Genomic DNA, 133,378 nt, shown 5'->3' on the forward strand with positions numbered 1-133,378 from the left:
ATAAAATTTGAAATTTAGATTTTTAAAAGTATTTAATTGAACACATGTTTCATCGTTTTCTAGAATTCTCCCCCTAAAGGTGCAAATAAGGGGTTGAAAGTTTATATAGGTTTTTTTTAAATCGTCACCAATTTTCATAAAATTTGAAATTCAGACTCTTAAACGTATATAATTAAACATATATTTCATGGTTTTCTAGAATTCACCCCCTAAGGGTGCAAATAAGGGGTTGAATGTTTGTATGGAAAAATTCTTAAACCGCCACTGATTTTTATAAAATTTGATATTTAGACTTAAAAATATTTAGTTAAACATGTTTCATGGTTTTCTAGAATTCACCCCCTAAGGGTGCAAATAAGGGGTTGAAAGTTTGTATGGAAAAATCTTTAAATCGCCACCGATTTTTATAAAATTAGAAATTTAGACTCTTAAAAATATTTGATTGAACACATGTTTCATGGGTTATTAGAATTCAACCTTAAATACGCAAGCGAAGCTGCGCGCGTCCGCTAGTAATTTTATATACTCGTATACTTAAGGAGAAATTGAAATATTTTGTGATTGTTAAATATTAATAAGCATTTAAATATATTTTCGATATTATTTATCAATACCAGACTGTTCAAGGCTTAACACAACATAATTCCCTATTAAAATGCCATAACTACATATATTATTATTGCTTCAGGTTATTGTCCATTCATCACAAATGGAAAGGCACACAACTTCCCTTCATTCAAGAGAAATATTCACTTCGTATGTGAACAATTGAGCATATAAAATAAACAGCAATGAATATAAATAAGATTTTTTAGTGTCCCACTCAGAAAGAAATTATTTTTAATAATAAAATCTGTACACCTATGGATATACTAAGATAAAGAATTATGGAAAATCATTTTAATTCTGTTTCCTTTATTCAAAAATATAAGAGCTGGGAGTAACTATTTAACAATACAAGAAGAGAAAGAATTATGGAAATCATCATATTAATTCTGTTTCCTTTTTTCAAAAATATAAGAGCTGGGAGTAACTATTTTACAAAACAATAACTGAACTGTTAATTTTTATATTCAAATATTAGTTAAAGTTATTACAATATTTGCTTGTTATCACTAACCTATACCTTCGCTGTTTGTTTTTTGTCTAGACCAACGTTTGACTTAATGAATACGCAACTATTGGATATTATTCTAGAATGATTTTTTGTTCTTTAAAATGTAATTAAATTTATATAAAAAAATATATTAAATTTTATTATTAAAATTATATATAGGTGTAGGTGTCTTGCGCAGGTCATATCTAATTCACCCGACGCGACGCGACGTCTCGACGCTCTTGCACACTGTGGTCACGAGCTGACTATCCAACTCTCATCAAAACTAAGGTCAGTTCCATGTCAATAAAATGACACGCGAAATAAGAACGCCTAATTTATGTAGATTTTATTTTCTAAATGAAAATTTTGATAGAAGAAAATTTAAAATAATATTTCTTTCGTAGTTTAGGAAATTTAAAGATATTTCTGATCTGACCACGAATGAAATGAATGTGTTTTTTTTATATAAGCCAGCCAACAAAATCTTACTATATTGATTCGCATTGCATACAATGTTTTTTTACATGTTAGAAGCATATTTAGTTAAAAATAGTATACAGTTCTTGCAAATAAATTCATAACGTTAATTTATTATTAAGTATGCATACTACATATGTTGGAAACTTTAATTCCAGTACAAAATATATTGTGACTCTACGTCAAAACGCATTATCTTGAAAACCTGATTCGTTGTTGCTAAGATGAAATAACTCTACTCTACATTAAGTCAAAATTAATATAAACTTACATCTGAAACAAAATTATATACCGATTTTTCTGTTTACGTAATAGGTACTACAATATTTAATTCAATATTTATAAGTTAAAACCCGACATCGAAAGCAGTGAAAGTTTCAATCTTATTTACACGCCTAGCAATTTTATTGCCAGTCATATCTATCACTTACTCTATTGCAATAATATGCATATTTGGTTATATTATGCTAATATGTAATCTACATAATTACATGTCAATTGAAGTTGATATTCCAATAAGAGTACTATATAAACGTGAATGCATAGTAATAAGGTGCTGGGACATCTTTTTTATGCTGGCCATAAACAGCCCCGTAAAATAATTACATCTAATACAAGTGAATTTATGTCAAACAACTCCTTGTAAAGACATAAACATGTTAAATAGATTATAGATCATGTAGATTTAATAAATCTTCTTCATCTTGTCTGTTAGGTATAAGAAAAATACAATTCAGATTCAGATCAGTTAGAAAAGAAAAGAACTTTTTTTTTGGATAGTGATATTGTATACGTTAATCGTTTCAATATAAACTACTGTACCTATATTCAGAATTACATCAGGGTCATTTACACTCCACAATTCCTTGTGATTTCCAGTCAAACAAAGACATTTAAAAGCTATTAATTTTATATGAGTATTTTTAAATATATTTGTAGTTAAGTAAAATTATAAAATAAGTAACAATTAGGATACCGATTTTTGAGCCTGACAGACAGAATTAAAAAAAAACCCAAAAGTTTAGAGTTCCCAAATAAAGTGTTACTCACTTTATCTTGTTTGAAAGTAATCGTAATCACCCCCATTTTTGGCGCCCGTAAGTTACTCATAGTAAATTTGTGGGCGGGCAGTATTTCCTAACACGTTGTAAAAGCGTCATCGCGCACCAAGGTCATATATCAAATATTTTGTTGATGATTTTCTATGAGAATAAGAAAGCAATTCAAAGCGGCGCTAACATTACTCACCAAATATAATTTATTAAACAAAAATTCTTATAAAATGTTCAGGTGTAAATGTTTTTTCAGGTTCACGCTGCATCCCGCGTATAGCAGCGTAGGAAAAGAGAACCTAGTGCCAAGACACTGATCTTCACTTTCCGCCCGAATTCGAAGCAATTCGTGTTGAGTTGCGGAACTCAACCCTGCGGTTTGTAAGATTAAGACTTTATAAAACCTTAAAAATTCTATAGGGTATAGAATGAAATATACGCACACACTAATAGCGTAAATATTAGGCATTTTTGAGTAACGATCTTAGATTCCATCGAAAAAAGAAAATATTAGGAAATAATTCATTATACAAACATTGTTACTCATGGAGTCGAGTCCCAAGATCTTGCTATGTTATACCAGCAAAATTATGCAATATTTTCTAAACGTGACTAATATTGCCGTTTAAATTATGTTAATCAGTAAAAGTAGTTTTACGTCAGTCAAACGTGAGGATGTAAATTGTTTAAATTGAATCATCTTTTGGTCGCTATCCCCATCACCAAATTTGATCCTTGCTGACTCATACCCCGTAAGAAAGATCGTTGTTCATCCATGCAAAATTCTCAATAAAAGTATCTCTTCTTCTATAGAAGGCTTTATTTGAAGGTTTTAATTGGATGCCAACAGAAACTAATAAAATTTTCGCCACTTAATTCAATTAAAACAAATCTGTTTACTATTTACGGTATCTCTTAATGTTATTTTATTTTTCAAGCGTCATACGGAGAAGTTGATTACACTAATATGCTTATATGTATATTATGATATTTTTGCAGGACAATAAAATTAAGTTAATAATTAAATAAATAAAGATTAATTCAGAATAAAGATTAATTAAGAATTCTTAATATAATGTAAAATTTACACATTTTATACTCAAATCCATGAAACTGATTTTAGGTACATATAAAGCAATAAAATCGTAAATTACTTACATAACTGCATTATACAAAAATATGAAAAAAATTAGATAACACTTACATAATTAAATATTATATAACATTGAGTAATAAAATCCAATATTTTATATAAATTTGAAAGTAATTAACTAATATATAGCCATATATACTTATTATATTAGACATTCATTGGTATAAGTATATACGTATGCAAAATATGTTTCGTAAAGAAGTAATGCAAGTGTACGAACAGGCACATACCGTGCGTGGGTAGACGACGAGAAAGTATGATCGATAGGTGCCGTGGTCTATGCTCAGATGGTTGGCACTGCAGAATGATTTTATCACTTTAACCATTAACCCCAGTGTCATCTGTTGAATATCTATCCACTAATAAATTTGTTAGAATATTTATTATATGAAATAATATAAAGGAATACAAATCCATAAGATATAAATCCTCCACATTTCAACGGAAACCACCTTACCACTTACCTTACTATATGCCTGATGTATATCTGAAAATAAAAAAAAATTAAAAGAATAATTTTATGAGAGATCATAGTGGTGCACACGCGTAATTAAGATAAAAAACAATTAATATATTGATACCCACTCTGTCAGTCAGTCAGTGTCAGTCAGTCAACGTGAAATTTAAAAAAAATATATATTTATATCTATTTAATAAGGATGGCACTAATTTAATTGTAAATCTGTAAAAAAAGAACTTGTTAACGCATTAAAATGCTTAGGCAAGTGTGGGTACTATTTTTAAGTGATTAAATAGATCTATACAGTGAGGCATGATACGTAAGTATATTATATTCAAGAGTTCATGAAACTATGAACGAACTATCTAAATACACCGAACGTAATTCATAAAAATTACTGAGGTGGATTATTACTATTCTAAGCACTTATTAGGTCATTATACCAGAGTAATCATAATTGCAATAGACATAAAGCTAAAGAAACTCATGATACAACTTAATTTAATCGAATAAAATCTCATTTATCTAAATAAAAATGATACTTTTCATAAAATATTTTAAAATAGCTTAGGAGTAGGAGCATTTGTAGTTAACAAAAACGTGTTATTTAATCTATTAATTAGAATATACAAATAAAAAATATGTTGCAAATTAAAACGCAACTTAAATAATTAAAAGCTACCCACCCTAAAAAATACATTAACTGAGTAAGCAAAAAAAAATGTGTCACTGTAATTGACTAATGTACGATCGACTACAATTCTTTGTTTTGTTAACCAATGTTTCCATGTAAGTGGCCTATGTCTTTCATCCATCAGCCTTTTAAGGTCCACTGCTGGACATAGGCCTCCCACAATGCTCGCCACTCCGTCCGGTCCTGCGCCCTTTGAATCCTTTGTCATGTCTTTAAGGGAAATAAAAATATCTCTAACCGTAACTCAAAAAATCGTCTTTGTCTTAAACCCACCTTGACGTAGGGACATAAGTGTGCGACTGTATGCCTGACAGTTGTGGTTTCGATTCCCACTAGGGGAAATTAAGTATTTAATATTTTCATTTATCTGGTAACAAGGCCAATGTCTCAAGAATAAGGCGGAAAGTGGAGAGCGAAAGAGTCTTAAAGGAAAGTCAAAAAAAAAGAATATTTTTTTAAATCTTTCCACAAATGGCAGAGATATCGACGGACAAACATAAAAATATATGTGTAGTTAACAAATTAAAAAAAAAAGTTAATCAAAAAGATAACGGTAACTTGCGAATTATATTAAAACTAGCGACCCCCTTGCGGCTTCGCCCGCTTTTACTACTGGATTATTCATATAATGTATGTTTGCAAAGCACTTAAGATAGTGTGAAAATTAATTAAACTCTAATGCAACCCGCATTTTCGTAGTTTCAATAAGGATTTTCCAATTGTTTTACACAGCAAGAATTTTTTAGTAGGTACCGTAATTTTAAATCTGTGCTACTAATCTTTTCAAGTACTTATTAAAATATATTTAAATGACTATTTTTAGATAGTTAAATGACTATTTTTAAACGGAAGAAATTATAAACAAAAGCCTAATAACTACAATAAAAAATATGAAACCAAATATATCGCGCTGAAATAATACATTCAACTAAAATTATCCAATACGTGCAAACGCATCTAGATCTTCGTGTCTATGCCTCTATAGCGGGCGGGTTTTTTTTTCGAGCTTGTGGTTAATGCTGAAGAGGGTATTCTGTCCCTGATGAAAAGCAAGCACTACGTAGCTGCCTGTGAGGAAAATTAAATAGAATGCATTGGCCGGGAATCGAACCCGGGGTGCCCGCGTGGCAGGCGAGCAGTCTACCACTGAACCACCGATGACTGCTCATGACGCGCTTGTATAAGCAAAACGTCGCGGGGTTGCGTTTCGCAGCAAGGATGTTTTGATATTGTAACAACTTCTAAAGTACTTATTAAAATGAAAAAACAGTAAAAGACAGTTTTGATCTACATTAAATGGCCAACGTAACTAATATACTTATTTATATGCTAAGAGTAAGGGATAAGTAAAACTTGAGTCGGCACAGCTGATGAGTCAACGGCGTCAACAATTAAATGCGTTTTTCTCTAAAACTATTCGCAATTTCGAAATAGTGTAAAAAGCAAATTTTATCTTCGTTTAACGTAGAAAATTAATAAAGTATTTTACAGGATAAGGATTAATACCATTATGGAAAAATATCCCTCACAATAAAAAATATATTGAAATTACTATTTTAAGACAGAAATATGATCACTACACGTTATCCTTAAAAGATATTTATATACACAGCATATTTTTATATGCTGTCGCGGACTTTTTTGTAGATCTTTTTAAGAGGGATAATACTCCAGTACATTACTTTCATGTAGTACTTACCATTAAAGCAGCGCATGCGCGAAAGTGTCTCAACGGGTAGGACTTTATACACATTTATCGTATTTATGTTAATTTACATAAGAATGTACAAATAATAAACTATATATAAACCTTCCCTGAGAAATACTCGATCTAATGGTGAAAACCGCATAAAAATCCGTTGGGTGGTTTAGAAGAAGAAGAGTTAGAAAGTTCAGACAGACACGAAAAGCGACTTTGTTTTATAAGATATAGGATAGGATAGGATAGGATAGGATGTTATACAATTGTGGTATGGTTAAATTCGTCGTGACCTTGCCACAGTTGTCTGTGCTTCAATTATAAAATGCAAGAGATGCGTGTAGATATAAAACAAAACAGAGAGAAAAAAGCTTTTAAAGCTTTTCTTACAAAAAAGTAATTATTTGAAACCGTAGAAATATTAAATAACTTTTTTACATAATATTATTTTACATAACAGTGTGCAGGGAACCTAAAGTGTGCCGTATTAATATTACAGTCTGAGGTATTTTGGAGCAAATAATTTAATGTAATTACACAAAAACACAGTGAAGTAACAAATAACCACGCGTAATTATTACGAATACAGTTATTTGGTCTTATGGACTCATGTTTTATATTCCTGTGAACATTTGCCATTGCGTTTTTAAGTAAAGGCATAAATATAATTTGAAAACAAAATAACCTAACAAGATTTAAGTATACTTTTTAGAAAACGTATTAAAATTTAAACGTAGCGGTATTTGAACCCGTGCCTCTTGGAAACCGTACAAGCGCTATGACCACTAAGCCATACGTTCTCATCAAGCTATGTTGAAATTCTTATACGCTTGTTATAACTTATTTATATTGTTAGCATTTCTGTAGGGAGATTTTTACAAATTTCCGCTACTAAATGATAATTGCAAACAATTATCATTTGGCAAGAGAGAATGCTATAAATAGCATAAATATTTTCATCATTTTTAAAGTATTAATGTGTGCATTAAGGAAAAAAATTTTCTCCTTTTCTAATCAGTATTTTTTTACCTAAGCTTGAAAAATTACAAAAATTAAGTATACCACAAAAATTTCGATACAACTAATCAACAACCAACATGTCCCAAATGTCTAAAACATTATCCTTATCACTAAACCTACGTGCCAATAAATTTATAAAGTAGCTTTCACCGCCGACACAGGAAACCGTTCAAATAGATGACACTTATCTATTACAATATGTAATTTATCATAAGTTGATTTTAGGCGTTACACTTACCCAGTAAAGGAGAGAGCAGACGGTGGCCTTGATATCATTTCGCACATGAATCTAAACTCTATTCGTGTCATTTTTTTCGTCCGATAGATATGCAAATACGTACGTACCGCAAAGAGTACGTCGACCTTGCGTCTCGTCGCCCACGAGCTGTATGAATCAAGCACAGATCTAGCGTAACAGAACGCCAGCGAAGTAGATCCTAGTGACCTAGTGATTTCCATAACATGTGTGGGCGGGCTCGTGTGCGTTGACGGTACGAGGTGGGTTATGTTACGCACATTGCACAGGTGACAAGGGTCGACGAATCGTCAAAAAGTACGATTGAATTAATTGCCAATTTGACGCTTTAATCATTCAATCTTCGTCACAGTTAATTGGTAATTGGTATGCAAGTTATTTATATTGTTGTAAATAACAATGGATGCCATCATGAGACAGTTGCACGTATTAGACGGTGTTTATGGGTTCAAATCACATTCGAGGGATTTTTATGTGTGTACTCTATACGGGGTTTTAATAATTACTTTTTCCTATAACAATAGATTTTTATATTTTTAAGTATAGTGTCATACATTATATATTTTTTTCATCTCGTAGCTGATTAAACGTAAATATACTTAGGTAATTTCTTCTTGAACAACATAAGATAATACCCGAAATGAATAGATCTATAAATGTAGTAGGTATGCAAGGTGGATAGAGTAGAAGATCAATTCCATGTTATTATGAGATTTTTTATTTGGTCTAGCAACAACTTGCAATTTACAAAAGTTTATGTTTATATTAGAGCTTAGAGCACTAAGCTCTAATATCCTCTTTAACTATCAGTGTAATAAAAATCTCTTCTTTTTCAAGCCCTAGTTTATGGAAAAGATATGATACGATCGACCATTAACTTCATTCAGAATTTCTATTTGATTATGGACATAACAAAGTTTAAGCAAATATTAAATTTTTTTTTAAAAGTATAAATTATAAGTTTCTATTTGGTTCAGTTTACTCCTGGTCATGCCTGGATATTACTGTAAAATACTTGCTTATTGCTTTCTATTAAGTTTTCTTAGACAGTTGCAATGTGTCTATTAACCAGAGAGAAGGTTTACACAATTGTTTAACACAAAGGTATCTAATTTATGCAATCTTTTACAACAATAGCTCTAAGTGCATGAGGTAGAAGTTTACTGAAATATTTATTGACATACTTCTAAAAATTACATGTGGATGTCATCCTCAAAATTGTACCTACTGTGACCTAGAGAACACAATCTGTGTATTGTATTGTATAAAGTGACCAAATAAGTTCTTTAATAATCAAAACAATTATCATATAAAAATCCTACTACATTTATTTATTATAATTTTTATTTCAAACAAACATACACCAAATTCAGAGCTTAATTTTGTTAAGCTATTATAAAATTATAGCATAGTTAAAAGGTTGTGTCATACATTTTTCAGATACTGTTTATATATAAAATAAAGTAGTCTAGCATCAAATAACTCTTATTAAAGCACGTATTGTTTATTAAAGAGCTCAGTGACCTAAGATACGATAACTTTTAAAAAATGATCTAATACTATTGAATCATCTTATGATCCTGATAAATTCTGATAATAAATTTTAAATATCTAATCAATATTAACTAATTGATGTAGCCATATTCTATTTTTAGCAGACTTACAAATATATTAACTTTATAATAGCGGAAATTGAATCCTCTTGGCAACCGTCCAAGGATTGGGGTTCAAATCCTGATACGTAAAATTTTTTTTTTGGGCGTGAATATTAAAATAATCTAATCTAATTTAACTTCACTATATCCCTGGCGGGGTAGTCATATCAGAGAGAACAGAACGCTACGGTCTCTGCATACTTCTTTTAACCCGTCCACAGTCATCAACCTCTCCGGGTGTATCCTCATCTTTCCTGTAAAATCCTTGATATTGTGTTTTTGAAGTTCAACCGAGATCTCCCTCTACCTCTCTTACCACTCACTTCTAAAGAGCGGAGTATCTTAACAAGTCCCTAGGTTCCCTCTACCTACCCTACATGAGCGCGGGATCGTGAAATTGAAAAAAAAATACTAATATATCGAATTTAAAAAAAAATTACGAAAGCAAAATTGTAAATACTGTTAATATTATTTTTATATTTAAACCAATTGCATCTGAAATACATATGTATTTATGAATATGAAAATGGTATTGTCTCAGGTTGAGCTACGTCTGCTGTACAGCTGTGACGCGTAACTAATTCGTGTGATGGCTACACCGCCCTCCGCCCACAACGCACTGGACGAGGGACAATGCCGTCTAGAACTTAGACTTTATGGCCCTATACAAAATGCACCTAGTAAGAATTGTTTGTGAAAGTTTAAATTATTTTTAAGTTAAAATTACTATTTAAAACTTTAGCGCTTAACGCACACAGCAGGGTAGGCAGAGGGAACTGAATATCTTAACACTAGGTTCCCCACTTTCTGCCGAATTCTGGAGGCATTGCGTGTTGAGTGACAGAATTTCAGCGCTTTGCCTCGACACCAGAGAGAGAGAAGAAATGGAAATATAAACGTAAATAAATATTTCACTTTCTCGAGTGGTAATCGAACTCACAACCATCGACACGACGGCCTCAGCTTTTATTTAATAAAAAAATATTTTATTGATTTTAAATTAGGAGCTATTAGGATCGACTTACATAAGTTATACCTACATTTTTGTGTATGCACAATGTAACTAAAACATAACTTGTAAAATATTTATTTAAAAGAGCAACCATGAAGTTACTTGCCGTTCTTCTCCAGTGTGAGATCTGTACCTTTGGGAACTGGTAGTATAATCAAATTAGAATCACGACTATTCGTAAGTGTCTATAACAGTCTATATGAATAAAAATATTTTGAATTTTAACTGAAAACATTTAATATTTTCACATAAGACCATATAATAATAGTGCTTTTGTAAGCTTACATTGAATACACGGTATACTGAACTTATCTTTGTTTATGTTTCAACGTTAATAAGTATCAAATAGTACGGATGTAATTGTTTAACTAACTATAATATGTGACAAAGTCTGTAATTTTATGATTTAAAATATACCTATATGTGATAAAAAAAACATGGCGCGGGATCATAAAGTGTGACTATAAATGCGTCTAGTTGTGAGTTCGATCCCCACTCGAGGAAATGAAATATTTATTTATTTAAATGTATATTTTGATTTCTTTGCCCTGGTGTCGAAGCAAAGCGCGGCGTTGAGTTCCGCCAGTCAACACGCAATGCCTCCAGAATTTGGCGAAAAATGGGGAACGAACGTCTCAACACTAGGTGCTCTCTGCCTACTCTGCTGTGTGAGGGATACAGCGTGAAGCTAGTTTATTTAATATGATGCATACGGTTAAAATATTATATATGTTATTAAATATAATAATATGGAAATTATGAACACTATATTATTGGAGATCCAGTTAGTATAAATATAGAATATTTGTTTTTTTCATTATTATAATGAATAATATACTACCGCATCTATATGAAGTTAGTGTTATGAGTAATTGTGTAACATGGTGTTCACAAATTATCATCGATTGCAAATGTTTAAGGAATTGAAGAACTTATGATTAATACTGAACAAGTTCTATTACCATATTTGTTAAAACTACTTTTGTCTTAGTAATATTTGGAGTGTGCTGTAAAAATATGTTTTTGCTTATAATATATATGCGGTATTTTATGACTTGTGTTTTCTAAGCACATTTAATATTATGTTATCAGTATCAAAATATTTATAAGATTTTATAAAATTTTTTTGGAGATTGCACAAGCAAATGAAAGATCGATGTGGAAGATTTAGCCTACGTTTAAAATCTATTTAATTAAAGAATAAAATAAGTACTTTTTTAAATACAGTATAGTTTAACAATAATACCTACTCGTATATACATACTTATTTATTTTATTTTAATTTTTAAGAAATAAAAAAACATTTCGATCATTATTTCACATATAAAAAAGAAAATCCTACACCCATTACAATGATATCGTGATGTGATGGAATTCGAGGTGCAATTTTCTTAACATGTAGGAAACGGGAAATACAGGCCAGGTGAGCAGTCATTAGCTTCTTGTCGTGTGAAATTAGCCTTTTTTGTTGTATTCGTGGAGAGATTTATGTAATCATTGGTTATTTTATAAAATATTCGAAAACTTTCATTTATTAAAATATTTTACAACTATTGAGGATATTCTAACTGTTAAAAGCTTTTGCTTATATATAAAAAAGTCTAAAAATAAAATTTAAAATAGCATAATTTTTTAGACATTTTGATTAATATCAGTTTCATCTATCTATATAAGAAAATCTATCTATAAAAGAAATTGGTGCAACACTATTTGACCCATTTCTTGCAATTCGATTTGCTTAAAAATTTACACACTTGTTAGGTTCTGTTAACAAAACAATATTTTCATGGCATTGAAGTGATGTTCTTGCCTACAAATAAGGGTTTTTTTTATATTTTATATATTTTATTATTATTTTCAGTATCTACTTATTGTTTACTGTCGCATAATTATAATAATATATAATTTACACCTATCCGCTATCGTATATAGATATTGTCTTTGACGTATTGTATTTATATAGAGGTAACATTATATTCAAATATTGCAAACGATAATTATTTTAAAAATTATATGTATACACTAACGTAACTATTTTATTACAACTTTTCTTACGCTACGCAATCGGAGATACCCAATAATATTTTATTAGTAGTATTTCCATTTGAATACGCAAACTATGTGAAAATAATATGTTTTTTTTTAAAAAACAATTTCACATTGAATGGGGCATTTTCTTTACGTATTTGCCTAACTTATAAGCGGACATATGCACATTGTTTTGGAAATATTTAATATTTTTGCAACGTGGAAATCCATAGTGGCATAGTAGCAGACTAAAATGTCAATGGTTGTTTATTCGATTCCTATTTAGATAATATTTAATTTATTGCTCGCTTCGCCCTTCACTTCTAGCTTTGCTTCTCTTTACGATTTTTGTCCTGGTAAGGAAGAAGAAAGTGACGTTGAGTTCCTCCATCCAAAATATAATCTCTACAAAATTAGGCGGATGTTTAAGTTAATTACAATATATGTAGAATGCTATAGGAACATACCACTCTATATATATAATTTTAATACTTATATAATAAGGAAGATGTTATAATTTACTTTATATAATATCCATGAGACATACATTTATAGGAAATCTATAATTTAAGCTGAAGTCTATTAATGAATCAAATACCTATTAACCATACAGGAAATATAAAATCTTTACTGTGGAATAATAAAACAACAATCATTTAACGATATAGAAAGTGTATAAAAAAATCTGCAAATATTATCCATCTATTGTGAATAGATCATAATAATCAGTATAGATGATTAAGATGCTCCTCTGCAAGGTCGGCAGGCCAGCGTGGGAGCGTTGCACCGTATTCAAATCGTTTTAGAAAAATACGCTAATTGAGTACTTTCCTGTTTTCCCGCTCAATTAGTCGCGTATTCTCGTGCGATTTACTTTAAACAAGATTATAAGATTAATTATTAAGACACTTACATATTCAAATGACTCTTTGTCTTTGCTTGTACAATGTTTAGTCCCTATTTCATCACTTGGCATTTCATTAGAAAATTATTATAAGTTAATTGTATAATGGTATTACTGGTTTCGTTTATACTCTCTTGATACGCAAATAGGATGATTTGCAATACAATTTAATTGTGATATTTTAATCTGTATATATAAAATAATTATAATTACTAATTGTATTTAATAATTAAATGAAATATTTTAAGTATTATTGAATTAACATTCACGTAGTAACAGTTATGCAGTTTAACTATACAGCAGCTGTGTTTTTTTTAATTAAACAAGATAAATAAAAAAGATAAGAGATAGATATTTCAAATTCGCAATGACCTAATATAATTCGTCATCATCTAAACCTTTTCACGTTTTGATTTTTTATATGCAATTGAGGCCTTAAGCCACACTGCCATAACGTTGTTAATTTTAAATGTAAATAAGCCACTTACGAGTTTACCACCCGTGAATTATGGTTCACATTTGGTTGTAAAATATTATTTTTTAACTTTTACTCAGTCCTATATACAAGCCAGTTATGGTATTTCCTCTACACTGGTACCTGAGAGTTCCAATGTTCTGCGAACATGCCTAAGATTAAGATCACGCAGTTAGTCATCGAAGTTTGACTAAATCATATGTTAAAGATTTCTAAGCTCATGCCGTAAATCAAATACAAATTCCTTATGGCGAAAACGCCAATCTGGTACGATTGGCGTTTTCGCGATATATTTGATTATAATTTAATAACTTTGCATTATTGTTTTCTAATAAAACTATTTATTTATTGAGGAAATAAAATCTTTATTTTATATGACACTCTTTTCAATTTATATTTTCATTTCATTCGAAAAACATGCGTTCAAATTAAATATATTTATTTAAAACAAATACTAGGTGAAGTGCTACGCCTCGTAGCAATATTAAGGAAAGTATTAATAGTAATTGCGGTTAAAAGGAAGTCCGTACTGTCATACACTTATCACTTAAGTCTCCGCAATCAAATTATGACAGCATTAATGCAGAAATGCGGATTTGCATAGACAATGAGTTGGCATGTCCCGGGGTTTTCACCGTACATGTTCGCTGAAATCCATCGCGTTACCATATAAACCTATGATGGAAGGTCACGTAGTACGTTTCTATGAAAAAACTCCCTTACACCAGATGCTTAGCGAGGTAAGCTTGGATTATAGCAATAAATTACAAAATGTTGACTTGCATCTGCATTTTTTTATTCTTTAATGCCGAATATTAATATCGAATGTTTACCTCGCATGACGGAAATTATCTTAGAGTCTTAACGGTGTGGTGGTGATGAATACCAAATAGTTTTACTAACATTTCTATTTTCGCTTGTTTTCGTTACATAGTAAATCAGCTTATAGCTTAAACGCTTGCTGCATGTAATAGGCGAATGACTTATATTGAGTGACCAATCATATGAGACTATTTCGGGATTAAATTAAGAGGCGGACTCTCGTGGAGGCGGGAAGACTTAGTAAGCTACACCCCCGCTGAAATTGCAAATGGAATAGCTGGCTGAATTCTATTTTAAGCTGCTGCTGCTGCTTTCCATAATGGCGTTATATTGTATTACACATATTCTGATCTAACATTAGCCAAAGAAAAAATAATTTTTGTAATAAATAATTCAGCTTTTTCATTGTGTCCTTTAATCTATGCCAGTAGAATTACATAGACGAAAGATAAATGTTTATTTTTGATAAACTAAATTCCTATATTATCTGAAGTAGACTTTCAAGCATCTCTTGAAAACAATGACCATCTCCTCATCATATAAAATAACAAATATAAACAAAACATATTTAGCATTGAGAATGTTGTAATTAAGCCTACACTTTGACCTATTTTGTAAAAACTATTACTTTTAAATCTTAATATTACAACAACATCTAAACTCTTAGAAATGTTGTCAACAAATTATGAAATCCAAAATAATTCATTAATTTATAAAATAATTAAGTTTGTAATAGGTTTTACTTTCAGTCAATTTTAATACATTTCTTATGTATATGATATTATTCTCGTAAATATAATATTAATTTAATTAACTCACCTCATACATTTGAGAACGATAAGTGACACCATCAATTCTCACACCGCTCCGGGATCCGGCTAAGGACCACATGCTATTTGTTTGAACAGCGTATTGCGCAAGAGCATCTGCGCGTTTGCGTCCTGAACGCGCGCGACGTCGTCCGTGACGTAATGGCGGGCCCTCCTGCTAACAATCGGTTTTTTGCACCCTTTATCACGGGAGCGCCGGCGAACTACATAAAAGCCGTGGAAATCCGTTCAGGACACACATTACACGTAACGCGGCCAGCTGAACGTAACCGCCAAGCCTGAACGCGAAACGAGCGGTAGCTGTCATTTAGTTCGATTTTTAAATTGAACCATAGATTAGGATATATTTTTTATGTTTATTACGGCAATGTGCCAGTGCTTATTGTTGTAATAGTGAGTGAGATTGACACGTGACATTTGTACCAAAGATTGATATTATCTGTGATAACATAAAAAAATCAACATGTGCCAAAATTGCACCTGCTGCAGCGGATATTCCGTTGGGATGCGTTACTATACAAAAAGTAAGTGAATTAATTTCTATGGTTTTAAATCTATTTATTAATTAACAGTTATATTTTGTCGTATATTGATCGAGGAAAATGCAACTTACTTTAATAAAATAACGTCAGAACAGCGATCTAATGCTGAAATGATAACACTTTTACATACAAACAATCTAAATCTAATTTCTTTTAAAAAAATCTTAAATAAAGCTAAATTTGAATATATTATTAAAATGCAGTAAGCTAATACTCTATTGTTATAAAATACTAAACTCACACCAGCTTGACCCCGTACCATCAAGTTTAACCTTAATTTCTTGTGCACCACAAACTTTGTAAATGGACAGAGCCTATGATTATGCTTCCTAAACTATTAGAAACACTGCAATATTTCCTTAGATATTTGTTGACAGCTGTATAGTCTGTGGCGTTGAGGGTAAAGTGTAAGTTCGCTCGGGTATGATTTATATTGCGGCGAGAACAATAATAAAGACTCGAAAGACAGAAACGATTGCTGCGGAAGCTGCGTTTAAGATACGGTAAACTTAAATTAACTGACACTATGTTTGTTAATATTAAATTTAAAAGATATTTTAAATATATCGGCAAAGCTATATGAGTTTACGAATTGGAGGATTAAATTTTGATGTACAGTATATGTTTTTATTTCATAATACCTGAAACATATCCTCATCGTGAACATAACTATACAGGCCCTATTTTTTATAGTGATAAAAATATTAATAGCCACTGATATATTGTACTAGTAAACGGATGCAGGTATGAAGCTGCAGTATCTTAAAAATATAATATAATTGCAACTAAAATATCGATAATATTACGTCAGAAAACATAATTGCGATTAAGTGTGTACTACCGGTACACATATCAACGTAAAATAAAACGGAATCAAACACTCCACCTACATTTCCTCTGGCATGAGTAATAGATAATTGGTTCTGAGATTCGACACCGCTTTTGTAGGCTTTCAGACGCTTTTCCATGACGTGTCTTCGCGAAAATTTGGGAAATCCGTGACTCACCTTCGAAACAATCGGCGGATGTTTTTTTTTTTACTATCATCTTTAACTAATTTTAAAGCTATATTAGTTGCTATACAACGAATGTACCTACAAATTGTTCGTTTTAGCGAATACAAGGCGGCGAGTGTTACAAAGATATAATTACACCTTTAATACAGTCCTCTATATTCAACACACGGTTAGTTTTTTCAATAAAAGCATTCGTGTCTCCCAATTAACCATTATTACTTATCTCGTTTCTATATTTAAGGCTCTCAATAAAAACTAAATTAGTTGTGCAATCTGTTCGAGACAATTGCCTACCGGAAAAGCCACTCCATCGGCTAATTACAAATGACTTTTCACGATAAAAAACACTTAAATGAGAAACATTAGTATGTAATATTAAAGATTTTAAAAAATCTTATTAATTTTTAATTTAATAAATAATATTAGACTAAAATAAACGTAGTTGGTACGTTAACTTTGTGGTAGTAGTTGGTTCAAATAATTTTATATTTAAAATGTTGTTAAGTATTTTTTCAAATATCTAAAATAAAAATAAACCACGATGTTCTACGTTATTCCAGATTCCACCAACAAAAACAAAGCATTTTGAACATTTTACGGAAAGCGGAGAGTAGAGAACAATATTACAGCTATCAGCATATTAACATTAATTGGAAAAAAGTATTTTCTTTAAAAACAAAAGTTCATACAAATGTAAAACAAACAAAAAAGGCATCACTTTCGGGAATAGTAAGTAATTAATCATGAACACAACAATCCTGTATTGACAATATCAATAATACGCGGTCGAGTACAATGGCGTCGCCTTGTTAACCACGGGACAAAAAACATGTCAATGTAAATACTCGAGGAGCTCGCTCAAACCACCACAAACCACTAGAATATAACCTGGTATTAAATCTAATATCGGTTATGAGACGCGGTGTGCCATACAATTTGTTAGATTATATTTTAGATACGACAAAGTCACGTAAGAACGGCCCCATAAGAATACTGCGTTAACCGTGGACTCTACGTAGGTGGAACTGTGCAACTATCTATGTCAGACTCGAGTGTCTTTCCCATACAATCGTTTTTTTTTTCTCTTGTTAAGCTTAGTTCGCCTTCGAGTTTGGTCCTTGGGTTCTTTTTCGCGTTGTTTGCTGTTTGCTCACGAAGACAGACATTGTTAAAAAGAAAACGAAATTTACTTTTGTTGTAATACCGTCCAGGTGAATATTTGTTTCATTTTCTTTTACGCTTACTGATTATGTGGGCAAGTTATATTATAAGACAAATCAAAAAAAAAATTAACATCGTTTTCAAATTAAAAAAAAACTATAAATAGCTTTACGCTGTATCCCACACAGCACTTACCCACTTTCCGCCGAATTTTCCTTGCTACCAGAGCGATGAAAATGTTGTTATTAAACAGTTTACTTTTCCGAGTGGGAATCGAACCCACTACCATCGATTCTTCAGCCATTCGCTTCTGCCACTGAGCCACGACGGCCTCGATATCCTTATCAAGTCTTTCGATTATTATTAGGATATAAATATAGAAGCTATTAGGTAAAATTGAAAACTAGGTAAATTCCTTTAACACGGCTGATATGAACAGAATAATTAAATTATGAGTCAATAGTATTGTAGTAAAAGCATTATCGTTTTCATTATCTAGTGATTAGAATACATATATATATATATAAGTAATATACTATGTTTGGGTATATATATATATACGCCTCTTTATACATATATATATATATATATATATATATATATATATATATATATATATATATACATATATACATATATATATATATATATATATATATATATATATATATATATGTATGTATAAAGAGGCGTAGTAGTGTGTGAATGTAAACGCGACAAGTTGTAGGTTCGATTTCCTCTCGAGGGACTGTAATATTTATTTTTTATTTTTTCGCTCTCCTGTTGAGACAAAATGCGACATGGAGTTCACTGCAATTAACATGCAATGCCTCCAGAATTCGGCGGAAGGTGGGCAGTGGTGTGGTACTAGTCTCCTCTTACCTACCCCGCTACATGCGGGATACAGCGTGAAGCTGAAAAAATATATATAAAGTCGAACATGTCAGCACGTGCTCACGAGCAAGTACTTAAGTATTGTCTATGTGTGCTCCGTCAAGATCGCGAGTCGCGACGAATGCCCGATAAAAGTCACTTTAGGATAGACTCATCGATGAATCACCGCGAGGTCTAACCGAATAATTGTTCACTTGCACAAGATGTAGAAAGCGAATGGCGTAGAGACTTGATTTTGTATGAAACGTTTTAATATTAAATCTTTATAGATTTTGTCATAGAAATGTTTAATTTATTTGGTATTAATAATTTTATTTCGACGGAGAGTCTATCTGTGTTTTAATAGAAACAGAGTGTCTTAACACTGGGTTCCTAGGTTCGATTCTAGGTAAATAGAGGGACCCTAATGTTAAGACATTCCACTTCCCACTTTCCGCCGAATTGCATTGCCTGTTGAATGGCACTGAACTTAACGCCGCCTACTATCTATATAATCTATACTATAGTTAATATTATTTCAAACATCTTATAATTTTATTAAGTTATATAGTATAACGTTTAGGATATATATATAAACGACGCAAAGAGAAAGATTAAATATAGAAAACATAAAAAAACAGACGAGAAAGTTCAATAAATAACTAATTAGAATTACGTAGGCTGTCTCCAAGAGGGTCGAAGTTCGCTTTCCGGCGGCCGTAAGGGTTTTCGCATAGTTTGACCGGCTATTTCATGTACTGTGCCTCATTTCGGTGCTCATTCAACGTGCGTCGTGCCCGCGCGCCGGTCTCGCTCTCGCTCCGCGGTCACATTACCTACATACGCAGCCTAATGCGAAATACATGTATGGAAAAGCTCGGAAAGTAAAATAAACTTATACTGTGATAGTGTTTTTAGTAAAAACGAGTGATCAGTTCTATTTTTTTTTTGGTTATTATTTATCTTTGAAAAATTTTGGTAATTAAGAATTAAATTGCCAAATGAATATGGACTTGTCAAAAGGAGCTACATCAATGCGTTGTTCATGGATGTCTTTTTAACTGGTGTGTGTGTTTTTTTTAAATATGATTTAACTATTTGTGTGCAAAATATGTCATATGTTATTAATAAACAACGGTTAAAGAGCTTCGGTACCGGTGCGGTGTCACGTCAAGCGTTTGACATGTGAAGGTAGATGGAAATAATGTTATAGTGTTATTTACAAACAATATAGACAACAAGCAACAAAAATGTAGAACAAATATAAGATATTGGTAATTGCTAAAACAATTTTACTTAATAAAAGTAGAATATCATTACAATTAAAAAAAATTGAAATAAAAATGATAAGCAAAAATATTAAGCATTTCGCTAAACAAATTATATCCTATTAGCATAAAGATACATCACGTACCATAAAACCTGTCAAAACATTAGCCATAAATAAATTCTCAAAATCGGCGCGCTAATTTGTTTCATGAACGTTTTTGGAATCGGACAATACGAATCGAGAAACTCCGATATAGCCTAGCCAGCGGATCGTGTGGGAATGTTCAACATGGCAGCGTCGGCTCTCCATCAAAGGGGTTCGCGGGAACCCATCCGATGACATCCGATACCGCCAGAGTACCTTTTCAAACTCGATCGATTACCTCGCATACTTTTTTTGGATGCTGCTAATTATTCCATACATCTCCAATTTGTTTCGCCTCTATATTTGTAATATCTATAGTTTTCTATATATTTATTAACTGCGCTGTCAAATATTTAATAGGTATTGAGCATTGACGTAGGATTTAAGTTAACTTTAAATATTATTCCGTGTAACAATAAATATTCGGGAAATCCCCGTAGCGAATAACGCAACTAACTTAGTCTGGTTTTCGTACTAAACACGTAAGCATTGTTTGATCTTGACAATGCATAAACTATTATACATCTGATAGTTAATAAACGCAAACAATGGACACAGAGTAAATAAATCTAGTGTTAAAATGTAATCAGTTAACAGTTTACCAACATTTCGCGCGTCTCCTATTTTTATCTGTACGCGTAAGGCCGCGTTTACTTAGCACACATAGAATTGTCAACGACACGGATTGACCTAATGATTCACTGACCATAAACCTCGGCTTATCCTCGTTTGACGTAACATAGGTAATTCGAGTTCCTGTTATAAATACTGTTTGTTTTTGATTAACGCAATAATGTATATTCTTTGAAATAGCTAATTTTCCATTTCATATTTTTCCATTTATTATATTTCTTATATTATGGTGCAAAGTAAATTTATTTTCTTGTATACATACAATAAAAGGTAATATTCGCGAAATGTATTAGAACTACTTTCCATGTTTTTAGCACTTGAGGCCGACAAAGGTTTGCGTTGCAAAGTTGGTAGTGTTTCTCTTTTAGAAGTTAGACCATGTCGCTTTACAGAATTGCATCTCTCTGTTCGAACATAAAACATATTTTATGGCCCGACGCAAACATCAAGCCTTTAATAACAGCAAACCGATAAATTGACGAGAAAACTTGTACGATTTCCGTGCGAAAGCTCGAATATTGCAAAATTTTAATAAAAAATGTTTTTTTTTTGAGACCGTCGCAGTGCAGTGGTACAAGGTGTGACTGTAAATGCGACAGATGTGGGTTACCCACTCGGTGGAATGAATTATTTTTTTATTTATATTTTCAATTCTTCGTTCTGGTAATAAGGCAAAGCGCGGCGTTGAGTTCCACCACTCAATACGCAATGCCTCGAAAATGCTGCGAAAAGTGGGGAACGAAGTTAACACTAGCTTCCTTCTGCCTGCTGTATGCGGAATACACTGTAAATCTTATAACTTATAGTACATTCATATATGCAAATAAGATAAAGGAAATTATTATTTTTGTAAAAACGTTCAAGATAAAAGACGAAAAAAATATACAGCATATATTTTACATTTTTTTAATATTCTCATGTCACTTACAAAAAATATACTTATTTACGTTTTCTATTTGTTCCAGGTTTTTCCAAAAGGCTATTGGTAGCTGTATCCGTAGTTATATTGATCGCCATGTGTCTAACACCAGCGGAGGCGCGGTCGGTGGAGCACAAGCGACGGCACCAAAGAAAACCCGAAAACCTGGCGCAAATCACCAAAGACTCGTCTGTAAAGCGGCCAAAAAACCAAGCAAATTCCGATCAATTTAAAAATGCTACGAGAATGATAAAACATAAGTTACGAAATACAAAAAGGTATTTCGATCAAGACCGAAGGGTGCTGAACGAGACGCGGGAGTACCGGGACGGCATGCCGGTGTGGCTGCCGGCTGTCAATTTTGTTGACATTCATTTCCATGACTACAAAACTGCCAGAAAAGGAAAATCAATTACTGAGCGAAAGGTGTGTTTTCTTACCTTTATATTACATATAAATAGTTATTAATTATTTATAAAAGTTGTAAGTTATAAGTTTTTAGAGGCCAGTCGAGATCAGCCTAGGGATTAGGCATTGGCAATCTAGGAATATTTAATATTTTCATTTCTTCACTCTGGTGTCGAGGCAAAGCGCGACGATGAATTTAGCAGAAAGGGTGGAGCGGAGTGTCTTAACACTAGGCTCCCTCTACCTACCCTGCTCCATACGGGATACAACAAAAAGCTAAAATTATAAATTATTTAATTATAAGCTATTTAATATTTAAAAATTGTCTAACATTGATAGCACTATAGGTTCAGCCGTGTTGATTGATGTGTTATCGGGTAAAATGATTATGATTTGAAGGCGCCTTTAATATTTGAAATTCGCTTCAAACAGTCTGACAGTGTAATTACTAAAGCCGCTCATTTCGCGTCTCAGGGGTGTGGTGGTCCGGCCCATCACTCTTTTTGTTGCCAGTTCAGTGTTTTTACGTTATTGTAATTTATTTTTGCTTTATTTGAGACCAGGAATCTTCGTTTATATTAGCCGTGCTCGAGGCTCCACTGTTGCAACTTAAATGAGGTTTCATCGGACCAAATTACATGTGGGCAGCCTTTGTACCCCGTTTAGTTACTTCACATTGTACTTAAGGGCAATAACTAAAAATATAAACCCTTAATTTCCCGTACCGCAATCCGTTTGCAAATTGGTTGGTATTAAATATTTTGTGAGCTGGTATTAGTTTATCGTTTGATCGATCGATGTAGCTTTATCGGCTGTTATAATATAATTCGTTAAAACAACAGAATTACTGTTAAGGTTTGCTTCTTCAGGCACAATGATGATGATGAATAATGATTTGATTCCAAGAGGAAGTTTTATCACTAAATAAATTATATTTGAAATAAAGTTAAAAGCACAAGTAAATATACATAAAAACAAAAATAAGTAAAATAATAAACTGGAACTGACTTTTGTTTAGTCAGAGTAGGCGCGAAGCAAACCAAGGGTCCAGTTAAATGTTTCGTGGAAATTTGCATAGATGGACACCGACAGATTCCGTTGTGCGCACGCGATCTCAAACGAACGGTTAAGTCGCACGGTCCGGTCAAATAGCGTTTCAAAAGCTATTCTCTATAATATATTAGAAGAAATACTTCAAAATTCAAGGTTTAAAATGTCAAATAAACTCTTTTCTATGACAGAATAACACCTTGAAATCAATATATCGTGTTTTCACAACGCAAAGTCCTTTGTAAAAGAATCGTTCCATTTTACAATGTTTACAGTAACAGGTTTGTTTGTCTAAAGCTTTAATAGCGTTAATTCGTTCGTTTTAAACATGAGAATTATACAAACCACCTCCGCTTTTAAAATACAAAATCCATAAGTGCCTCATAACGGATCTCTCAAAGCTTTTATTATTTGCCGAACACACATCTGGACCGCGACTTTCTATTACGTATTCATATTGAACACCGACTAATTAGTACACAAAACAAACCAGAGTATATACGAGTACCGGGTGTCAGATGTCCTTAGACATGGGGCCAGGGGGCCGGAGGGCCGGAGGGCCCTGCGCCTCGCACGCCGTCGACTTCATTTTTTTAACAAGCCAGTGTAGAGTCGCTCGGTATCCATGTCAATGAATATTAAATATTTCTTGTGTATGTTTCGACAGTTCGTCAATGCATGCCCACTTAAGAAATTCAAATATTTAACATTGGGCAAAGGAAAGCGTTAGAATTCAAGTGATCTCAGCTCCGCTCGGCCTTAGTTGACTTACGAACAATTTAAAAATTAAATACCGCTTAAATGAGACGTTAAAATACAAGCCCTACTAAAGATTGTTGTGGACATTCTGTCCGTAACGTGTTAGTTCATAATATTATAATTACAAATTGCATTGTTATTATTTCAAGGCTCATATTGTACACTTCTTACTGCCAATACAAAACAAATAATATATAAAAAGTATAAAAGTTATTTATTGTATATCCAAATAATAATTCATAAAATTGGAATACATTTATAAATTTTCGTTCGCTACTATCTGTAAAGCTTTTAGAAAATCGTACAAGAGTTGCGATAAATAATGAGAAAGACATTCCGCAGGTGCCAACGCTTTCACGCTGACAGACGCCTGAGCGATCGCTCCGTGGTCTCAGTGTTTACTCAGTATTTACGATTTAACAAAACAACACGAAATGTTAAAAACACATAATTTGTCGAAGTGAGACGAATGCGGAGTTACGGGTCGGGCGCGCGGCGTTTGTCTCCGACACGTTCCTCGCTCGGGCCTGCCTGTTTAAGGCTAATGTACGGCGCATTGTCGGGCTTTCTGCGTTAATACCGCCATTCCGCCGCGCAGAGACGGCGCTTTTATTGTCGTTCCTACTTCACCGGATTGGAGGTATTGCTCTAAACGAACTCATTTTACGACGCCTTCGAGTGCTCACGATTGATTTTAGGGTCCATTGTTGGAGTTAGTGAGTTTTATCTTGTTCTGCAATAAATAATTTTGAGTGCGCCTCGCCCCTTTCACATTTTATCTGATAAATGTTATAGTTACAGTGAAATATTTGCTATTTATTTTAAAAAATCTTTATGTTAAAATATTGGATATAATAATTGTAACGTATGGAACGGCATCTGTATACCACGTTGGTAACACGTAGGTAGTCGGTTAAACAAGTCTGATTCATTCGGAAGTATTTCAGGGGAATCGCAAACATATAATTTACATGAATGGTTCCACAAGTGGCGCTTCCTATTCCACGAATATCAATGAGTTTATTCACTAATAGAAGCGCGACTGGAAGCTATTTTCCTGAAAGTATTAGTCAACTGTATTACTCAATTTCAGTCGCGTGACGTATCGTCTCGATAACGTTAATGGTACATTCAAGTCCTTTATGTGGTTAAGGTTATTATTTTTTTGTATTTTTTTCATATATATTTATAAGAAATTAATGAAAAAATATATATATACTCAAACCACAGTTGTACCGCGCAAAGCAAACCGGCTCGTCTAGTTGTATTGTCTGTTTGCTTGGGAGTTATTCATCATTATTGTATCTATAAGTGAGCATTGTCGTAGGTTACACACCTATTTATAACATTACGTAATTGATATGAAACAAAGAAACGAATAACGATTAGTTAATAAATAGTAATTTGACAATTAATAAGTTAAATTATAATCATCTGTGATTGTTGATTATAAATCTTTTCATAATAATTACTTGTATTTTACCGTATTGATATTGTTATCAATCAACTTCCTAACCTACATCGTGAGAAATAGCATATAGCAATATAAATAATAAATATATTTAATATTGCATCATGCATTAGCTACATAACTATACCTAATACGGCCAATAATTCCTACAGAAGTCGCCATTTAAACTTACCCTGAAATAAAAAAAAATGGTTCAAACATTTTCCTCTAACAATTAAAGCATCATAAATATTCATGAATATTTAAAGGAAAAATACGTATTGTCACTTCTAATTGACGTAATAACTATATAGGTATATGCAACATACCCATTTCCTCTATACATCATTATTTACCAATGTGACTAAATGTAGCTAATAGTTTAACTACATAATCTTCATTATAAATGTTAAGCAACAAACTAAACGGTTAACGTCAAATACTAAGAAAAATCAAATGCAACCTGACCTTACATTTTTCACCGAACACCAGTTCCTATTACCACAGCCTGCACATTCGAAGAAAAAAAACATTTTTCCTTTAGCCACGTCTTAAGCCAGTCGTATCTAAGTACCTATCTATATAAACTTAATTTTAAATCTCGCTTTGCAATATGTACGCGGTTCCTCAATAATGTCACGAGAATAGTTATACAATCACAAATACTTATAGATTATACAGCCTCGACACAAATTGGCCGCGGCGCAAACTGTTCACAATATGTATAAACGCTATATTAATTCAAACTTAAATATCTTCACGCAATCCATCATTACTTCTCTAGTCTCTATTTATTAACTAATAGAAATTTTCTTTTGTTGCAGTTCACATATCTGATGCCGAAACTGTACAAGACGCTTAAGGAATACGAAACTATTTTCCATTTATTATTGAAAGTTCAGCCAGAGCTGCCCGACGCTCCGTTTGCCAACTATATGATAGTACGCCGGAAGCTGCTCACCGATACCTTGGACAAGCTGACCAGCACTATTGCAGAAATACAAGAGAATATGGTATCTGTTAACATGCAGGTGCCGTTCTTCGACAAGAATCGTATGAATCTAGACGCGTTGAAGCAGAAGGTCGACGCCACCCAGTGTCTCAAAAACGATTACATAGCGTTCAGGGGTTACGGAAACTTCTTGAACAATTGGTACTTCGAATTTAGGTGCCCGCTCAGCAAGAAGACGGATAGAAAATGTGCCGCGTTCCACGCTAAGATGAGGGAGAAGCTCGGCAACAAGAGAAACAAGAACAACAAAAACAACACGCCCTCGATGAGCTGAGTGTTTTAGTAAACCCCTTAAATATTTATTCAGTGTCCGTGCGTCGCTTTTGTACTTATTTATTATTAGTTACTTGCTCTCTAACATGTGAGACATTCAGTTAATCGCTTGACGAAACCTTACGTTGATTAAGTAATGGGTACTTTCTCTGTGATATTTAGTATTCTGTAGTTGATAGTGATTGTTAATTTATTGAGAGTATTTAATAAGTTCCTCTGCGCATGCGTACTTAAGTTGTCTTCGTCCTTCACACTTGTGTATATACATACGCCTTTGATCTTAATTTTATTTATTTTGACTCTTACAATTATTATTCCGATTGCTTTGTGATCTGTTATTAAAATGAATTCTTAATTTTTCTTAATCTCAATAAGTATTATTAGCGGGCACTTATTGCCTTTTTAGGAAAGAAAGACTTTTAGCTAATTTAAGGTGCTTATTTATGTAATTTAGATATGTAAGAAAAATGTGCCGTTAGTTTGTAATTGTCGAACTGATACCACGATAATGTCGATGACATTGTGTACATAGCTTTACAGCATTTGTAATTTGTAACTACAAATCAAAGTAAATACAGACTTAAGCAATAAACTATTTTATATAAAATATTCATGTGTTTCTGTTTTATTCTCGTCCAGGCAATAAATTATTTATATTATGTCACTAACAATATATATTAGCCTATATTCAATTGATTTTTAAATTATTATAATAAATTTGATAAGTAAATTATATATTATTTTTTTTTTGGATTATGGCTTAATGAAATATAAACATTTATAAATCTCATTTTAAATTTGAACGTAGCAGATATTGAACCAGTGGTTCTATACCATTATTCAAAGGCTCTGGCTAAGCAAGCAATAATGCTATGCGTTTCCAACGTGTTAAATATTGAAAATGTTACAAAAGCTCCAGAGTTTAATTAATATTTATAAAATTTTACCTAATTTTTTTTTCTTTATAAATATATTTAAATATTCTTTATGCCAAATAACTTTCTGTAAATATATTTTTTAAATTAAACAAAATTTACTTAAATCAGCATTCTACCAACAAAGGTATTCTCTTCCATGAATGTTGAATTTATTTTTATCAATATATTAATATTGTAAAAAATAATTAAACGTATTATTTAAATGTAAAAATACGCACATATCTTCGAGTATGTTGTAAAAGCATTTTTTAAATTTTATTGTACTCCATTATATTAATATATGCAAATAAATGCGCCATCTAGTGGCAAGAAGAATAGACTACAATAACTACGGCCGATTTTAGTTTAGATATGCTTTTGAATACTAGATGGCGGTATGAGTTAAAAACTACGCTATCTATTGTAACATTATTTTACTACTAATATCTTTGCGTATATTTATATATGCTATTCCTTCATAGATGGCGCTGTAAGGAATATTTAAATTTAAAATTGTAAAGGTTTAAAATATCAAACAGTGTCCAGAATTACAGCTTATATTTTTTATTCAGATATAATTTAAATTATGCGCTATTTTATATTACAAAATAATAAATCATTTATTAAATATTAAAATTCAAGAATATTTTCATACTACACTTTTAAATTTTATTTAAAAAAAAAACTATTCAATAGTAAGTGATTGAGAAATATAACGAAAAATCTATAATTACCTAATAAATTTTAATTAAAAAAATTATAAATATACAACATATTTATATATAACAATTCCTAGCGAACAACAATGAGAACCGGATCGTCTAGCCTTCATACTTCACGAGGCGTTTCGTCAAGCGGCTTCCGTCGACTATGACTCAGTGATGCAAGCGCTGCTCCGTAGCCGCGAACCAATTGCAAATTAATTATAATTTTCTAACATTACACGTTTTGTTTTATATAAATTAAAATTTGTTTATTATAATGACAATGGAGGCCAGTCGTGGCGCCAGGACACAAACATGTCACTATAAACGCGACAGATTATGGGTGCGATGCCCACTCGCAGAAATGAAATATTTTATATTTGCTTCGGTTTCGAGGCAAAGTGAGTGAGTTAACATGCAATGCCTTTAGAATTAAACGGAAAGTGTCTTAACACTACGCTACCTCTGCACATGCGGGATAGCTGTCTTGTTTACACTTTTACAGGCACACGCTTGTGCGCCACGACTGGAAGCACGCGAAGAATGAAGCTGCGAAATATAATGACTAATGGCTAACAATTTTCTAAGAGCGCTCTTAATAAAGTAAATAATAGAAAAGTTTTGTTAGTTAATAAATTTTGTTTGAGAAAATAACAATGAAAACGGGTTAAAGGCAGTTTTTTCCTAATTTCTTGCGCACATTCAGCCAAGAGGGATCCAGCTTACCCACCAATAGATAGTCCATTACTGACTCTAGAGTGATTAGGTATTCTGTGTGATACGTCCTTGGCGTCAGAATTTCGTTTTCTAAACTGATTGGTAACACTAACATTTTTTTATAGTTTGCCACAGACAATGCAATCGAAAATGAAATCGATATCGTATTTATGTGATTATAATTTTTTTAATTGCTTCAGTAAACGAATTAATTGCTACGTTTCTATACTTTCTAAGTTTCTGGTATAGTTTTAGTTTTTTTTTATGTTATGTATATATTTTTTTATTATTGTGGCTCAAAATTGTATTCAACATTTAGTTAGCTTCTTTAAAATCAACACAATTTCTTGTTAAATAGTGCGTTAAGGTTTAATGTGAGCGCGGAACAAGAATGTATAATGTACAAACAAATTCCTACATTTTATTATTCCTATTGCTACCTTGAGAGGTGTGTGCTTTTTATGAAATATTTATAACTCATTTTTCTTTGTGAAATTTATTATATTATATTTAGAGTGCACTATGCATTAGTAATTTTACAATCTTCTATGATATATCATAGAAGACATAAATATTTCATTTCCTCGAGTGGGGATCGAACCCACAACCAATCGGTTTACAGTCATACCTTTGTTACCACACGGTTTGTGCCCCTGCGCCACGACTGGCCAACACGTAATGCCTCCAGAATTCGACGGAAAGTGGGGAACGGAGTGTCTTACAGCGTGGAGCTGATATAATTTAAATGATAAACCATCACTAGATTACATTAAGATATCTGACTTAGATACCTACCTACCTTATCATCTTTACTAATTTTATCCTTCTTTAAAAAATAACGGAGCTTGTATTAATTGACTAAATTAAATAAAAATGAACACATTCACATTTAATTTCCAAAAAAAAATTCAAACGTCAAATATTATTCTGAGGAATACAATAACTAAAATCTCACTATACCCAAATGGCGTTCGCAGAAAAATTAATATGTAAACATAACACAATATAATTATTTGTGTCAAAATATCTATTAACTAATAAAATTACCATTTTATGTCCACAAACACTTTGTAAATAGTTTGCTCTTTGACACGAAGTTTCAAAAAATCGACGTTGCTAAATATATCGTAATTTCGACTGAATTATCTGCTGTACATTTATAATATGAAACATATTTACATAACAAACAGTTGTATATGACACAATATTATAATAGTTTCGAAATTGAGATTATTCGTCGATAATGATAATTACTCATCAATTTACTACGTCAATGACATCAGGCAATAAAACACAAGCAAACATTTCCAAAATTTATTGTATTTTAATTATATTTATTAATATGTTTTGTAACATCTTAATTATGAAAATATTAATATTAATTTTTTAATTGATTTTAAATGTTGTTTACATATTTTTTTCTATTTTATGTCTTTTGTTAACAGGAGTTATATTAAAAGAAAATGAAGCTACTGAAAACTATACACAAAGAGGCTATAAAATTATAATGCTCATATGTTGCAAAGGCATCAATCGAAAAAGAATAACCAAGATCACAAGATATGCTATGTTTTGACTGCGCCCGCGCAGAGCTGATAGAAAGTCCAACATTGGTGCGGCTGTCTTCAGTTGTTGACAGAGCGCGGCGAGCACAGAACGTCCCGACGCAAATGTAACCGGTCGAACGCGGGAAATAGTTGCGTCTAAAAATAATTTAATTTAAATTAATAAAAAAAAACTAACTTTAAAATGGGTGTCAGTGCAAGGATTGCTGTCCTGTTTCTATTGATTTCTGCGACGTATGCGGTTCCTACAGGAGATATAATAAGGGCTCCAAAGATCGATGGTATGTTCAGGATAATTTATTTATGCTTTTAAAACATTCCATAGCATAAAAATTTTGCAACAGAATAAAAATTGCTCATTCTAGCAAGTAATGTTTAATTAACATTAATTACCAACATAACATAACACATAGCTGAAAATAAATGGGCCGTGATATGAACTTGAACTGGCCCCTTAAAAAGAAAGGAGAACTTAGTTTGTTGCAAAAAAAATTTTGTAATTGCTTCGAAACAGTTGCGATAAAGTTTACGGGTAATTTTGAATGAAACAGTCTGCGCTATGATTGACAATGACCCACTGCAACACCACGCTCCATTGCACGCAAAAAGTAAAACTATAACCTGAACTCTTTCCTAACAGTTCAACTTCAAGCCACAATAATTGTTTAATAACAATAAAGTCACCATCACGCATCTAAAAATCTATCTTTGATTTCCTTAGTTCAAAAAACTCCAGAATATTGAAACATTCATATTAAAATAAATTATTAGCCAGATATTTTAAACAAATAGATTCATATTTCAAAATTTTAAGCCGAAAAGACCAAACAAAGAATCTTTGGTAGCACAATTGCTAAAATTTTCTCTGTCCAAGGTAAGTCTAATTGCCTAATTGCTTATACCTCAACAATAGAACCCAAGGCTCTAATGCTCAGAACTAGTAAGTTTTTAACAGCATTGTTTAAGTTGTCATTTCAGAACGGAACCGTTCACTTCCGAAGATCGTAGTAAAAGTATCTTAGATATTATAACTAAACATACGATACAATACTATTACTCTAGTGAGGGACACCTCTTTCCATTTTAATTATATATTTTTTTCTGATATAATATTTTATATTATAATAGTGCGACCTATATAGTAAAAATATAATTATCAACCAAAACCCATCGTTTTCACCTTTTTTGTTTTCAAAAATATGAACAGCGTTTATGTAATCTATAGAAAATTTATCGCTTTCGCTGAGGAATTTGCATTGCTGTTAAGAATTACGTAAATGTCATCGATCATTATTATAGGCTCGCCGTTGATCTTCGAATGTTTATTGTAAAGCTTAAACATAAAAAATTGTTCGTTTTATATCACATAAAAATTGACATTATTACATCGTTTTCGTTCGAAACTCTGTATATGTAATATTATATAACGTAGCCATGGGTGTAGGAAGAGGGGGAGCCAGATTGGCCGAGCCCACCCCAGTATAATCCTGTGCCCACCTCATAAATTTTATTTCTAATAAATTTGCCCAGAATTCTGAAAAAAAATAACGTTTACAATGACATATTTGTTGAATGCTACAGTCCAGACCACTAGATTTGTTTACTATTGCGATAAGGCATTAAATTAAAATATATACATTTTCGTTTATATCTAAAGAAGCCCAAAGGAAAGGAATATGACTTATGACCCAAAATGCGAACCGCAATGATTTTAAAACGTCATATAAAACGTACAGTCATTCCACCTCGGTTCATTACCCTAAGAGCTTGCCACAAATATTGACAATACTTCGACTTTTATGATTTTTACTGGTTAAAGAATTTTCAAATAGCCCTTATTAGGGTGCCATATACACATGAAAGTTCCTGCAGTAATTCAGTTATATTGCTTGCGATCCAAAATAATATATTGGTTAATAAAATTTAATAATATATAAAGAAATATCTAATACATGGTAATAAATTGTTTCGTATTTCTTTTCTTTTTTGTATTTCATTTATAATATATTTTTCTTAAATAATAAGAGACTGAAAAAAATTACATGTTGAGTGGGAGAGATATGAGTACCAACATAACGCCACAAAAAAATCGAAATTCGAATATAGGTAGCCCGCGAAAATAAAAAACTCGCGATACCTTTTGTACACACCTCGTACTGTCTCCGTCACGATGACGACAAAACTTCATAATTCTTTTCATGTAAAAACTCCTCGTACAGACAGAAATTAATCTTTACTAAAATTTCATTAAGCAATATCCAAAAAAACCTAATTAACTAAAAATATATGTTTTATCAACATAATCCGTTGACATAATAGTGCAAATGCATTGAATGTCAATATTAAAATAGAAAATAAATAAATAAATTATTCACAACCGTCAAACAGGTGATTTGTTTACATTGCGAAATCAGATAACATTAATACAAATGTACGATACGGCACGTTCTTATCGATGACTCTTCGTTCTTCATTATTTATTAATGTAACACTTATGCAACAATAGCTAATGACATTAATTGTTTCGTTAATTCAATCACAGGAAATCAATTATATATATTACTTTTACTTCATTACTATTCACTTAAACATAAATATATTTTAAAAGTGAGGAACGGACTGTCTTGCCTCTAGGTTCCTTCTGCCTAACCTGCTGTGAGCAGAATACAGCGGGAAGCTGCTTTGATTTTATATATTTTAAACAACGCCATTGTGGAATTGTGCAGTTTCATTTTGTTAACTAAAAGATTACAACTTTATAATTTAACTAGCGGACGCGCGCAGCTTCGCTCGCTTATTTAGGGGTGAATTCTAATAAGCCATGAAACATGTGTTCAATTATATATTTTTAAGTGTCTAAATTTGAAATTTTATAAAAGTCGGTGGCGATTTAAAGATTTTTCCATACAAACTTTCAACCCCTTATTTGCACCCTTAGGGAATGAATTCTAGAAAACCATGAAACACATGTTCAATTAAATATTTTTAAGAGTCTAAATTTCAAATTTTAAAGTAATCGGTGGCGTTTTAAAGATTTTTCCATACAAACTTTCAACCCCTTATTTGCACCCTTAGGGGGAGAATTCTAGAAGACGATGAAATACGTGTTCAATTAAATACTTTTAAAAATCTAAATTTCAAATTTTATAAATATCTGTGCTGATTTAAATTTTTTTCCATACAAACTTTCAACCCTTATTACACCCCTTTAGGGTTAAAATTTTTCAAAATCCCTTCTTAGTGGATGTCCAGATTACGAAAGTAAACATCTGTCCAAATTTAACGTTTCTACGCACAGCGGTTACGCCTGTGCGTGCGTCTTACCTCAGTCAGTGAGGACAAGTCCTTTGATATATATAGATTATATTCTACCTATGTATTTTTATTTCTGCTGCTCAATAATGTGAAACCTTAAAAAATAATTTTATTTTTGTAAATGGTTTTTTGTAAGCGCACAGCGGCCATGGTTATTTTGTGGTCGAGCACTAGTTACGTGATTTCTTTATTTTTATTGAAAGCTTGAAGATTTAGGGTCGTTTGCGCTAAAAAAAATAACTCTATATTTTGTGCACGTCTATATTTTTTACACAATCATTTTATGTAAAAAAATATAGGCGTCTTCTTTAATATCAACACTAGGGATCTACCCCCGTACTCGCTTCGCTTGCTGTAATAATAAAAAAAATCTGAAGGACAACACTTTCCAAATCATCTAGAATCAAAATTTTATTATATAAAAACGATTGATGTGCATAATATAAACATATGTATTCTTAATTTCTTTTAGATTATTAGTGGAGATGACGTTCAAATGTATTGTGGTCAAAAGATTAGAGTAACCTTAGTTTACAAGCATGACTGCATTATTTAACGGCCATGATAAAATTATAAATATAAATCTAATTCTTTTCATCTATCTGCTGACGGTGCTTTATCTGTTATGTCATTTTCGTAACAACATTACATTGCATAAAAGTAATAAATATTTTTAAAGCTAATCTAAGTTATTACATTTGTAATAAGGAAATTGTGATCTAATGATTATGAATATTTTTTGTATGACTAGGACATCTACGTAACTTATCTATAAGAAATGCCTAATTTAAAAAAATATTTTAAACAGAATTAATCGTAAATTACATTTAAATTAATTAATATGCAAATTAAGATATGGCATATTTTACTAATTTAAGCTTAATTAACAATCACTATCTCTACGTAACAACATTCTGTTTTTTAATTATTTTATAAAAAAAAATAACTTTGTTACGCATTGATTTAGGAATGTATCGATTACTCAATCGTATAATAAATGTTACGAAATTAAAAATAAGTTTGACAGTGACGAATTATTTTATGAAACATTAACATACCAGCAGGTCAACAGCCTGACATGTTTAAACATATATATCGTACATAAAGTAAAAATAAATAAATGAATATTAATTCTTTTTATTTATAGGATAGTAAATCGAATATCAAATTAAAAGGTTTTCTTGATCTGGAAGTCGTTGAATTTTGTCAGTTAATACTATCTCGAAATTCAACTAAAAGTTGTAAAAGGAGAGTCTTATCTTAAATTCTCTCTGCCTGCCTCTGATAAACGTGACATACAAGTACGTAGTAAACCGGCCAGTCGTCGCGCAGGGGAATAAAATGTGACTGTAAACGCGACTGGTTGGGGAACGGAGTGTCTTAACACTAGATTCCCTCTACCTACCCTGCTGTGAAGCTGTTTTTTTTGCTATATATTTGTTTTTACTTTAACTTGGAAAGAATTCCCAGGATTTAGATATTTGCAAATATAAAAAAAAAATGACCGATAAAGAAAATGTTGTACCTATATAGGAAATATTTATGACAATCTACAATTAAATAGAAACAGTTAACAAATAACACCAGTCTTAATTCAGAAAAGAAATCTGATTTAAAAAAAATATATATTGACATTACCCAATTATATACCAAAGTAATACTCAATATCCTTTAAGCACAGATACATTGTATTCAAAGTCGGTTTATGCAATATGTAAAGACATCATTTAATATTCAATTAGATTCAATAAACATGAATTTCATGTACCATGAACAATACTATCTGTAGTGTCCTCTAGATAAGGTTATGGAAAGTTCAATGCCTTCATACGTGAAAGTTGCTTATGTAAAACGCCTTGCTAGCTATAGAATACTTTACTCAAATGTCAATCCTAATTTTAATTTCTAGCGTTGAAATTAGATAAATGAAATATTTAAATTTTCATTTCCTCGCTCTAGTAGGTAATGAGGGAAAGTGCGCCGTCGAGTTTTAACACTAGGTTCCCAGGTGCCTTATGCCTACCCCACTTTATACGGGATACAGAGTGAATGAACGTTTAGCACGTTGAAATTAAATATACTTAATTAAATATAAAATATATTATTTTATTTACTTTATTAATGTCTAACTTTTTTTTTATGTCTAACTTGACTGTCGTTTGGTCTTAGTTTAACATGCTGACTTTTAAAAATAATTTAAATTTAAACCAACATTTTGTTAATTTTTTATTATTATTCTTCTAAACTCGTCTGAAATATCGATTTTTTTTAACTTTGTTAATAATGGACACTCCATAGACACAGAGCAAATGGTATTTCCAATGCAATATACCGTTTACTTCGTCTACTCTAGTCGACAATCATAGCAAACGACGGCAATCATCTCAAATGTCATCAAAGGGACGTCAGAACTAATGTATGGGATAACAATAGTTGCAACACAGCACAATGCACTGTCTATGTTGCATTTCACAAGACTTACACACGTCGGCAAGGTTGCCAATAAATTGGCCGATTACAATTACAAAATAGAACATTTTGTCAATTGTCGTAGAAATTGATCTATTAACGTAATTGATAATTCTAGACTATTTCAATTTAATTGCTAAAATATTTCTTTATTTGGCATATGCAGCACATGTAAAGTTTCGATAAGATTTTTTTTTATTTTGTGTAGCCCGCATATATAGGCTATTTTGGGAGAGTCGCGCAGGGCCACAATCGTGTGACTATAAACGCGTCAGGTTGTGGATTCGATTCGCACTCGAGAAAATGAAATATTTAATGTTTTTATTTTCTTCGCCCAAATGATTTGCGATATGTCCATGTGTGTCAACGTATAAATCTCCTGTGCAATCTATCATTACGGTAAGTTACATTTTAAATTAAGTTAACTCGAATATATTATTATTATAAAAAAGGCAAAATTTCAAAATTAAATCGATATTGTTGCCCATTTTGACGTAATACCTTACAAAATATTATATAAGAGAAAGTGGTGAAATAACGCCATAAAACAGTAATATATGGGCACGTCTTTTGTTCTGAACCTTTTTTGTCAACCGGTCGGTATTCAATTTCACACTACCATTTTCGTCAATACAATAGCTTATTCATGAGTTGTTCAATTTCATTTTTATTACGTGTCCATAAGTTTCAACTTTTAAATAAAACAATTAAAATGTCACGAAATCATTACATTATAATGTATGGTTCATTTTTTATCTGTGCTCATCAACAGGTCATTTATTTATTTTTTTAAATGTTTGCGGTAGTGTGTATGTACATATATGCACTGTCCATTCAACTTAATTGTCATACACAAAACTCTTCCTGGTCTTTTAATTGTTTGAACACGGATTGTTACAAAATAAGAAAAAAATCATATACGAATATATTAATTAATATTCGATATTTTGTAATTTATAAAAATCGCATTGTATTTATAAGTGTAAAATTTAAATAAAACGTTATAGAAATTTATATTGATATCATGTTATTTCAACACCAGCTGATGTAATTTAAAAACATTTACACGACAAAAAACGTGACCATAGAGTCTCGAGAACAATAATAACTATGATTTGCCAAAATCTCATTAGACGTTTGACTCGTAACGGAATATACCATTCAATTGTCTATAATATTGTAATTTCTAAATTAGTTACAGAAGGTCAAGATTCATACTATACAATTTATCAGTAAATTACAATTTATGAAACTACGTAATTCTTGCATATATAAGATTGTTAAGAGAAAACAATGTCAACGTTCCTTTATTAAATAATTTTATAATAATAGTAATTTAAACTTTGCATTTATTAATAAAATTTGAATTGAATTCAACTATTATTAAATATAAAGCAATTAAATATATGTATATATGTATGTATAAATACAATAATACATCGGTATCGTGTCGAGAACGCCCCACAACCTTTGCAATAGTTCGCGCAACAATTGCGAACGCGCATTATTGTAATTATATTAAACGCTTGTGGATATTTATAAAGTGAATGTTTCTTTAGAAAAATGTTAAGAAAGGCTGTTATTTGGGAACATTAATATTTAGCAATTGATAGTAGTACGTCAACTCTTATAGATGTAGGTATATGATCTTATGATGTTAGGGTAGAGATATAGAATTCAAATTCTTAAATAATATCCTTACAGATTACTATTTTAAAGACAATAAGAACTTTGAACATCAGGATCTAACTGCCTAGAAAGAGGCTTAAAGTTAATTTGGACGTTGTAGAAATATTTGTGTTTTTTTTCTATAATTAAATAAAAGATTTCCGCCTGTTTACATAAGAAGTATCAAAGGTTCATTTTTAAAAATGGCATTGTGTCGGTATCGATAGAGAGAGCTCGGATAGTATAGGCAAGTTATGAACACTTTTACAGCTACATTAAAGTCGCGAATCCTCATTCTACAACGAAAGGCTCCCGGCATCCGCACGACCAAAATTCATGACATGTAGTTTTTTCTCTAATAATTTTTTTCTTTACTTATTTGTATTTTTAACCAACTTCTGTAAAAGGATGATATATCAATTCGACTGTATTTTTTTATGTTTGTTACCTCAGAATTTTTGACTGGAAAATATTACGAAATTCACAATATATCTTTATTAACAAAATAAAGATAAAACACATTTTACACATCCTTATTGCGTGTACCCATGTTTTCATTTTTTGTCACTTCACTGGTAATGGTTATCATTATTAATACAAGTTTCTCATTATGTAACCGTGAATAAAAAACTTATTGAGCAACAATTAATAAACATTTGGTATCCATAAATAATAAGGTTTGTCAACGATGAAAATGACGTTTTTTAGTTTTAGAGTACTTTCACAGAAAATCCGAAAAGTGAATATTTAAAGGGATTTTATAGAAAAAAATAATAAGAAACTTTTATTTATAGTTGATACAAAACGACAGCATATATCCGCAAACTCTAATTTGATTAAAATTAATTTAAGCAACATAATCATCTATTGATTACATTCACTCAAAATGCAAAAATAAATTGTAAATTGCGTAATATGATCTAAAAACGGATCATAATTTAATTTTTATCTTCCAAGACGAACTAGACAAATGCCGGAACGCTATAAACTAATAGCTTGACCCCTGACCAATAAAACCCAGTTAAATAAATATTGTAAAACTTGTGTAACGCTTTGTTACCTAATTGTATTTCTCTATATCTTTTTATATGTATACTTCTTTAACCCAAACATATTGTGTGTGTATATGTTTCTTAATATTTAAATCATTTGTCAAACCTTTTTCTTCTTTTTAATTTAGAGATTTATAAAAAACTAGCGGACGCGCGCAGCTTCGCTTACGTATTTAGGGGTGAATTCTAATAAACCATGAAACATGTGTTCAATTAAATATTTTTAAGTCTAAATTTCAAATTTTATAAAAATCGGTGGTGATTTAAGAATTTTTCCATACAAACTTTCAACCCCTTATTTGCACCCTTATGGAAAGAATTCTAGAAAACCATGAAACACGTGTTCAATTAAATACTTTTAAGAGTCTGAATTTCAAATTTTATAAGAATTGGTGCCGATTTAATTTTTTTTCCATACTAACTTTCAACTCCTATTTTACTCATTTAGGGTTAAAATTTTTCAAAATCCCTTCTTAGTGGATGTCCAGATTACGAAAGTAAACATCTGTCCAAATTTCACGTTTCTACCATCAGCGGTTACGGCTGTGCGTGCGTCTTACCTCAGTCAGTGAGGACAAGTCCTTTTATATATATAGATTATTACCTGCACTTGGGTACAATATCATAAAAGATTCAAACTAATGATCTCATATAAAAATTATACATTTCTCATTATATAAAAAATGGTTTTCCGGCAATAAGGAAAACAATAAAAAGCTCACTTTCTATAACCATGATGCTCGTTCTGGAAAATGATAGCGTGCATGCAATAGAGTAATGCATTTAAGTATCTAGATATAAATAATTATATTAACAATCAACCATACGAGTACTTTCACTTCTTAGTTTATTTTACACATTTCATATGAAGAATTAATACAGATATATTTTAATTTACAATTTTACACTTATTAGGTACTTAAATAGTTTCGATATTTTCGGTGACACAGTTATATTTTTTTAGTTTCACGCTGACCACAGGGTAGACAAAGGGAATTTAGTATTAAAACTGTTCCCCACTTTCCGCACAATTGTTTGCACATTTCTCACATTGCGTCTTGTGTGGCGTTGCTCAACGTCGCGCTTTATATATTTACCAGAGTAAAGAAATGAAAATATTTCATATCCTCGAGTGAGAATTGAACCCACAACCGACACGTTACCTTCTAATTAAATTAGTTAACAATGCTTTACACTAGTAAAATTTCGGTGTTCTCCGTTAGAAGGCTACAAAAAATAGTATTGGCTTACTTTCACTAAATATTTATTCATATAAACATTGATAGTTCAATCGATTCAAATCTAATGTTTTGATGATCTGACATTTGATACAATTGAAGTAGGTCAAGATTAATCGAATATCATCAGCGGCCTTATGATCTTATTGCTGTCAATACAATCAATTAACGATTTACAAGTTTTTAGTCTGGCTTTAAATTTCAATTAATTTCAAGTTTCATTAGCAGAATAAATATAAACTGTTTTAATGATTATAGATTCATTAATATGTTATAAGTATTAATTGTTATAAGTAGTTATTTTCAGTTTAGTTTAGTTCGTTTTTCTCTCAGTTTCACGTTTTATCCCGCATAAAGCGAGCTAGGCACAAAAAGAGAAACTAGTGTTAAGACTCTCTATTCTCTCTCTTAATCCAGCAATCATTGCGTTTACTATTCATGTTAATATTTTTATTTTAAAATGCATACTAGATAATGCAAATGCAGTATAATAAATATAAAAATATCTATAGCATTTTTTTAAATAAATACTTAATATTACTTTTAATAAAGAGACGAAAAAGAAAAAGCGAAATAAACAAGAAATATACATTAATATAAATAACTCATCGCTGTTACATGAAAGATATATGACCGTATTTTTGTAAACTTCCCTAAACATTTTTCTCTTCTTTTGTTAGTGTTTGTTTTATTTCAAACATTTCATAAGGTATGTCAATAATAAGTTATGTCAAGATAAAGAATGAAGCGATATTGCTACAAAATACATAAATCTTGTATTGAATTGGCTGAAACTTTAGCTAACAATGTATGCATATTGTCTTTAAACCTATAATGGTATTACAAAAGTAGTGTAGATAAGAAAACAAATATTTGTATAGTAGATACATACGGGCGTAGCCGCGTGCGGGACGCTAGCGTTTAAAATATATTATAAAGATATATTGACCTGGTTCCCTTAATAGTGAAAGAACTAATGGTTCGATTTGAACATTTTTGGATAGTCCATTTATCGAGGATCTGTAGTATATGCAGTGATCTGTTCTGTTTTTTCTTTTTCATTTTATAGCTTTTAGTCGTGCCAGTTGACCACAGTTACAGAGGAAAACATTAATAAAAAAGAGACCGAAGTTTTTATTAATGTGATCATATTTTTGATTTAAAATAAAATAGTTATACAAATGACATTGAAATATAAAAAAAATATATATGAAAGTAAAAAATCATGATCGAACTTAAGATTAATGCACCGTAACATAAATATTAATATATATCCTAAAGTCTCAGTGAAACCGTAGCTTATGCGAAAGTGAAACTTGGAATGTATAATGAGAGCTGGACACGAAACGATGTCGCGGATTACATAATCGATGTATCGCATCAGCACATACGAGATGCATGTTCTATACAGGCCGAATCGTCTTTCCGGGAAATCGATTGTGATTCTTATAGTGCACATCACTATATACTGTGCGTAAGGCGTAATGCAGCATGTAGAAATATTTCGCCTCAATTTAAAGACATTGAGTTCTATTGCTTCATATGCTATAATGATATTGCTGTAACGGTAATAGCCATGTTTCACAAATTGTCATATTCTTCGCAAGTTAATAACGAAGTGTTAGGCATAACGCTTTCATTCTTATGTATTTTACTGTGATATACATAAAATAAACATTAAATAACATGACTTGTCTTTTAAGTAATTTAAACAAAATTACATAATTTTGAGTACTTATATTATTAGAAATTTACTTATTTTAAGCAATACATAAAAAAATCACGTAAATAAAATCATACTATACTACCTGTTTTATAATTCTCATTTATTATATTAATTGCCATGTTCACTAACAATTTAATAAAAAAATAAAGAAAAAAATCTTTAAAACATTTAGAATAATTAAATACTAAATTGAGCCTACCTCGCATGTAGAAACGAGTACTATTTCAAGGCTTAGCAACTTTTAATTACAAGAAGATTGCGTAGGCATAAAACAAGCATCCCATGTAGCACATCCTACGTTGAATATAAAATAATTGTTTATTATTATAAGGAATGTTTACACAGCTTGCTTGCTAAGCGACATTGACATAACCATGACCAATTCTATCAATCATTGCAACGGCCTTTGAAGCTTTGTTAATCGTTTTGGCGGCAAAGGAATTTTGTTGATTATATAATATAATGGCAACAAATATTTCTCTTATAAAACCCATTAATTATAAAGCAAACGAATATGAATAAAATATTGGCTATTATAGATATTTCACATGCATGTGATGATCACACTTCTATTATGGATTTGAAATTTATTTTATACTATTTTTTGTATTTTTTAGGAAGGTTGGCAGATAGAACCGATGAAATACTAAGTTTTCCTCTAAATCTGCTTAATTGGACGACGCATTTTAGAACTACCATAGCGAGGAAATGATCGAACCCACGATTAACCCGGTTCCAGTCAGGCGCTCTCACTGCACCAAGATTGCCTGTAAATGATAAAATGTATTTTTAACCGACTTCTGTAAGAAAAGGAGGTTATCAATTCGACTGTATTTTTTTTTTTTTTTTATTTTTTTTTTATGTTTGTTACCTCATAACTTTTAACTGGGTGAACCGATTTTGATAATTTTTTTTTTATTTGAAAGGTATAGCTTCCCGAATGGTCCCATTTTTTTGTGGTCCATGTCTGACAATGGTATCCATTAGAAAATCACATAAGTCTTAAATTTGCATTAGGCATGTGCGCGACTAATAGCCGAATAACTCAATGTCGCGCCAACCGATTTTGATGATTCTTTTTTTATTTGAAAGAATACACTTCAAGGATAATTTGGTGAAAGTTTGGTTAGGTTTCGATTACGAAATCCGGAGAAAATTGAGAAAGTTTGTTTTTTTTGGTAAAAAATTGATTATACTGTAATAGTCACAAGCACAAACTTTTTAAATTGATGTCAGAAGTGAGATTCCTGATCGTTGCATTTCTTTTCAACCAACCTCAAAAAAGAGGATGTTCTCATTTTCAACCAACTTCAAAAAAGGGAGATTCCCAATTCGCCCGAATACTTTTTATGTGTGTTCTTGTCAATATACCAAAATGTTACTTTGCACAAAAATAATACCTAATTAAATGAAGTTTTACATGGGACAACCACAACCACTCGTTGACAACCACTACCACCACTATCACCACTCGTTTAAGAAGCATCATTTTAAGATCTACCCATCACTTAAAATCGTAAAATAAATTAATTTTTAACAAAAACAAAAACCGACTTCTAACAATGAACTAAAAAGTGAAAATAATTTTACAAAGATTTTATAATTTTGAAGTCGGTGTCAATCTAATGCTACAACACCTTTACTACAATATCTAATTACTAAGCCTGTTTGTTCTACTTGGCACCGACTTCAAAATTATAAAATCTTTGTAAAATTATTTTTCACTTTTTAGTTCATTGTTAGAAGTCGGTTTTTGTTTTTGTTAAAAATTAATTTATAATACATAATGCCATTAGATACTAAAATATTTTTTTTGATTCGATCACCTATAATGTAAATAATAATTAATTACCAAGTTAACACGTTTAGCTCTCTTTGTGTTAGATAATTACATCCGCTAATAAGATACTGTCAAGAGACTTCTCAGAAGGCTGAGAGCTTCAAACATGATTTTTATCTTATACCTAAATTGCATAAGAATTGGCGGAAATAGCTAGAATTCATATAGATAAACGCATCTTTGTTAATTAAACTAATAGATAAATCTGGTTTACCTTTTGTATAGTGAATAAGTAACGCATTAATCTTGTTCGTATTTCAAGGCTCGCAACTTCTCTCTCCTTTATTGGCTTACATAATTTGTAATTACTTTTCAAGTAGTCTCGCAACTAATTCTTCCTACATCTCGTTAACTTAGAACATTTCCGCTTTTCACTCATTTAATAAAACTCGTAAAATTTTATTTTAGTTAATAATAGTTACGAGATGCTTACACGCACTTTAGAAATTCTTTTTGGTAAAGAGAGTACAAATTTATTGCATTCTCTCGTAAGTTTAATTCTCTCCATCTCTACTTCTTGCGCAGGCGCTTGAAGCTTTTTTTTTAGTGTCAATAATGTGTGGTGAAAAACCTTGCGCTTTAATAAACACCACAAATACCTAAGTACCTAAGATTCAGAGGGTAAGATCCAGGAATTCAATATAATATTATATTTCTTTTTTAAAAATGTTTTATTGCAAATGTACGTATCTGCAACTTTAACCATAAATCCTCATCGACTTTGTAAATTACTTTTGCTTTTACAATTCAAAGGTCCATCGTACACAGTGTGATTGTAATTTTAATGATAGTGCAATACTCTTCATTAAAATTGATATTTTCCTTACGTCTTAATCACGAATACAGTATTTATATAAATAATAACATCTGTTTCATCCTTCATTGAAAATTCGTGCTTCAATCTTTAGACTGTCAGTCACGTTTCAAATAAATGTAAAATAATTTTAGGTGACGGTTTGACTTAACAGTTATTTATTATTACTAATATTAAATCTTAATGAAATAGTTACGGAAATTATAGATACTTGTATAAAGTGAGTATTTGACAAAGTGTATTAACAGTGATAACTGCATTACATTCTACGTTTTTTTCTAACATGAAGGAGTTATGAGAATGTTTAAGGAGATGAAGACTATTTTCTTTTTTTACTTTTAGTCCGTAAATGTTACAATTTTAGTTGTTTTTTTTTATTGCTTTATTAGCTATTATAATAATAGTTTTGCTTACAAAAATTAACAATCATTCCTATTATTGCTATTTCGGGACGTCTGTTTTCATAGACAGACTTTATATAATAGGTATGTAATATGGACATATAGGTATGGTAGTTTATAAAAAAAATGTGAAGTATTTGCAAAAAATTTAGCGATAATAATCCAATAACCCTCGAACATTCCCGTATAGCTCCTTCAACACTAATACACAAAAAAGATTAAGCATTGCTCATATCGCTATGAATTTTTGAAGGCTATGGCTAGACTATTATATATATGGAAATGGTAAACGGACAAGACTATTCATATATACGAGAAAACCGTATTACCAGATTTATTACATAAAGTAAAATGTGGGAGAATGAACTCGGTGATCAATTTAATTGAGCGGAAGATAGTAAAAATGAACAATACGCTAGCAATCAATTGTGTAACTGAATAAAATTTATCGTGCTTGTAAAATATATTACCTTTATATTACCCATAATAGTAATAATTATAAGTATTGAGCTATAACGACCTCCATCTCGATTAAATAAGATGATAGTAAAGCATAACTGCTGCAATTTAATACTTTTGGCACACATTTTATTTATTGAATATATCTATTAGTTTTATTTTCTTCCATTCTCTTCACCCACAAATCATTTTTTTAATTACTATTAATGGTTGCATAATGCTATTAAGAGGTATTTTTCTTTTCTTCTTCAGTCTTATGAAGACAGTTGTGTTAACTTGCAAATATTTTGTTAATTTCAAAGCAACATAGCCGCTGTTGCAAAATTAGCAATATTTTGCATAAAAACACAAAATATATGAAAATGATAAATATATGTTTACAATATTTATTTACAACATTTAAATCAGTACGTAGGTAGTAATTATATAATTTTAATTTTTACTTACGTAGTATCCATGACAATGTAGGTATATTATTTGCTTCTTTATTCATAATATGTATGAACTTTACGATCTAGAGAGCTATAAAATGTGATACAGTCATTAAGGAAATATATAAAGTGTAAGCTCTTCGGATATTCCTTCGTTACAGTAATAAGCTCGATATATTAATGGTTGTATTAAATTATACGCGAGAAAAAATATAATAGTACATTTATAATGAAATTAAAACTTTTCTGTACTAAGATACCTTATATACTAATAAATGATGAGTAATGCACATTTCCAAATTTCTAACGGAATACGTCGTGGTCTTTACTTCTTTAAAAGTATGCGGTTTTACGCGGGAAGCACTTCGTGACAATAGAGTTGCGAAACCGGACTGTTAATTATATATTTTTCGCAATTTCTTTTAGCAACTGCTTGAAATATTTAAATATAATAAACTTTGACCCCATTTCTTATTCGTGTATTTAATTATTTATGCAAAGTTATAAATATTAAATATTGTCTGTTGGTATTGCAATAACTCTCTCAATATTAATACAAAACCTGAAAGTAAACAGTGGCTAAAAATGGAACAATCACTTATCTTTACACATATGTAACTTCTTATTTAAATTGAATACTATATATTATTTATTTTGTCCTTGCTTTCTATGTAAGAAAAAAATAAAAATCTTTCGGTTTTCTATAATAAAATTAGTATAGACTTGTGATCCTTTCTTTTTGTTAAGTTCACCGTCTACAACTCTACACATTATTATTATTCTATATTTGTAGTTGGTAATTTGTATGCTCGAAAGCTTTTTAACAAAATAATTCATGTATTCGAATCACTAAGTAACTGATGTGCATGGCGATTACTTTGAAATTGTGTAACTCTTACATCCAATAAATTTCGTAATCCTGGCAATTGTAACAACATATATATGTACATCTTCACGCATCTTCTATGTCATGCAGGTAAAGCTATGAAATATTTCCACTCGAAGATATGGAATATTTACTTATTATATTATATTTATATTTCCATTTCTTCGCTCTGGAGTCGAGGAAAGCGCGGCGTTGAGTTCCGCCACTCAACAGGAAATGCCTCCAGAATTCGGCGAAAAGTGGGGAACGCAACTTTTAGCCATATTTCAAGGCATTGCATGTTAAGTCGTATGTGTATTTTGTTTCGCTTGAAATGGAAAGGAACATACGTTTTCAAAAGTTTAAGTAAAAGTGTATATAAGTTACGTCAGAAGTATTTTAAATTAAATTTTGTTTTATCTAATATTAAAATATGGAAGAAGAAGCATTTAATCAATTCTTATTTTGCAAACTCATGTTTAATAATAAAGCTTGAGGCTTCATTTGGCTTAAAAGCTTTATCATATGCATGAGTATTACGACCAGATATGATCTCGTATGGTAAATATTTTAATATTATGTATTGAATTGTGATGATCATGGTGAGAATAATAGCTAACACTGCGTACTGCACAGTATTTGTTCCTATTTATTTAGTATATAAAAGGTTTTTTTTATTAATAGTATTACGTCTTTATTATATATTTTTTAATATTTTTGAATATAAAGGCGTGTAAAATTTATGTTTTAAAATATCTTCGTTAACCATTATATTTTATTATAGTGAAGCATGCTGTAGAAATTAACACTTCCGTTTACACACACTAACAATAAAGTGAGACTTTAAGCGTTAGTCAAAATAAATAGACTTTATTGTAGGATTCGGTAACGTGAGAAGTGACATACTTCTCATACGGAACTTCAAAGAAATAGAGTTATATGTAGGTTCTTATATAGCAGTGTTAATTATATGTTAATATTATAATTATATTATATAAATTACGTAACAAGCTTTTCTTTAATTATTGTATTTTTTGTGTAGCGTTTTAAATTATAAAACATCTTTTTTTACTTTGATACTATGTGCATATTTTAAATATATGAATATTCCTCTTGAATCTTTGTATCTGCTAGGGAAAACTGCATTAAAATCTGTAGCGTAGTTTGCAAGTAGTAGAGTTGGGTAGTTAATTGCCTTTAAGCTATGTAAAGAAATATAAATACACGTTAAACATAAACTAAAAAAAACACATGTAGGTCAAAATGCTAAACATACTTCAAATATTAACACACAAGTGCAATAAACTCTATAGTGCCAATGATCGCTAATAAAGCAATCATACTGAGATGTGACTCATTGTTTGTTAAGGAAACATTGCATCAAACATTGAGGGATAACAATCTAACTGTATAGCAGACCGCTATGACCTGAACCTAATAAAAACTTGTAGGTGCTTTTTTCATACAAAAGCAATACTTTTCTTTGCCGTTTCGTTACATTTCTGACATTAACAAATATTGTTTACTCATAGTTGCGGAATACTCCATTATCATTCATTATATAAATGTAAGAAACAACGAATATATATAAATTTTCTAAAATTGCTGCAGTCGAATAAAAATAAGCCACAAACGGACAGGCTCTTATACTGTACTTTTAATTTACACAACATTCTCTAACGTTATATACAAACAGTGTCAGAAATCTTTTATGTGTATTATGCCGTTGTATAAAATTATGATTTACTGTTAGTATAAGACATATCGACATATATTTTATGTAAGCACAGTTAATGCTATATACATATTTATGATGTAAATATAATATTTAGTTGATTATTTAAATAGCTAACAAATACTGAATTTAAAAAATCGGAAGTCAATAAATGTTTTTAACTTTCTTTAATAATAAAACAGTTATAATTTCGTACATTAGTAATAATTTTATAAAATTAATAATACACACTATAGCTTTCGTGTTCACATTAATTAAATTAACTTAGAATACCTTTAAGTTTATTTCCCAACAGAAACTAGAAACATAGATGCGTTTATTAATGTGTCCTTTGGAGTTTGAAGTGTTCCCATTCTCACTACCGTGCATCTGCGCCGCCATTGTTCTGTTCGGTCAAGGCCATACGCGGGCTTTTACTTATGCTGTATTATCTGTGCGATTTGCTATACATAAATCATAGTTCGCGCCAATTCCCCGTACTTATGTTTTTTAACACACTGAATAAATTATTTTTTGCGATGTATATAAAGTTAATGTTAAGTATAGATACTTTTAAAATAGTTTTAATAGATAATTTCATAATTAAACAATTAACTTGATTATTACCCATGACGCCTTTGTTTACCATATTCAAGGTAATAATGTAAATTTCATGTAGGTACATATATATGAGATGGCAGTGTTTTTATAAAAATAAATCTATGAAAGATATACTAGATAATCGTTATAAAATAAAAAATATTTCTTCTTATTTTTTATAATAAAAAATATTGTATATATAGATATATATAAAAAATTGCCGATATATATTTATTATTGAAAGTAGTGTAATATTCAGTTCAAGGTTATAGTGGGCAAAAAAAAATACTACGTCAAATATCTTGTTCGCTATGTCGCACTCGTTATACTACAGTACCGCAATCACTTTTCTCGTCGTCGTCTGTTACAAATATATATGTAAATTACATATGCATATCTGGTTTAAAGCGTTCATAAGCTGCGAAATAATATCAACCTACCAAAAAGGTAACGTTTTGTAATTGAGCTGATTTGTACAGTGTCGTCTAGTCTACTACTTAAAATAAAAAAAAACCCATCGAGGGCTCCGTACCAATTTCATGATAATAGTGATAAACTTAAGTTTGTATGAGTTATAAGTTTACAGTGGTTATTTTGTTCATATATCTATAAATTACCAATTTTCACACAACCAGATAGACAAACGGATAACAAAATTACCCTATAAGTTCTGATTTTATTTTGTGTTACGAACTCTAGAAATTATTTATTTTATCATTTTCTTTCTAGAACCTAATATCAAAAAAATATTCGTATCTTTTTGATATTTTTTTAATTATTTGAAATATATTTTTTTACAATAATACCATTATAGAAAATACAACAATGAGTATATTCAGTATAATAGTTACTAATAATTTACACCTCTTACGATTTTCGTGTAAAATTAAACCCATGTTTCACAAACTCGTGTGCGGTTACCCGAATTTCAAACCTGATTTACACTTTTCGTCACGATTATACTTTCAAGACTGAGCAACACACGTAGAACGTGGTTAATAAAATAATTTGTATTTGCAAAACACAATCATCAATTGTGTGGATAACACATTGGGATTAGATTAGGCAAATATTTGTAATAATAAACTTAGTGAGGTTATAATCTTTCAATTTCTTTTGAGAAGTGAGTGCTCGAGCACCGTTATTTACTTTGTAAGTGATATTATCTAGACATAAAGTATTAAAAATAAACAATAACAGACATCAATAAAAAAAACCATTAAAACTATTGCTTTTTTAATTTTTCTAATAACTGATTTTGCTGTTTTTCTTTTTTATAATTTCTCAGTGGGTAATGGACTTAAATAATGATTCTTATTTAAATAAATTTAAATAAAAAATATTTATAATTCTACTCTATGTACACAGCCAACGAGAAGCTAGTATTTAACATTCAAATACGCAGTTCATGGTTGGTTCAGGACAATAAGATACAAAATCAGATATGGGTGCAAATGTTACATTATGTACCTACTTTGCGTCAATTAGCTTTGTATATTTTGACTTTGTATGCCTATCTTAGTAGCACGGTAACAAGGTAAATAATTATACACATAAACACTAATTATTTTCGTTTAACCGCTCTGTTAGACAAAGCGCAGCGTTTAGTTCCGACACTCAACACGTTCAATGTCTCGAAAATTGTTCGAAAAATGAGGAACTGGGTGTCGTAACACTGGGGTCTTTCTTATCGTCTCAATTCGCAAACATAACTTTTTTTATAAGGCGATTGAAATAAAACAAACACTATATGTTAAAACTAAAAGTTAGGTTCTATTACTAACGTAATTAAATACTACCAAAAACATTTTTTTTATATATCTTCCACGTACAGACACCGATCCGTTACAATTTTTTTTACAAATATAGATTTATAACCAACAAAACAACAAGCATCTCGAGTGTGATCACCCAGTTTATGCAATATTTTTAAACTCTATTGTTAGTCCGTAAAATCTCCAAAACAATGAACGAACCTTGATTGGATGTAGAAACGATTTCTAAGTATCCATGTAATAATTAACCTTTTTTAATGTTTACAAAGTTATGAAAATCCGAGGTGAAGTCAATTATATTTATTTTCATCCTTCAAGTGGCGCTCGGCCAACTGAAACTAATGCGTATTACAAGTTGGTTTTCTGCAAGTAAAAAATAAATAACTATATTTTTCTCAAGAAAATAAACTATTAATTATATATTTCAATTAATGATTGATTTTCTCGATTTTTTATACGTTTATAATTAAATTCTAATTTATACATATAGCTAGTTAATCATAATAAACTTAATTAAAGTTGTAATTAAATTCTTAATAAACAATAATGTATATAGAAAAAGTTTAAAATTTAACGAAAGAAAACAAAATTGTCAGGGTACAGTGTATTTACTACTGATTAACTAAGGAGACTCGTGTATAATTGCAATTTTAATTATTTTTGATGTGATATTGTCTTGTAAGTTAATGAACGCCAGCTGCACGTATGAAATAGCATGACTAATTGTCACGTTCCACCTGAGCCGAGCGTGCAAGCGAAAGGAACAAGCGATAGAGAGACGCAAACAATCGACTTGAGACGCATCTATCCATACATTGTTATTTGTGATTTATTTCTAAAATTTAAGTAAAAAGATATTTCAATTAACGAGTGCAAATTAATGTTAATTTATAAAAAAAATATATAATTTTCAATGAATTCTTTGTTTTATACAAAATCTTGATAATTTAGCGATAATTATTTTCCATATTTTTTTTCCTAATTTGCTTTCTTATGACGCTATCATGTAAAGTTATCTTTTTTATTTAGAAGAACAAAATGAAGCAATTTTTTAAAATCGAATCTTCATCGCCCAAAATATATAGTATTGACCTTTTGACCCAACATGGTGCAGTTTATGAATTTGTGAGCAACAAAGAGGCTTGAGGCGTGATCTTCTTGACATTCAGTACTCGGTGACCTACATATGTATATACTCTACATTCCTACACCAATAATATTATTTTCGTTCTTTTCCACCTCCACATGTTGGCTGCTTATAAGGCTAACGCACCGAAAAACATTTATTATTCTCTTCAAAATAAACCTATATTCAGATATACTACCTGTTAACTCGAATATTGTAATTTATATTAGACTAGCGGACGCGCACAGCTTCGCTTGCGTATTTAAGGGTGAATTATAATAACCCATGAAACATGTGTTCAATGAAATATTTTTAAGAGTCTAAATTTCAAATTCTATAAAAATTGGTGGTGATTTAAAGATTTTTCCATACAAACTTTCAACCCCTTATTTGCACCCTTAGAGGGTGAATTCTAGAAAACCATGAAACATATGTTCAATTAAATATTTTTAAGAGTCTAAATATCAAATTTTATAAAAATCGGTGACGATTTAAAAAAACCTATACAAATATTCAACCCCTTATTTGCTCCCTTAGGGGGAGAATTCTAGAAAACGATGAAACACGTGTTCAATTAAATACTTTTAAAGATCTAAATTTCAAATTTTGTAGAAATCGGTGCCGATTTAAATTTTTTTCCATACAAACTTTGAACCCTTATTTCACCCTTTAGGGTTAAAATTTTTCAAAATCCCTTCTTAGTGGATGTCCAGATTACAAAAGTAAACTTATGTCCAAATTTCATGTTTCTACCATCAGCGGTTACGGCTGTGCGTGCGTCTTACCTCAGTCAGTGAGGACAAGTCCTTTTATATATATAGATTAGACTAGTGGACCCGAACGGGGCTCCGCCCACTTGAACTGTACGAATATTTATTAAATATATTTATTAAATTATTTTCAGTTTTCAATAGAGAGATGCGTTAAGCAAACTCATTTTGGGTGACGTTTTATAACAACAAACTTTGCAAATCGTTGCTTAGCAACGCGACGGTTGTTATTAACATGGCGGAATAAATTGCATGTCAAATTAATAAGTATTTTAATATATGGGTATATATCGAAAATATTACAAATATGAGAAAAAAAGTATCCTATGTTCATCCCGAGACCCTCAAGTATCTCTGATTTTTTACCACAATTTAATTAAATGAGTTTTTTATCACAATTTAATTAACGATTTGGGCCTGATTGCGTAAAAGACAGACAGACAGACAGAGTTACTTTCGAATTTATAATATAGGTATGGATATAGAATCGGCTTAATTACCTTTTAATATATTTGTATTATACACATATTTATTATTCTTATAAGTTTCAGAACCTAGTGGAGGTCCTAGTGTTATTAAATTTAAAATATTATACATACTGCAACTACTTTAAATTAATAAAAATAATTAAATTGAAACATATTTTTCATTGTAAGATTAACATTAGTAACCATAAGTTTCGTTCCCACGCGATAATTAACGTCATATTGTTATTTTACCCACAACTTTTTCACAGAGTATTTGGAAATACGAAAAGATAAAATATTAACTAACAGGAAAGCACTTTCAATTGTTATTTAACTCATTTGCATTTGCTAGTTTTATAACGTTTTTCATTTAGTGTAAATAACTTAATGTAGGTAGTGGTTCTATTCACACAAAGGTATGAAAAAACATGAAAAGTATATAATTTATATAATATTTTAATTTAATTATATAAGTCATACCGCAATAATATTAGGGTGGTATATTTTTATTTTTCATGCGTTACATAAAAATTGTTTCAAGCCTTTTACCATTTACTTTTACCATATTCAACTTACCACCGGTTTCACATTGGCCTACTGATATATAAAACTTACACTTGCTCAATTTTGTATTGAATAGTTTTATTTGGTTATCATTAATAAGACGTCGTAAGAATAAATAATATATCTTTTTTGGAGCTGAAGTTTAAATATTTATAAATTTTGTTTATCCCTGTTATTGCTGCTTATTTCGTCCTAAAGACTACTTAGATGACTTACTGGTTATACGATTTAATAACTCTTTTTATTTTCACATATCTAAATTTGACAATTTAATTCATTCAATTACATGAAAACTTTACATTTATTATAATATTCTAGAATAAGTAAGTTATAGCTTTTTTATATGTTATCTTTATCTGAATGTTGTTTGGTCCATCAAAGCATGAAGCTGATGTTGAAAATTATTTCGAAGTGCCAACCTTGATTGGTTTCTTAAGCACGTTCAGTTATATACAGTGCAATATTATAAAAATATTTCGATACAATAAAGAAACAACAATATAAATTAAATATTGCAATTTCAGGTCAACTTCACGCCGTATCCCTCATACACCAGGGTAGAGTGTCTGTCTTAATGGACATGAATAATCTTAACACTAGGTTCCCGGGTTCCCTCCGCCTACCTTGCTATGTGCAGCATGAAGCCAAAAAAACGTGATATAAATAATAATTGAGTATAATTTAGCAAAAATAGGTACTTTTGTAGGTATTCGTGTTATTTACTATATACGATTCACTAGGACAATTGATGATGATTATGTTTAATATGCGTTAACTATTTAACTTCCAAGTACGATTGCACAGGTGCACTTATAAGAGTTACCATTTGATAGCTCATATAATGATAAATTTATATTTCCATTTCTTCGGTCAGGTGTCGAGGCAAAGTGAGGCGTTGAGTTCTGCCACTCAACACGTAATGCCTCCAGAATTCGGCAGAAAGTTGGGTACGGAGTGTTTTAATACTAGGTTCCCTCTGCCTACCATGCTGTGTGCGTTATACAGCGTGAACCTGAAAGCTGCTAAATGTAATAAATGGATAAATATGTTATATACAATTTAGATTGCAATATATTTATAAATCTTTAAAGAGTCTAAATAACTACTAAAAATGTCTATATATTTATTTTAATCGTATCAAAATACTAACAAGCACTATTTATGATAAAATAAACAAATATAAGTGTAGGGTAATCGACACCAGGTAAATAATTTCTGTGCTGCAATGTTACGGAAACAAATATGCGGTCAGTTTCAAGGATAAACTGGATAGAATACTGGTATGTGAATAATTTAGTATAGGAGAGTCACTTATTTCTAACGTTGACTCCATTACTGACTGACTGCAAGTATGTCACGATACTGAGGTGATCACGTTTTTTATGTCACATTTCCTTGTTATTTAAATGTCAGTATTATTATGCCAAACTATAAAAAAACGTAATTATAATTACATTTTATGGATAGTTTACAATGCAAAAAATATAAATATCTTTGACTTGTATATCTGTAATTTGAATAAATAAATACCATACCAATTTTATAAGTAAAGCATACATATTATAGCGCTTATAGTGGGAGTTCAATTCCATAGCATGGAGATAAAAGTTTGTGTTTATAATAAAGTTTATCCCATCTTAGACGAGACTATTAGTTTCCTCCACATCGTTTCTAATGAAACAGAAAACACAAAACATAATTTTGGCAAAACTTTATGAATGAAGGATTTTCATCGGCTAATAGCGTTATTTAACTCACACGACTCGAGATTGTGGGTACGATCCCAACTTGGGGGAAAATGAATTATTTATTGCGGGGCAATGATCCCCTGATAGACAAAATGCAGTGTTGATTCCCATCACTAAACGCAGTGTCTCTAATTTAGATGGAAAGTATAGCCTACCGTTAAAATGACAAGTCAATATTTAGATAGTTTGCAATTAAACTTACACCTGTACTAAAATTTTTATATAAGCAACGACTTAAATAAAAATTAACAACATTAAGTGTAAAAATAATATATAACAAACACATGTTCGGTAAACTTCATTTCTCAACTGCCTACGTTTGATGAATAATGCAGTGTCAACTAACTCGCGTAGTGTGAATAGGAAATGTCCGATACAATGCGAGTGAGAGCTAGTTCACTCAATGACGAAACATGGTGACATCTTGTGAACACGCTTTAAATCATAATGGAGTGGATACGTGGGCAATATGTTAGTTTTCTGCTTTATATGTTAAGTAGGTTCTATATAGTAAATATTTCTTTCGTCTGTTTCCATATGACATAGTTTTTTTTATATATAGCAGGGTAAGCAGATAGAACGTAATCTTAAAACACTCCTTTCAACTCTTTCTTTCCAATTTTCAAGGCATTGTGTGCTGAGTTGCGGAACTCAAGGCCGCGCTTTTGTGTTACTGCCAGAGCGAAGAAGCTCCTTTCTTCTCTTGTGCCCCTGCGCTACGACGGCATTAATATAACACACTCGTACATAGTTCGGAATATTATATTCTAGTGAATAGGCTTAAAACAATTTCTTATCCATATTATGATTCAAATTTATACTTTTACCATAATTCCAATATCTATTAAAATAGTTCACAAACCGGCAAAGATTTTAGTTCTATTAATTAATCCATACAACCGTGTGACTACGTAATATACATGTTTCTAAAAAAAATTAAAAGGTTCCTTCCCGTCTAGATACAAGTACAACTTTCTTTCGTATAAAAACAAGAACCTATAAATATAAGCATACGAGTACTCTACTTAATTCCACACAGCTTGTTAGTTGCGTCATATGTTACATTTCCCGCTCTTTGAACTGACAATAATGAGATAATAAATTGGTACAATTAATTATTCTTTACACTTATGTAACCGGGAAGATTTTATTTATTAAGACGAGACACTTGTTGACAAATGTCAACTGTTGAAAATTTAAAATACAAAGTTAAAAGTCGTGGCGTAGGGGCACAAAGTGTGCCTATAAATGGTTGTGGAAATGTCCACTCGAAGAAATGAAATATTTACTTAAATTTATATTTTCAATTCTTCGCTCTGGTATCGAGGCAAAGCGCGGTGTTGAGTTCCTCCACTTAACACGTGTGTCTTTACACTAAGTTCCTTCTGCGTACCCTGCTGTTTGCAGGGTTAAACTTTCATGAATGATTCAAAGGTCATATCGGTAATAATGACTTAGATGAGATTAGGAGGTACACGGTTTTAGATGCCATTCACGCTTGTGCGAATATTTATACTTATTTATATTTAAAACATTTTATTTGGTGCGGTCTCATCTAAAGGAGCGAAAAGTAAAGAACCAAGTGATAGGTAGGTATATCAATTGCTATAAATATATTTTATTTGCTACAGCCTGTTAAACTAATAAATAAATAGTATAAAATAATTTGTCAAAATTATAGAACATTTATTTATATTAATTTGCACTATAAAATATTTATTACCAATAGTGCTTATAACGATTACCCAACTCTGATCGCTTCTCTGGTTTAAATAAATCGTTAAATAAATTGTGTTGTATACATAAATCTTTCGTGATTTTAAGCTTATTATATAGATGACTATATAATAAGCTTAAAATCACGCTAACATGAGTTAGCAGTAGCTAGATATTATTTATCGACAGACCCATCTCCAATATTATGATTATATGATTATAGTAATATAACAAGATTATTGCGATCATAGTCATTTAAGCCACAAATTTTATTGCTATATTATTTTGTTGGCACATATTACATGTCTAATTTCATATCACAGAATGAAATCTCTAATTTTAAGGAGAGCTTTAGTTACTGGATCCAAAAATATCAACACAATAAATTTTTTATTAGATTTTATTACGTTCATTTCCCTTAGGTGCGATGGCCGCTTCACGCTGTATCCTGCATTTAGCAGGGTAGGAAGTCTAGTGTTGAAACACTCCGTTTCCCACGAATTTCTGACGAATTCAGGCGGCATCGCGTGTTGAGGGACGGAACTAAACGCCGCGCTTTGCCTCGAATAATGAAAATATTAAATATTTTAAATTGAACCCACAACCTATCGCGTTACAATCACACGCTTATGCCCCATGGACCTGTCACGAATAGCATAACTGTCGTAAAGTTGTTAGCTCTATTTATTAGCACGTAGCACGCTAACTTAATAAACATATGAATATACATTTACACTTATTTATAGACATAAGTACGTATATTACAAAAACAAACCAACTTATACCTGCTTGATAATAATTATTATGACAATAGAGTAATGATATAATTAATGACTTCCAGTAAGCATTAACCGCCATTTCCTTACTTCTAAATTAATATTAGAGCGGTTAATGGATCGTAGCTATTGACTTTGGTGCCCACGAAACTTCCGTGAACGTAGGAGTTATGAACACTTTCGAAATATAATAAAATATCAGAGATTCTTATTAGATTTAGAAAAGAGGTCATTTCTCGAAACACAATAAGATTCCTTTATGAAGTCGATAATAAAAACCACAATACAATTGTAATCTAAATACAAAAGTCTAAATGCTGTAATCACACTCTCGCGCGTCCCTAATCGAGCTGGTAATAAAAAGCGAGATTGTGAGCTTATAGATAACGACAGTGCCTCAATTACGTATTATATAAGCGAGTAAGAGACGTGCTAAGCTGCGTAATACGTACTATCTTAATGCCTTTGTTTGGAATTCTAGATCATCAATAAATATATAGCGGACTTGCCGTTTGTTTATATTTTGTTAGTAAAACTGCTGTAAGTTTAAACAAATTATATGAATTTCTCTCTCTTTGTCTTTTTGTTAAAGTATTTTCTTATATTATAAAACGCTGTTCTATATTGCGGCGTTGAGTTGCGCCACAAAACGCAATGCCACGAAAATTTGGCAGAAAGTGTGGAACGGAGTGTCTTAACACTAGGTTCCCTCTGCCTACTCTACTATATACGAAATATAGTGAAAAAAAGCTATGTCCTAATGTGAATACGATTTGGTCAATAAATGATAATATTAATTAAATACATGATGTTAATGATTAAGTTCCTGCAAAATTTTACTTGTGTGTAAATGTTATATGATTAATCAATCATAAATGGAAGTAATCATGTAGGTACAACATTTTTGTATTTTTCCTGACATGTAATACTTTATAATTGTCACCTGCCATGGTAATTTAAATTTATTTACTTCTATAGTAATTGACATAATTCCGGGTCTCTTTTTTTTTAAATACGTATATTATTACATACGTACGATTATTCGTATGATTGTATGATTATAAAAGCCACGTGTATTATAAAGCAATATAAAATACAGAATTTATATATTATTTATATTTAAAAAAATCTTCAAGATCATTCATTCATTACTATTGGGTTTATATACGATTGTATATAAAAATCAAACACCGAAACAATTCTTTTTTTTCACTTACTATTAAACTATAATATAAAATATAAAAAATAAGAATCATAAATATTTCATATATATTTATCTTCGCTCTGGTGTTAAGACAAACACGGGGCGTTAAGTCCCGCCACTCAACACACAATGCCTCCAGTATTCGGCGGAAAGAGGGGAGTGAAGTGTTTTAACACTAAACTCTGTCAGCCTACCACACATGCGGGATATAGCGTGAAAGTGAAAAAAAAAAGTTTACTCAAGCTTTAGACTGTGGCGACAATTACCAATGTTTACAGAATAACGCACTCACGTCGTCACGTCGAAAACATTACATGCCATTACGTTGACAGCTCTCTACGCAACCGATGACACGCTCCAGATTTCGTCAATAGGCCATTTTTGAAGATGGGCTGTTGAGTAATCCTTGCATGCTAAATAAATATTTATATATGAAATGATGATGATTGATGACTAAGTTAATGGTATATTTGGTTAATAGCATTTTAAATGTGTTGATTTATTATTGCTGTTGTGTCGTAGATGTAGAGCTTGACTGAATGAGATAGTTACGGATACAAATTCCACTCGAGGAAAATTTATGTTTAATGTCTTTTTGGTCTGGTTACGTTGATATGTAAGTTCCCTAACATAATTTTTTTCTAAATGTTTAAGGAAGAAAAGATTGAGCAGTCTTTATGATTAAATACCAGAAATTATAATATTAAAAATATTTACTAAAACAATCATTTACGACTTTTTGATTAATCTTAAGACTTAACATACGATAATTTAAACTCACGAATTTTAAATTATCGTATGTATGTGTAAAATCAATGAGTTAATAGAGACAAGCCAATTTCCATAATGTGGTAATTATAAATAATAGTTCAATAAACCATGTTTTCATTGTAACAGCGTTACGTGTATATATTTCTGGCAGAAGTATTTTTAACAATATTACTTTCAAATACATTAAATAAAGTTAATACCAGTAGTGGGGAACGAAGTGACCTAATACTTGGTTCCCTCTGCCTACTCTGCTATGTGCGGGATACAGGGTGAAGTTGATTTAATTTATTTTTAATTTAATACCACCAGTTAATAATAACCAATCATCGCTATGATTGAGCGTCGTAGTGCAGCATTCTTCTCATATTTTTTCGATGATTTATTTTATATTTTAATAGTTATATTTGTAAATATTTTAAAGATTATAACAAAGGAATATACAGTGTTACAATTTAAGACAGGTATACGACAATATTCCCCTGAGGCCGGATCACTGATATAATTAAATAAGAAAATATTCTCGTGTACGTAGTATAGATACGTACGTTTAAGTAATAAAAAAATACTTTATGACTAAAGGCGTTCCTTGCATTAATTTATATTTTAATAACTCGATTTACTCACAATTTCTTTTATAAAAATGAACTTGTACCATTTATTTTTAATCGAAAATCTTGTAACGACCGTAATTAGCGCTTTAAAAGTTTAATTGTTACCTAAATGTAATATTACTTTTCGTCTGAATTCGATTCAGCTGAATTGATTTTGATGGTACTTTTATAAGTTTATTTAAATACGAGCTGTTGAGGTACCTTGGGGGCAAGGTAGGAATTTACCTATATTGAGTTCAATATGTAAGTTTTTAAGACCGCGACCCGACGCTGTCAGGAAAACATCACAATTCTTAAGAAGGAAGCGATTACTTAGAAAATAACGGTATTTTGCCTTGGATCGTAGTAATTATGTAGATACTTTAAATATAACATCGTTCTTAAAGCATACGAGTACCTATAAATTGTATTTAAATTTCACTTTTAGTTAGGTATAGCGTTAATTTATCGCTCTGGGACAGTTTTTGGATATGGTTGTTGGTTCGATCCCAGTTGCGAGAAGTTGAGTTGAATTCTAAAGGAAAGTAAAGTACGGATTATTTTGACGCTATATTATATTACAGGGACAAGTATAAACGTGATAAAATATACAGCTATACTAAGAAAATATTAGTAGGATTCATTGAGTTATTGTTGAAGCAAAAAACCCACATAACAATTGAGCACAAAGTAAATAAAAATTATACAAAATTTCATAATGATCAGATAAAAGCTTTTGTAACTTTTTGCTATTATACAATCATAATTCCTCAGTGTTTGGTCAGAATCTAGCTTTCTCTCACTTCACTAGTAAATATATGGCCTCAAAAGTATTGAATGTCTTAATTAATTTAAATAAAAAACTAAATCGGTACTTTTTTATCTACATATTACTGTAAAAAATATAGCTAGTTATTTATTTAAAATTATTTTTAAAGGATTTCCTCTTATTATTATATATAATTTAAAGCGTTATTTTTTCTACAAAATAAATATAATTTGATATTTTAATAAATTAGCAACGAAGTTTCACATCTGAAGTAAAATATTGTACAAAATACACAATTATATACTTTGTGTTTTTTTAGTTTCTTGCTGCATCGTGCATACAGCAGGGTAGGTAGAGGGAATCTATCGTTAAAACTCTCTTTTCTCTACTTTCCGCTGAATTTTCAAGACATTGTGTGTTAAGTGGCAGAACTCGTCGCGCTTTTTACCTTGTTATCAGGGCGAAGAAATGAAAATGGTAGGTAATATAAATAATAATAAATTTTCCCGAGTAGGAACGAATCCACGGCCACCGCGCCTACAGTCACACGTTTGTGCCACTGTGCCACGAGGACTTCAACTTTGTACTTACAGAGTTTTTACAACACTGTCTAAACAAAATTTAAAATCGTAGAGCGCGTGATTAAATCTCCCTCATTACTGTACCCGACCTTTGCTCCGTAGGCTGTAGTACGTAGTACTTTGCAGTGTAATTGTATGTTATTTGGAAAAGACAGATGAGATTGGAGGATTAGTAGCTTTGAAATTATGCAAACTTCTTAAATAAGATTACAAATGAACATATACGTAATCTTTGGAGGATTTTTTTGTCAAATAATTTTAATTTTTTTTTCAAATTATATTTAAGCTAAAACGATCACTTCGTTTCTTCGTTTGCTCTTCGTCATTCGTTCGTTCCTTAAAATGTATAAGAAATCGTATAAAAAAATACAATTAATATCCATAATTGTATGTAGGTATGTACGTAACCAGTAATTGTTATGACTATAATTATTATTTACTTTATAATTTTAACTTCACGTCAGTTAAATTTATAATTTAAAAAAAATGTCTGTCACAATAGCCAATTAGCCATAACAACAGAATACGTGATCAAAATTTTATAATTGCACACCGTGGTCACGTATTTGAAATATGTTAGACCACTCTCCGTACTGAGCTTACCGAAGCTTTCTCCTGACCTGCGACACTGTGTTGAAATTAAGTTGTTTTTAAGAAATGTTAATATTTAAGTGTTTATATATATGGTAGTAGGTCGAAGGTGACACGGGTTAGAAAAACATCGAATGAATTTTATCGTAATATATTGTCACATAACTAATATCATTTTATATAAGCGTTAACGAAACCTACTGTATACGACAGGTTCACTCCTCTTCAGCGACCTTTGTCCCAGATTTCGTTTTAATAAAATTTACGACAACTAAGTCACAAAATTTTATGACAACGCAGCTGCATCAAATAATGTTTATCGATCCTCACTCGAGGAAGTGAAATATTTAATTTACATTTATATTTCGATGTCTTCGCTCTGGTGTCGAGGCAAAACACGGCGTTCAGTTCTGCTCCCTCTGGTTCCCTCTGCCTACCCTGCTGTGTGCAGGATACAGCATGAAGCTGCTTTTTTAAATTCGTGATAAATATGTTAAAATATGTAAAATCTAAATATAAACCAACATATTTAATTTAATGTAGGCGTTAAAACAATCTATTAAGGAAATCTCGGTCACGACGACTAAGGTAAAGTAATCAAGAAATCATTATAGGTAAATATATCGAGTACATTTCACTTATGTGACATAATACTGGTTTTCTCCACAAAACGTCTCGCCGGTCGCCGGGCGGCCGGAAAGTGCGACAAATCAACATACGTAACCAAACCACGTAATCGTATCAACAATTATAATTTAAAAAATTAAACAAGTAGCAAAAAAACTTTAGACGTGCCTTTTTTACTTTTTATTTCTTTAATATTCATATCTCAAATTAAAAAAAAATACTTTGAGGCTTTAGTTCTAGTATAGTGATGAGAACATGTCAACAAAATATGATATTTATATATATATATATATTTTTCATAACACTTTAATATTGCCTAACAAATATTGGAAATATATAATTTAATATTTATACAGTGCATCATAGAGTTGCATAACAATTGCGTAAATACACAAATACAAATTATAAAATTATCATAAGTATATCTAATAAAATTTGAATTGATAATATGACAATTAATTTCTCATATTTTAATAAATATTAAAGAAATATGCATGCAATTATAATGCAAATAATAAACATAAACAGCTTTATTTGTAACGTTATATTATTACGACAATATACTTTGCAGAAACCACAAAATCAAGGCTCAGTGGTATTTCCAAACAAAACAACACGGAAATTGTCTCACGTTAGCTTTCCTCTATTACCTCACAACACATTACTTATTCGAACAGGAAGAATGTACTTGATACGACTTAGTACTTGAAACTATTAAGTTGCTAACATATGTATGTATGTTTATACAGACGTCAGTGAACCTGTCATTATTAGACAATTTCAATGTATTCATGCTTCACATCACTAACGCCTACAGAAGTACCAACTGTAAAACTTCATTTACAAGTATAATTAACAATGTTGCTTGCTGCATAAATTATTTTAACGAAAATGCAGTAGTGTTACAAATAATTTTACAACTTTTAGTATTCTTATGTTGTATAAATTAATAGTCATATTTCGATATATTAAATATTTTTTATTTTATTTTATTAAATGGTATATTATAAATATGTCTGTATATTTAAATTATGAATTTAAAAATTCTCAAGATTTTTTTTTTCTTCTTTTATAGATGACACAGACCTGAAGGCAGAATCATCAGAAATTATATCAGAAGCAGTGGCGCCACCGCTCCACATTCACCATCCAGACGACGCCGTAGCAGCCGCTGACCAAGCAGACCATTCCATCGAAGTTATTGGTGACTCACAAACATTCTTTCCAACCTTTGCCAATTTATTTGAACCACGGCAAGCCAATAATTTTAGACTAGGCTTTGGTAGCCAAGAGGCTGCTTACAGCCAGCGTCCGAATTCTTATAGGTCATTGTTAAACTATCCGTTATTTGGCGGTTATAAATCTGTCGAGAACTTTGGCAAACAAAACGCTCAGGCCTCTGAACCTCTAGTAGATGCCAGTACTAGCGTTCTCGGCTCTGGAAATTTTGGCATCATAAGAGGAGGTACTTTCTTTGCCCAAAATGATGAGGACGGAGATTATAGCGATAATTATAATTCTTACTATAATAACGGCCATGGGAGACCATCCCTAAACGTTGGTTACATAGCAAACCCACGCCCCAACTACAATCAAGACCAGTTTGCTAAATTTAGAGACTTTGCCGATATAAACGCGCCTTCCAATACTGCTTACTCGCACTATGTTGTGGTATATGCTAACAAAAACGGTACGCTCGATGAAATAAGCGAAGAAAGTAGAAATGTTGTAAGTAAACCTAAAAACATAATTGAAACGCTGGAGCAGCTGGACGCGCCGAACCCCCCAAAGAAACTATCGAAAGCAAAATCAAAACTGGAGACGACAAAACAAAAATCTCTTCATAAAAAGGAACAATGGAAAAAAACAAATTCTAAATATTTAAGCCTAAAGCATGATCCCGAAGAACCATTGCTAGCTTTAAGTTAAACATATAGATAGTGTTTATAAAAAGACTTTTGTTGTATACGTGTTCATAGTGATAGGTTAATGGTATACAATGTACGTCACTTCAAAGATGTGATAAGGCTCACTGTCTAAATTAATGTAAGAGAAGTGAATGTTGTGAAGAGAATTTTATGTTTGCGAATGACTGCCTTAGTGTGAAAACTGAATAATAAATTAATATCTTAAGTAAGGTAATTGTTTTATTTTAACAACGTGTATTGTTATAAGATTAGATAGAAAATAAATATTATAAATAAAATAAAATGTGCGTTTTTTTTTCACCTTTCGTTTTTTTCATTTCTGTCATTCTATGTCCAAGCTTTATGCTGTGTCCCGGAATTAGGCTGGTAGGTAGAGGGAGTTCGAGGCATTGCGTGTTGAGTGGCGGAATTCAACACCGGGCTTTGCCTTGTTACCAAAGCGAAAGAATGAAAATATTAAATTTAGAGCCACACGGTTGTGCCACTGCGCCACCACGCGACGCCCTCTCGTAACGACGGACAGATAACATTAAATGTAAGAACATGTAAATTTAGACAGTATATATCAAAACAGAAAACAGTGAAGTATCTAAAACCAATTTTCAGATAACAAATTTAAAATGTGGCAATAATATAATTTTAAAAAGTATAAAATATTTTTTTTTAACATTTTCAAAATGTAAAACTTTGGCTCTACAATCATACAATTTTATTAATAAAGTAAGGAAATAAAAATTTGTTTTATTAATGTCTTATAAAAAATACATTAAATGTATTTCTATACATATATGAAAAATATACAGAGAAACTCGATTATCCGAATTGGGAACTCAAAACACAATCTCTCCAGAATTCAGCGGAAAGTAGAGAACGGAAGTGTGTTAATGGGAAAGAAGTGTCTTAGCACTAGATACACTATTTTTATCACTTTGTTATATGGTCAGATCACGAGACGTAAAGAACATTCTCCTTGGGGTCAGAGTACAGAGTCCTTTATAATTATTACATATAGGTAGGTATTTTATGATAACTGTCAATTTGAAATCTTGTACAGTCTTGTAAAATAAAATACGTAAGATGAATTGGTGATTAAATAAGAATTTAATAATTAGTGAAAGTGTCATAAAGGCAAATTAGAATAATAACCTAAGTAATTAAATAATTTCGTAATTGTCGACTTGAGAAGGTTACCTAATAGTAGGTATTTTATAATTATTTTTTTAGGATTCCGTACCCAAATAATAAAACGGGACACCTCCACTAAGACTCCGTCCAGACAAACAGTCTGTCACCAGGCTGTATCTCATCAACCGTGATAGTTAAACAGTTAAAATTTTCACAGGTGATGCATTTTTGTTGCCGCTATGCCGCTTTAACAAATACTAAAAACAGAACAAAAATTTCAATTTAATAAAGGTGTTTTTTGCTTGTTCTTTTTTTATTGTAAATAATCCCCTCACTCCGAATGACATTATGATATTGTTCATCTTGATCTCAGTACCGCCATCTTTGGTTGAGTAGGTGAACTAAAATTTTGAGGCTTATACTGCCATCTATGAGCAGGTTTCATTAACTACGCTAATGTAAGTAATATTATAAGTTACTGCTATAATAGAAATCCTTTTATTATTCGTTAAACTTCAATTATTCTTATGTCTTACGATATTTTAATATATTATTTGTTTTATTATATTTTCGTTTATCTTTCATATTCTATAATAGAGCATATTTTAATAACATTTTATAATCTATCTCGACAAAATTCTAATTTCTATGTTTACTCTACTGACTTACTCTATTATTTTTAATCTATGGACTAAAAATAAAAAAGCCCAATTGTAGAGTGTGGTTAGATTACTATATACGTTTTTTCTGTGATTATGTTGGACACAGAAGTTCTATTATTAAATATTAAATGTTAATAAACTCATATGTATATAATTAAATAAAAAAGTTAATAAATTTAAGTAAAATCATTAAACAATGTTTTCTGGGAAAGATGCCGCAAATGCTGCATACCCCACACAATGGGCTTTAAATCCAACTGCGTATCAAAATATAGATTCTAGTCAAGTAGATTGGGCCGCTCTCGCACAACAATGGATTGCAATGAAGGAAGCTGCAGTTATCGTTGCCGGGCCACCAGCAAAACCCGAAATAGAAGAAGGAGAAGCACCCATGGAAGTAGAAAACCCTGATCCTAATAGTGAAGTGCCTGACGGTCCTGATGGAGAATGGAGCTCATCACCGAACACTTGGGGAAATTCATGGAATCAATGGGGTAAATAAATGATAACTAATAAAATATATTTCGAAAGCATCCCGGCCAATTATTATATTTCTTATACTCTATAACCACAGCTGTGAAAATAACTACACACTTGGCATAGAATTTATGTTCGTCTATTTTGATTTAAATGGGTTTCTATTATTTCTATACGACGTTGTAGTCTTATAGACCTAGGCGATTCTGTTAAAAATATAAACGATTATAATAAAAACTTGTTGATTTTTATCACTTATTTGATTTTAAGTGTCAATAATAATTTAGCTAACAATATTGTGAGCTTTAAAGGGTGGGGTTGGCCTGGAGCAGGACCTGTAGATCCTAAGATTACTGGAGACCCAGCAATCACTATAGCGCCATTGATAGATGGTTATCCAGTGCCTGATGCAACAGCTCCTATGCCTGGGTAAGAAATTTACTATTTTTGATACTCGTATACTATTTAGAAAAATATACATATATATTTTTACTCATTTTTATAGCAGGGTAGGGTGAGGGATAGTGTGAAGGCACTCACTCCCAAGACACATCCCATACATGTTAAGTTGTGTCATTTAATGCCATGCTTTCTCTCATTACTAGTGTGAAATGAAAATAGTTCATTACTCCAAGTGGGAATCTAATCTACAAAAATTGCATTTACAGTTAGATGCTATGGTTGGTGCCATAACAACATCTATATTGTTCTATATTCTTATACATTATTTAGAAAAACTTATACATATAGGAAAATTCTGTTTTTAAATTCACAATAAACATTATAAGATTTAAGTCAAGTGCCTTTTGTTCTCTAGCTTTTATGCATTTTAATGCATGGAAAACAATGGTCTTTTCATATCAATTTGTCTACAGTCACGCTTAAGTGTGTTTTGACCTAGTTTGAAAACTGGAAAATAAAAAAGTTCATAATAGTTTCTGTAAGTTTTCAACTTTGGTTATAGAATAAATATTGTAACATTTATAATTTAAATTTAAAATCATTATGATTATTTTTTCTTAAATAATAATAAAAAGAAGTTGCTTTAAGGCAGAGCATGCGTACAATTTTTAAATGATGCAGTGGATTTTAATGTGATTTTTACTAATAGACAGATTAATTTTTTAATCAAATACAGACTTTGATTTTCAAATATAGAGTTTGATTTTCATATCAATATATATATTTTTTCTCTAGGAAATAGTGGTTAGAATTAAAGAATTCTTTTTGTAATGGATAGTCCATTTTATTTCTAAAATGCATAGACTACATTGCATTATTATATTCATTTTGATTTTTTTTTTATCAGCTTCACGCTGTATCCCGCACACATCAGGGTAGGCAGAGTAGGCATTGCGTGTTAAGTGGCAGAATTCAACGCCGCACTTTGCCTCGACACAAGAACGAAGAAATGGAAATATAAACGTAAATAAATATTCCCGAGTGGGGATCGAACCCACTCGGGAATATTACAGTCACACCCTTGTGGCGCTACGCCGCGACGGCTTCATTTTGATTTAATATACTGAATCTGTGGTCTGAATTACCTTGCTGTCTTATTTGAACATAATGGTCACCAGTAAAAGTTGATATTGTTTAATTTAAAACTTTAAATATGTTTGATGGCACAATAAATTCTCACACAAAAGTAAAAAAAATATGCATAATTGACATTTGGATAAACCTTGTTGTCTAATCGTATTAAAAGCAAACCAATAAGATTAACGGTTTCTATGTAAAGCTGCTTTACTATGTTCTGTGTCAGTTGATATACACATATATTATGTTGTTATGCCGTCAAGGCACAGTGGCAAAGTGTTTTACTGTAAACACAAAGGTTGTGGATTGGATTCACACTCGGGGGAATGAATGATTTTCATTTCTTTACTCTGGTACCAAGACCAAGCGCGGCGTTGAATTCCGCCACTCAACGGTAATTCAGAAGTGCATGGGAAATGTAATGTTTTTTCTCTGCCTACCTTGCTATATGCGGGAATGTGTAGTTATAAAAGACTTAAATATACACTAGAAAATCTCCAATTAGTAAGATCTCCAACAAATTCAAGTACTACTTAAGTATACTCGGTCTGAGGCTGGCTGCACACTGTCCTAAATATGAATATGCAAAAAAAAAAAAAATTAAAATTATTGACATGCCCGACTGACCCCCAAATGTATTGTACGAAATTTATATATCTAATGATTTAATAAATATTTATTAGTATCTCAATACTCATCACTAACAAAGTAATTAATTAGACAAATGATAAAATATTGTTATCCTTTTAATATTAGAAAAACGATACAAATAGTAATAAATTGAGTAAATGTGATTAAAAAAATATCATTAAAGTAATATAACCAGAGCATGAGAATAAGCGAATTAAAATGAGCAGGCTCTTCAAGCATGCATGCATGTTGTTTCAGGTTTACTGACTGTAAACCTATAATAATCTTATGTTAATACTAGCGGACGCGCGCAGCTTCGCTTGCGTATTTAAGGGTGAATTCTAATAACCCATGAAACATGTGTTCAATGAAATATTTTTAAGAGTCTAAATTTCAAATTTTATAAAAATCGGTGGCGATTTAAAAAAATTTCCATACAAACTTTCAACCCCTTATTTGCACCCTTAGGGGGTGAATTCTAGAAAACCATGAAACATGTGTTTAATTATATACGTTTAAGAGTCTAAATTTCAAATTTTATAAAAATTAGTGACGATTTAAAAAAAATCTATACAAACTTTCATTTGCACCCTTAGGGAGAAAATTCTAGAAAACGATGAAACACGTGTTCAATTAAATACTTTTAAAAATCTAAATTACAAATTTTATAAAAATCGGTGCCGATTTCAATTTTTTTCCATACAAACTTTGAACCCCCATTTCACCCCTTTAGGGTTAAAGTTTTTCAAAATCCCTTCTTAGTGGATGTCCAGATTACGAAAGCAAACTTTTGTCCAAATTTCACGTTTCTACGCACAGCGGTTACGGCTGTGCGTGCGTCTTACCTCAGTCAGTGAGGACAAGTCCTTTTATATATATTAATATAATAATCGTTTCTTCGACATGTTCGTTATTTATGCATGTATTTGTTGTGGGCACCAACTTAATAAATGTCGGTTCAAATAACATTTCACAAGTGAAGTTTCTTTTTAGTTACGGGAAATAGCTTTTATAACAAAACATAATTATTATAACTGGTTGTAAATAAGTAGCTTTTACTTGTTTAGAAAACGAATAAAAATTTGGACGTAGCTAGATTTGAACCGGCGCCTCTTATAAGTCTAATTATCCGTCCAAGAGGGCCAAAATAGCATTTCAAAATGTTTTTGCATTATATTTATTAATGATAGATAGATAGATGCTAGATTCAAATAAAGGTTTTTTTTTTTAACTTTGCATTATAATTTTATTTTCAGTTATACAACGGGCACTGTGCCGGGCCCCACCTTCCAACACGGGTACTGGACGGCGCCCCAAGCGGAACAAAACGATAGGAGCGCCAGCCGCAGTCGCGACAGACGATCCAAAAGCAAGAATAGAGATAGCAAAGTAACTAGGAGTAGATCACAAAGGTAATTAATTATTGCCTTGATGACTTTTTTTATAACGTTTCGTTACTTTTCATGATAAAAAAAATAATTACCCTCTGCACTTTTATTTAACATGATATTAAAGCTTATGTGTGGTTATAGTGAATTACAATTACCGTAAAGTTTTCTCTCTAAATACGAACAAAAAACAAGTTTAATATTACTAGTAGAAATTAAGAATAACGGAAGCTTCTTGACCAGAATGGTTGTTTTTATATTATTTTTTATTAAAATATGCAGCAAATACCTATGTACATATTACAAATGTATAGGTGACCTTGACGATATTTTGCTCCGAAACCAATTTCAATATTTCACACCATAAAAGTATCTTCATTAGATTACATATGCTAATTGCAGCGTTCATTCCCCCACACCAATTAGACGCGCATATCAGGTTACTGTCAACCGTAGAATGCATAAACCTAATTTAAATATTACGAGGCCAAATCCTACATTTTTATATATATTTGCTTTAATTGAATGGATATATTTAAATTATTTTCATTTTCCCGCTCTGGTTAGGAGAGCGCCACCTTGAGACATTCGAGAAGTGTGTTCATACTGAAAGTATCTTGAATATGTTCTCACTTGAAAAAAATGTTAAGCTTAAATCTATGCATTTACGTTAAAATAAGGCTACATTTCACAAACAAAATAAATATCCTAATATCGATTGATTATGACAGCATAAAACTAACACCGTTTTCTAATGTGCAGTACATTTTACTTCATAAGTAACACATTATTAAACGTTTTTTTGTCTGTTTTTAACAATACTTAAAAGTTATTTACTAATTACTTAAAAAAAAAGAGAGTGAGCGTAACTTACAAATTAAATAATTGCTGAAATCAATGATTATCATTCAAGTTTTTAAAATATAATCATAAATATATAAATAAAAAATATATATATTTTAAACTAGCTGGTTCCTGGTGAACATAATCATTGATATTATGAACAGAACGCTCAAATATGATGATGAAAAATTTTAAATGTTAGTTTAACTTACTCTACATATAATATATAGGTCCAATTTCTTATATTGCAGAGATAAACCGCCATTGATTCCACCGGTAATCGAACCTATAGTAATGCCGACACCTATGGTCACTTCCACTATAGACGCAGCTAAGAGACGGCAACTTCCGGCTTGGATAAGAGAAGGTATTTTTTTATTTAAAGTATTTTTCACATTTCTGTGGAATATCGAACCCATAATGGTCGTTACAGTCACATCGAGTCGTCACATCCTCGTGCAATAAAACGCCCTCATTGTAGAGTTAGTAGAGTTTATTTTTTTTATACTCTTCTTTACACTACAATCTGTCGCCAATATTTAGAAGTAAATGTGTCATAACGCTTACTTTTAACAGAATTAAAAACCGAATAACAAGTATAACACATCCACTTTTGAATTCTAAATACTTTTAATTCAAAATGTTTAGTCAATGTTCCTTTTTATAAACGATATTAAATTATTTATAAAAATGTATAGGTCTAGAGAAAATGGAACGTGAAAAGCAGAAAGCAATAGAGCGGGAGGAAGAAAAGAAAGCGCGTGAATTAGCCGAAATAGAGAAGAAGAGGCTGGAGGAGGAGGAGATAGAGAGGTTAAAGGCCGAGGCGGGCGGACAGCCGATGCTTCCTGCTAAGAGCAAATTTGTAAATATCTTTTAAAAGTCTTATTCTATACCTGGGAATGAAAAATAGTTTATTCATATAATGAATAAAAAATATTTTTTAAACAAATCGTGGCGCGAGAAGCGCCGGTCCAAGCAACAGATTGTGGGTTCGATGCTCAGTCGAACATATAAAATATTTAATATTTACATTTTCTCGCTATTGAATTATGCCATCAATCACGAGATGTCTCCAGAATCCAACGGAATTTCGAGAATGGATGTTTCTTAACATTAGGCTCCCTCTGGTTACCCTGATACATGCAGGATACGACATGAAGCGCTTAAAACTATTTGCGCTTAATGCTTTTGTTTTTTATTTACGTAGTAATATTTCACATCTTGATGTAACTAGAAATATTGTTAATTCAACGTTTAAAATGTATAACAATTATTTTTAATAACACAACATTAAACGTACAATAATTAAAATTAATAAATTATAATTAAAAAAAAGATTTTATAGAAATACATTTTAATGAACTTAAAAAAATCAAAATTAATTCAGCTTCCCGTTGTATCCCGCACACAGCAGGGTAGGCAGAGCAAACCTAGTGTTAAGACACTCCGTTCTCAACTTTGCGCCGAATTCTAAAGACATTGCGTGTTGAGTGGTAGAACTCGAACGTTGCCTTTTGCATTAAAATATAAATCTAAATTAAATATTTATTTTCCTGAGTGAGGATCGAAACCACAATTAGTCATGTTTACAGCCACACTTCGTGCTTCTGCGCCACGACTGACCTAAAATTAAATTAAATAATATAATTTTTATTAGGATTCGGATTCAGAAGAGTCGCAATCGGAGACGGAGGCCGCAGACGCGGGCGGCGCATCCGGGGCGTCCGGGGACAGGGCGGACCCGTCTCCGCCGCGCCGCTCGCGCGACGACCTGCTGCAGGAAGTGGTGAGTGTGCGTGTGAGAGAGAGAGAGCGAGTGTTCTTGTGTTCGTGATTAATCACGAAGAATCTAATTGGATTTGACTTTGTTTACGTACATTTTTCCTTTTACTATTTTTTAATATAATTATTTAAAGTAACTTAACATACAGATGAAAAATTTTTATTTGTGGTTTTTCGTTTTAAATAATTATCCAATGCAATTTTATGACTCTCTTTTTCACATATTTCTTCAAGTTTTCTTTGGAAACAACATACAATGTATATTTTCTATACATCAACACAACCTGATAATGAAAAAATGCTGTTATTAGTTTTTGCCTCAGAAAGCCCTTTAATCTGATTCTTTTTCTAGTTATTTTATAATACTTGTAATGTTTTAATATAATATAAGTATTTAAATTTAACTTCTGAATTATTAGCAATTGTATATAGTATACTTATAGTCAAATAAATTTCAGCATCACGCTGTATCCCGCACACAGCAGGGTAGGCAGAGGGAAGCTAGTGTTAAGACACTCCGTTTCCCACTTTCTGCCGAATTCTGGAGGCATTGCGTGTTGAGTGGCAGACCTTAACCCTTATCTTCATTTTGTATAGTAAATTATACATTCAACTTTATAAAAATATACGATCGCTATAAAATATTTTTTAACTTAGTTTTATTAAACATATGACATTTCTAGATATTTATTTATACTTCAAAAATAAAAATACTAGTTTATCTATGATAGTTTTAAAAAAATTGTCAACAATGACCGTCGAGTCGCGCTGCTCAGATTTATCTAAGGTAAATTTTATTTTATTTTTACGTTTGTACTCCTAAATATGTATGTTTATTATAAAATACACGTGCCTAAATGTATGTACTTACACATTTTTATATATATGCTGATGTCGCTATATGAATTAGTATGTATTTTTCGTGTTTTTTAATAACGTATATTATACTATACATTGCCGCAGTTGCAGTCGTTTACCTTTCGTTGGTGGTGTATAGAATAATATACATTGCCAACTTCACAGGATCAATATTTTTTGGAACTTTACTATAGAATGTAAATTTCAAGTATGTCTTTCTCATATACTAAACCAATTTTATTATAATGTAAAAGACAGTTGTACTGATGTTTGACTGCCGCCTTGATATAGTGGTTCTAGAAAGCTTACACACAAAGTTGTGGGTTCGATTCCCATAAAAAATACTACTATTATTATTACTGCATGACTACCTAACTATATAAAGGGACAAATAATATTACATTCATTATTTACCTATTTATAACACAATATGGTTTGGCTTATCTTTGGTGTTCGTTTTTTGCATGTTTCTTTTGCTTTGGTTTTAGACTCTATGGGTGATAGAGCTAGGCGCTTTTTCTCCTTAGTGCCTGAAGAGAATGCAGACTCTGACAGAAGTGACGGAGCTAGTAACAGTAATGAAGCTGGAATGATTGGATCAACAGAAAGTTCTCCAGAGCCATCGATAAATTCAAATCTCGAAAGGTTAAACCTCCTACAAATTTCTGATTATGAGATAGGAACGCATGCAGCTGATATTTATGCCGTGCCACCGAAGTGCCTCTTACACCTCATTCATTCATTGATTACAAGAAAGAATGAAGAAAGAAGAAAAACGAGGTCAATATAAACCAAATAAGCCTTGTAAATGGAGTTTCAAGAACTAAATCAGAGTCGGTGTGTGACATCATGTACGAGTTCTTGCTCTACATAAGAGATGACACTTACGGGCATTATTGCTGAAGAAGAAGAAGAGACTATGGGTGTTGGAAGTAAAATAGTTTTAGCTTTATATACGACTATTAAGTCGAAACATTTCAGTGAAAAATTTACACGATTTCCCGCCAAGCAAAAATACAAAACCGGTATCTTAACGACCACGCGATGATATTGGCTATGACAAATATTACCCTTGGCCGCAAATAACCGGATACCAAATGTGCAAGTACATGTGTACTGCAAAGCTGGCCAGGCCCGTACCGTGTGCATAAAATGTAAGGTTTACCTTTGTTTTGTGAAGAATCGAAGGTGTTTTTGGGGTACCACCGCAAGCAATAGGATCTCTGAATTATTATTTTGTAACAAAAAATTGTTTGAGAATGATTTTTTTAATTAAACATTTTTACTTCCATCAATATAGTTGTTTCTATTTAAAATCATGTTATTTACAATAATCTTTCAGTATATTTTAAAAGCTACCAGCAACATTTCCACTCTCCCTAAGCATCGCAATGTATAGTATAATATACATTCTTAAAAATGGTATAATCCCTGTACGTTTAGCAATGTATAGTATAGTATACATCGTGTTTTTCCGAAATTTTCATATTATGATTTTTTTATTTATTTTTTTTTATGTTTTTTATAGCCCAAGGAAGCTGCCAGTATGCATATTTTTTGCTTTTCTTAAAAAAAAATTTTTTGCGAAGATACGGGTTAACGCCGCGCTATGCCTCGACACCAGAGAAGAAATGGAAATATAAACGTAAATAAATATTTCACTTCCCCGGCTTCTCCAGAATTTGGCGGAAAACGGGTAACGGAAGTGCTTTAATTGAAATGGAATGTGACACTAGAATCCGACATTCGCCTACTCTGCTATTTGCGAGACTCAGCGTAAAGCTAAAAATAAAAGAAAAAAAGTCATTAGTTTAATAACCTAAAAAAATATTTCAAATAATACAATTATTTATAATTCACACATTTATGGCACAGATGATGGCCGTACGCCGCTCGCTGACGGAGATCCTTCTTGAAGTAACAGACCAGGAGATCCTAGCTGTCAGCCAGGAGGAACTCGCGCGGTATAACACCGCACAAGGTATCTCTATTACGTCGATGCGACTTCATTACATATAATGGCTAATCGAGTTTCGTTTCAGATCAACAAGAATTACAACCCTTACTAGAAATTAATCGTCCTTTTATTTATATGGTAAAAGCGTCGCGAATCAACGCGTTGAAGGCGAGCAGATCCAAGGCGCTCGCTTCAATCGCAACCGGACTCGGTGAGTTGTATTGCTTTCTCTTTTTTTGTATTCTAATTTGTGTTTCTGTCTCTCTCTCTTTCTTAGGGTCGTGAAATAAACCCTACAACTCTTTGTATTTTATCTCTATGTTCAAGCATTGTATAAAGCAATGTTGAGTCTTGGTCTAGGTTGTAAAATGTTATGATGTGTTACGGAAAGAAGGAAGCAGCCATAAGTAAGTGTTCTACTCTGTCATATTGTTTTGTGGGACAAAAACGCTTAGTCGTACGCGTAAACCACGTGGTCCTACGCGTATAATAAAACTAGTTGCATCCTGACTGTACAATAAACTAAATTTTGTTGTAATTCCTAAATGAAAATGCTGAATTGGTAAGATTTTGGATTTAGAAAGAGGTCGCTCAAAAATTTATAAAAACAAAATCTTTCATATAAAAGTAATTTTATATCTTTTTTGTCCTTTAAATTAAAAAAAATACCTTTAATGGTTATGTTCTTTTCAAAACGCCATCTTTTTAATGTTTTTTTAAATATTTCTATATTTAATTCGAATAACAAATTTATAAAGGTGGCATATAATTTATTTACTTATGTATTTATTTATTTACTTATACAGTATCAGAATTTAAGGAATATATGAAAAAAATATTGTAACAACAGACGTGTTGTTCCCATAAGGATATATACTTTAAGATTGGTAATCAGTGTCTGTTTTAAATAAAATCTCTTTAGTGTATTCTACGTTTTCTTAAACAAAATATACAATATTTTAAATTTGTGAAAATGAAAAATTTGAAAAGCAAAGATCCAAATAAATTGTTTAATTATTAAATTTACACAATTCTTGAACGGTTCCTAAATCCAAAATCCAATCCAAGTCCAAAAATAGGCGCTATAAGCACATGTCCAACTTTACAAGGTCACAAAACACTGCCATAGATTATAGTATTAATGCCATTCAGCAAGCATTCATTAAAATGTCTATATATTCTGTACATATATCTTCACGGCGCGTGACGTTGAGATAACGTTATGAAGATTTTTCATATTGTCTCATTTATTTGCGGTGTAAAGCACCGCATTAACAAAAAAATAAAATAAAATTATTACGTGACTCCTTTATTTAATAAATGGTACAGACTTAAATATATTTGTCCAGAAATATAATTATTTCAAATTGACATATTTATACATTTCAATTTATTTTACTGGTTGTGCAGGACAAAGTAGGCAGAGTGAACCTGGAAACCTAGACACTCTGTTCCCATTAATAAATATCCGTTCACCGATTTACGCTGAATACAGTAGGCATTGCGTGTTCTGTGGCAAACGTTAACAGAGCAAGCAAATGAAGATATTACATATTTCATTACCTCGAGTGGAAATCCAACCCAGAACCCGTCGCGTTTGTTCTTAGTTTTTGTATATGCTTATTAAGATCACAGAGACAAAAAACGTACTCTAACTCGTAATTTAAATAACTACCCCGAAATTATGATTTAACTTTTTACCATTATGATTGCATGACCTAAGTAGGAATGAAGTTTTTTAAAGAGGTTTCATGACTCGAATCATATTTTAATTTGTTTTTATTTACTCCTTACAGAATTATTATGTGAATTTTATTCATTTTCATATTTAAATAAAAAAGTATTAAACAAATAAAGTTAAATTACAATTACAAATCACTATGGCACTTTGGTTTCATGGATGAAGTAAATAAGGCATAATTATGCAATTTTTATTTGATACTATATAATATCTAATTTAAATAGATAAAATAAGCAGGAAGCAGGCGAGCTTAAATAAATTCATTTAAATAATTCCAAAGAATACTTAATTTCAAAATATCTGTTTCTGGTTCTGTTTTATTACATTACTAAAAAAAATATTTACGTCACAAGAATATAATTTTTTACTTATTTCAGTTAAAATAATTTAATAATATTTCGTTTGTTATAAATGAGGATAGTGTTAAAAGGAAATGGAATTGTCGTTCATAAATTCATCTTATTTATTCAAACACTTTTGATAAAGAGTTGTAGACATGTTTAATTACATAAATATGCAAATAAATAGTTAAATTACTACAGTTACAAATTACTGTAATTATATTGCATAATATCTAATTTAAATAGACAAAATACGTAAGAAGCATATGGATTTACATAAATTCATGTAATGTTTGATTCTAAAATTAAATATTTTTTTCTCTGTATTTTACGTTGTAAACTAGTTAACCCTTTAATAAAACGAAATTCTATTTTATTACACCACTTAAAAATCCCGGTTAAAATACTATATATTTCGTTTTTCTTTTGATTGCGTAAATGTATATTGTATTGGCGACAGCATAATGCATAAGATAAAGGCTGCTGCTAAATTGCTGGCCACTTCTATGTTATATAGGGAAGATAAGATAACAAAAAACAATATTCAAATATTCTGACATTACTTAAACTTCGAATAACATCACATACTAATTGTGATGATTTTACGTTGTTTTTTTTTTCTTAAATGTATAATGTTAGAAATTAACAAAGTGTACAATAAAATAAAATAGTTGTACATTATTTTAAAGAAATAAATACAAATCTTTAACTTTACAAAATGGCGTTTTTCTTTAAAGCACTATGTATAAATAACTTTATTTCAGCATGTTATTACGATTTCTATTGGAAATTAACAACTTAACGGAATACAATTGGTAAGACTGAAATATGTGATAATTAATTTGATAACATATGAAAAGTAGGTAATTGTTTTATAATTAATTAATTTTTATGTAATTTATTGTAAAAGATACGATTAAAGACAATTCTTTACAAAATTTCAAAGATTCGACTATACATTTAAATTATATAGATTTTTTAATTAATATAAATGCAGATTTTTATTTTGTATAATGTATAACCTGATATTATCTTATTTTAAGCATATTTTTTCAATTATAATCCGCTTATAAATTATAAGTAGCAATAAATACATATTTTATTAACAAAGTATATTATTTTTTAAATACCTTAAAGTTTTTTCAAGATTTCTTTATGAGACAACGATCTCATATATCATAAGATAAAAATCCTTATTATAAACGTAATATACTAAATTTTAAAACCTTGTTATAACGTAGGTATACATGTGTACGTCGTTTGTCCTAATAAAAATAATTATACATTTTGTTTTAAGTTTACAATACAATATTTTCATTTTCGATACACTGAAAAATGTAACATGGCCAAATAAAAAATTAAATACTTAAGGTGATATTTTATATAGGACTCGGCGCGTACGAGAGTAGCGACGACAGCGAGGAAGAAACAAACGACCTGACAGACCAGCAGTTACAGGTACATATTCTTTTATATATTTTTTTATCCTAGATAATACAAATAGTATTTTCTTCATATACTCATGCGCAAGCTGGCTTGTGTAGATCTCCATTCTTCTCTTTTCTTTTTTCTCCTCATCTTTTTATATTTTCATTTTACTAGACATAATAAAAAAATACAGAATAAAAACAATAAGCGTATAAAAAAACAAAACACTTCACTTGACCCTCTTAAATTTTTATTATATACATGTGTATGCTATTAAGCCATAATTGATGAAAATAACTTTGAAGTAATAATTTTAAGTATATCTTCTAGTGTTTGTTTACTTGCAGTATATACTTAGGTAATTCGTAAATTCCTTCTTTAATTGGGAGGATAATGTGTAAAAAAATAAAATATAATGCGTAAATAAACATACGATCAGAACCTTGTACTGATTTTTTATGTTATAATTATAGAGTATATCATAACTGCGTTTTACGTTTATTTTGAAATCGAAAATATTGTAATATTTATTGATATTGAGGCCGCGTGGCCCAGGGGCACAAGGATGTGACTGTAACATGACGATTGTGGGTTTGATATCATCCACTCGAGGAAATGAAATATCTATTTAAAATTTACTACACTAGGTTCCCTCTGTGTGCGGGATACAGGTGAAGCTGAAAAAAAACGTGCGTGCATAAACTTGTATCGAGATATGCCAGTGATCATATTAAATATGATTTTATAGCTTTTACCTATAGTATAGAGGAGCAAAACAGTGTAAAAAAATATTAACAATGTTTTAAAATAATTCAATTTTATTTAATTTATTAGGTCGATTTTGAAGAAGCAATAGGATAAACAATTTATAATGCAAAAACTGAACTATAGCCAACAACTTACGTAAAAAATAATGTTTTTACAAAAAAAATTTTTTATATTTCATTGTGATTTTTGAATTTAAATTAACTTATTGCCAAAAAATAAAATATTCAGAAAAATGTACATAAAAAGTTATTGAGGATTATAAAAAAATGAGATCAGTCACACAAGTGTGTTATTGTAAACGCGACTGGTTGTGGACCCGAGTGGAACTCAGTGAAAATGAAATATTTATTTAGATGTATATTTTCATTTGTTCCTCTCTGGTGTCTAGGGAAACGCGGCGGTGAGAATTCGGTGGAAAATGGGGAACAGCGTCTTAACATTAGGTTCCCCCTGCCTACCCTGCTGAGTGCGGAATACAGCGTGAAGCTGATTTTGATTATAAAATTCTATGTTAAATTTATTTGGTATTATGGGGCCTCATTGTATAGAGGTATATAGATGTAGATGAATTTTGAATACCCATAAATGCAAAATTCATCTTTCTACTATGTAAATAACATGGTTAGATTGCCTGATAAATTTTCTTTATTAAACAACTAATACTTACGGTAAATTAAGTTTATGGGAAATTAAAGTTATTTATAATGTGATTTTATTGCAACCAACTTTGTAATCGTTTTCGCGATACTTTTTATAAGTGAACATATCGACGCTGGAGAGTGTAAGTAATTGCTGTAAGTCAAGAATATACAATTACACCAGAGCAACAACAACAAACTTTCTTTACAATTTGAAAAAAATAATAACTTAATATTTATTCTATCTATAAAATTGATTTTTGAAAAGATAATGTATTTCAAGGTTTTTTTTATGTTTCAATGTGTGAATCAATAACATTTTTATTTGCAATGTTTTTTGAGGCCGTTGTGGCACAGTTAAAGCCGTTTAACTATGAACAGGTCAAAGTCAATTATTGTATCCATAACACGAGTTACGTGCTTAATTTTTTTAACGTGAAGTAATTTACCACTGGTTCACTAAAGTTAGGTACTGCCTCGAACCTTAGAAGAACCGGCGCAAGAATCTAGATGGGATATATTTCATTTTTAAAATAAATATATTATTATTAGTTTGAAACAGACTGGAGCGAGCATTTCACTCCCAATTTTTGTTATAAAACCATTAATTTAGTATACGAACCTACAACCACACACATGATGGTTGCAGGTTCGATCACAACTCAAGAGGATGAAATATTTTCATCTTATTTGGTAGACTAAACGCGTAGTTGAATTCCGTATAAATCTTCAGTTTACGTACAATGAAAAATTAAGTTTCCTTATGACTATAATTATATTGTTATAGAGACTTTTTGCTTAACATATGTAGAAAAAATCGTATATTTAAAAATAAATTGAATTTATAATAGTTTCAAAATATAACACATGTGTTTTTCAATTAAATATGACACATATCTCATCCTCTTGTAAACATCACGCCATTACGAAAGTTAATTTATAATTTAAATAGCTGTTTCCTCGATTTGATTAAACAAAGCTGCTTCTAATAAAAATATCAATGTACGTTTCCAAACGCCATGTTCTTTATATGGAGATCTTTAGATTTTGTATAATAAATAAATAAATATTATTAGATTTTTTCGCAAGAAGTTATTTTATTTTAGATATTTAACGGTTTAGAGTCAGTCACAATTATTTGATTCATTCATATTATATATTTAATACGTAATATTTCTACAAAATATGTTGTTTTTAACCTTTATTTATTACCTATGGTTTGTCCCGTATATACCTATATAACAAACAGTGTAGACACGGAGAACTTAGTGTTAAGATACTCTGTCTGAATTCGAGACATGAATACAATCTTAAATTCCTTCTTGAAGAAAGATGTTGAAGATGAAAGATGTTCAAGAAGGAATTTAAGATTGTACTTTATCTACCAGAGCGGTAAACTTGAAATAAAACATTCCCTCGTATGGGGTTGAAACTCACAACGATCGTGTTTGAAGTCAAACACTGCCCGACGATGACCTTAAATCAATTTTGAATCCACTTTCGTCGAGCAATAAATGCCGGCATCATGATGTCGTCATTGAACAGAATTGTCTATAATTTTTTTATCACTTCCCTTGATTTTAAAATGATTAAAGGTTATCTGCTATAATATACTTAAAAGATCCAATAATTGTAAATACATTAGGTACCTTACCTTACTTCCCAGCATGAAAAAGGTATTGATGACTTATTTGGTCCACTCAATTTACCTTTAGACGAATTCATGCAAATTTCGTTAAAATGGTTTTTGTTTTTATCACCTTATCGATTTAAACATCAAAAACTTTTATTTTAAAATATAAATGTCAACATAAAACGTATCACGCAGATAGGTAGGTATATTAAGTGATAGTTCTGGACTCAATTTCTACGTGAAAATTTAATGGAGCTTACCAAAATTTGAAACTTAATATTCTGTTGTTAGCTGTCCTATAATTACAATTTATAAAATTTTCTTAATAAAATTCTGTTAATAAAACAATTGCTCGCTATGTGGAAATAAAACAACCCTTTTCTATTATTTCAGGAATAATATTCTTTTCCTAGGCCTACCTAGTATTATGAGTACATAATACTAATACCCATAATATTAGGTACTGGCAGTACCTAATATTAGGTATTAGGTAATATTAACTACAGACAGGTACTTAATAGTTTGTACCCATAAAACTAATATATTATACCTAGGTATTGCCTTCTAGGAGTAGGAGTACCTAGACCTAGACCTGACCAGTCATTACTGTCATTACTGTCAATTACGTAGGCTGACTTAAACAAAATATACAAAAGCATATATTGACCATCAAGTGTTTTTAATAACTCGCACATTATTATTTTTTATCAGGACATTATTAGACGCAAGAGATTAGAATTCGAACGGACATCACGGGAAATTGAGGCAGAGGTTCGAAGAGCGGAACTAAAAGAAAATGCGGAGGGGACCGCCTCTCCTGCGAATGTTACACCCGAACGGCCGCGAAGATCAAGTAAGTTGCTATTTTAATTGCAAATTAACATTTTCTAAACGTAATTAAACTACAATATAATATCAGAAAATTTTAGTTTTTTTAAAGAAATTTAGCACTTATTAAAAGTCAGTTTTTTTATTGTAACTGTAATTTGTACCTCTTACTTAGGATCATCGGCAACACCTCCACCAGTCGATAGTGAAACACCAGAAAAAAATCCTGAAAGGCGACCATCTAAAGAAAAAAGGCCAAATCATAAGAGCGCTGATAAAGTTGACGGAAGAAAACTAGACACCATTCCGGAGGAAAAGCCAAAAAAATCCAGTAAACACGATAATACTCCCAGCCCCCAAAAATCAAATAAAGCTAGCAAAGAAAGTACAAATTCGAGTTCCAGCGACTCCGAAGACGATTCGTCCAGCGACGGCAAATCGTCTTCAGAGAGCGAACCCGAGGTTGTAAAGGCCGAGAGTCGTTCAAAAAAACGCAAACGCAAAAGCTCCAGCTCCAGTGAGTCACGCAGGAAAACAAAGAAGCTCAAAAAAGAAAAATACAAATCTAGCGACAAACACCATTCCAGATCGAAACACCGCGAGGAGTACGAGAGACAGGAAAAGTCGAAGAGGAGAAGAGACGAGTATTACGACAAGCACAAGTCGAGTCGCGACTCGCACAAAGACAAGTATAGGGACGACTCAGAGGAGGACCGCCCCAGGAAGCGCTCCAAACGATCTCGCTCCATTAGTTACGAATCGCGTTCCGGACGACGGAAAAGCAGAGATCGATCCGATGACAGATCTCGGCACAAACGGTCGTACGATAGGGATAGGTCTTACGATAGGTACGATAGATACGATAGGTACGAACGATCTAGGGACGACCGCCGTTTATCCCGCTCCCGCTCCGATCGCCATCGCCGATGAACACCAGGTTACAAAATCGCACAGCTGGTATGTTTTCAATATTTTTAATAGTTGTGTGTGAGGTCAATTCGAATTGGTTTTAATGGTCAATTATTCTGTATTCCTTATTCTAGACGTAGCGTGTTCGCGATGATGACAATTTAGATTGTCACAGATATTTTTGTTTATTAACATAATATCTGTATTCTAATATGTAAATTAAGTCCTGCTAGTACAATCATATCGTAGCGTGTCAAGTCCTTACAATTGTAAATTAAATATAAATATTATGTTGACTGAGAATGTTCAAGTTGGTAAGTCCAATTTTAAACTTTGTATTTTCAAAACCTGTGACGTGTTCATTTGTGTCTAATCCTAGTATTAGTGGCAAACAACTTGGTCATTCTTATTTAACAAATTGACAAAGACTGTGATAAATTATTTTTTTTTATTTTCCTTACAGGTTCCGGCAGCCGCAACTGCTTCAGATGTAAATACTATTCTGTATATTTTATTTGCACTAGCATGTTATAAATAAATTTTACTACAATGAAATATCCTTTTATTTTATTAGTCATTTATAATAAATGGATAAGTGAGTAAGTGTTCCAAACAAGAAATTAATATAATCTTTATTCATTTTGAATTTAAAATTATTTATTGTCTAGATAGCCCATTCATCAAAGCCTGTGGACTATATAAAACCACCTTGTTTCATTTCAGGTGTTCAAAACTTTTTCTATTTGACCAAGTCACAGGTAAAACCTACTAAGATAAATAATCAAATCTTCAATTTTGTTAAGATTTTGGTTATGTATTGATAACCATACATTTTTATAGTTGGCTATTTGTACACAAGGTCTTAACCTTGTGTACAAATTGTAGTTTAATTGTAGTTTCTGAAAAAACAAATTGAATTTGTATGATTCTTTAACATGATTTTAGTTATAGTTAAATAATTGTGTATTGGAATTGGAATAGTAGGGTTTGTAAAAAAATGTAAAATAATTTAGCATAACTTATATTCATTTTTACAATTACTATCTATATCTACAAGTATTATTTTCACATTGTACAATAAATATTTTTATATATGAGACATAACAAGGATAATTGGTAAAATTTAAACAATGTATTGGAAGTTTGTATTCATGACAATTTATATGAAATTCAGTCCTCACACTGAACATGTTGTTAAAAGCTTAATTTCATTATATACACATACATTTCTTAAATATAAATTTGATCACTATATAAATTATATTATTTGAGGCCGTTGTAACATCTGACATCTTTAAATATAATGATTGTGGGTTCAATTCCCACTTAAGGGAATAAATTATTTTATTTCCTTGCTCTTAAACACAAAGCATTGAATTTTGCCACTCGATAACGAAAACTGGGCACTCAAAGATGAAAACTGGGCAGAAATCAGGGTATAGTTCTTAGCACTAGGTCCCCTGCATGCCTATCTTGTATATGCAAGAAATATAGTGAGGCTAAAAAAAATTAAATCAATTATTTGCTATCACTTAGGCCTAAAGTTGAACTATTACTTGCCAAATCTTTGATCACATTTATTATATTTATATAAAGCACCTAAGTAACTGTTTACATTTATATTATTATCAACAGAAAATTGTACAAATTCAGTGAGCCTTATTTGCCAAGGCAAAAGACCGAATGTACAGCATAATGGTCCAGTGTACATGACTAAATCAGGATCAGGAATAGCTGGGTTTACTTGCTGTAAAGCATTACCAAATTCCTGTACTGTTAACTCTTTAGAACTTCTCTCGCATGGCAACTCCCCTTTGGAAATAAGCTCAATACAGTGAGATATTCTAGGCCTTCCATCATTTGAGGAAAATATATTTATATAAACTGTGTTTGCCTGAATGCCATTTGTATAACCATTTAGATCTGGCTTGTTTGACCATTTTATGCAGCCTGGAATACCTTTTTTATTTTTCTCTATCTCTAAAAACAATTCCTCTTCTTTTTTCTTTAAATTACCTGTAGGAAGTATAAAAATTTTATTTGTAAATAAGTTACATAGCTAAACAGTTTTAAACGTAATAGATTTATTATCTATTATTTCAACAATATACCAGATATTGCATCAACTTCATATAAAACAAATAACACAAACTCTATAATAAAAATAAATTATATTTACCTGTAATATCGTGAAAACTAATATAGGGTACTCCTATAACAAGACTCCAAATGACTAGCTGAGCCAAGTCAACCATAGTATGTACATTGCTGTCTACTAGCAGTACTAAATGCTTTAGCTTGTTCTTCATTTTAGGCACATTTTCCAATAAAGTAACAACATCTTTTTTGGACACCTGTTTTTTCGGCGAGTTGTACTTTTTAACATATAATCGGCGATACACATTTTGAACAGCAACAAGTATCTTCACAACCAAATGTAAGAGGATAAACAAGAACTGTCGAATAAATTTTGTCAACATGGTCAGTACTTGATAAATTCTTTATCATTTGATCATTTCAAATATAGATAATGCGTGGCCGACTAATCATTCTTTCACTATTTTTATTCACAAAATGAGTTAAAATATCATTTTGTCGGCCGCAACTCGTCAATTTCTACCGCTTTTGTATAACCAATCACGAGCTTATATGTGTAATGTCAGGATGACCAACTTAACACCAGTTACGTTCAGGATCAGTAAATTTATATATAAAATAAATATCACAATGTTTAATGCTTTACACTAGACAGTGAATGTCCGCAAATAGCTAAGAAGTAAGAAAATAATCTCAAGTTCACCTTTATATGGGATTTTTTTGCGTCAAATATTTGTGTGTGCTAACACGTACGCTTAAAAAACTGGAAGTGGAGATTTCATTGCCTAAATTTATAATAAATTTTGCATCACAACATTGTACTTATTTAATGAAATAAAATTATAAATAAATAAAACAATTTTAGAACTAATAAACTTAAAAATAAAGCGTAGTATCTATATACTATAGAAAAATTATTTATTTTTTAAGTTATAAAGAAATTATTAATTTGTCTGCAATTTTATTCTAATTAGGAGGAATAGATACGCAACGTATGATTAATATTCACTTTATATGAGATTAATAGAAAAAATAGTAGACTGAACAATACTTCTTAGTAAAAAAAATATATTTTGGTTTGTGAACTAGAACTAGTACCTATTTAAAAGAAGCCAAGCACTTTTACATCCAATTATACCCACATCCAGTCTAAATAGAAATTAGTTACATATACTTTTGTATTTTCTGATATATTATGAATACATAATATTTTTTACGGTATTAACTTATTCCTCAATGTAGATTATTTTTATATTTAAAATTAGGGGAACATTAAAGATCCAACTTAAATTTTATAAATGTTTCTGTCCACCCTATTTTACAGTACATTATATTAAATTGATTACGATTTTAATCTCATACAGTACAATTATCCGATCTGTTATGACATCCGGTTCCTGTTCGGCCATGATTGTTTCTTTCGATTGTCAGACATAGCTGATAGGTTAGTTCGTTTATGTTAAGTTATTTAATTTTACAAGATATATCTATTTAAACAAGTCAAATTATTGCGTAATCTAATTATTTTTCATAATGCTATATTATGTGTAGTTTGTAAATATATCCAGCTTGTAACTTCTGTATTAGCTTTTAACAGCTCTGGCCACGCCGTTACAAGATGTTCATTATATTCTTACAGAAACCTCAAGATGCAGTTGCACATCAGAGGACAGTCTACGCACGTTCTAGACGTAAATGGAGATGAATCCATTGCTCAGATCAAGGTAAATTGACAAAATTAATTTGCTTTATTATTACAATATGTACTCATGTTATTACTTGACCTAACCTCTACTACGATATTTTCTATTTTAATTTTTAAATTTGATTATAACAACTAAATAAATATATCTAAGATATAAATAATATATTTAAACAATCATGAATTTAAATATATATCATATACATATGTATATAACAGCGCGTCACATCTCGTCTCATCATTAGTTATTATTTTCTAATTTTACTTATTACAGGAGCGCATCTGTGCCCTTTCTGATCTTGGAAATGAAGAAATAACTTTATCTGCATGTGGGTCACCTCTTGAAGATGGTCTCCTTGTATCTGAATTGGCATCAACAGAATTGGACCTTACTGTACCATTGCTTGGTGGTAAAGTGCATGGTTCCTTGGCTCGTGCTGGTATGTCATGTTTTAATATACCTTACTTTCATTTGTAAGATAAGAGAATTGTATTTGTTACAGTGCCAATTGTATTAAAATTATTATAAGGTTTTAGTGTAGTGTAGCACTGAGGGAGATTGTCTAATGAGGAATATTTTGAGTGTCAATCATCTAAACTAATTCTGAATAATAAATTTTTAAGCATATTAAAATTGTTGGGGCCAATCATGGTGGGGCTGCCAAAGTGAGCTGTAAAATTGACTGGCTGTGGGTTCATTCCCCACTCAAGAAAATGAAATATTTATTTAAATTTTTATTTTCATTTCTTTATTCTGATGTCAAGGCACAGCGTGGGATTAAGTTCCGTCACTTAACATGCAATGCCTCTAGAATTCCCTGCCTCTGCCTGCCCTGCTGTGTGAGAAATACATTGTGAAGCTGATTTAAAATCATTCATTCAGCCTTGTTTATTTAATGACACAGAAATGAGAACTTTAATATAATTTTAATGACAAATAGGAACAAAACTGAACAAACTTATAGCAAGAGATACCACAACAAATGATGACATTATCTTTGGTTATTATATATTAGTCTATTAAGTGTATAAGAAACTGGTGTGTTTATCTTATCTACAAAATATAATGTCTATATATTATAGTATGAGTCATTTCGTTTTCTAATTGAAGTAATACAGTTTCATGCTGTATTCCACATGAAACAGGAGCAGTTTGAACTTAGTGTTACAACACTCTGTTCTCCATGATGTTGTTATGTTGTTGTTATATGTATTTAAATTGTTTTAGTTTTTCTTTTCTTTATTTTATTTGAGTTTAAAACTTGAACATAGATAAAATTATGAACCAATAACATTTAAAAAATATTATAGTGAGTTATAGCTAATAAGAATGTTTATTTTTAGGTAAGGTAAAGGGACAAACCCCAAAGGTTGAGAAACAGCAAAAAAAGAAGAAGAAGACTGGTCGTGCCAAGCGTAGGATCCAGTACAACAGAAGGTATGTTTGTATTTTTAAAGCAATTAAGATTACATTGTTCATGCACACTTAATAGTTATGTAGTTGTAAAATTTGCAATTTTTTTTTATTTTTTATTTAGAGCTTTACATATTAACTATTATTATTATTATTCCTTAGAGAACCTTCTTTAGAGATACTGCAAAATCGCTTTCTAGTGTCGATATGTAGCAGGCATTCTGTCCTATTTTCAATATGTCGCACCCTTAGAATTATGATGACCTATATAAAAATATCATGTTTTGTGAAATGTCAAATAAAGATTTGTACAATTAAGTTTGTATACAAAAATTAGGTTAATTAATTAATTTTATAAATCATTATAAATGATACGATAGTAAATATTTTTTAAATTAATTGTGTGTGTTGTGTATCACGGTTTTTTTATCAGGTCACTGTAAGTCTAAAGGTGTGATGTTATGTGTTAGTGGAGAAACTCAATACCATCTGGTTTTGTTACTAGAACTGGAAGATTAAATCATTTGTTTCCCCTAGTGGGAATTGGACCTTCAGTCGTCGCGTATACACTTAAACTTTCTTGGTTGCAATGAGATACAATCCACCAACTTAATTTTTAATGCTTTTTTATTAAAATATTTTTTAATCCTTTTTTAGGAAAAAAATACATTTTTATATTACGTATACCTGGGAAATTTAAAAGTGTGTTAGCTTAAATTAAAATTATTTTTGATATATTACATGTTTTTGCTATTTCAGGTTCGTCAATGTTGTCCAAACCTTCGGCCGTCGTCGTGGACCCAACTCCAACTCATAGATATGTATTGTAAATAATGTGTTGCAAATATAACATCTGATTTGCCCCAAATCTCGTTGTTTTTATTACATAATAAAAAAAGAATAAAAAAATAAACCAGAAAAAAAAACATGGGTACAAGATATAATTGGTGATTTCTTTCAATCACAAACTGTCATATTTCAGTTCCAAATTTTAACAATACTGATAAGAAACAGTAAAATATGAATTTATGTAGTTTTTTTAATAACTAATATCGCTGAAAATACTGACTGCATCTGTTATATTTTGGTAAGAGCTACATTCGTGCGCCATCTAGTGGTGAGTTTCTTCATTACTATATACTATAATATGTATATGAATATTGAACGGTAAGAGTATGACATTAACAACGCCATCTAGTAACGAGTAAACTTTTTATTACACTTGTATATTGTAGTACCTACCTAAATGTCGGAAATTCAAAACAATACAAACTTGTGAAATTTTATAATTATAAATATAAAGGCAGGCATTCGAGGCATTGCGTGGGCCTTGGTTCCACAGCGAAGAAATGAAAACATTAATATATAATTAATAATTAATTCCTCCAAGTGGAGATCAAACCCATAACCGTCGCGTTGCAGTCACACCCTTGTGCCCCTGCGCCCCGACGGCCTATTTTATTACGCCTTAATACGCCATTGTTTAATTTTATTTAGTTTATTATATTTACTTTATAAAGTTATTTGAATTAAGCAAAAGTGTGTCTTTGGGTAAAGTGAGAATAATAAAACTGCATAAATAAACAACAAAGGTATTATATTTAATACGAATTTGCTGCGGACGTAATAAACTTTATTGGAAGATAATTCCTGCTTGCATTATAATTTTTAAATAAATAAAATAAAGTAAGCAGGTTACATCTAATATTGGCACTGTGGCGTATATTTGTTCACAGCATTAATTTTCAGTCTAAAACCTCAGTCTAAAACTTTTATTAATAACTGATTAATTGACAGACAACATATAGTTTCTGGGAAAATTTCTGGGTAGAGAATTTAAAATTTTATATGTGGGTTCTACTAACAGAGGGTTTTTCGTAAGTTAGGTTTAGTCATAAAAAATATTTATTCTACCTTCTATATCAACAAATACACCAAAATAGTTTCCATATATACAAATATACTCAAAGAGGATACAAAATGACCAGAACTGTTTTAGTAAAGCTCTTTGTAGACTGGGTGCGGTGTACAATATTTTTAAAGAATATAACAGTAGGTTTATTTGTTTTGTTTAATGTATTAAACAATTTAATACAATTTGAAGCAAACTGTATTAGTGAAATCAGAGATAACTTTGTATAGGCATACGTTTTATGCGGTAAATGTTGACATAGAAATAATTTAAAAATTTCAATTTGCGGCCATAACTATGATTTTTCATCTGTATACACTCATAGACCACAGCCACAGTCATATTACTTAATCTAATGATCGATTACAATAAACAAAACTAACATAAATACGCTGTAAAATGGGTATTTGGAACTTTATTCAAGTTTCGGCGGTTTTGGTCGTCGAAACCTAATTTTTTATCTAAAAAAATATAAGTAAGTATCATTTCATACAATAAGGCACAAACATTGATAACATCTAACCTACAAATTACATAATAATATAATAAAATCACTCATTTTGCACGCATGCGTAATAATAAAAATAGTCTAAAATTATGTACCTCTTATCAGATATATGTAGGTACGTTCTTACAAATTATAATACAGCTAATGCTGGGTTCACGTCCGCGTTCGTGGCGAAATTTAATAAACAATTAGATAAAATTTCGTCATCGAAAGAGCAGATGTGGCCGACACCTAACGTAGCACCACACGATGACGGAAACGTCGTTACAATTGAGTTGTATTGTATTTTAATATGAAAAGTGTTTGAATGTCAAATAAACATCAAGCCCCGTTTACACTTACTTATTTTTTGTAATACGAATAAATGATGAATTGAAATGCATGCATAAATGAAGTAAAATTTCACGTTTGATACATATTTGACATATTAATTTTACTGTAAATATACGTTATGTTTATTTTGCTTCTATATTCATATTAAAAAGTTTTGCTTAATTTAATATGTAGGTAGGTACGTGGAGCTTGCGCACAAAGTGTGACGCATGTTATAGAATAATGCGAGTGTAAACGTTGTTCAATTTCGTATGGTTCCGGTAACCGTCAAATGTATTGTAACGTTAATTTCCTTCCCACGTGAACATTTTATTGATGGATGAACTTACAATGAGATAGAAATATTAAATATTTTTTTATATATCCACTTGAATTGACTACTAAATTGCATAAAGGCACAATTTTAAATTCATAATGAAAATTGCACATTCAGTATTTCGAGTCTTTGTACTTCAATTATAACTAAATCTATTTTAAATGCACATTTGACTCAAAAAACATATTGAGTCCTGCAATTTGACCAATTCCATTGCAACAAATTCATTTAAGTATAGAATATAAATATCTGTTTATATTTTAATAAATTGATTCATTTGGAAATATTCACATTTACACTATGCGTGTTGTAGAATATATGGCAAGTATGTGATGTTTTAAGTACAATATTTGTGTATAAAAATATACTCACGTATCTTAATAAATTTGAGAGAGCATTTGACTCGCAGAATATAATATGTAAACGTACAACAATAAGTACAAATTTATATATTTTTATATAACTACGTGTAAAGGGATCGTTTATCTATAGGATGTAAATTTCCTATGTAAAATATTTAGATCCAAATAATTATAGTATACAAGAATCTCAGCGTAAAGTATTTACTGTATAATTTAAAAACTGGAAAGTACACGGCAGTGTCAAGTGAAAATAAAGGTTTACACACTAAATAAACCAATGGAAACGTCCTAAAACGGACCATAGATAAAATACAACTTATGTTAATGCTAATGACATAAATAACGTTAATGTCAGATTGCAAGTCAGCTTAGTGTCAAGAGTAATTTCGCATAGATTGGTAAATACTAAATATAAATTTATTTTACGCGCTGGGTGATGACGCTAGTTTGTTCCTTGACTTTTCCCACCTACTGATGTAATTTACAGGATAGCACATAAGAGCAGAGAAGAGAAGGAAACCGCCGGATACACAGAAGGAAATTTCGAAACTCTTCGTTATATCCATAAGGGCACCTGCAAAGGAATAAATAGTTAAAAAATCTATAAATATTTTAAATTTCTTATATATGTAAACTATACAATTATGCAAATAAAAACGTAATGTTGAAACACATTGCCTTCCTTGGCTGTAATAGCGACGGTCGTTGACCTGATTACTTTTCGCAGGAATCAATTATTTCCATTTCCTTACTCTGGTAACACAGTTCCGCCACTCAGCACTCAATATCTTAAAAAAACACGCACCCAACGTTGTGAGGGACGTAGTGTTAAGACACTACGTTCCCTCTGCTATGTGCGGGATACAGGACATAGCTAAAAAAAACATAAAAATATACAATTTCAATTTGTAGCATTTTCATTGATGCCTTACCAGCAATAGGTGCACCCAATAGCGCTCCTAAGCCTTGGAACAACAAGAACAATCCAAAGCAATTCGTGAGCTGCTCTAACCCAATGTATTCCACTACGAGGATGGAACGAAGAGACGCGAAACACGCTAAAAATAATAAAATAATATTACGTAAATGGAAAAATAACATTTAAATAATGTTTATGTTAATTGAATATAAAAAGCCACAATAGGTGGTATTGTGGCTTTTTATTTACATAAATCTTTCATAATGTCATATTTTAGACTGTTATTATCATAATATAAGGTAGGGCCTATAATTATCACGTTTGTAAGTCAAAAAAAAGCAAAATATTTTAATACAACGAACACAAAAAATATTTAAAAAAACATTAGAAATGTGACTGGTTTGTAAGCATTTATACTTAAACTAGCGGACGCGCGCAGCTTTGCTTGCGTATTAAGGGGTGAATTCTAATAACCCATGAAACATGTATTCGATGAAATATTTTTAAGAGTCTAAATTTCAAATTTTATAAAAATCGGTGGCGATTTAAAGATTTTTCCATACAAACTTTCAACCCCTTATTTGCACCCTTAGGGGGTGAATTCTAGAAAACCATGAAACACTTGTTCAATTAAATATTTTTAAGAGTCTAACTATCAAATTTTATAAAAATCGGTGGCGATTTAAGAATTTTTCCATAAAACTTTCAACCCCTTATTTGCACCCTTAGGGGGTGAATTCTAGAAAACCATGAAACATGTGTTTAATTAAATACTTTTAAGAGTCTGAATTTCAAATTTTATAAAAATAGGTGCCGATTAAAAAAAAATCTATACAAACTTTCAACCCCTTATTTGCACCCTTAGCGGGAGAATTCTAGAAAACTATGAAACACGTGTTCAATTAAATATTTTTAAGAGTCTGAATTTACAATTTTATAAAAATCGGTGCAGATTTAAATTTTTTCCCATACAACCTTTCAACCCCTATTTCGCCCCTTTAGGCTTAAAATTTTTCAAAATCCCTTCTTAGTGGATGTCCAGATTACGAAAGTAAACATCTGTCCAAATTTAACGTTTGTACCATCAGCGGTTAAGGCTGTGCGTGCGTCTTACCTCAGTCAGTGAGGACAAGTCCTTTTATATATATAGATATATGCAAATTTAGTTTATATACATAAATTTTGAGATATGTAAATATAAAGAACCCGGTGATACCTATTATTCAATACTTAATTTTCCAGTGCTTTATTTAAACCGAGCGGGTAATGGACAACTCTATATTAATATAATTAATCTGTCATTCATTATTTACAATGAAAGAATTCGGCGCAAAATGAAGAACAGAATTCAATACTAGGTTCCCTCTGCCTACCCTGCTTTGCACGGGATACAACGTGATGCTTATAAATTTATTTTTATTATTTAATAAACATGGAAACACTCACCAATAGCCAATCCAAATATGCCGCAATACGTAAACTGATAAGCGTCGTGGTAGTAGAGGCCGCTGACCATGGTCGCTATACCTCCGGCGGAGACGGCGATATTGTTCAACCACAAAGGAGAGACGTTCGGCATCGACGAGAACAGTCCACAGGCAATACGACCGATTATATTGGTAACCGCTATCGCTGGCACCAGCATTAGACTGCTGGCTTCACTGACACCATTCATGTCGGCTCTCGCCTTCACGTACATAAACGGTACGAAGAATCCAAGCATCGTAAAGAAACCGCTGAGTGCTAAGATCACAAATGTAGGAGATTTGAATAAACTGACATCCAACAAGGTCGCTAAGGCTCGTTTCACTGCTTCGGGACATAGTTTGCATTTACCAGAAATTTCCTCGCGTTTCTCTTCCTGGGTTGGGACATGGGTAACGTGTAAATGATATCCTAGCGATGTCCTTGAAGTGTATTGGGGTAATCTGGCTAAGGAACCTCCAAAGAAAATGTCGTCCCTATAAAATGGCCGCGCTACTAAATCAATATGAGAGCGTCTCGATTTGTTATTAGTCACCACTTTAACGGACTCAGAAATTAGAGGTTCAGCGTTATTACTATTTGAATCCTCTTGTTCGTCGTTCTCGGCGACGGGTATGGCGATGAAATGGAATGGTTTCTGGTTCTTCATGGTGGTAGCGGTTGCCGAGGATCGTCTGCTCAAATGTGAATTGCTTCCTTTGAAAACTTCTTCAGCGGTCGGGTATCTTGTATTATTGGGTACTCCCACCCACGTGTGGGGGCTCACTTTGTTCGTAAATCTCATTTCTGGTGGCATCGATATGCCTGAGTCCAACTTGTTGTGTAATTTGAGCATGGAGTTCAATTTCTCCACAGCCTCCTCGTGTCTCCGTGACGCGTCTTCTTCCTCTTGTCCGTCGGCTAATGTTACACGCACTGGCTCTATCGGCCTGAACATTGCTCCAAATATAATGCAAAGAAGGACGAAACCTGCAAAAAATGTATATTACTTATAAAAATAATTCGATTTGGTTTTGAAAAAATAATATAAAATGCTTATATACATACCTATTATATTACCTACAACTTGTACTCTACATATTTCAATATCAAGGTTTTCAATTGTATTGAATTATAATTTGTAAGTACAAAAAAATATGTATTTTTTTAAATATTATCATTAAGTACTTATTATATAATAAGAGTATATAAAAAAGCCATCCTGACGCACCGTAACGCAACACAGCGTCTGAATGCGACAGTTGTGGATTTGTGGGATTAGTACTCAATTAGAAAATTCAAATTAGATAATTGAATCATACCTATGTATATTTACATTTTTTCTCTCTGGTAAGAAGACATAACATATTTCGCTACTCAACACGCAATGTGACGAAAATTGGTTAGAAAGTGGCGAGCGGAGTGTCGTAACACTAGATTCGCTTACCTTAGTATACGCAGGATACAGACACAGAGCAAAGCTAAAATAAATTACAAAAATATCAACTGAACAGCACTATTAAATAAAAGTAACAAACCCGCATGTATGACCAGGGTGACCCGCCACCCCACTTGCTTGATGAGCATGTCGGTGAGGGGCGCGAACACGAAGGTGCCGACGCCGGAGCCGCACAGCGCCAGGCCGGTCGCGAGCGCGCGCCACCGCTCGAAGTAGAAGCCCACCGTCAGCACCGCCGGCATGTAGATCATGCAGAACCCTATACCTGTATTATACAATAAGTTCATTTTACTATCCTTAACTTAATTTTAAGATTAAATTTAATCAACATTTCTTTAATCAAAAATCCTTATGCTTAATAATATTAAGATAGATTATATTTTTCAGTGATCATGATATGATTGGCCAAAATTAATTGTAAAGCAATAAGCTGGTTAAATTAGGGAGACCTTCACCAGGTAAATTACGATTTTGAAACGGTCCTCATTAATATTTACACTTTAGCATATAAGTACATAAATAATTTATCCTTATACCGAGTAAAACGATAACAGGAAAATTTAACTCTGACGAAATACTATATAGTGGCTGGGTTTTATGATAAGAAATAGTTTAAAATGGCGGGGGAAAAGGAAAACATAAATAGATAAAGATAAACTAAGAAAACCTACCTCCCACGATCCCATAAACGAGATAAAGGTATTCAACACTTGTAGCGAAATATGAAACGGCGAATGCTGCACTCGATATTAAACTGCCGACAATTGTTACGACCCGGAAACCATATCTGAAAGAAGAGATTTACATTTATTTTACTTTTTAAAGCTCTGTTCTATATGTGTACAGTCAATTAACATATTTATATTTGTACATGCATTAAAAGTATTAAAACAGTTGGTAAAATTTTATAATTTATTCATTCATGTTTCAAATAAATTATAAAAATGGCTCTACTTAATGTTATTTAATTAAAATATACTTATAATTTTATTAGAAAAGCGTAGTACGATTAAATACTTGAAAAATACAAGAGTTAAGCAAGGATTAAAAACAAATAAGATTAAAGTTTAAACTCACTTGTTAGCTAACGCCGAGACGAAGGGACCCGCTAAGAGGTAAAATCCTGCGAGCAACGAGTTCACTGGGGCCACTTGTCCACTACTGGCCTAAATAAAAAAAATAGACGATTAAAATAAATAAAGAAAATACCTAATAATTAATTTACTAACATTTTTTATTGTGGGTATCACGTCATTTATTTTCAATAATATAATTACCTATCAAGTTATTTATTTACACGTTTCATGAGTAAAATAAAAAAAAATGTGTATAATTTTTGAGGTAATTACAGTACAAATTGTGTTATTTTAACTTCCTCTTAGAAACCACATCCGTACGGCTTTGCGTTAATGAGTTAAGAAATAACATGTTGCGAGTGCACATGTTCACAGTTCTAAATGAGTTAAATTAACTAAGAATATAAATACTTTTTATATAATATTTATCATATCAATTATACCGTTATATAAAATTATTATTGTTTGTATATAAAAAGGTTTTATATTTATAATTATTTATAATATAATTCTTTTGGATTGGAAAAATGAGACAAAAGGCGTATGAGTCAATGCCTCCGGTTCAAACCCTATCCTTAGAGCGCTTATATTTACAAAACTTGTAAAATAGGATACGTGAAAGGCAAACGGACATATTTGTATCTTAAGATAAAAATAAATAAACAAAAATTATTTAGGAAAAACTTTGAACACAAGTTCCGAGAACTCTATAGGAAGTACTCGTAAAATTCGACAAAAAAAATCATAATATCAAAAAAAAACGTGTCCTAGTACATTAAAATGATAGTTTTATTAATAACAAGGAAGTAATGACTCATTCATTATAATATATTTTGCATCTAGACTAGACATAATACGTTTTAATCGTGCAACGTGGAAGTCTACCTACAAATACGAATACTTCCCATATTATTCGTATTTCCGTTTTCGATGCTCTCTCACTGACCCATTGGCCTTATTAGTGACAGTGACAGCGGCAGCTGGCAGGTCCGTTTACACATGTTGCATTTTTACATTTAATCGAGATATCAAAAATGATATTAGCAATCGATTTAAATATCTCATAGCGGTTGATGTCAAGTACGCTAAACGGTACATTGACACTTGAAATGTAAGATGTTATTGAACTAGATATTTTTTTATTTAATTAATTAATTAAAGAAATTAACGTTAAATATGTACGCAGCAAAAAAATAACTGTAGTATTTTTTTTGTTGTTACATATTTTATATTGGGGCATAATTTAATGGCATAGACCGATTTTTTCTTATAACACAAATGGAACGGAAATTATACTTTCATAATACACGTATTTTTTTGTTTTCAACATAATGTTGCATTAGGGTGCAAATTTTATTTACTGCACACCCCTTTTCGCCGAAGTGATGACTCACTAGGTCTTCATCGACCTTTCCCATATAATTGTTTCGAATTTAACTTAAAGAGCAAAAAAGTGTTTGTAAAATATAAAAACAAAACAGTATTTTATTATTCAGTGTTAGTATTCTATTAAACTATTTAATCTGTTGCTATTATTATATTACTCTAAATTATTTTAAAATTTTTTACTGATACTGGTACTTATAGAAGAAGACGATACTTATAATAATAAGTAGGTGGAGGACATTGCGCCTAAAATTATTTACACTTTACTTATGTAAATAAGACAAGTATATTTATTAAACAGATTATAACGCGTACACGTACAGCTATTACGAATGTTTATACTAAGAATATTAGACACTGTAACATATGTACATTCTTTAATTTATATATTATATACTTACATATTATTTATACATAAATAGAATATTAGCAAAATCTAGATACAGTCATTATTTAATTTATGAGGTGTAGCCTAATGGAAGAAATTAGGCATTCCATAGATTCACTACGCGTGTACCGGGCTCATGCAATATACCAGTAAACCTATATTTATATAAATATATAACATTTTGAAGTGATTTTTGTAGTGATTATATGTATAATATATACAATCACTCTCTTGTTAAAGCTGATATATTAATTTATTTATCATATAGTACAAAATATAAAATTTACATAAATAAAAGAAATAATGTAAATTGAAGAGAAGTAACGCGCGTGCATCGTAATAACAAACTAGGCGTCTAGACACACTCATGTTTCATTCACTCACGATAACCACCTACAGCTGTGTCCGCGGGAAAGTGTGTTTTATTTCCTGATACTAGTTACTACTAATAGCTGGGGGACCGATATAAATTATGTATAAAGCGAAATTAATAATTCCGTACTATTATATGTATGTCTTATAGACGTTTACATAATAATAATAAGACCAGTAATGGCGCAGGTGCACAAACGTGCGTTTGTAAACTGTTGTGGATTCGATTCCTTCTCGTGGAAATGAAATATTTAATATTTTCATTTCGTCGTTCTAGTGACAAGGCAAAGCGCAGCGTTAAGTTCCGCTACATTTATAGTAGTAGGGAATGAACGTATCTTAATGGAGTGGTTTAACATTAGGTTCCCAGGTTCCCTCCTAATAATAATAATAAGACTTAAAATATGCCGGTTCTATTAAGATATTTACTTTAGTAATGATGCACGGTAGCTAGACCAACGGTTGGCTGTTGGTATAACGGCACGACCTTAGGTAGTAACTGCATTGAAGCAAGGCCCTTATAGCATTCATGCTGTGATGGCGATAAACGGAATCAAAGGGATAATGAATAAATATTTTATTATTTTAAATGTGAAGAATTTTCCTAGCCGGGATTAAAAAAAAAACAATTTTAAATGAATAAAAAAAATTAAAAGTACCCTACTTTACCTTACACAGATCTTTTTGTATAAAGATTATTTTTAAGCTTCCTATACCTGTACAATTATTACACTTATATTCTTTTGATTGATTATTAACTTAACTTAATGTGATAACATTACATCTGAGCAAACAACCAATACCAACGAGCAAAGGCACTGTAAGAAAACCTTGTTAATAGTTTTTTAAATTATATTTATTGTGTTTTTCTTAGATGACATATAATATTAATGTATTATCCTATCCTATCCTATATCTTATAAAACAAAGTCGCTTTTCGTGTCTGTCTGAACTTTCTAACTCTTCTTCTTCTAAACCACCGAACGGATTTTTATGCGGTTTTTACCATTAGGTCGAGTATTTCTCAGGGAAGGTTTATATATAGTTTATTAGTTGTACATTCTTATGTAAATTAACATAAATACGATAAATGTGTATAAAGTCCTACCCGTTGAGACACTTTCGCGCATGCGCTGCTTTAATGGTAAGTACTACATGAAAAAAATGTACTGGAGTATTGTTCCTCTTAATAAGATCTACAAAAAAGTTCGCGAGAGCATATTTTTATCTTTTAAGAATAACGTGTAGTGATCATATTTCTGTCTAAAAATAGTAATTTCAATATATTTTTTATTGTGAGGGATATTTTTCCATAATGGTATTAATCCTTATCCTTTAAAATACTTTAATAATTTTCTACGTTAAACGAAGATATAATTTGCTGTTTACACTATTTCGAAATTGCGAATAGTTTTAGAGAAAAACGCATTTAATTGTTGACACATCACGCCGTTGACTCATCAGCTGTGCCGACTCAAGTTTTACTTATCCCTTACTCTCAGCATATAAATAAGTATATTAGTTACGTTGGCCATTTAATGTAGATCAAAACTGTCTTTTACTGTTTTTCATTTTAATAATTACTTTAGAAGTTGTTACAATATCAAAACATCCTTGCTGCGAAACGCGCCCCGCGACGTTTTGGTTATACAAGCGCGTCATGAGCAGTCATCGGTGGTTCAGTGGTAGAAAGCCCGCCTGCCACGCGGGCAGCCCGGGTTCGATTCCGGGCCAATGCATTCTATTTAATTTTCCTCACAGGCAGCCACGTAGTGCTTGCTTTTCACCAGGGACAGAATACCCTCTTAAGCATTAACCACAAGCTCGAAAAAAAAAACCCGCCTGCCTTTATAGCAACGAAGATTTAGATGCGTTTGCACGTATTGGATAATCGGAGTTGAATGTATTATTTCAGCGCGATATATTTGGTTTCATATTTTTTGTAGTAGTTATTAGTAGGTAGGTTTTTGTTTATAATTTCTTCCGTTTAAAAATAGTCATTTAACTATCTAAAAATAGTCATTTAAATATATTTTAATAAGTACTTGAAAAGATTAGTAGCACAGATTTAAAATTACGGTACCTACTAAAAAATCCTTGCCGAGTAAAACAATTGGAAAATCCTTATTGAAACTACGAAAATGCGGCTTGCAATAGAGTTTAATTAATTTTCACATTATCTTAAGTGCTTTGCAAACATACATTATATGAATAATCCAGTAGTAAAAGCGGGCGAAGCCGCAAGGGGGTCGCTAGTTCATAATATTTTGCTTCAAAACAAACATATTTACGGTAGTACGCTGCTTATTACGCCTGCGACTCTACGTAGGTAGTTTATCTGTTTACATTGTCATTGATTACTTGCCATTACTACTTGTAGAATGTCATAAGCTCAATTATATATACATTATGTATTTATATATGAATGTATATACATATCTATATATATTAAATTATTTATAAAGATTCGTACAATCTATTCTAGTTGGATTATTTTGCTTGGAAAACGTTACTGATATAGAACATGGATTACGAAACGATCGTCCCACACTGTCTTTGAAACAATTTTTGTTAACACTTGGCAAGTGTTCAAGCTATAACGTATTTGTAGACGAATGATTAATGTAAATGCGTTTATATTGTACAATGAATTTCTTTTAGTGAAAAGGTCAAAGCAGTCAACTGTGTCACACCTAAAAACTTATACCTACATTAATATTATAACAAGCTACTATTGTATGTAAAAGTATACATATTAATTAAAGTGACGTACATTTACATTCAATAACTAAGTATATTCATCTTTTCAATGATAAAATAATGATTGTCGTCGCGACGACGCATTTACTTGAAATAACTTGGCAGCTAACAAAATAAATGGATATATATATTGTTAGTAAGAAAGTTATTGTTTGAACACTATTGTTTATAATGTAGACTGAGAATCTGATTTTACCGTACTAACGATATGGTTCTTCGGAACAGTACTTCGAAATTCTCAAATTATTGTTTTCATACTTAAACTACGCCATCATCGAAGATGGAAAGCCCTGATGGTAGGTACCTAACACGATTTTGTGTGTGATGTCTGATGAAAACGTATAAAAGTTAGTATGTAATATTTTTAGCTATCATAAATTACAATATTAGAATTCATATTAAAAATGCACATACGAATTATTAATAAGAATGTAACAAGTTATTAACTCATGTTGTTTATAAAAAACCCCTTGTATTGATACATATCAAAAATGCAAGAATGGCGTCTCGAGGCCGGCGGTGCGTTGCCCTCTGATGGTATGTTACTTTGTTCTGTAATGTACCCTGGTAGCTGCACTTTCGCCAATCGAAGACTTCACTTTTAACCAAATGTGACACTTAAATTATTTAATAATATTTTTCCAGATCTTTAAGTAATAATCATCAAAATCCATTTATATTAATGGTTTAGTTATCCGATAACACAATTATTATTTTCTCCCTTTTTGCTGCATTATGCTCTCCTTTTTGAAGTCTATATTAAATTTGTTTGTAAACTTAACTTTGTAAAAACCATGACAGATTTAAGTTTTTTTTTTTCTGGCGATTTCAACTAATGACAATTACATAGTAATTTTTTAACTAGTTACGAGTATATGTTTTTTAATGATGGAAAAGTAACTCTTGCATTACAAAGTATTAATTTACTTTCATTTCTTGGTAAGCTATATTATATCAGGGACAGACCTAAGCCAGCGGTCGCGGGATATTTCCACGCATTAAGCACGGCGGCGTGGCGCTGAGGCGTAAATTGTATAATTAAGTGGGCACCGTACCTCTACTTTGACGTCAATGGTGGGGTTTTGTAAAAGTAGAATCTTAAAAATGTTAAGTTGATAAGAAGAGGAAAAAGTGATATTTTTCAATAGATATTAATATTTTTAAATAATAATTATCTTCTTTTTCTTATTTATGTCAAGAACTTTTATGACATTCATATGCAAAAACAAACTAGGTTAAGAGTACATAGTACAGTAGACACATGACGATGGATTACAGATTCATTGGCAGCAGACAGCTTGTAAAGATATTCAATAACAAATTATTTATTCTGATATTTGTTACATATAGCTAGCCTTCCTGCATAAAGTTATATAGGAAACTATTATAATTTTCTTTAATATATTTGTTTTAATTTATTAAATGTACTTAAATCGAATATATAACCGGTACAACAGTTTATATTAATTTATCAATTGACAATCTCGAGCCACTTCAAGTAAATAAACCCTGACATTTAATTATCAATTTTTGAGTAATTTTATTTTTTTTGTTATTTTAAAATAAATGTTATCAAAATCATGGCGCCCTAATATTCGATACCATTATTTAGTTATTACGTAAGAAATATCAAAATTGATCATGAATAGGTATCTACGTAGTATGTAGCGCCGGCGTCGAGGCCTTGGCCTTAACGTTATGGTAATAGCAGTCATTGTTACGACGGTCGGTAATCAAACTTAGTTCAATTTATTTATTCTTTTCAATCCTTTTTTGTTTCACTCAACTAGATTTGAACAAGGTCACATTCATTACGTTAATTCTTAATTTTCTTATCATCAGAAAAACATAAGATGCGCAATACGCACTGTACTTCACGTTTTTTTATATAAATACGCCTAAATATTGTTTTAATTTGTTTTAAATTTAACTTGAGGAAAAAAAAAATTTTAAAGAGAAAATTAATTAAGGTTCATTTATACATCTTTAGCACACATTTAAAAATATTCAGTATGAAATGCATGTAAACTTCTTTTTTTTAAAGATTTTTTATTATATCTTTAGTTAATATTAATAATGTTATTTAGGTAAAATAAGTAAGACAACGACCGAGACATGAAAATATTTGTGTATATACTCGTATGTCATCTTTCAATTTACAAACGTCCGATAATTAAGAGTCGTTCCCATTATGACCTACTTTTATTATAATTTTGGACAAATGTCAATATTATTTGGAAGATCTGTTACCTCAAATAAATAGAATACAATAACGTTATTAAATAAATAAAAAAAACCTAATGTTAAATACGCAATGACCTTTAAAGCCAGTTTTAAGAGGCTTGTTTTAGTGAACAAACGGGTTTTCTTTATTTGTCCTAATATACTTAAATGATAAGCCTTAATTATTTAAATATATGGAACTAAAAATGATTATTATTTTCTTCGAATATTTGTTGTTAAACCTGTTAATTTTTTATAAAATCTTTTTAAATAACAATCTATTTTTGATATATTTTATTTTATTTATTGAAAAAGTTGTAATCTACGAAAAACAATAATACATTTTGCACATATTACATATGAATTTTTTTATTAACAGAAGCGAACAGTTCCTATTTCCTATACTAAATAGAGTCAAATTCTGAATATTTATATTCAAGATTTATTTTTTAGCGTTTTCAAAATATTTCAACCGGAAATTCAATAGAATACTATTTTTTGATAATATTCGTCCAGTGTAAATAAAAAAATCTATCTCATTTATCGTTTAAGGTCGGGGGCACGGTTGTGACGCGAGAGCGCGGACGTGACCGCACGAGTTATTAAAATTCGCGTCTGTCTCTAGGTATCTTTTATCTTAGAAAATCGTTTCATATTCTCATAAAAATATTTCCAATCTAAATATTTATTAGTCTATATTCGACACATGCTTCAAAGTTTTATACATGAAGCGGATTCAGACAAAATATATAATAAATTCTTGTTTATATATGCAATAGCCATCATGTACCTGCGACGTAATATAAGTAATAATTTATAACTTAGATTTTATAATCGATAAGTCTTACGCCGAATTACAGGTTTGTAAAAAAGGAAAAAGTTACTTACATTGAATTCCTCTTGTATCGGCTTCAGTAGAGATCCTCCCGAGAATATTATGCCATCAACAACAAAATTACACATAAAAGAGGCAGCTACAACCACCCATCCCCAGCCACCATCTGGTGGAACCACCTAAACAAAAAAAATGATAAAAATTAATATCTTATTAAAAATATATAAAAAACATTGTATAAAAGTGAAGAGTTAGAATTAGACTTGTAGATACCATAAAAATACTGAAGTGATTCTAAATGATATTTCTAAATGTATAATATCCTACAACAATTGTCACTTCGCCTTGCATTGGAACTTTTCGTTTTTTTCTTTATTTCCAGGAACAGATAAAAGTCTTTTAAGCACATTTTTTAGTTGTCAAATGTTGATTGCATTTTATTCTCCTAACAAGCGTGTAAATTAACTTTTTATGATTATCGTAAACTCAATTACGTTATTATATAATCGCAAGCAAAAAATAACGATTTTTTTAATTGTGTTAATTTTAACTTCACAGTAGTTATTTTTTTAAAGAGTTTTTCTAAATAAAAAAACTAATGAAATTTTATATGTAAATTTTAATATGGAGTTTTATAAAAGACCAGAGAAATTACAATTGAACATTACAAATTACTATTATTACATTATACAGACACTATAAAGTATGAATAGTTCATACTTATCTCATTATTCGTTTATTCGTCGTAACAGTTTTTTTAAATTCAAATAAACATAACTTACAAATAATTGGGCATGCTTGGACGACGTAAGTAGTTATTTAATTTACTAAGTAAATCGTTTAATATACGAGTATATATTTTTCTAATAATTCTAAAGAAAATTATTTAAATCAAAATATTTTTACACGCTCTTATGTTTTTGGATATCTTTGTAATAAAAACAATTACTTTCGCAATATAAAGCCTGTGGCTGGCATTGACAATATAGATATTGACTTACCCTGTTACCAAGTATTAAAGCCAATCAACTTATATTACCTAATATTATAAGAGTAATTTTTATGTTGTAAGGTTTTTTGTAGACATTTTATCCTATAGAACCTATTTCTTCACTTTGTTTGAATTATGTGTTTCTCTTATCAGAGCGGAGAAATGAAACCAAATTTAAATATAACTAAGTATTCTCTTCAAAAGATTTAATCCAAACATCACTCACGCTTCGCCGTCAATAATTTAATAAAATAAAAGTTACGTTAATATTTCTTTATTTAGATATTGTTAACAAAATTAACAAATTCATGTAGACGTGTTAAATAAACATAATAATTTTATTTCTTTTTCTCTTTACTATAAAACTGTTGCATAAAATCATTCTTCAAATTGTTATTATAAAATAAATGCCAAAAATAAGTCCGAACCATATAAAAAAATCGGCTGTGACCGATAGAGCTCTTTTCATAATTTGCTTTTTTCTTCGCCAAATGTTTAATAAAGCCATTTTGTATTGTGTTCAATTTTCTCAAAGGATAAGAAGAAGTAAAGTCATACCAATTTCAGCAATTGCTATCGACATTGTTGCGAAAAGGAAAGCATTTATCACTTTCTCAGCAATTTTACGTAATTTCCTTTTTCTCTTTAAATTATCATTCACAGAGGTCATGGTATATGTCATGATATATGCTGGGCTTCTTCTTAATGATATATATTTTAATCGAGCATATTATGTTTGTTTTTAATATAGAAAATCATTACTTCTATTCAGGACAGCTACATGTTTCTATACATTCAGATTTTTTCTCTACAGCGTCTGTTTGTATTCTAACAGCTTTTTCACATTTAGATTTCCTTGGCTTGACTTTTTCAAAGTTTGAAAGAACTACGTAAATGTGATAGCTAACTATTAGGACTGTTACTGTATTTATATACGGCCAAAACGGCATAGCCTATAAGAAGTTAACAGAGGCATATTGCTTAGCCTCATTTTCTAATTTTGATATAAAATGGTTGGTCACGATTTATTTTCTATGATGTTTCATTTTAAGTGACAGTACGATGTTTTCTTTTTCGAAAAGATATTTATAATGTGCCAGATACCCAAATATCATTTTTTTCTTAAATTATGCGTCACAGATATGTTATAGAATTATTATATTCATGAAATTAAATTTTAATGGTATTTTTTAAGTTTATTTAAAAATAAGTATGAAAAATCTCAAGATAACTTTAAAACTTTTGTAACATATCGATTTTGAATACTTACCAATGCTGCTTCTGGTTCCGAGTCATCGCTGGGTGAGTCGCTTCGTCCTAAGCCGCTCTCTTCAGACGATGGCGATTCGAACGGACGCTCGTCCGTAGCTACTCGCTGTACCATGGTCAATCCTGTTATTACAAATACTATTTTAAATACTATAAAATACTTATAAACATATATTTTTTCAGTAACCAGTTTTTCGATATAAATATTTCTGATATTTCCTATATTATATAATTTTATTATTATATAACTTAACTTTGTTGTTAACTGTGTATATTAAAAAATATAATATTATCATTTAGTCTTAATGATTTAAGTATTTATATAACTACCTGACAATTACATACGTATTTCTCATAATATATGTAACTATGTTTAATAGCCTATCGTAATTGGTTTATTATACAAAGAATGATAATGAAGAATACTATTATAATGATAGAGTTCAATGTTCTTGAGCTCTATCATTATAATAGTATTCTTAATCATCTAATACGCATTATTTTAAGTTAGTTTCTAGAAGGTTCGAGCGACATTATAAATTATTTATTTATGATAAATATACAACTTTAGATAACTGCCTTCTCTATTTTAGAATCATATACTAACATCACTAATTTGTATACCTAGAGATATAGAACTAAATTCTATGAAATAATATTAAAACTCTCAACGTTTATTATAGTTACGTACAATTAGTTAATATTTTAATTTGTAGCACAATATTGTAACGACAATTTTGATTTTTTGGGATGATTAGCGTAGTATAGGCACACTCAAGAGTTCGTTTACGTAAATCTTAAAATTATTGGAAAATTAATATACTAAATTCGTTTTTAATATTTTCTTATACATTTGGTCTACTAATTCTTGTATGAAGATTTAAAGACACGTGTAAATATATCAGTTGTATAAATAAAAATCTAAACTTACATTGTAAGAAGTTAACTCACATTATGACGTTAATGGTAACTTTTCTCATGGACAAATAATTCATTATAATTGAAAAGTGAGACAAACCGCCTGAAACCGGATTTATTGCGTCGCTTAGTCTTAATTTTTTTGTTATGTAAAATTTTATTGTTTTTCAAAATTATAATATGAAATATTCTGTTATCATAGTGATATAAATAATGACCTGCTACGATTATGGAAAATTTTAGCTATTATTAAAATATCATAAGATTTTCAAAGAAACTATTCTTTTGTACAAGTCTTGAAAAAAAAAGCAATTATAATATACGTATAAGTACATATATTTAACAAATGATTTACAAAAGTTTATTATTTCGTAATGGAAAAATATCTTTTCAAATAAAAACGAGAGCAGATAATGTAACAGCTGTATGACCTTTAGATAAAAGTGTTAATAAATAATTAAACGGTGATTTACTGGACCTTAACATTGCACTAACGATAAGCTCACGTGACGTTGTAATATGAAAATATTTAGAGCATTTAATCTTTTTAATATCTTTAATTGGCGTATCTTTTATATTAGAAAGTAATACTCTTATAAGAATGTGAACCTATAACCGGCTTGTACAGTTCATCGCTAAATTGAGCCACATTGGAGTTTGCGCAGGTTGTTCGAACTACATATATAGCTATTAGCTATAAGCCTGTAGCTTATTTAAAATTATTTATTTTATTTTAACTTAAATTAGTTATACCTAAATATTGTTATATTAGGAATGTCAAACGGGTCGTCGCTCGTCCGGCGCGCACCCGCAGACACGAGTGTAAATCACAAATAATATTGTGTTCGAGAGCGATAACGCATACTGCGGCTGCGGTGACCTCGCACTGCGCTCATATACTGAACGAATATTCTATCACAAAAAAATCAAGTTTTTTAACAATTTTCACTCCTATATTTAATGTTTTGGCAAAAATGTGTATTTATTTAATTAAAAGTTAAAAAAACAACAGCTTCACGCTGTATCCCGCACACAGCAACGTGGACAGAGGGCGTTTTAAGCAGGCGAAGCCTAGTGTTGAGACACTCCGTTCACTTGAGCTATGGCGTGCTGAGTGGCGGAAGTTAAGATCGCGCTTTATCAGTGCAAGGAAATAATATAAATTTTAATAAATTTAATTTCCTCTTATGGGGATTGAACCCACAACCAGTCACGTTTACAGTCACACTTTGTACCTCTGCGCCACGACTGACCTTAGCAGTTCTCCTCTTAATAATTTATCAAAAATGTGTATTTATTCAATTATTATAAAATAAATTAAAGAAAGTTGAAAATGCCTCTCATATTTAGACAAACGTAGCTCTACATTTCATCTTAATGCGGGCTGCTAACAAATTGTAATTTATTTGTAGTCGACTATCGTAACTGTTCTAAGGTTAAGTGGTTTCCTAGAAAAGACAATACCTTGTACTTATTCTTGCTTTTACTTAACATTCCGTAATAAATAATCTACTTTGTTGCTCTTGTTTGTTTCAAATGGAAAATTATTACATTAAAGTGATGTTTTTTTTTAAATAAAGTGAAAAATATAAGTGAACGAAAATTATTTCCAACTTTTATAAATTACGATGAAACATATATAATGTATTCATATAGTTAGTTGGGTGTAATGTTGCGAGTTGGTACGATTGCGTCAACTTCAGATAAGAAAAGCGATAACTTCGTAGATAACATATCAAATTTAATATTGGCTACCCCCAAATATTACAATAAAGCTCCGATAGCTTTATTGTAATTTATACATTTTTATATTTTTATATATTTTTATTGGTATGAAGGTGTGACTGTAACGTGACGATTGTGGGTTCGATACCCATTCGAGTGAATGAATGATTATTTGTTAACATTTTCTTTTCTTTGCTCTCGCACCAATGCAGAATGAAGAAACAAAGAAGTTCGAATTCCCTCTGCCTATCCTACAGTGTGCGGGATTTCATTCACGTTTCAGATAATTACAAGTTTGGATTAACTCAGCTTTGGCAAGTGGATATTTATAATATAATATTTTTATTAATATGATAAAAACATAACAATAAAAGCATATTGAATCTAATAAATCATAAAGACATCATAATTATTATAATAATAAAATATTTTACGTTTGGAACAAGACAAAATCACTTACTTATGTAAATACATATGTATGTATGTACAAAAATTATCGACGATATTGCGTCAACTCTACAATAGATAGCTGGTCTTACTTTTGACGCATTTGCTCACTAAACAATGAACTAACTAATTTTTATTTGCTTTTAGCGAAAACAAAAGCGTCATATATTATTTGATCTTTGGAATTCTGAATGACGCCAGTCGCAACGCAGGGAATAGAGAAGAATATAAATGCGATAGATGGTGGGTTGGATTCCTACTTGAGGCCTTATAGTTTTATAAAATATTTAATAAAAAAATAGTGTAGTTAATAACAAAATATTGTTATAAGTTTATAAACACATTTTGGGGCGCAAATATAATTTAAATGTATTCAGATAATTTAAATATGCAATAAGTAACGTAAGTAGCTTACTTTTCTTTCTATTTTTCTTTTCTGTCAATTATATTTATCATTCTACATTCTACATAACCCTCCTTAATTTTATAAATGTGAGGATGGATGTTTGTTCCCCTTTCACGATAAGTCTACTGAACAATTGAAATGATACTCTATATATATATATATATATATATATATATATATATATATATAGCTTAGACATGAATATAACACATAGACAAAAAAATGTGTAACAATTTTGAATTAAGCTATAGTACCTATAACAACAACTTTGAGCCGGCGAAGCCGCTTTTGACGTTTGACCGCTAGCGTTAGTAGTTAATGTTTTCTTCCTCGTTATTAGCTGAATAAATGTTATTACGCAGATACGTATAATTACCGCCTGTTTAATTATTATTATTTAATAAATCTACATGCACAAGGGGGTGTTTACTCGACTCTCAACAAGTGTTATCAACAGGTCAAACACATGAGGAAGATATGATGATATGCAGAAAATAAAACCATTAACACTAAAAGAACCTAGTTCTTGGAAATACGAACAATTGATAAATAATTATAATATTCTCATATATCATCTTAATGTGACATTACAATATTTTTTTAATTAAGAGAATTTTATTATCTTTATTAATTTTGCACGGTCACTCAGGGAGACTGAATGTAAAGTATCCTTATTTTTAGCACAAACAAATCCTATTAGTTGGGTAAAAACTCAACGTAACATTTAATTTGACAAATTACTATTAAAAATTAATATAAATTAAAGATTTCAAGTTGCAAGAACCCTCTATAAAATGTAATAGACTTGAATGAACAGATTATAATATTAACTAATAATAATAACATAGCAAGTAAGAATTATTGTCACTGACCTCGCCCACTACTGCGTATACAGTGTTGACATTGCTTTCATGAAAACTTCTTTGCCGCAAACTAATTACTTTATCATCGTCGTCAACCAACGTATAAGTCTTATATTTATATTATAATATATAGATTATATAGACAATCAATAATTTCCTGAAGTAATATAAAATAAATATATCTCAATCATATTTGTACGAAATTCAATAGAAATAGTTTGTAATTATTATACAGCTAACACTTTTTAGTTTCTACATCGATTATTAAAAATTAACAATGAAATAAAGAAAATGTACATTTTCGTTGGAAATTTACACAAATTTGCAAGACATCGTTCAATTTATTGCTCAATCATAAATTATATGACTAGTATAATTTTTGTGGGTTTTCGCTACTTTAAAATATGGACGCGAAAGATTGGAATACAGAATAAAATTAAATATTTTGTGATGACTTTACTATACTATATTATAATATTGTCTTTATTTCTTATGTATACTTCGTATATAATATACTAGCGGCCCGCCCGCGGCTTCGCCAGCGTAAACTACGTTATTATTAATTTCTGTCTCCATGAGTACGTCCTATAAGTGACGGCCATGCAAAATTTGAGACTCCTAGCATTTGTAGTAACGAAGTTTCATACAAACTTTCAACGACAAAAACAACCCCTTAAGAGTCTAATATTGTAAGTTCCCGTCTTAGCGAGCACCTACGACCTATAAATAATTCCTATGCAAAATTTGAGATTCCTAGCACATGTAGCAGATAAATTTAGTCATACACATTTTGTTAAAATTTTGTTTTTTTAAATAATTGGTGTTCATATCTTTTAGAGTGACAAACTAAATGACATAACAAAGAGTACTTAGTTTACCTGTTGGACAAAATATTTATCACAGTATTTCTATACTATAAATAATTTTTAATAATTATCCTCTTTTGCCGTTGTACTTGTAACAATTGAATAAATTTAACGATTATTTTTCATTTCAATATTATTTAAGTTTCTTGCATTATTTTTGTTGCGTTAATGAAATATACATACCGTCGAATTCCTGGCTAAATCCTTTAAAATTTAAATCTGATTTCGTTATATACATTTGTTCATCTGGATACATCATTATAGGACAGCTTTTAATATTTTTAATGGGATACTGCTTTTGTGACAGTAAACTCATCTTGAGATTACGTGATGACTCTTATTGTTCTCTCCAAAGCTCATTCGCACTCTCTCATGGCGCCATTTACTTACAATATCATTTGAACTTTAAACTTAAAAATAAACAATCCGATATTAAACACTTGTTCACAGCTGAAATAATATGAACTCTAAGAAAGTTTATCAATATCCAGGAATGTTGTATAAGAAAATATTTATTATATGGAAATTTCGTTTAAAAGTTTTGTTATTTATATTGGGAATAAATAATAATATTTATATAAACAAATTTATCAATGTTTGGCTTACTAAAGTTATACTAAATTTTGCTTGTTAACTTATAAAGGTTATTTTATTCATCTTTTCATTGCACCAGAAAAAATCAATACAAATGATAACTAGACTACAGTACGTAGCAATGACAACAGCTTATAGATTATTCTATAAATATTAGTTTAAAATTACTTACATATTCATAAATTAACATTTAATAGTTATTTATTGTCATAAGATTAAACTTTTACTATAAAATAGGTTCTGTAAACGAACTATGACCTAAAGGTATGATAGCAAAATTGTAACTGTGGTAATTATGCAAAAAATATTATGTTTATATCACATTATAACCTTATGTAAATTTTCAAGTTCTATGTCATTTGAACACTTGTATAACAAGTTCAGGTTTTATAAATCAGGAATTTGCTTCATATTGTGCAAGTCATAGAGAGGTGGCCTTATAAACAAAATTTAGTTAAATATAATATTATGAAATATTATTCAATATTTTTACTTTGATTATAGACGAAAAACAATAAGTTTAAAACTTAGAAAAATATAATTGAAGAAAAGAAAACACGACTTATACTCGTAATAGCGTGTTTCTAAATTATCGCTTCAATTAAAATGCTTAGGTACTTAATTGCTCTAACAGCTGTAATTTATATATTTAAATAGACATGAATGACATAAATTAGATTAAGAATTAGAACAAGGTGTATGTGGCAGTCTACACTCTTGTATAGATCAAGAGTTATTAATTCATCTTTTTCATAATTTTGAATTTATAAATTAAAGAATATAAAAGAGATATCGTCCGCACGTGGTGATTTTGAATTTAAAATTCTTTTAGGAATAAATATTTATAATTATAATATCCAGATATATTGAAATATGCAGAGAACTGAATTACGGTTAATGAATAAAAAAAACTTATTTAAACTTTGCAAGATATTTGATGTTTTTTTTTTCAAATAAAAAATATAGGTAAATAAAAAATACATTATAATCGCTTTAACAGGATTAAAATAACAGATAATAATAATAAAGGTGCCTTCTAAATATGAAAAACAAAAAAAGACAATGTTTTATAATTCTTTTAAATAAAGTTTTATAAGCACGGAAAGTACCTACCTACTTAAGAATTATTTTAAATATATTCTTCTAATATTGTAAAGCATTTAGAGAAAAGAATAAAAGAGAAGAATTTTTGATTTAGTATATATTTAGAGTTAAGGTTGAGGTAAAATGTGTAATTATGGTTTTTTACACAACAATTATCTAGTAGATGTTGCTATATTTATAAATAGTGCAGAATGTAGATAAATAAGGAATGTTGCCGAAGCGACTTTCCAGGCGCTCGACTCGAAGCTTACTTATGACATGCCTAAGTATAATTATTTCTATTTAATCGTGTAGGAACATTAATAAGAAAATATAGTATTTTGAGTGATTTACTCTTGTAATTAAAACTATTTTTACTTATAATTTAAAAAGTTTCTTTTATATAAATTACTATGAATTTTAAATTATATTATCATTATAAAATATATAAATATAAAAAACATCTATAAATAGAAGTGTTAGGTAAAGGTTTATAATGTTATCAATTTGTACCTGAAGCCTGTTCTTCAAGTTGATATAAAATTTTCCATCGATTCGTCGATTGGCTGACATTTAAACAAGAATTTAAGCCCTCTAAAGTATAACTTTCGCTGTAGGTACAGCATGACGCTAGTTTTTTTAAATATAGCAGTTACTATAGTTTTATAAAGTTTAATAAAGTATAAATATTTATTCAAATGCTTATATCAAAGAATACAAAATGATATATTATAATTACTATTCAGTATTTACTTATATATTGCACGTACATTAAAGCCAGTCGTGGCGCAGGAGAACAAGCGTGCGACTGTATCAGATTGAGGGTTCGATTCCCATTTGAGGAAATTAAATAATTAATATTTTCATTTTTTCGATCAAAACGAAATGCCTCCAGAATTCGGCGAATAAAGAGCAGAGTGTCTCAACACTAGGCTCCCGCTGTCTACCCTGCCCTACATAAGGGATCTAGCATGAAACTGAAAAAAAATATTGCACATAATTTTAAACTGATATCGACGCTAATTTACGAGTTTATTAACTTGTTATTTTGCCTCGTGTCTTAGTTTTAATATTGCCTTTTATTGCTGTTAACATTGGAATTGTCTAACTGGAGCAAGTTCAGTCTGTGTACTACTTTAAAAAAATACTTTTATTTTAAGTAAGTATTGTATAGGTATAATTAAATCTAATGTCGGTATCTTCACGCTGTATCCCGCACTCAACACGGTACGCAGAGGGAACCTAATGTTAAAACACTTTCTGCCGAATTCTGAAGATCGAACCCACAACCAGTCGCCTTTACAGGCACACTTTGTGCTTAAATTAAGAAGAAGAAGAAGTAGATAAAAATTAACCTATCAATTAAAAAATATATATTCAAGTATAATAAAATACAATAAAAAATTCTCAATACTGTGTCATTAATATTATTTATGACCGAAATGAATGGCCCAATGGACCATTCACATCTATTCTACACTATGGTGGCGCCATATTGAGCCCAGATTTTTTTAATCAAAGGCGCCGAAAACTTTTCAATTCCCACACTGAGCAAAGGGTCGTCGCTTCCGAGAAAAAGCAATTTTTTTATGCTTTCTAACAATTGTCAACGTAAAATATGTGAGAAATATAACACATTTTAAGGGTGACCGTGTTTTTTTTCTTTTTATTACGTACATTCGAACAATTTGAATAGAAAAAAAATGTTTACGATAAATTGTATACTTATTTTCTTATAGATATTTATTATAAAAAATAGTTATAAAACAATGATTCATATTTAATACGAAATCACATCAACATCTTGATATATTTTATAGATAATTTTTCTATCTATAAAGCTGTCTATGACAAATTTTTAACAATATTTTTTGTTTGTAATTCCTTAATTTCGCGTATATTGACATATGGACGATATGGAAAATTTATATCGATTATACCAAAAAGTAAGTTCCCCCCATATATTTTTATTAAATAATGTGCCGTTCATTTAACTTGTCAGCTATGTATTTATTTTATGAACTTAGTGGTTCATTGCGTGTCATATTCAATCAGAAGTCACGGGAATGGAGAGCGAGTCTCGACCTCACATGCGTTAAGTGCTTCAATACTTTCGTGAGTAAAAACACTTATTGTTTTTTTTCAGCTTCACGCTGCATCCCACAGATAGCAAGGTAGTCAGGGAACTTAGTGTTAGATACTCCGTTCCCCACTTTCCGCCAGATTACTTAATTTCCTAGACTGAGAATCGAACCTACAACCTGTCGCGTTTACAGTCACATGCGCCCTGACCTGAAACACTCATTCAACCCTCATTGTAATTTTTAGTAATAAGCTATTGGTATATATTTATGTATTTAGAACAAGGACTGTGATTCCCATAAGCGTTTTATATGTATACTCTATCAAAGGATAACTACTAACTTGTTACACCCGTCAATTCTTCGATGACTTGGAATAGAATGCACGTGCCAGATATAAATGATTTTTCAAATATGTTTATATATATATATATATATATAAACATATTATATATATACATACATACATATATATATATATATATAAACATATTTTTTTCCTCAGCTCTACGTTGTATCCTAGTGATAGGCAGAGGGTGTCTAGTGTTGACACTGTCCGCTATCCACTTTACATCTAATTCTGCAGGTATTGAGAGTTGAGTGGCGGAACCCAACGCCACGCTTTGCCTCAATACCAGAAAGAAAAAATAAAAATATTAAATATTAATTTCCTCCAGTGGGAAGCGAACCCAGAACATGTCGCGCTTACAGTCGCACGTACGCGCCCTGTTACGTAAATTACATAAGTTTATTTCCAAGAACTATTATTTATTCTTATATATGTTGTATATGTGACGTAATAAATAACAAATACAATATACACGTGGTTACCTCTGCAAGGTTAGAAGGTGTTTGTAAATTTTGCTTTTGTTTTCATTTATATATAGGAGCAAACTTATTGTTAAATATCAAACATTATAGCACATCTTTGTTGTGGATTTCAAATTAGCATATTAGTACTTACACAGAGGTGGAGCCGTAGTGGTGCAGAGGCGTAAGGGTGTGACTGTACCGCGATGGTTGTGAGTTCGATCCCTACTCGAAGGAATGAGTTATTATTTATTATTTTTTCATTTCTTCGCTCTGGTACCAAGACAAAAGCCCGGGGTTGAGGTCTGGTCCTCAACGCGCAATGCCCTGAAAAACTTAACGGGGAGTGGGGAAAGGATTGTGGTAACACTAGGTTCCATCTACCTACCTTGCTATGTGCGGGATAAAGCGTGAAGCTTATTTTTTTATTTTTTTTATGTACGTTTTTTGTAACGAATATAATTAATTTGATATTATTATTAGCACTAATTTCAGTCAGGCAATAACCGAAGTAGTATAGATATTTTTATACGAAAGTAACATATGTGCTCTAAGCTTTATATTTAAGTAAGTTAATTCTTGATAAGCTAAATATTTTTTGAAGAAATAATTTCTTTTTTGAAACCAGTTTTTGGAAGTGCTTGTGACTTAGAGTAATATTTAATAAATTAATGTTTATAAATTTTAGCCCATTTTTGTTATTATCTTATAATAATTAAGTGTTGATATTAACAATAATATTATTAAGGTAATTAACGTCTATTGTTCTTTAATTCTGTTTGTATAAGACACAATTAAATAATATATTGTATTTTTTAAAATTATAAATCAGTCCATTTTCCAACAATAGTCCAGCACAAATGAATGAATTAATGAATTTATTATAAATTCATACCTATAAAAATATTTATTTCATATGGGGTATACTTAAAAATACATTATTTTTAAGACCGTGCCAAAGGTGTATACGCGTGTGACTGAAAACGGGAGTTCCACTCGAAGATATGAAATATTTATTATTTTCATTTCTCCGCTCTAGTGGTCGAAGCACAGCGCGGTGTTAAAGTCCGTCACTCAACAAACCAGAATTCGGCTGAAAATGGGGAACGGAATGTTTTTAAATTACGTTCGCTAAAACAACTTATATAATTGTTTTTGTGTACTGCCTATCAATATTACTTTGGCGTTCGATATAATTAAAATAATTAATTCAAACTTTCGTGAAAATTTATGTCTTTTATAAATTATGTTATAGAAAAATCGAAAGGTCGCGTACGTGACATGCTTAGTCCAACCACTAGGGACTAGTTTTGTCTCAAGGCTCATGTGTCCAACAGATGGTTTTGTGCTGATGATATAATAATGCTATAAATATTGACATGTTTTTACCACATTTCGATATTTTTGATTGATATAAAAAGTATTTATTAATAAAATGATACTGCTTTACGTTCATTATCTTAATTATTAACAATTTATTATGGATTTGAGGTAAAGACGTCTAGAATGAGATGCGACGAAAAGTGACGATAAATTCGCCTAGCTCTACTTTAGTAATTATTCCATGAAAATTGCAATTTATATAATGTGCAGAGTTTTAGAATAATATTTTCATGTTATATTCTCAATTGTATAAAAAATCTTATGTAAAATAGTAAAGTTAAGTTAAAAAATATTTTGCTTATCACAATATTTATTTAAACGAGAACTTAAAATGTTTTATAATTTATTATGTAATCCTACTTGACTTAAGATAATTTTTTCAAGGTTTTATTTTTTCAGTTAACTCTTATTTTTATTTACGTAATTTAACAAAAAAAATCATATTCTTGTATATTTAAAAAAAAGGCTTATTTTACGACAACATAGAGTCATGTTTAGCGAACGTGATAAAAAAATAATATCGCTTTACAACTAACTTGAATGTGTTCAAAATGAATTTATGAATTATTTACGAGTATCACTGATACTGTAGGTTCAACTATTTAATTCCAGTCACATACATGTATAACCAATTTACAAATTATTTAAACTTTATTTTTCGCGCCGGCCTAACTTAAAAAAAACATAAATATTTCGAATATTAATTTACTTTTCAATACATTTAGTCCCACAAAACATTAAAATCAAAAAGTAATCATATTTGTTTTAGTGATTCGACCTTAACCAGTATTTAATTGCAACACACTCATTTTGTACTTACTTTTACAAAATTTTCACTTTATTAAGAAATGTTTTGAAATACGAGATCGTAATATTTTATTTATAATAGGTGTGAACGTCTCGTGCACCGAAAATAGTTGCGTCTACGCATCCCGTGGCATGTCGGGATAAAAATAAATAGTGACTAGATGCCTTCAAATGTCACTCACCCGCTATGCACTAGATGAGAACAGTTACTTGGTGCCAAATTCGCCAATCTTCACAATCTTCTCCAATTCAAATCCCGTGTGCTCCGTAATGCCGGCTGATTAACAAACACGCGTCCGCGTCAGTTCCACTCCCGCGCTTTTCGCTTACTTTAAGTATAGAAAAGCTTTAGTTTACGCGTTAAAAAACAATATTTAATCCACTTTTAACACTAATTTAATAAATTTATTAAGTTAATTTTAAACGTGGTAAGTTTCTTTAGACGTGATAGCGCGTATCCCCGTCGCCGGTTACGAGTGTACTGAGGCGCGCCGGCATACGGCAACCATGTTTAAAGCACGCTGTAGTTAACTAGATAAAAAATATTTCTGTTTCCATTTCAACGTATTGTTTATGTAGAGGGTCAGCTTCGACAGTGTTTTCATGTTCTTTAATTTTAAACGACAAAAGTTTACAGGGGTTTTTGTAAAGTTTTCATATAAAAAACGAGCTTTCGTCAACAACGTGCTTAGATAAGATGCGATATGAATTAAAAGGTGTCACGTTATTATCTATCAATTACTTAATCCCATTCATTTTATAAGCTCGATAACTTATAATATATCGTTCTTATAAATATTTAACACAAATTACATTTAACACAAAAAAGTGGAATGGTTCACCGCAGCATAAGAATTATAATTTACAATAAATGTAGACTTCAATTCATTTTGGATAGAGCTAAAAGTAGAAGCCTTGTAGTGCTATAATATATCAAGAGAAGAGCTATTATTAAAAACCCCAAATTTTATTTACTTTTATATATTTGCAACAATTGATATTATTATTAATCGTTAATATACTTAACTGTAACTGAATATTCGTATAAATTAAAAATATGGCACTGGAATTTTAAAATATGTATAATATTTAAGTATATTATATAAACAGATAATTTCTTCCCTCCATACAAAATTAAAGAATAATATATATACGCTTTTCAATTTTTTACGCAGTCTCGTAGTTTAAATTGCTCTTGATTTGATTCTGTGACCTTCAAACGCCGCAGGGTTTTTGTAACAAGTTTTTTTTTTCAAAATAAATTAAAACCTCATTTTATTACTTGAGAGGGATTACTCAATTTAATAATAAAAATATATAAAAAGACTACATTGTCCCTTCGTGCTACCATGTATATAATAAAATTCTTAAAAAAACAAGAATATATTGTTCTAGATACTTATTTTCCTTTAACTTTATATAAATACTAGCGGCCCACTCGCGGTATCACCCGCGTGAACTATGGTGACGTCTATGCAAAATTTGAGACTCCTAGCATTTGTAGTAACGTAGTTTCATACAAACTTTCGACCCCAAAAACAACCCCTTAGAAGTCGAATATTGCAAATTCCCGTCTTAGCGAGCACCTACGACCTATAAGTAACTCCTATGCAAAATTTGAGATTCCTAGCATATGTAGTTTCTGAGATTTCGTGATGAGTGAGTGACCTTTCGATTTTATATATATAGATGAAACCCTTTTCGTTAATACACATAATATTTTTATAGATATTAGGTGTAATTTACTTTAGTCGGTCGAGGTCGATTTGGATGAAACTGTGTACGTTTCAATAGGTGTCGGAATTGTTTGAAAATACAATTGAACCAAGAAGATAGAGCTGCAGTGTTAAGGGACCAGCTAAAATATAAGAAATCATGAAATCATACCTTAACAAAATTTATATTCAATTTTGAGTTGCAGAGACCAGTCAATATATAAAAAAATATGAGAATGGAGCTCAGCAAAATTAATTAAACATGGTAAATATTTTTGGATAATAATAATAAATCAAAGGTCAGGAAAGTGTAATGTGGAGCTCTCAGAACAGCTTAGCTAAGCAAAATCAGGATATAGAACTATAATAAAATTTATTGAATCTGATGAATATTTTTCTGGATATAAAAATCGTGGGCCAGGAACATTTAATTTGGAGCTCTCTAAACTCTAATCATTTACGTACATTGCAAGATGATTGGCGAAACTAAACACCCACTCTGTGATCTAGCTGACCTAGAAAATACGTACAGTATAATATACGTTATATATGTTAGTAAATAAAAAAAAATCCCCGTCATTCTACTAAATTTCGAATGCGTCACTTTGACGTAAAACAATTCGTTTCCATATTAATCAAATAATTAAAAAAAAAACGAAAAAAAGATTCTCTTATTACCGTCATTTGTATGTAGAGCACTAATTATCCATTACAAACAAATGTCGCCGCGAGTTAATGACCAGCAGTTAGCAGACCTACTAATCATTAGTAATTTTCCTATCTAGTGGTTGTCTAATACGTCTGTCATCTATTTAAGAAGTAGAATACTCTAGAGCCATTGTTATTGAATGTTGCTTTAAATTATACAAAAAAATATTTAAACTGGAGAACTAATAAGTGTATAATAATAGACATTGGCGTTGCCATAGCAACGTTATAAACATGTAATGTGTGGAATGTTTTATTTATTGACTAGTGGACCCGGACGCGGCTACGCCTGCTTCAACTATAAGAATATTTATTAAATATATTCATGAAATTATTTTCAATTTTCATTAGAATTAGTAAGGAAATATAGGCCTAAATAATCAAAAAGAAAAATAAGTATATACATATTATTAGAAAAAATTATCTGAGTTATTAAAATGAACCAACAAAAGAATTAAAAGTAACTAAAGGATAGGTATTTCTTAATATTAGGAAAAAAGTACCTAAAGTATTCCGTGTGTGCTCACATAGATATCGACTATACGAAATAACTAAACATTTCTCTCTATTAAATAGGATAATTTTAGTGGGCTATATCAAATAAAATAAGAAGAGAACCAAAGTGTAGTTTAAATTAATTATAAACAGCAAATAATTACATAAAAATTAACAATAGTTCGAAAATGTATGAACATTTTTAAAACCGTCAACGTCATCTGCCCGTTCGCGTCGGTCATACTGTGCCGCCCATAGGCTAGGTCATTAGGAATCAGTGACATCTTCTTAATTGTTTATTAGAATATTATACAGTAAACTATAATTTCAATCTAGGTAAAATGCTAAAAGTGACTATTACATTTATTTTCATAAGGATGAATATCAAACTGTCGCGGTAACGGTTGCGTAGCGACGCGACGGTTGTTATTAACATGGCAGAATAAATTGCATGTCAAATTAGAAAGTACTTTAAAATATATTAGTTTATATGTATAATGTAATGTTATATAGCCTATAGCACTTCTGAAGAATGCAGCTTTCATACAAAACAAAAACAATGTAAATCGGACCAGTAGATCCAGAGATCTTAGCGTTCAAACAAACAAACAAACAAACAAACAAACTCTTCCGCTTTATTAAATTAGTACTAGTGGACCCGGACGCGGCTACGCCTGCTTCAACTATAACAATATTTATTAAATATATTCAGGAAATTATTTTCAATTTTCAATAGAATTAGTAAGAAAATATAAGCTTAAATAATCAAAAGAATAATAAGTAGATACACATTATTAGAAAAAAATATCTGAGTTATTGAAATGAACCAACAAAAGGATTAAAAGTAACTAAAGGATAGGTATTCTCAATATTAGAAAAAGTACCTAAAGTTTTCCGTGCGTGCTTACATAGATATCGACTCTATGAAATAACTAAACATTTCTCTCTATTAAGTAGGATAATTTTAGCGGGCAACATCAAATAAAATAAGAAGAGAACCAAAGTGTAGTTAAAATTAATTATAAACAGCAAATAATTACATAAACATTTACAATAGTTCGAAAATGTATGAAAATTTATAAAACCGTCAACGTCATCTGCCCGTTCGCGTCGGTCATACTCACACTGTGCCGCCCGTAGGCTAGGTCATTTAGAATCAGTGACATCTCCTTAATTATTTATTAGAATGTTATACAGCAAACTATAATTTCAATCTAGATAAAATGTTAAGAGTGACTATTATATTTATGTTCATAAGGATGAATATCAAAATGTCGCGGTAACGGTTGCGTAGCGACGCGACGGTTGTTATTAACATGACGGAATAAATTGCATGTCAAATTAGAAAGTACTTTAAAATATATTAGTTTATATGTGTAATGTAATGTTATATAGCCTATAGCACTTCGGAAGAATGCAACTTTCATACAAAACAAAAACAATGAAAATCGGACCAGTAGATCCAGAGATCTTAGCGTTCAAACAAACAAACAAACAAACAAACAAACAAACAAACAAACAAACTCTTCCGCTTTATTATATTAGTATAGATAGATTTAATGTACTTTATAAGCATTATTATTGAAAAATATTCTGCAATTCTCCTATCTATAAACTATAACTGTGCCAAATTTCAGCTTCTATAAGTGTACCAAATTCTCAATCTTCTTCGTCCGTGCAATTTTCATAAAAAGGGGTCCAAAGTATTGTTTGATTTGCTTGAAAGATATTGAAAAAAATATTTATATTTGAGGCCAGTCGTGGCTTAGAGGCACAAAGAGTGACATTAAACGCGACAGTTTGGGGGTTTAATTCCTTCTAGAGAAAATGGACGGAGCCTGTTTTACTGTGAGCGGGATAGAGCGTGACGCTAAAAAAATATATTTTCCATTATATGACTTTTAGGCCTATCTACTGATGCTTCAAGAGGTGTTTTACAGTATAACTTCACCCAGTATGTAATGTACAAAAATTAAAGGACAGGATCACTTTTTTCTAGACTCTAATGAGTATATACCTATTCTGCAAATTTGTTGAGAATGTGCACAACAAATAAAATAAATAATCGCTTATTCTTAGGCAAATATTCTTTCCCACGGAGCTATGAATACCCTTGTGGTTAATGTCTGTCTAGCTAGTTTCATCAGATTTCTTTAGTATAGTTCTCTTTCTAATTGTATTTATTTCTAAATTAATGATGTTTGATGTTAATCAAACAATCAAGCTATACAATTAAAAATTCTACTGATTAGTTACAGCTGCTAATTACCAAATTTGCTTATTCTTAATTAACATTTTACATAGATTTATAATTTTGAAAACAGAACTGAATGAATGAAAGATTTTTATAGAGATGTACCTATGGCAATATTTAAGTTCACACATTCATTCGGTCTAACAAAGTCAACAAGGGAAAAAACTACCAAAAACATGTCAAATCCAATATTACAACAGCGTCACGATAGTTTTTAGATAAAGCGAAATTTAAGTTAAATAATAATTTATTCAAGGCATGATAATAAGGATGTATGAATCCACTAACTTTATTTAACACCTAATTGTATAATACTGATAACCGCCATTTTGGTTTTACATGCGGAATTTCCAAATAAAAAGCGAACAACGAACAAGCGGTAATTCATTATTTTAATTATACACAAATATATTTACAATTGACAAAAAAGTTTATTAGTCGTTAGTGTTCTTAGAAGTATGCATGTGACCTTATATTGCGAGATACTGTGGGTGAATTCAACTTCCGCAGTTATTTACGTTGTATACGGATCTTAATATGTCTTGAAATTTATAACTTAGTCTCCCTTCTGGTACAAATGGAGCTGTCACAAAACATGACTTAATTCTAGTGATTGTTACAAGTACAAATATCATTGGACATTTACAAATGCTTGCTCTGTTTCAAATAAAGTTATGTGTGATATCCGAATTCTTTCTTTAGAATATTAAAGATCACATGTGTTATAAAGAGAAAAAGTACGTTAAAAGAAAATATATATATACATAGTTTGTATTTATTACGATATCTCTACAAATGATATTTTTAAACAGGCCGAATTGTCTACGACGTAAATTAAATATTTAAACAAAATCTATTATGTATGTATTCGACAAATATTTCGTCTTAATTATCTATCATAAACTAAAACGCAGTAGGTTGACTGTTTTTATCATTAAATTACTCATAACTTGATACAACTTCTTCCTAAATTATTTCCGTTTGATATTTCTATGAATTACAATTAGAGGCCATGGTGGCGTACTGATTTCGGACCATTAAACTGTGAGCGATGGTTAATAGTTCGAATTTCGATTTCCAATTAGAGGAATAAACTATTTGAGAATTTGCATTTTACCACTTTAGTACAGCGTTAAGTTCCGCCACTCAACATGTAACGTTTCGAATTCAGAAGGAAAGTGCAGAACAAAATGTCTTCACACTAGGCTCTTTATTCTTTCGACTAAAAATTTAAATAAAAAAAAGGTGTATACGTAGAATGGGTAGAGTTTTTTATTTATTACTGATAAACAGTAATAAATAAAAAACTCTACCCATTCAAATTCAAAAGTGCACGTGTATTTTGGGTGTGTTATCTGTTGCAGCAAATACGTACCTACTTAGTATCTGTGCCACACTGTGACATATTTACTGTATCAAAATTGAGCAAACAATATTATCATGTAAAATAGTAACAGACAAGTGTAATCCATGTGATGTTGTCACATGCAGCTACATTCTTAAATATTTTTTAGAAATATATAAAGTAATTTTATTCTGAAACTTTTTTTACTATAACGAGCTTTTGCATGACTCTATTCTTACAGACTTAGCATTAACATAACAACTTTACTACACAAATACACAACTGATATTTAAAAATTCCTAAAATATATGACCGACTAATACCGTGAATTAACTAGCTTGACTTTTTTCCTTATTAGAATTCTAAAAAATCTTGATTACGGCCAAGTCATTTATCATTATCAACATATCCCTTTATGAGATGATCAGGCTCTGAGGCCAAAGATCGTTAACGGTACTCGGTACTTCCTCGTATAATTTATATGCAAATTTAAAATTAAATTCTCATATGAAATTCCATTTATATTAAATGATATAACATGCCCTTTGGACTCCTGCAACAGGCATGTTCGGCTTTATTTCAGTTTTGTTGTAACGATAAGGAAAGTAAATATTTAATATTTTCATTTCATCAGTCTGGCATCAAGGTAAAGCGCGGTATTGAATTCCGCCACTCAACACACAACATTTTCAGAATTTGACGGAAAGTGAGGAGCGGAGTGCCTTAACACTTGATTCTAGGTGAATATTTATTTTTTAATGTGAACTATTAAAATATTAAGATATTGCCTCTCTTACTTCCTAATAGCTTATGTCTAAATATAATGTAGTTGATCTTTAAATAAAATGTCCCACAATGGTTGTTCCATGCAAAATTAGAACGTAAATTCATAATAATCACTTAATTAGTATAAATCACATTTGAATAACATTAAATTGTGCCGCAATAAAATAAATAATATTAAGTATCTATCTATATTTTTATATTTAATTAAATATAACTAATTATTAATTTTATCATTGTACCTACTATAATTACTCTTCATTACAAGGCAGATTATATATTTTATTTATGCTATTTATCTTAAGTTAGGTATCTTTATTGTTTAGAGGATTTTTTGTAGTAACGTTATTTAAATTATACTGACTGCTGACTGTAATGGAAATTTTCTTTGTTTTAAATCTTAAGGCAAGGTGTTTTTCTATGCTTAGTTAGAAATCCTACAGATTATTAATCTAAATTTCATACGACAAGAAAATAATAAATGTGAATCTTGTCCTTTTATAGCATTTTATAGATCGTTGAGCCCAAAGGTGAAAGCAATTATATGATAATTATCGACATTCCCACACTATCGAGCCCCGTCCTCATCACGCATGCACTAAGGTCGCAGCTCGTGACTGTCCGCGATCAGTATGCTATGGGCTATATTATATAGCCATGGAATTTGCAAATAACATATAATTTACATATGTATATGTAAATATAAATAGTTATTTGATTATTTACTTTTTTTTTTCAGTTTTAAAAAAGAAAATATTTTTAATAAATTTATTTATTGTTTCTGTGCATCGATAAGAATTAACTTAGATTTTAATATTCTTACTATATTTTTTAAAATCACCTTGATTTTTTTTGTAGCAAAGATAACGCTTAAAATTAAAGTAAAATATAATTACTTAACTTCCTTATAATTGTTGAATTCCAGAAATATTATATGAAATAATTTTTAATTAACATTATAATTACCATATATAAAATCGACGTATACCAATATTTATTCAGCATTAATTAAAAGCTATTTTAAATAAAAAGACGGTTAAATATGGCTAAGGACGTCATGACACGCCTCTACAAAATCTGGCAAACCGTGGAATCTCCAGGCACAACAAAATGTGACTTATACAAGCCCTTGTGTTTTCTACGAGTATATCTATCTATCTATATATATAAAATCGTCTATATATATAAAATCGAAAGGTCACTCGCTCATCACGAAATCTCAGAAACTACATGTGCTAGGATTCTCAAATTTTGCATACGAGTTACTTATAGGACGTAGGTGCTCGCTAAGACGGGAATTTGCAAATTTCGACTTCTAAGGGGTTGTTTTTGGGATCGAAAGTTTGTATGAAACTTCGTTACTACAAATTCTAGGAGTCTCAAATTTTGCATAGACGTCACTAGGACGTAGTCATGAAGACAGAAATTAATAATAACATAGTTCACGCGGGTGTAACCGCGAGCGGGCCGCTAGTTTACTTATGAAGCTGAAACTTGGACCATCAAAAGTAATGCATGAACGCCTTTGAAATGTGGCATTAGAGACGCATGTTACGAAAACCTTAGATCAATGAGCCCATACTTTCTGACCTCAAAATAAACAACAATTACAATACAATACAATAACAATTGACAGTAGGAATGCATTCATCCTCGTAGGACGACCACCAACCACGATCATCAGTCATGATGGATACGACCCAGAAGAGAGAGTCTATTAAATTTCCACATTTTTTCGCCGTACATAAAAATTACCTAATAATTAAAAGCCAGTCGTGGCGCAGGGGCTCAAGTGGCACTGTAAATGTAACGTGACTGGTTGTGGGTTCAATTCCCACTCGAGGAAACGAAATATTTATTTAAATGTATATTTTTATTTCTTCACTCTGGTGTCGAGGCAAAGCGTGGCGTTGAGTTCCGCCATTCAACACGCAATGCCTCCAGAATTCGGTGACAAATGAGGAACGGAGTGTCTTGCGTGATAGAGCGTGAAGCTGAAAAAAAACCTATAATAATTATTTTATAAAATTTAACTGTCTGCATTAATTTGGTGTAATAAAAACATAGTCTTGCTATATCATATATAAATTAACGATAATGTATCTTGAAAGTCATAACATTGGAATATTACTTACAGAAATAATATAAAAATAGAAAGGGTTATGTAAACTATGAATGGAAATATCGCATAAAAAGTGATTGTCGTAACAAATTTATTTAGTGATAAGCTTCAGGCCACTTTGAACTTTGCTTGTCACAAGACTAGTCATAATATTATATTTGATATACGAGTATTATCATACATTTAGGTGGTCGTGGTCCAACGGCACCGTCTCTGACTGTAAATGCGACAATTGTGAGTTCGATTCTTTCACGGTATATGAAAGCGGGGTGAGGAAATCCGTAACGCAAAATTACCTAATTGGGGAAGTGGTATTTTAACACTAGGCTCTAAAAAAAGTCTCGAAGCTCTAAGGCTCGAAGTTAAAAAAAATGTTCCTATAATTAGCTAGCTATACCTTTGTTTCACATTTTACCCTATGTAAGGCTATGACGAGATGTTCTATTTAGCAATGCCAGAATATTATCCTCAGGGAAATATTTCTATCATTATAATTGTTCAATAAAATACTAAACTATATCCTACTTTTGCAATAAAAAATAACCTTACAATAATTCCTGATAAATTATTGTAAAATCATTACAAATATTACAACGTAAAAATTTAAATTGATCTGAGTTATAACAGCTGGCCTTCCTTTATATTAAATCTACAAAATTGTAATATAAATATGTACCTAATTAATTATGTGAAATAAAATACTTATATCATGTATCATATAAGCTAAAAATAGATAAAATATTTTAAATTCAATAAATTTCAAAAGAAGAATTTGATTTAAGTTGTGAAAATGTAAATATTAACTATATCTTTTTATTTTTAGCTTTTTTTACTCAAACATTTTGCAATTTTTCGTTTAAAATATACCAAAAGATTTAAATAAATTCTTGAATAAAAAAAACCCGCATGTCACATATACACTAATAAATAATACAATAACTGTTTTCTGTAAGGGAATTTTTTCCTTATATAAATTAATTTCATCTATATATATAAAATCGAAAGGTCACTCACTCATCAAGAAATCTCAGAAACTACATGTGCTAGGAATCTCGAATTTTGCATACGAGTTACTTATAGGACGTAGGTGCTCGCTAAGACGGGAATTTGCTATATTCGACTTCTAAGGGGTTGTTTTTGGGGTCGAAATTGTGTATGAAACTTCGTTACTACAAATGCTAGGAGTCTCAAATTGTGCATGGACGTGGACTTATAGGACGTAGTCATGGAGACAGAAATTAATAATAACGTAGTTCACGCAGGCGAAGCCGCGGGCGGGCCGCTAGTTATTTCATATAAGTAAGCGGAAATATAAACGTGGCTTTAAAACAATGTCAAGGCGCATTTTATTTAATTGGTATTCAAATACATTTACTCGTATATCCCATTTTTCCTTCCAAATAAAGTAGCCTTCGATAATCAAGGAAATATTTGTTTTGTTTATACTTATTTTGGGTATCGTCCAAAAATATAATAGTAATACTACTGACAGGGTAAAAAAATAACATATTATTTGAAAAAAGTATCATATTTAGTCTAAAAGAATTTATATAAGTAGTTTAAGCTCCAAATTTTATCTGAACGATACATTCATGTATTTACATTCCTATATTAAAGCGATAAAAAGTCTGTCGAACTAACATAAAAAACTAACAAATAATTGTAGGAAACTTATGATTAAATACTAATATTAGCAGTACATACCTCGCCACGAGTATTTTAGAGCAAAAACATTTCGTGGGTTATTTTATAGAATTTTCCTCATATTTTAAATGGTAGTTCCCCGGTAGTTTGGATTCCAAACATACATATGTTTACACAATACGCTAGGCTATATAGGCTATATACTAGTTAGTTTATAACGTGAATTTGAGTTACGTTAAATATAAAACATTTGAAAATAGGAAAAAGAAATGTATGTTTTTAAAAAGATGTCTACTTTTTACTTGATTTGCTACTTACAGGTATTTAAAATAGACCTTGCTATGTAGGGGTTACAGGGGTTAACTTCTTTACTTTGATTTGAACTTATTACAGCGATGTACATATTGTACGCTATATTTTTTATAATGTTTCCTATTTGCTAGCCTCGAACTTGTAACCACATTAATTTCAACTTCGTGTACGCGTCATTAAGTAGTTTAAATTCAATAAATTTTATAATAGTATGCTGTAACGATACATTTTTGACCTGATGATTCATTTTTTTTTATATTAAGCCTTGCGTAAACCTCTTGTTGGTCAATATTGTTATATAATATTACCTTGAACTTTATTCGCTTAATTTATTCGTAAAAGCTTCTGTTCGTGAATATACGTTGTAAATTCTATCTATTTTACAAGATTATTTTAAATATAAATAATTGATAGCAATTAATATAATGGAACTTGATTAATGAAAAACCTTTTTAATTCAATTAAATACACGTGTGCATAGATTTGTTATAAACGAAAAGCAAGCGTAAAAATCATATGTTTATATTATTAATATAAAAAATGTATACAAAAAAGTTATTGTAAAATTTCATTATTACTTTAACCAACTGAACTAACAATGCTTTGTTACTAATTATGGCAAATATAGCAAAAAGACACGTGCAGAATTGCGTTCTATTATATTTAAGTATATAAAAGAATTAAAAATGAAACCAGTATATTTTTAAGACAATTAACATATCTAGAGAAAAACCGGATAGAAGTCGAAAGAATTTAAGCATGTAGGTACTACGCAAATATGTGAGTTAGAATACGTGAAAAGATTTTTAAATAAGCATTTAGTGAATATACTAGACACCTTATACTATTATACATATATATGTTTGTCGTCTTAATTATACTTTGTCTATTTTTTTTTCGTTTTAAGTTTCTATCTTTATATTGGCAAAGGTTAGAATTTATAAAGAGAGACATTCCATTTCCTCATTCCTTATGACATTTACAAGATTTGAAGCATTTTGAGCACTTAGAATGATGAAAATTTTTAGACATCTAGA

At 30.6% G+C, this 133,378-nt stretch overlaps 6 protein-coding genes across 9 annotated transcripts; 4 read left to right on the forward strand and 2 right to left on the reverse strand.

Annotated features, from left to right (window-relative positions):
- The first annotated feature begins 15,863 nt into the window (after window positions 1–15,863).
- Window positions 15,864–27,755, forward strand: LOC146529194 (uncharacterized). 3 transcript variants are annotated; one of them, XM_085202224.1, is made up of 3 exons: window positions 15,864–16,160; window positions 22,241–22,620; window positions 26,686–27,755. In XM_085202224.1, the coding sequence occupies exons 1-3, from the start codon at window positions 16,100–16,102 to the stop codon at window positions 27,145–27,147; spliced, it is 903 nt and encodes a 300-aa protein (XP_085058350.1). In that variant the 5' UTR covers window positions 15,864–16,099; the 3' UTR covers window positions 27,148–27,755. The 3 variants fall into 3 exon arrangements, with proteins under 3 accessions (XP_085058350.1, XP_085058352.1, XP_085058353.1); XM_085202226.1 differs by lacking the exon at window positions 15,864–16,160 and adding an exon at window positions 19,997–20,292; XM_085202227.1 differs by lacking the exon at window positions 15,864–16,160 and adding an exon at window positions 20,312–20,419.
- A 3,338-nt stretch (window positions 27,756–31,093) lies between these two features.
- Window positions 31,094–65,853, forward strand: LOC146529195 (uncharacterized). The gene is made up of 2 exons (XM_085202207.1): window positions 31,094–31,330; window positions 64,792–65,853. The coding sequence occupies exons 1-2, from the start codon at window positions 31,234–31,236 to the stop codon at window positions 65,643–65,645; spliced, it is 951 nt and encodes a 316-aa protein (XP_085058333.1). The 5' UTR covers window positions 31,094–31,233; the 3' UTR covers window positions 65,646–65,853.
- A 1,603-nt stretch (window positions 65,854–67,456) lies between these two features.
- LOC146529196 (uncharacterized) lies at window positions 67,457–85,749 on the forward strand. Of its 2 annotated transcripts, XM_085202209.1 has the most exons (12): window positions 67,457–67,925; window positions 68,220–68,337; window positions 71,334–71,489; window positions 72,560–72,675; window positions 73,007–73,173; window positions 73,969–74,097; window positions 76,827–76,932; window positions 77,054–77,119; window positions 80,378–80,448; window positions 84,169–84,310; window positions 84,461–85,242; window positions 85,658–85,749. In XM_085202209.1, the coding sequence occupies exons 1-11, from the start codon at window positions 67,628–67,630 to the stop codon at window positions 85,213–85,215; spliced, it is 2,124 nt and encodes a 707-aa protein (XP_085058335.1). In that variant the 5' UTR covers window positions 67,457–67,627; the 3' UTR covers window positions 85,216–85,242; window positions 85,658–85,749. The 2 variants fall into 2 exon arrangements, with proteins under 2 accessions (XP_085058335.1, XP_085058334.1); XM_085202208.1 differs by having other exon boundaries at window positions 84,461–85,749.
- A 450-nt stretch (window positions 85,750–86,199) lies between these two features.
- On the reverse strand, window positions 86,200–87,832 carry Tango14 (transport and golgi organization 14). The gene is made up of 2 exons (XM_085202210.1): window positions 87,374–87,832; window positions 86,200–87,210 (listed from the first exon to the last, which is right to left on the reverse strand). Exons 1-2 carry the CDS (start codon window positions 87,672–87,674, stop codon window positions 86,747–86,749), a joined length of 765 nt encoding a protein of 254 aa, XP_085058336.1. The 5' UTR covers window positions 87,675–87,832; the 3' UTR covers window positions 86,200–86,746.
- Window positions 87,833–88,644: 812 nt separating this feature from the next.
- Window positions 88,645–91,275, forward strand: RpS30 (ribosomal protein S30). Its single transcript, XM_085202212.1, has 5 exons — window positions 88,645–88,735; window positions 88,931–89,015; window positions 89,268–89,433; window positions 90,338–90,431; window positions 91,167–91,275. Exons 2-5 carry the CDS (start codon window positions 88,941–88,943, stop codon window positions 91,222–91,224), a joined length of 393 nt encoding a protein of 130 aa, XP_085058338.1. The 5' UTR covers window positions 88,645–88,735; window positions 88,931–88,940; the 3' UTR covers window positions 91,225–91,275.
- A 712-nt stretch (window positions 91,276–91,987) lies between these two features.
- On the reverse strand, window positions 91,988–121,446 carry LOC146529199 (monocarboxylate transporter 14). Its single transcript, XM_085202211.1, has 9 exons — window positions 121,146–121,446; window positions 108,982–109,103; window positions 106,774–106,899; window positions 98,758–98,846; window positions 98,352–98,467; window positions 97,760–97,945; window positions 96,204–97,211; window positions 94,771–94,896; window positions 91,988–94,412 (listed from the first exon to the last, which is right to left on the reverse strand). The coding sequence occupies exons 2-9, from the start codon at window positions 109,093–109,095 to the stop codon at window positions 94,261–94,263; spliced, it is 1,917 nt and encodes a 638-aa protein (XP_085058337.1). The 5' UTR covers window positions 109,096–109,103; window positions 121,146–121,446; the 3' UTR covers window positions 91,988–94,260.
- Between the last annotated feature and the right edge of the window lie 11,932 nt (window positions 121,447–133,378).

Source organism: Heliconius melpomene, chromosome 18, assembly GCF_056956725.1.
Source record: "Heliconius melpomene rosina isolate 202511_hmr_F chromosome 18, ASM5695672v1, whole genome shotgun sequence".
NCBI lineage: Eukaryota > Metazoa > Arthropoda > Insecta > Lepidoptera > Nymphalidae > Heliconius > Heliconius melpomene.

Bases quoted from the DNA above. Each gene is read 5' to 3' on its own strand.
- LOC146529194 (XM_085202224.1), top strand. From the start codon at position 16,100: ATGTGCCAAAATTGCACCTGCTGCAGCGGATATTCCGTTGGGATGCGT. The intron at 16,161-22,240 runs GTAAGTGAATTA...TATTTGTTCCAG, and splicing joins GATGCGTTACTATACAAAAA to GTTTTTCCAAAAGGCTATTG. The intron at 22,621-26,685 runs GTGTGTTTTCTT...CTTTTGTTGCAG, and splicing joins AATCAATTACTGAGCGAAAG to TTCACATATCTGATGCCGAA.
- LOC146529195 (XM_085202207.1), top strand. From the start codon at position 31,234: ATGGGTGTCAGTGCAAGGATTGCTGTCCTGTTTCTATTGATTTCTGCG. The intron at 31,331-64,791 runs GTATGTTCAGGA...CTTCTTTTATAG, and splicing joins AAGGGCTCCAAAGATCGATG to ATGACACAGACCTGAAGGCA.
- LOC146529196 (XM_085202208.1), top strand. From the start codon at position 67,628: ATGTTTTCTGGGAAAGATGCCGCAAATGCTGCATACCCCACACAATGG. The intron at 72,676-73,006 runs GTATTTTTTTAT...AAAAATGTATAG, and splicing joins TCCGGCTTGGATAAGAGAAG to GTCTAGAGAAAATGGAACGT. The intron at 80,449-84,168 runs GTACATATTCTT...ATTTTTTATCAG, and splicing joins TGACAGACCAGCAGTTACAG to GACATTATTAGACGCAAGAG.
- Tango14 (XM_085202210.1), bottom strand. From the start codon at position 87,674: ATGTTGACAAAATTTATTCGACAGTTCTTGTTTATCCTCTTACATTTG. The intron at 87,211-87,373 runs GTAAATATAATT...TACTTCCTACAG, and splicing joins TAGTTTTCACGATATTACAG to GTAATTTAAAGAAAAAAGAA.
- RpS30 (XM_085202212.1), top strand. From the start codon at position 88,941: ATGCAGTTGCACATCAGAGGACAGTCTACGCACGTTCTAGACGTAAAT. The intron at 89,016-89,267 runs GTAAATTGACAA...TACTTATTACAG, and splicing joins AATCCATTGCTCAGATCAAG to GAGCGCATCTGTGCCCTTTC. The intron at 90,432-91,166 runs GTATGTTTGTAT...TTGCTATTTCAG, and splicing joins AGGATCCAGTACAACAGAAG to GTTCGTCAATGTTGTCCAAA.
- LOC146529199 (XM_085202211.1), bottom strand. From the start codon at position 109,095: ATGGTACAGCGAGTAGCTACGGACGAGCGTCCGTTCGAATCGCCATCG. The intron at 97,946-98,351 runs GTAGGTTTTCTT...TGTATAATACAG, and splicing joins CGTTTATGGGATCGTGGGAG to GTATAGGGTTCTGCATGATC. The intron at 97,212-97,759 runs GTTTGTTACTTT...CATTTTTTGCAG, and splicing joins CACCCTGGTCATACATGCGG to GTTTCGTCCTTCTTTGCATT.